This window comes from Talpa occidentalis, unplaced genomic scaffold, assembly GCF_014898055.3.
Source record: "Talpa occidentalis isolate TD23 unplaced genomic scaffold, MPIMG_talOcc4v2.1 talOcc4.10, whole genome shotgun sequence".
Taxonomy (NCBI): Eukaryota; Metazoa; Chordata; class Mammalia; order Eulipotyphla; family Talpidae; genus Talpa; species Talpa occidentalis.
Genome location: NW_023600993.1, coordinates 23,316,861 through 23,441,642, shown reverse-complemented (window position 1 = coordinate 23,441,642; position 124,782 = coordinate 23,316,861). Strand labels below are relative to the sequence as shown.

General features: G+C 37.5%; 1 protein-coding gene across 1 annotated transcript; it reads right to left on the bottom strand.

Moving 5' to 3' along the window:
* Window positions 1–10,699: 10,699 nt before the first annotated feature.
* STT3B (STT3 oligosaccharyltransferase complex catalytic subunit B) lies at window positions 10,700–84,962 on the bottom strand. Its single transcript, XM_037525643.2, has 16 exons — window positions 84,577–84,962; window positions 48,124–48,232; window positions 44,215–44,502; window positions 38,053–38,118; window positions 36,637–36,736; window positions 29,184–29,282; window positions 27,916–28,062; window positions 26,339–26,387; window positions 24,799–24,953; window positions 22,620–22,831; window positions 21,194–21,381; window positions 20,267–20,438; window positions 19,285–19,458; window positions 16,835–16,948; window positions 13,085–13,297; window positions 10,700–10,951 (listed from the first exon to the last, which is right to left on the bottom strand). The coding sequence occupies exons 1-16, from the start codon at window positions 84,888–84,890 to the stop codon at window positions 10,871–10,873; spliced, it is 2,481 nt and encodes an 826-aa protein (XP_037381540.1). The 5' UTR covers window positions 84,891–84,962; the 3' UTR covers window positions 10,700–10,870.
* Window positions 84,963–124,782: the final 39,820 nt, after the last annotated feature.

Below are 124,782 nucleotides of genomic sequence, written 5' to 3'. Positions count from 1 at the left end.
AAAAAAAAACAAAAACCAATAGAAATAGCCTATGACTCAGCTAGTCTAATACTGGGTATTTATCCAAGAATACAAAAACACTAATTTGAAAAGAGAGATGCACCTTTATGTCTACAACAGCTAAGATATGGAAACAACTCTTGACAGATAAATGGAAAAAGATGTAAATATACACACCGTGTGACACCCAGCCATCACAATGAAGTGGGCAAGGAGACAAGATGATGAACAGAGTCGTCGTCTAACTCAGGAATATGAAGGAGGAATTCCTGGAGGAAATGGCCACCTCTAGAATGGGGCTGAGGAAGTGAGGGTCAGTGTCTCAGCAAAGACAGTCAGAAACCATCAGAAACGGAAGGAAAGACTGAGAAACAATAAGTTGAGAACGGTGCCAGTTCAATGGAAGAGCTTTGGCCCTTCAGTCCTCTAGAATGTCCTACCAGTTCTGGGAAGGAGAGCGCATAATTCACTACAGGAGCGCAGTCTTTCCAGTTTAACCCGGGACACCCAGATGACCAGAGACTGGGTTTGGGAGGGCCACACATTTGTCCCTGGGCTCCCAGGAATGTCTTTGTCCTCCCTGGGGAGCCAGGAAGACACTAACCCTTTTCCTCACCCTTCAGACTTCCAGTCTGCATTTTCTGGGAGGCCACAGTTGAACTTGGTCGGCTTGGTAGATTGTTCAAGGTTGCCACAGAGCATATTGTGTACACAGAATTTTTGGCAGAGGGCTTCCAGACTGTAGGCTTCCCACAGACTCTGGGAACACCCACCACCCCCCTGCCATCAGTGCACAAGCTCCGATGTGCACATAGGCTGTAAGCTGAGCAGCACTGCAGGGAAAGGCCAGCGTGGTCCGGCACGTTACGCACACAGACTTTTCCGCGGGGGCTTCTGAACATTAGGCTCTGAAAAAAACCGAGGGCGTGGCCATCCTCCCCTCCTCTGAGACCTGAGTCTACAATGTGGAGTCAAACTACAGGTATTGAAAGGGAATAAGGACTCTGAACAAAGGGCTTCCTGTTTTATTAGTGAGGGTGGGATGTCAGGAGTATTATCTGCCAATCCCAAAACATGCTTTTTTTGGGTTTCCCCTGAGACTTTCAGCTAGCTATGGCTGGAGAGTAGAGAATTTCAGAGGGAAAAATCAGCAGGAAAAATGGGCAGATGGAAAAAAAAAAAGCCGCAAATCAATGAGACTTCAGGGGAACAACTGTCTAGTACTCAACTGTAAAGATATGGGGAGATCTTATCTTCCAACTAGAGAGTTCAAAATTGCCATGATACAGAAATTTTACAAACTGGAAGCAAATACAGAATAAAAAGACTTGAGAAATAGACTGGCCATAAATTAGAAATTGAAGATTCCAGCAAGAAAATAAGGGAGGTTGCAGGATGCAAAAACAGATAAAAATTCTGTGGAAAACTGGAAGCTTGCTAGATAAATGGAGGACTGAATTAGGTACCTCAAAGGTCATAATCCACGAAGGACTCAAGTGGAAGAGAAATAAGAAAAAAGAATGAACAAGCACTTTAAGACCTAGCCAGCTCCATTACAAAAGCAACATAAGAATAATGGGTACTGGGGAAACTAATTTATTCTAAGAAATAGCGGAAAGCTTCCCAAACCTGGGGAGGGAAATACACATACATGGTCAGGAAGCAAAAAGAACACCGGGGAGATCCACATTGAGACACAGTTGCAAAATGTCCAAGAATGCAAGACAAAGAAACACTGCAGGTGGCTAGGCAAGAGCAAACATCTGAAGAAAAACCGGTAAGAGTAACATCAAATTTCTTGGTGGAAACCCTAAAGGCTAAGAGAAAATGGGACAACGTTTTCAAAGTACTTGAGAAATGATTAGCCACGACTACTATGGCCTGCAAGACTTTTCTTCAGACAGGAGGGAGAAAGAAAGGTCTTCTCAAACAAGCTCAGGGAGTTTGCCAATACCAGATCTTCCCTATCTAAATCAGAGAGGAAACACCACAGAAAACTGAACAAGGAATTAGCTACAACGATAAAACAAGAACGTTGACAATAACAAATCTATCAACAATTACCCTGAATGTAAATAGACTGCATTTATCAATCAAAAGGAGTAAGGTGGCCAGCTGGATGGAAAACCAAGCCCACCATTTTATTCTCTCTAGGGGACTCACCTGAACTCCAAAGTAAACGGTTGGAAAGCAAACCTCCAAGAATATGGTGCTCAGAAAAAGGCAGGAACCAGTCATCAGCTATAATAAACTTGCTGATAAAAGTTAACAAGAGACAGAGATGGACACTATATAAACGTCTACATTTGGGGGTTTTAGGTTTAAACTTTACAAAGTACATGTAACAGTGTAAACCTACTTTACACAATAAACATGGAAAAAAAAATGAAATCTTGCCATTTTTAACAACATGTATGGACCTTGAGTGTTAAGTCAGCACCACTACCCTGCATTGTACAAGGGTCAACATGATACCCAGTGTATCTACAGTCCCAGGGCAAGTATTAAAATGTCACTGAACAAAGGTGTAGAAGCTCACAGTACTTGACTTCCAGACTTACTGAAAAGCTACAGTTAATCAAGACAATGTGGTGTTGGTGTAAGGACACTAAAGCAATGGAACAGTTCAGAAAGAGCAACCCATTATTTTTTTTATAGGGATAAATGTCTTCAAAAAATTAACTGAATAAAGAAAACTCATACTTCAATCCATATACAAAACTTTACAGATTATAGACCTAAAAGTTAATTCTACATAGACCAAAGATATAAAATGAGGTTTGTGTCACCAGAGTTATATTCCTTGTGGAAATGGAGGGAACAGAAGCTTCGTCAGTGCCTGCCTTCTACAATGTTTGTTAGTGTAGTGTTATAAATAGCCAGTCACGAAATCATTTACAATATATATATATATATTTCCTTCAGCAGGACTCAGGCCTAAACCCTGATCCATGTTTGATCTTTTGTTGACTAGCATGATGGATCTAACTTGTTTGAACCATTAAGGCAGTGAGCTATGATTAAAGAGATGCACTGTTATCAAGCTAGTCACTGGTTGCCATCTGCCCTTGAGTTTTCATCCAAACTCTTCAGCTCCAGCTTTCACTCAAGCTGAATACCAAATCAAAATGCCTCTGGGCTCTTTTTAAGATTTAAGGAGCCATACATCTCTCCAAGAAAATTTCTTGTTTGTAAGTCAAATATTAAAAGACTATCTTGGAGGCACAAAATTAGCATTGTTAATGTCTAGCTATTAGCAAGATAAAGGTGAAGATACCTATCAAATGCCACATGTCATAGGGTCCAAAGGACCAGCAGGTAATTTTGTTTCCTATAAGTTCCACAGTTCACTATTATCAGAAGTTGAATATTAGAAAAACAAAACTAGAAAAGTCAAGACAAGAACTACCTGCTTTAAGAATTCATAGACCTAACATATCACCAGGCCAGAATCTAGGAGATAATGGAAATCCAGAGATAGAAGCTTGGTATTTGGGGTCATTTCCCCTGGAAATTGGCAAAGACTAAGTAACAATTTCAGTAACTTGCAGAACTAGGGAGCCAAATGTTGCTATTCAAATCTGCTTGAGTGAGGTCCTTGAAGAGTTGAGTTTGGGAGTAATGAATGAATCATTCTTTTAGGAATGGCAGGCTAATTTCACATGTCATAGTATCACCCCTTAAACAGGATTAAGATGTACCTAGCAGAAACAAGAAAATCCTCTATAAAAGAATATTATAGGCCAAAACATGTACAATTTCTTAAATATATGATAAGCACACACCAAAAATCCTGCACTTAAGAGACCAGAAAAGCAAGACCCACAAGAATTCTAGACAGTGGATTGTTAACAACTATGCTCACCATATTAAATAAAAGATCTGAGAATATCAGTAGGTTGGGTGTAAACCATAAAAAGAAACAATGGGGTGGGGGTAAGGGTAGGGAGGGAGAATAAATTCCAGAGTTGAAAAAAAGTAAAATGAACTCAATTGGTGGGTATAACATCAGATTACCCCTAATTAATGAGTAATGTGAATCAGTACAACATATAATAAAGAGGCAAAAGGAGAGTGAATAGGGCAGTAGTATTTAGATGATTTAGAACTAAGAAAAGCAAGAGGCTATAAAGTTAAAAGGTCAACAAATCAAATGTAGAATACATTTTAAAAGGATGAAAAAGATGTATCACCTAAACATAAGAATGCTGATGTAACAATATTAATAAAAAATATTACAGAGAACCTCCCTGGTGGCGCAAGGGGTTAAGAAGCAACCTATGAAGCTATCCCGCAGCCACCGCAGCACGAGTTCGATCCCCAGCCAGGGAGCAAACCACATGGCGCAGCAGACCTCCTGACTTGCCCGCTGTTCCCCACTCTGTCTTTGGTGGGAACTCTCACCATCCCCCCTGCACCTCTGGCCTGTACCCCAGTTCTTGTATGCATAAATAAATCTTTAACAAAAAAAAAAATTACAGAAAATAAAGTGACATGTCCAAAAATTGAAAGCTCAATATACTAAAACTTAAAAGTATATATACCTAAAATGGGTTTCAAAACATAAAAACTGACAGTTCAAAGAATAGGCAAGTCTGTAAAAGTGTAGGAGTTTAAGACACCTTTCTTTGTAAATAACAAGCTCTCAAGCAAGATTATGTGTATCCTCTCTTACACACATATGTTGGGCAACAGTGCAAATTTTTTTTTTTGAAGATTTATTAATTTATACAAGCACTGGGTGCAGTCAGAAGCGCAGGAGGGTGAGCGAATTCACCAGAACCAGAGCAGGGAGCAGAACAGGCAGACTGACGAAGTACACTGCTGAGGGGAGCAGCGGGCAGCAGGAGAGGTCTGTGCACCATGTGGGACCCTTGCCGGTGGCCGGGGATTGAACTGGCGCTGCAGAGGCTGTGGGCAGCTTCGCAGCCTGGCATTCAACCACTGTGCCACAGGGGAGGCCCAACAGTGCAAATTTCAACCATTTTCACATTATCTGACTACAAAGCAATTAAGGAAAATTAGAAAACCACATCTTAGAATCAACGTAGCTACATCTAAATAACTTATGGCTCAAGAAAAGTACAACAGAAATTAAAATATAAACTGAATGATACTTCATTCACTTCCAAACTTGTGACCTAGTATTTAAACTCTGCTTGTAGCAAATTTATAAATTAAAGGGAAAAAGAAATCAGTACATTAAGTTAAAAAGATTATCTCCACTCAAAGGCAATAGAAGAAAATTAGCACAAATAAATGAAATAATGCAGAAAATGTTTGAAAGGAAAAAAAATAAGCTGATAAAAGCTGCAGAGGAAAATGAGGTAGGGTAACAGGAATCAGATAGGAATGCAAGGAGAAAAAAAAAAAAGCCAACTTCAGGAATGAAAAGGACATTAACTATCGACTCTACAGACATTAAAATAATCTAGTGATGCTATGATTTTTATATTCACCTATCTGAAAATTTTGATGAATTTTTTTGGAAAACACAACTGGCATACCAAACCTGACATGAAGAATTAACAGTAAACAAATAATCCTGTGTCTGTAAAGTCAATAATCTAATTAGGAAAATCTAGATTTAAATGGTTTCACCGGCAAATTCTATCAAACATGGATTATCACTCCAGGAATGCAAATTTTGTTAGACACTGAACAGGCTTTTTTGCAACTCACTACATTAAAGAATAAAAAATCAAGGGCCTCCCCGGTGGCGCAGCAGTTGAGCGCTGGGTTGCGAAGCTGCCCGCGGCCTCCGTGACGCCGGTTCGATCCCCGGCTGCTCCCCGGCCACCAGAGGCGGGTCCCACATGGCGCGCAGACCTCTCCTGCCGCCCGCTGCTCCCCTCAGCAGTGTACTGTATCAGTCCTTCTGCCTGCTCTGCTCTCCGCTCTGGCTCTGGTGAATTCTCTCACCCTCCCGTGCTTCTGACTGTACCCAGTGCATGTATAAACAAAACAAACAAATAAATAAAAAAACATGCCTCTATAAAAAAAAAATAATCAAAATTATCTTAAAAATACTTGAAAAAACTCAGAAACTCAAAAATCAGGAAAATGTCCTCCATCTGATAAAATATACTTACAGAACAAGCTACAGTATTCGGACTTAAAATAGGGAACAAGACAAGGATGTTACCTTTTCTACATAGCACTACTATACTAGATGTCCCGAACTCATCTAGCAAAAACTAGAAAATGAAACATAACCATTTGAAAGGGAAAAGTAACTCATTACTCAATTACGATGGCATGTCTATAATAGTATGAATAAAATGCTGCAATGAGTTTAACAGATTGAGGACAATTTCAATATACAAAAGCAAATTTTGCATATACTGACAACTGGTAAATATTTTGACAGTATTAAAAATAACATATGGCTTGTAGTAAAACTTATGAAAATGTACAAGACCTATTTAAAACAATAAAATGGAAATTAAAGTGTACTTAGACCTATATAAATGGAAGGATATGATAATTTTTATAAATAGAACTTAGTATTTTATTTTATTTTATTTTTTTTTTATAGAGGCATGTTTTTTATTTATTTGTTTGTTTGTTTGCTTGTTTTCTTTATACATGCACTGGGTACAAGCACGGGAGGGTGAGAGAATTCACCAGAGCCAGAGTGGGAAGCAGAGCAGGCAGAATGACGAAGTACACTGCTGAGGGGAGCAGCGGGCGGCAGGAGAGGTCTGCGCGCCATGTGGGACCCTCCTCCGGTGGCCGGGGAGCAGCCGGGGATCGAACTGGTGCCGCAGAGGCCGCGGGCAGCTTCGCAACCCAGCGCTCAACCGCTGCGCCACCGGGGAGGCCCTAGAACTTAGTATTTTAAAGATGTTAATTTCTCCCTTATTGTAATTTCAATGCCCAATAAAAAGCCTAACAAGGTTTCTTTTTCTTTGGTGTTACCTAAATCCTGGCTCTAAAATTCATATGAAAAAGCAAAGAACCATAAACAACCAAGAGAAGTTTAACATGGTGGTGATGGAGATGTTAACACACCAAGATAACACTATGGAATATACCAGAAATAGGCTCACATCCTTAATTTACTATAAAAAAGACTCACATACTTAATTTACACTTAATTTACAGGAAAAGCATGGTCATTCAATAAATGGTGCATACATTAAGTATACTTATGCAAAAAAGCAAAAAAAAGTTAAAACCCACAAAAAAAATCCCACCACCCCCAAAATTCCAAACAAAACCAATTCATACCACAATCTAGGTGGAATCAAGGCTAAGTACAAAACAATAAATGTTCAAGAATACAAAAGACTATCTTCACATAGATCAGGAAAAGACTTTCACAACATGGCATGAAGACCAACATACAAAGAAATGACTGAAAAATAAGACTACAATAATTCTTACTCAGCTTACAGCTGCATACACAGGATATATGGATAACTACTAATACAATAAACAAAGTAAAATGGACTAGAATCAGCACTTTATCAAAGTAGATTTCCAAATGGCCAACCTTATTTCTAACCTGGAAGAAGCAAACTCAACACAATGAGAAATCATTCACCCAACTGAAAGGCAAATTCAAAGACTGATAACGGCTGATTAGGATGTGGGAGTAGTAAAAACCTACCCAACAAATTCTACTTTACTAGGTAAAAATCCACAAAAATGTATACATATACACTCTTAAGAGAATATAAGACTACTTTTTCTACAGTATCTGCAACACCCTCAAACAGGAAACAATGCAAATGTCTTATCAACAACAGAATGCATGTGTTTGTGTGTGAAGATGTGAGATGGGAGAAAGACGACAATACTACATTATTAATGAAAATATACTTATAACCACATGCAATTTTCTGGATGAATTTCACAAAAACTGAGCAAAAAATATAAAGGCACACTGATTCAATTTATGTAGTCCACAATATATCTCGAGAGAATATTTGGGTACTAAAACCAGAAATCAAAGTAATTTCCACAAATAAGAATGTGATTACCTTCTAGAGGGGAGAGGCAGGCCAGTGACCAGAAGGAACATGCGGAAGCTTCTGGAGTTCTGTTCTCTGGATCTGGGTTGTAGCTACCAAGTTGCTTGTATATTTTATGTTCTTCCTTGCGTTACATCACATAGTAAAACGTTTACTTTAAAAGAAAAGTGGACATCATGACATTACTGATTGCTCGGTCTTATAAAGATTGCTGTTGAGTTCGACATTTATCCATTACTCCACTTACCTTAGTTGAGATTGATGGGTAGCAAAGCAGATGTCTGGTAAAACCCACATCAAGCAGGAACATCACTAGCAAGATGAGAATTCTAGAAATTGGTTGCACTACACAGAATGTGAGTATTGTTAATACTGAATATACATTTAAAATGGTTAAGATGGTAAATTTTGTGTATTTTACAAAATTTTTTTAAAAAGTTGCTTCAAAAGTAGCAGCTCCCAATTTTGTTATCTATGGCTTCTTAATCATTAAAAAAAACAAAACAAAACAATGCTCTATAGGATGCTTTTATACTATCTAGTCCTTCGGCCGCTTGGATCATGGGACTTGAAGCAAAATCATAAATGCAAACTCATGTAAGAATTTAAACTTGAAGCTGACTTGCTGCCTTATTTATACCTCAAAATACTCAGTTGTTAAATTTTAAGATGTGGAACAAAACCAAAAGCTGTTTTATGATCTGAAACTTCATGATCTTTATTACCTCCTCTTTCACATCTCCCATGTCCATGATGTAGTATTAGTGATCACAAATGAAACAAATTTAGAGATCTAAAGAAAATTCTGAGCCAATTATCATATATTCCAATATACTGAAACTCTTTCATTTCACTTTTCTGCTATCAGGTTCCCTAACCTAAGAAAGGTGATGGACATATCTATTTTTAATGAAAAAATTTTACAATGAACACTTGACTGATAATCACTTTATGGTGCAGAGCTTTTGTCAAAGTACCTTATTCAAGTGGAGCTAAAATTCCTCTACTTCGAGGTGTCATCCCTTTTACTCCCCCATAAAGTAAAATGTGATTTTTCATTCTAAGGTAAGAAGGCAGCAAAATAAACAGTAGCTTAAGTTTAATTAATCTGGCAGCTCTCTTGCCTGCCTGTAACTAGGCAGGTGCCTCTCCTTCCTCCTTTTCCTAATAAACCTATCTTTTAAAAATGTGAAAAAAAGAAAAAAAAAAAAAAAAAAGGTTAACTGACCTAGCCCTTCTTCTCTACACATACCATCTAAAATCTTGGTAGAAATGAATGGGGAAGGATGTGTTCAGTACACTCTGTAACTCCTTTCAAAAATAGGTTTGTGAAAATAACAACACTTAACACAAAATTTGAATTAACTTTATTTCCCCTACAGTCAACAACTTCTCTGCATTGAATTTTAAAGCAACAAAGTAAAACAAAATCCCCCAAATGACAAGGTATCAGAAATCCAGATTTAGTTACACTTTATTTGTGAAAATGTTCAGCTATTTTATTGGTCTGTAAAAGAACCATCATCTGGGTCGAAAATGAATTCTATAAATCAAAGAATATTCTACACTTTGGAAAAGAAAATCAGCAGTAACATTCTCACTGAATATTGGAAATTACATTTTTCTTCATAAAAGGTACATACTATTCTGCACTTTTCCACCAAAAGCAGTGGTGTAAGTTATGCTTGTTTATATATATATATATATATAAAAAAAAAGATATCCTGTGGCAGGAAAAACCTTTTCTCTCTCACTTTTACTAAACAACTGGAGAAAATTTTCAAGTCTATATAAAGTTGCCTATAAGCTGGAAAGTGAACACGTTCAATCTCCATTTATATTTTAGTGCATTTTTTTGACAATTGTCACATTTTTAATAAAAGTAAGAAAATGCATATAGCATTAAAGAGTGTTTCATCAAATGCTTAAGGGTTTATTAAAAAATATGGAGCAGAGGACAAAATCATTGTGATAGATGAAACTTTAAAATGAGAGACATCTAGGCAAAGTTTACGAATCCTTTGTCATTTTGAACTCAGAAATAAACTTCAAAAAGGGTTTTTTCCCCTCAATCTTTTGCATGTAAACATAGTGCTAACCTCAGTACTAAGATAACAAACCCCATTTTGCTAAGCAACATCCTATGCAGTTGCCATGATTTCCAAAGGATATAAATTTAGCCCTTGAATGAACTATGTATGAAATCTGCTTTAAGTACCTGATGAAAACAACTGCTAACAGCAGCAATAATGTGTCAACATAAACAGCTATTTAAATCAGTTAGTTACTCAGAGGTCCATCTTTGAAACAGCAGCTTCTTCTTAAAACATAACAGTAAGCAATAGAGAATGTACATTTGATGAAACAGCCTTTGCACTGGAGAAACATGAAAATAAATATAGTTCAAGGAAGTAAAATTACTTTTCTAATACTAATACCTCTTTCTCAGATCTGTGCTAGTTTACTGTTTGCAAGAAGATCGCATCACATTTTGTCAATTGTATTTTACATATTGCTATTTGGGTAATTCAAATAAAATACAGGTCTTGGAAAAGAATGAAAACATTGACAAGTATGCATGTGCCAGGGACCAAATTAGAGGGTTCTTTGGTGCAATTCGTCCAAATTCTCAGATTTGAAGGAGTATGTACCAATAAAAAAAATCTGCTAGACAGCAGTGCTCCGTCTTGCTTCACATTACAAATCGCAAACAGCTGTTCTCAATAAACCAATTTATTTTTTAAATCAGGCATTGCCAGAAAATTGTAACGTTAACCTGGACCAGTGATGGTTCTGTACCCTCAAGTCGCTGTGAAACATGACATGAGCTAAAGGCAAAGACCGGTTCTCACAAGGACAACTGCTTCAAGTTAGAAACCAGAACAGTGTATTTAAACAGTCTTCTTAGATATTTTCTTGCCTTTCTTAAAAACTAGTTTATTTTTAATGTAGCCACGCTTCCTTTTTGTAGTCTAAAAGGAAAATAGAACACACAGTATTAGTTGCAGGGTTCTTTCTTGTAGATTCTCTCTCTCAAATACACACACGCACACTCTCTCTCTCTCTCTCTCTCTCTACACTAGTGTGTGAAGGTCATCTTAAGTTCTTGGCTCTTCTAGGCTGGACTCTGAATAGTTAATGAGCATCATGAACTGTTCGACGCTGAGAGAGTCAAGATGAATTGAACTAGTTTTAGATGAAAGGTCCCCCAGGTGAAGGAAATCTCATGTCCCCTTCTCAACCTCTAAACTCTTAGTGTAATAATTATATTTCCAGGCATTACAGAATATAACACCAAATTGATCAGAAAATGTTAATGTAACCTCTGGCTTAGCCTCCAATGATTAGCTAGCTGTGTTTTAGAAATAGAAATTATGTTAGTAGTTTCTGGATTCCTAGTTTGCTTCTCTGTGAAATGAGAATGATTGTACCTATCTACAAACGAAAGGTAAATAAAATTACTTGGCACATTCTCCAATTTAAGTGGGAAAGTATGCACTTTAACATGACAACAATAAAAGGAAAACACCTGTTTTACGATCATTTAAAAATAATTGTCTTAACACTTTAGGATTCCACTAAAAATTTTTCAGCAGATGTTTTCTGGTATAAGAAACTATTATAGAAGTGGTGGCAGAAATTACTTTGTTTGCAATGTTACATTGGAATCCTATAAAATAAACCATAAATCATTTCTGTCAATTTGACATTCCCATAGATATTGAAAAAAGTCAATAGTTTTTGACATCAAATAATTTACTGCACCATCAAAGCAGTGGATTAGCAGAGACTGAAGACTCAGAGGTTGACCATTCAATTCAGTTTTTACATTTAAATACAACTCTTGGATGGAAAGTTTCAGAAACAGCTAAATGCCTTATGATACACTTTTATTTATGCTGTTTAGTTTTAAAACAATTTATAGTGTTTTTTTTTTTTTCCTAATAGGGACAAGAACACAAGGTAAAATGCAATCGTTTCAGGGTAACAAAATTTAGTTACTGTAAACTTGATCACAGTAAATGCTACCTCATTAACTTAAGGCAAAAAGTAAAATATTTCAGGGGTACAAGTTTTAAAAATTCAAATCAGGTCAAGGAGTTTTCTTTACCATTGTTATCTAGAGACTTCAAACAAGACATCTTTTCTATAAGATTTTATAAAATGCCCAGGTCAATGTAAATATGTAACTAATCCCTCAGAGTGTTTCTTCTCTAAAAACATGTGAACCATGCAAAAAATCTTTTCTGCAGCCCTGAACTATAACTCCTAGTACCTCAGCCATGCCAGCTTTGCAGAGGCAGGAAAACTCCCAATGGCTGCTGACTCACACACCTCTAAGCCCCCAAAAGTAAATAACAGAGTAGGGAGATGAAAGTCAACAAAATACATTTCCTCTAGTGCTAGTACAAAAGAGAGAAACCAGAACCTCAAAATCCATGTTTGCTACTAGAAATTATGCTTCAAGTAGCATGTGAGAAAGGCTCATTTTTATTATTACATTTAAAAATAATTAAGATAAATGATTTTTTATTCAGGATTCAACTAACTCATTTTTTATTCAATGAATAATATAATAACAGCTTTCTTAGTACAATGAATAATGTAATGACATCTTTCTTAGTACTAAAAAGGGAACATGAAAATGTAAATTTGCTTTCACTAAAAGATGAGGAACCAATCACAACACCATCAACTTGAGTGTTTGGCACATTTACTTTCACACAGGTTCAGAAAATGATGGCCATAGACATAATTTAAGAGAAATTCTTACATATGGCAATGGCACAAAGTCAAGTCAGGATGCCTCTGGAAAATCTCAGCTTATGATTAACCACTATGTGATCAAGAGTAAATTGTTGCTTGGGATCTGAAATGTTATGTTTGAAAGGAATTCCCCTAGAAGGCTAGCTTGATACTTACTTTATATATACATACATACACACACATACTTATGTTGCTATATATAATATACAGATACATATAAAAGCCAGTGTATAGATCTGGCAAATGGAAATTTATTAGCAATTTTAAGTAATTCTTTTTCACATAAACTAACAACCTTGACTTATCCTTTTATAAACATGAATTCACTTAGCACCTACCTTCTTTGATAAATACTTCTGTTTTGGGAAAATGTTGGTGACTCGAGGTTTGTGGTCTAGTGTCTCCCTGTTATCAGGTGCTTTCACTTTATATATCCTTACAAGCCAGTGTTCTGATGTAAAGGCCTCTTCCAAATGCTTGAATTTAATGTCCTTGTTTCCAATCTCAGCATTACGTGTTCGATCAAAACCTGGTGGTGTACGAAAATCCAACTGCAAAAGTGACATTAGTATTGAATGTTAACCATACTGTATAATGGATTAAAGGTAGCAGATATTATCATCAGAGTGGATGTCTCTCCTTTGGGCTGGGAAAACAGAATCAGAGCAATGTAATATATATCATATAATACATGATATACATGTAAAATTATTATTTTTTGAAGATATATTTATACAAGAACCAGGGTATAGGCCAGATGTGCGGGACGGTGAGAGGATTCACCAGAGACAGAGTGGGGAACAGAACAGGCAGACCATCAAAAACACTGCTGAGGGGAGCAGCCAGGCGAGACAGGAGAGGTCTGCTGTGCCATGTGGGAGTCTTGCTGGCTGGCCGGGATCGAACCCGCGCTGCAGAGGCTGCAGACAGCTTCACAGGGCGGCGATCAACCGCATGCACCACCAGGGAGGCCCTACCTGTAAAATTTTATACCTATAGCATATATAACATATAATACATAACATATAAAAAAATACATTGCTAACCAGACAGGAAGGAATCAGGAAGAGAAAAATTAAATACATAAGAAATAGAATTTCACAGACCCTTTTAAGAGTGGATAAGCAGTCTGTAGTTATAAAAATCAAAACAGTATAATAAAATGCATCAAAGCCCTTTTTATAGGTATGGAGAAAGAATACAGAAGGGAATTCACTGTCTTAGGGCCTTGCACTATCTGTTCTGCTCAGCTTCAGAGTTTTTCAATCTGCTCTTTCAAATAGCTGGTTCCTTTCCATCATTTGGACTTAGCCCATGTACCCTCTCTTCCAGGGAATATTTTCTTGAGATTAGTGATTGAGGAGTCTCTATTCCTTCTCCTTTTACTCCATAGTGTTCTCTGATAAAGTTTCTATTCATTTTTAAAACTACCTGTATCTTTCACCAGAATGTAAGCTGCATGCAGATTTTATCTTATTCAGAGAGTATAGATTTATCTCCCCAGTGTTATTTGCCAAGAAAAATGCTAAAGTCAGCAATGATACTACTTCTAAAAGTAGGGTCTTCAAAGGAAATTTAAAAAGTCAAAAAGGGGAAAAAGGGAGAAAAGACATTTTAAGGAATTCTCAGACTGTTCATGTTGACACACAAATAAGTAAAACTTAATTGAAACTTAAAAAGAAAATAAAAACAAATCCATACCAATGGAGGAATAACTTGTTCCTACATATCTATGAAGTTAACTTTATGTTTCATATATATATATATATATATATATATATATATATATATATATATGTGTGTGTGTGTACACACACACACAACTTTTGAGTATGCAAGGCATCAAAATAAACGCATTATCAGGAAGGATGGCTTACAACTATTGATAAAGCTTTGACACAAAAAAAGTCCTTTGATGCCATCACCGCCATCTTTACACTACAGAAGTCCCTTCTGTTCTTTCTGTTCAATGGTGAATAGAAAACTAATCTTTGATGCATTTTCTGCAGTGGTTAATTATTATGGCTTAAGTGTTTCCTTCTTAGCATGAGTTTAGTGAACAGGCAGTGTGACCTTCCAAAGAAATCTAAGCACAAACAAAAACTTAAGTCCAGCAGTAATATTACTGTGTTTTTTATGCTACCTGCAGAGTAATTCCAAATGAATAATGAGGAAACATTATCATGATTTCTGGGATTTATATAAAATTCAACAATTTTCCCTCTGCCTTCTAATATAAGCTTAACCAGAAAGCAATTGTAATCAGCAAATTTTCACTGCACTCTTAGTATGAAGTTATAACTTAGTATTACAGTTACACAATCTAAGAGTGATAAAGAACCAGAGATACCAAGTCATCAGTCCAACCCATATTATGTACAGAAAACAAAAACAAGTCCAGGGAAGATGTGTGCGGCAGGCTGCGCTACCCATGCTGTCTCTTGACAAGGACGGGCATTGGGGGAGACTCCCGAGAAGAGGGGAGTTTCTGTGCTCCCCAGAAGAGGGAAGATGTACTTGCCAGAAGAGGGGAGTTCTTACACTTCCCAAGAAGATCTGAACTAGGGAGTCTCCATGGCAACGCTTGATAATGCTCTCCTCTTTGTTCTTGGTTAATGCTGAAGTTAGTTATTAAATGGCATGTGTAAACCCAATTTGGACCTAAACGTTAATTGATTTATTGTTCTTACACTTGAATCAGTATCAAAGAAAGTACAAAATGCTAAAGGGATAGTTAAGAAAGAAATGTTTTGGCCCTGAGAACTATGGAGAACAAGCTGCCCTGAGCCAGCTGTACTTGGAAACCATAGCCTAACCTGGGGGGTACCTGTTTGCGGCAACAGTACATCTCCTGGTGTATGAGAAAAGTTAACAGTTCGCAGATTAGGTGGAGGTTAGGTATTTCTAGTTAAAAGATTTCTGTAGAACTAAAGAGTATTGATGAGCTACTTTAGATCACTTTGAAGTAACTGATAAATAGATTAATTAAGTGCTAGAGTATGGGTTGATTTTAGTAATATAGCATAACAATGGACTTTCATGTCCACTCCAAAATTAGGATGGCTTGACAGGATGACTGATTGTTACTGAACATTGTACTGTCTTAGACAATTGATTATGCTAGAAAATGAGTTGTACCAAGGAGAGTAATTGTCCCTGTTGTTTTTCTTAATCAGATTAATCCTTTTGTAGTATGAGATCAAGAGGGTCTTTGTATGTTCATGAGAAAATATCTAATGATTGTCTCTGTTCTGCTTTGATGCTTATGCTGATGTAATCTCACCACTCGCCTTAAGGTATAAATAAAGACCTGCTGAGACCCTCAGTAGGAGATACTTGCACCAGAGAGAGTGTCAGTGTCTCCTCACTACCTCATCTACCTCACTCCACTTCCCCTCAGCCCTCCGAAAAAATTTCACCGACGCCGTCCTCTCCTTTCTGAGATCCCTGACACGACTTCTAGCTGGAGCTGGTCTCCAGCAGATGTGATTTGTATAAGGGTTACCTGACCTGGCAAGAACCAGGTGTTATTACAGTAAGTCCATTATCTGTTCATTTTGCCACCATGCCTCTTGGCACATTCATTTTGTGGACCTATCAGCTTTGTACCACATCTTTCTCATTTTCTAGGAAACTCTGACCCAGATAGTACTAACTCTCTGTGGCAACAGAGAATATCTGACTATCAGAAGTGACTGTATAAATTTCAACTCTCTGATTTCAAGTCTTCCCCCACCAAGAAGCAAAGTAACCTACCTAGGACCACACTGTTTCCTAGCTGGTAGGTCTTGACCCTGGAGAATAATGTTTTGCAAAAAAATCATGAGGCCAAAAGCAGGGATGGCAAACAAAGGCTGGGTTTGAGCCTGGTATTAATTACTATTTTGAAAAGAAATCTTTGATCCAAAAATTTTTCCACAGAAGTTGCAGAAATTTAAATTTAATGTCCAGTCCCCCATCCCCTCCAAAAAAGAATCTCTTGATAAGTACATTTTCCTTTAGCACACAACAAAAACATCTTATCTTGTTTTCTAGAGGCAAAAATTTAAATACTTTTGAATAAAAATAGAAAAACAAATGTAACTAACCTGCATTTCTCCGAATCTGTAGTATGACATTTTATACATAAGGCAATTCAACAAAGTGGGGGATCCTGCTTTGTCTACACGGAATTCTCCTTGTGGGGTGAAATAATCACTTTCCTATAAGGAAACCAGAAGTTTGTGTCACCATCAATTTAACACATTCAAAGCTACAGGTTCCCCTTTTGCCCTAAAGAACCAGCTTTTGAGTTATCCTCATAAAACAAAACTATGGTAAGAGATTAATTTATAAATTTAATATGAACCCTAAATAATAGAACTGTCATGGGTTTTTTCAAATCTGAGTCTAGAAAAAATTTATAAAAATAGATTTGTGGTAATGAGGATAATGTGTGTATGTGTGTGTATGTGTGTGTATATATATATATATATATATATATATACACACAAAGATACTGATTTTATAGGCTGTACACCTGTATATGCCTACATGAACCTATATAGTATTATAAACCAATGTTACTTCAATTAAAAAAATGCACATCAAGAGTATCTGACAAAACACATACAAAAAAGAATAGTAATCCTTGGGGTGAGGGAGGGCAATAAAGTCCAGCAGCTTTTAAATCATGTTATAAAACCTCACTAACTGAAAAGGAATGGCGCAGATGCCATGGTTAATATCAGGTAGGCTGGCTTTCTCATTCTGCCCCATCCTCACACCCATTACCTCGTTTTAGAGTTTTCCTAAATGGTCTTTATTTTCCCATATGAACTCTAAAATGAGTTCTTTAGTTGGGGAGAGAAATGTTTAGAAAACTTCTGTTGCAGTTTTATGGGGGAATCTCTTCAAATTTATAAATTAACCTCTCAGAAGGCAAACTTGCCATATTTAGGAATTTATCCTACAGAAATACTTGTTTATGGGTAAACAACAGATACGAAGTCATGAGATGAAAAAGTAAAAATCACCTAACTGTCCATCAATAGCAGATGCAACAACAGAACACACTGCAGATGTGAAAGAATGAAGGTGGCTCTTTATTGTACATGGAAAGATCGCCAAGATATATTAAAAAAAAAACAACTGGGATATGTATTTACTAGTTTTAAAAAAGGATCATAAATAATAACAGAGACTTCTGGGGACAGATTCATTGTATATTTTATTTTTGAACCATGTGAATATACTAACTATTCACAAAGCTTAAAAATACCACCTTTAAACATAAAAATTTAGAGATTTAGGATTTCTCTAAATATTAATGTTAAAAACATATCTGGACTTAACACATCCCAGTTTTAATACTGCTAAAGCAAATCCAAAAATGAAAATCACATTCTAGGAAAATCAAATTAAGATTAACTTAATATAAGGAAATGATGTTTATCACAGGTAAAAGAAAATACAGCATTTACATTTAAAGAGGATATCAGGGGCTTTATCATCCCTCTCATATGACACACATACTCAGATTCCCAAAAGATTCTTTTATTCTGGATCAGCAGTGAACCTTACCCTCATTTTTGGGTCTTCATCAGGCAAACCACAATTTTAGTTGCCCATCCTCGTAAGTTACAATTGTGTAGAAGAAATACAATAGGATCTACCTACTAATATGTGATTTCATGATGAGAACAGACATAGATATTTCAGGGTAGGATTTCTGGAGAGGTGACAAATCTGTGGTAGGGAAGGTATTCCAAGATTATACATGTATGTGTCAGGTAAGTCAAGGAAAGAAAGTACAAGGCAAGCTTCACAAGGCAGAGTAGATTATACAAGTAGAGTAGATGAAATCTAGTAGAGGAACAAGAGGCCAGAGTAAATGAAGGCTAAGTATTAAAAGGTTTTCATTCCAAGTTATGGAGTTTGGATTTTATACCAGTGCATCATTACAGAGATTATTTGGTTACTGTCATCTATCAGTACTACAAATTCTTGTAAGAGCTCTGCAAGTGAATTATTGCAGACATCCTCATTAGTCGTAACCTGAGGTTGCCTTAAGCCCCATTATAACATATGAAACTTGAACAAGACCTAGTGTTTGAAGCATCTAACGCCGACTGACCAGAGATTACTTTGTTCACAGCACCAAGCCGGGAATGGCAGTTTCAATTCTAACTCATGTTTGTCTGGTTTCAGGGCCTTTTTCCTTAATCCACTGAAGGCTTTTAAGCTGTAAAGTTACATCACTCATGTGATGCTAGATCAGGAACAGACAATTTCAAGGTTAGTGCTCTATTTCAGGCTATAAGGATAAGTAAAAGGCTGTGAAAGAGTAAAATCAAGAGTCATGACAAGGGATTGCTTCACAGGGGAGAATGAAAATAGCATGTATGAATTTTAAAAGTTTTAAATCTGGAAAATGCCTACAGTGTCTATAATAAATATTAAAGTCAGGATAAGGGACTAATTTGTGAGCAGCATGATGAAAACAACTATGATGCAATTAGCAAGAAAATTATTGTGGGCTGGAAAGATCGTTTCTTACCCGAATGTCTTTTGGGTGTTCCCCTTCAGCTATCCTAACCATCCAGAGAAACTTGTTGATGTCGTCACCAGAATAGCCAATCACTCCTCCAAAAATAACCAACACATAATCTACATCCAGAGTTCTCATGATTTTATAGGCTGCTGTTTCATTTGAAGACATAGCTTTTCCCACCTACAGAATAAAGCAATGATAATGTGAGTACTCAATCCTATATATGCTAAATATAAAAATGTGTATGTCTCAAGACAGAATGTAATCCTAGAGCTTGATTTACATGGGCTTACATGATATTCTTTTATGTAGTAATCACTAGATATGAATTCAAGAAATTATCAGCATCTCACTTTACCAAATCATAGCAAAAATGCCAATACTAGAATACATTTCTATTATTTTGCTAATGATTAAGTCTTACGAAATTAACATTAAAAGCAGGCAAGTTTAAAAGAAACAATTTCTTACAACCTTGTGTCAGGAGTGACCAGTGATTTAGCTAGCACAAATACACGTTACCAGATATATGATCAATAGCTACAACATGAATAGGAATAGAACTCATTTAGTTAGCATTTATTCAAAATCTTTAAAGAACAGAGAAGTGACTACCTTAATTTATGTAAATTAGGTATTAGAATTTGCATGTCCATAAAATACAGTATATTTACTTTACAAATTTCCAAATTTTCTCACAAGTCAAATGTAGTAATTTAAAATTTTCAGATCTTGGCTAATTCCCCAGTGAGCTAAAGACATGAGATCAGTCTACAATTCTGAATGATAGCTAAATACTATTCTTACAAACAAAATAAATAAGCATACTTTGAACTCATTTTACTGAGTAAATGTGTGAAGAGGTAATTGAGAATTCAGCAAGTAAAGAATACTTTCATTAACATTATCCTTATTAAACTAAAAGTGTGGCTGCTAATCAGTAAATAAAAATTAGCAATTTTTGATCATATGTTTATCAAATTCTTACCAGTGCTATGTGGCTGTTATTCCAGGTATTATTATCCACCAAAGTAGTTCTATTAGCCATTCCAGCTATCTGATAGCCATAATCCCACCAAGACATCACTCGAGCATGTTCATCTGTATTTTGCCTTAGCCAAAAGTAAGCTTCTCTGAAATCATCTAAAATATTCCTGGTGCTAAAAATAAACACAGTTTTCTTTTCAATAAGATCTTGCTAACATGAAAGGGGTAACAAAATTTTGAGGTGCTAAGCCACTGAATAATTTTAACATCTTAAGGATGGGAGTTAAAAGCCCCAACAATGGGTGACCCCCCCCCCAAAAAAAAATCAGTGAAGAGTTACACTAGTACTTCTTAAACTTTAATATGCAAACAAATCACATGGATATCTTATAAAAAAACAGCTTCTGTTTAAGCAGTTCTGGTGTGGGATCTGATAATCTGCAAATCTTACATGCACCCAAATAAAGCAGAAGCTGGGGGAAGATGAAGAGGCAATATATAAATCAGCTATCCTTGAATATTCATTGCATCATAATCACCTGGAGAGCACTAAATTATAGATTGCTGAGTCCCACTCCTAGGTTTCTGATTCAGTAGACTTGGGTGGGATCAAGAATTTGTATTTCTAACAAGATTCCTGGTTATGATGCGCAAGGACAACACAGAGAAAAACTCAAACATTTTGAGAAAAAAAAATTCATAATGCACATGATTACGGATGCAGATATTCTGGGAAAGAGCATGCCTTATGATTATTACCCACCTTCACCAAAGGGGGAGGACATGGCGTGGGGTTGGGGAAGTCCACAAGAAAAATGTTAGATTCAAATGCAGAGTCTTATAAACATCATTCTCTTTGAATTCTATCTTTTCAGACAGGAAAAAAGGATAGGTATAGAATCCTTTTGTAGTCAAGTTATTTTCTTACCCATCATGATTGTAAGAGGCCAGGACCACACTTGGACTAGAATAGGCATTGCTTGTGACCCAGGTACAGTGAACTGCAAACATCATCAACAGCATCAGCATCAACATGGTGACAATGCTTTTTATATTAGGGCCTAATCCCTCTTCAGTTTTTTCCTGTTCAGTTACATGCTTCCTCACTTTACCTGCCTAAAGATATAAAAAACTGGTTAGGCAAATATATTGTTTGACTTGCTTCATCAAGACAACCAGAGAAAAAGTAGTTAATCTATTAATTTCTTTGAGAAGAAAAATGTATAGCCACTGGGTATTCATTCCTTTGTGGGAAGTACAGTATTTCCAAAAATCATCAATGTAGATTAAGTTAAATGTGAATAAGAAAGCTGCCTGTAAATATACCCAAACCAGGAGCCAATCAAAAGCAACATATCTTCAGCAAGAAGTTGCTTTGAAACAAAACTGTCCTTATGTTTTAAATTTATATACAAAGGAGTTAACCAAATGGCCTCATCCTGGCAATTCTTTAATACAATCTGAACTCCTCATACTGAAAATGGCAATGTACACGTATAATTCAGATTATACAGGACTTTAGTATAGGAAAAAAAATGCATTATCAGAACCAGTCTTCCTTCTAAACACCTAAAGACTTCTTAAGATTTTATTTTTGAAACAACAACAAAAGCCCAGTCACAAAGCCTTGGCAGTCACAAAGTCCACTACAAGGTTAAATCACAAAACAAAACCACTATAGACACAAAAGCAATTATGTGGTTTATTAATACAAATGTTATGAATTATATTGTTATGAAATTATACTGGCAGGAAAGAATTTCAAAGTTAGCACTTACAGGAAAATTTCATTGCTTATTGATAACTTAAAAACCTAGCAAAATCAAATCGGCAAAATTTACTATGTTATTTAAGACACCTGCTCTAATTCTTCCAAGTCTTTTCCACTCTAGCACCAAACATCATCTGAGTGGTTCAAAGTAAATCACAGTATACTGGTCAATCACTTGTTACCAACAAATTGGAGGTTTTTTGTTTTTTTTTTTAGATATTGTATTTTACGATGCAATCAACTATCAAACTTTCAAAATGCAAACTTCAAGGATAAGTACTTGTGCACACTGTTAGAATTTATATAATTATGGAGAGCACCAGATTTTTCCTCTTAAAAAATGGAGCGGTTTTAGATAAAACCTGACCAAAAAGAATTCTTTCTCTGATTAAATCCTATTTTCTTATTCTGAGCTAAAAGACCAATCATTTAAATTTTGAGGAAAATTAATAGAAATCAATTAATAATGACACATTTCTTCTAAATCCTTATTTAATCACAATTCTTAAAATGCATAGTTTTTATCGTGGTGGAAAAATAAATCACATTAACATTTTTAGAGGTCTTATTTTATATCACCCACCTTATCATACAAATTTCCTGGGTTTCTTTTGTCATCTTCATCACTGCTGTCCTCCACAGGTGGGTTTTCCCTTTTCATGTCATCCCCCAAATAGTGCTCAAAAACATTTGAGAAGGCAATTGCAGACAGCATACAGACGACTGGAGTCAAAGTCAACATCAGTCGCACCATCACTCCAGCAAAGTAGACAGCGCTGATGGCATACAGAGCAACTGCGAAAACAAGTTCTCTTATAGCACTTTCTTCAGAAAAGAAAATCTCAACGAGCTGAACTAAATTTTGAATAACACGTTATAAGCCAAAATTTAAAAATACACGAACGTCTCACAAAAATAGCTATATTTAAATTGATAGTAGTGACCAACTGATTTATTAGTCCTATTTTGAAATTATAAGTAGTGTTGACTAAATACTATACATTAACAGTTAAATGTTTTATGATTCAAATTTATTTATTATAGCAATGAGGCAATGTATATTTGTCGATAGTATTACATACTAGAAAATCTATAGCTGAGAGACAAAAGCCTATGAGTTAAATCACACTGTTAGGTAAAGTAAGCATATAGAATCAAAGTCTGTGAAAAGACAGCGCCAATATCTGACATAAAGCTTGCTAGAATGAGATGAGGAAAATAATTTATAAGCAAATAAGGAACTTGGAAAGGAATTACCAACAGACTTCAAAATAAAATTGAAAGTAATTTCCAATAGCCCAAGCCTTCCAGATAATGTGCTAACCACAGGGAAAGGCTCTCTCACATTTCATTTCTGGCCAAAGGCTATATGATTTTACCAAGTCAATGAGTTACTGGAGCTGTTGTCTCACTTGAGCGAATTAAAAGCTCTTTTCCTGACTAAAAATACATTTAGTATACTATATTCTTAAGTGTATATAGCTCAATCAATTTTTTATGTATACACACACCTAAGTAATTACTACTCACATAAAAATACAGAACATTTTTAGACCTCCTTTGAAGGATCCCTCAATGCCTCTTCCAAGTCACTAACTGATCCCCTTTCTCCTTAAAAGGTAATAGCTATTTGGAGTTCTAAAGCATTAGTTTTTCCTTTTCTTTAAATTCACAGAAATGAAATCATATAGAAAGGCTCTTTATTGTACTGGCTTCTTTTACTTACCCATGTTATTCTTTTATTAATTAGTGTGTTATTTTCCACGGTACAAATATACCAGAATTTAATTTTCTTTTCTACTGTTGATAGCCTAGGGCCATGATAAACCTATGGGTTATCATGGATATAACTGCTATGTGCACTCTTAAATATGACCTCTGTGGGGCATATGCACTCATTTATCTTGGCTATCTACCCAGGATTAAGAGTACTGAGTCATGGGGTGGGCAATTGCTTAAGCTGATTATTTATGAATGTGTTATTAACATAGCCTTATTCAGCGTCCACTGATTTATATACACTACAGTAGAATGACTATCATCCTTTGGTTAGAATTCATGCAGGTGCTGTTTATTGTCTTAAAATGTCATTCTGGAATAGTAACTTGAGAGTAGGCCCAGTCTGAACTCCAGACTTGTACAAGCTGAAGTCCTGTACTTCACTACATTTGCTTATGTGACTCTGTATGTTATAAAGCTTTTTCAGTTTCAGTCACTTGCAAAACATCAAGTGATGATAGAATCACATAGAAAGTCTTTACACATTTGTTTCTTTATATTTTGGAATGTGAGATCCTACATACATGGTCTAATTTATTTCAAGTCTTGTTAGCTGTGAAGACACACAAATACATCAGTGAAGATGGTGTTTATCTAAAAGTGATTCTTATTCCACTACAAAATGTATTTTACACTGAAATAAGGTTGATGGATGGCCCTGCAAACTTATTCCTATTTAATCAGATCTAACTTACAAAATGAAGACTATATACTATCAAAAATTATAATCTCTAATTCTCAGCCATATAATATCAACCTCATATAAAAACCAAAATAAACTGAAAGAAAAATTTATATACTGGCCCTAAATTAAAAGTTAGAGTGTACATAATATAAACACACAGAAATTTTTCTTGGTTAAATAAGCACTTATGCAGCAAAGAGAGGAAATTTATTTTGCATAGGCATAGTCAAGCACATAAGAACAAACAAAAAGCAATGATCAGTAACAAAAATACTTTGATTTACTAAAAATTGCTTACCAAACACTCTTTCATCGTTGATATTTTTAATGCAGAACCATAGGCCTGCTGGGAAGGTACACACAAGAATATGTAGATCAAAGAAGAAAGACACCCAAGTTGTGGGTTGATGCTCAGACACTGATGCAATAATTGGAATGTGTATTTTTGCATACCTGGTATCAAGAGAGTTAATATTATTTAAAATTAAATGATAAAACAGGAGTTCTCTTTTGGATGAAGAAATTTTTGGTTGTAAAGTTTTCCCCACACCTCCTAGCTTAAAAGTATATTTCTCCAGTGTAACCTGCTATATTGGAAGTAAATCTGGCCCATATTGATACAATTAAAACCAATACGCCTTTCCTAAAATTAGGAGAATTATATAAAGCCAGTCATAAAAGTGTTGGCTCTGACTTGCAATACAAAAACCTTTGTTCAAGTAAGAATCTGTTCTGCAGCTTAACTTAGTATCTCCTACATTTGCATCAACAAGTTTCACTATCTCTTTGACTTAATACTGGCAGAAATATGTTATCCAAAAGATATCACACTGCCACAATACCTTTCTTAACAAGAACATGCTATAGATGTAGGTGAGGGAAATGGAAAGGTCTGGACAAAATATTCCCGAAATGCCCTGAGATTCCAAAGTAGTTTAGTAAAGTTTAGAAAGCAAAAAATAAGCGTGACTGCCAAAAAAATTCAACTTAGGAATTAATTAAACCAAATCAGAATAACCTTATAACTAAGGCTTTCCCTCCAACTCTGCAGTGATACGTAGGTTGATGCCTTATGTCTAAATATTCGCTTCAATCAGTCATACTTAATTTGCTTATGTCCATTAATTAGACCAGAACATGAGCCCTTTAGGTATCACATCAGAAGGTGGGCCCATTCAATAAATTGTGACAGGTTTTTCAATATTGCTACACAACAAAGCAGGAATAGGAAGAACAGGGAGAGAGGTAAATTACCATCATCAGATATATTTTTATACTTAGTAAACGATCTTAGAGACAAGGGTATATTGAACTAGTTGTATAATTTAAAAATATTTTTAATTAAATCATGTTATTATGGCAGTTTAAAAAACACAGCTAATATTCTCTAGTATATTTGATAGATATAAAAACATCAAGGAATTTAGTAAAAGTGGTATGATATTTTAAACATTATTTTCAATCTATAACATATGATTTATTACATAGCACCTATCCTTATTAAAAAACTGCCAAAGATAAGCACCTTGAATACACCAGTTAAAAATTAATCATTAAAACTGCACAAATGTTACCTGAAACATTTTGACAAATGAAATTGGAATAAGGAGTTGCCCACACAGAACAGAAACACATGACATATACTTTATGAAAGGCTTATTCCAAAAAGGAATAATAACAAAGATAAAATACAAGGGATTCAACAATTACTATAAATTAGTATATGCTAAGAACTTCAGAAATGTTGCCCAAGTACTTATGGAGATACTGATAATATAAGAACAGAGGGAAGAGGGGTATTTTGATGTAATGAGGGTAAATAACTTATCTGCACTTACCCAGTGTCCCACAATGAGTAAAATCTGCCACTCCATGGTGCAATGTAACCTTGTAAGGAAAAATGTAAAGTAAATTAATCTGCCTTAAACATTTTTTAATCTATTATTTTTGTTTGCTTTATTGGTTTTATGCTCATTATTACAGATTAATTTAAACTAGTATTCAAATAACTTCAGTTTCTTTTTTAGGTGCCAACGTATTTTATAGAGATTGGCGGATGAGATAAAAACAAATATCCATGGGGATTACATTTCCAGAGGAATAACACTAGTTGTCAGATAAAATTCTAGAAAATGTTCCAATTCTCAAAACTTTTAGCTGATTAGAAAAATAAAGGTAAGACATTAAGAAACCACTAAGGGCCTGCATGGTGGTGCAAGGGGTTAAGACACAACCTATGAAGCTATCTGCAGCCTCTGTAGGATGAATTCAATCCCCCGACCTGCCAGGGAGCAACCCACATGGCGCAGCAGACCTCTCCTGACTCACCTGCTGCTCCCTCAGCAGTGTACTTTGGTCAATCTGCCTGTTCTGTTCCCCACTCTGTCTCTGGTGAATCCTCTCACCCCAAACACCTCTGGCCTATACCCCAGCTCTTGTATGTATAAATAAAACAAATCTTAAAAAAAAAAAAAGAGACCACAAAATAATTTTAAAGGGAAAATTTTAAAACACACAAATTTTATATTTTGCTAAGTAGTCTAATCTATGCCAAATTCAGATAAATTACAAATATGATTTTTAACATTCATGCCTTTAGCTCTTGTAAATCAATCCTTCATTATTTTGAGGTAAGTTGGGACACAGCTTGAGATAAAACCCTTTGAAGAATCTGACTTGTGGGCCTCCCCGGTGGCGCAGCGGTTGAGTGCTGGGTTGCAAAGCTGCCCGCAGACTCTGCAGTGCCAGTTCGATCCCCGGCTGCTCCCCGGCCACCAGAGGAGGGTCTCACATGGCGCGCAGACCTCTCCTGCTGCCCGCTGCTCCCCTCAGCAGTGTACTTCGGTCCTTCTGCCTGCTCTGCTCCCCACTCTGGCTCTGGTGAATTCTCTCACCCTCCCGCGCTTCTGAGTGTACCCAGTACTTGTATATATATATAAATAAATAAATCTTAAAAAAAAAAAAAAAAAAAGGAATCTGACTTGTTTTCTAGGTACTAGGGAAGTCAAGATTGGGAAGTAACTTAGAATCCAAAAGCAGACAGAAAGGTTAACTATTTAAAAGTAGGAGAGAGATAAGAGTATATACACATAAGAGAGGGCAAGCAAGCAGGAGGTTAACACTGGAAGCTTTTATAAGGTTTGGATCTATTCACCCATCAAGAGAAGGATGTTTAAAAATAGACTTATCAGAGCCTGAAGAAGCAAATTTAAGACAGTGTTTAAAAAAAGCCACACAATTGCAATGCTATTCAGATTATAGAAATTAATCTGTAATTTTATATTGCTCACTAAGAACAGAACCACAGTATTTTCAGCTAAGATACATGGAATTATATACAGAATTAGTGAAAGAATAACGCTTCTGAATAATAATCCAGAGACAAGATCCATATCCCAAAGTTGATGACACCTACCTGTGTATGTCAAATAGATGACACTAAGGAACACAGCACCTGCAGCTAGTGATACACCCAAAAAGAAAAGGGTCTGGAACTCTTGTTTTGTTAATCGATCTCTTAGATATTGCAAGAATGCATAAGCTTGTAGCAATGCAAAGACACCTAATTAAAGAAAAGGGTCTTATAAGTAAATAAAGCACTTTTCCAAGGCCACTAAAAATGTTAACTTAAGAGATTTTTAGAACATCTTGTACCATTCATATCAGACTAGTCATATCACCTAACCTACATTTCCATGAGCTAACCAATTAATCATCCAAAAAGTTATGTTACACATTTAAAAAAAAAAAAAAAAAAAAAAAAAAGATCAGACTTGCCCATACTACATGGGCCAGGCACGATAAATCCCATTTCAACAACTAGGGTGTATTTAACACATTAAATTCCTCCCTTTGTCTCATATTTCAGTGACAGTTTTTAAGGGAGAGAAATAAAAGGAAACATCATTAAAAATAATTGCAAGATTTACTGACTTAGATCAAGAAAATTCAGATACTGTCAATAATTGACAGGATATAATCTTAATTACTCTTATATAAGACTCCAAATTAATACATAGAAGGATGAGTGCTAAAATTAAAGGAATAGTAAAACATATCATTTAATCATCAAAATGATAAATATATCATCTCAGTTATATATATGATATTTATAAACTGTCACACATAAAGGAACTACCCATAGATTACTTATGGGTCATGGAACTTATACTGACAATCCCTGGTAACGTTTTAGTCACAGATCTCCCATTATCTTAATTCTGACCCAGATTAATAATGGCAAAGCATTCTGCTTATATATACTCTTCTTGTATGGAGGGGAATTATATGACTTTATAATCAATATGAAAGCTACTAATTCTAGTAGATACAGATGAAATCTTTTAGCGAATTGTAATTGTAAAAATGAAATGCTCCATATAGTCAGCTGAAATGGAAACTCAGTAGCTCTGTAAAGAGGTGTTATAGTACTGCTTAATACTTGTTTATACAAAGCAAATGTAAGTTAGCATTTACAAGTATCAGATTGTGCAAAAAAGGGACATTTGGGGAAACACTATCAGAAAGTTGCAGGAACATTATGATATTAATATTTTATAGTGATGATGCTTTAGAACATGAAAAATAAAAAAATGAAAAAAAAAAAACACTTTACTTCCTTGAAGACTGACTAGTCACACATTCATATATTCTTTAGAATAAGAAAAAAAAATTTCTTCATACCTGCAGCTGCCATATGTTCACTTGTTCTGATTGGCTGGAATCCTACAAAGGGTATCTGCATGGATAATATTAAACCCACAATGTAGAAAGTGCTATATGCTATAAAGACAAAACAGGAAACAAGGATTACTACTACAATTGAGTACTTAAAACACAAATGCATACATAAAATAGAATCTTGAAGATACTTCTATTTGATACACATTTGACAATTAAACATTACAGATCATGAATTTTTTTCTAATTTTTAAAAAATACTATTTTAAGTACTTTAACCATTGACATGACCCAAGAAGCTACTAATATCTACATGAAATAAGTAAATCATTCTTATTGGCATTAATCCAAACTAAGCATGACCTAACAGATACTTACCATCAATATAAATGTAATACTGTCTCTTTTGTATTTCACACCCCTTTAGTACAAGACCAGAGAGTAAAAACAAAATGCTTATGTCTGCCCACTAAGTTTTCTGTGATTAAAGGAATAAATATCCAGAAACCAAGCCAAAAAGAGCAGTTACTGATTTTAGGCTATAATAAAGGAAATCTATTTGTTCCTGGCATTGAATATATTATAGTACTCTTGGCTTATATCAACCAAATGTATTGGCAAAATGGGGAGGAGATGCGATTTGTGTACTAGACTTGCTTTGCATTGAGGAGTGTTCACAGATCACTATAAGACAAGCTGATTACTGAGAAAGTATTTGAAATCACTAATTAAAGCCTAATTCAAAATGAAGATAGACCCATCTGAAACAAGTTAATGTTAAAAGTATTCCATTTCTGAAGTTTACTCAAGTCATTTTATGAGGAATAGTCAATATTAATTGTTGGCAAAGAAGCACACTTAAAATTTTAAAACTGGGGGTACATTTTACTGCAGATTAGAGCATAGATCTGTTACATACTGCATAGCATAGCGCACAGAACACACTTCTTTTCACCCAACTTAGTTGAAAAGAATATTTGTTCTTAAAAGAAACCTTTCTGAAAGATGAAAACTTCAATTTAAAAGTTAACTTATGTCTTAAATTAGCACTTCCTTCCAGGTGATGAAATTATTCCAGGAGTTTTCAATGAATTAAAGCTGAATTTGGCCGAAGTAGGTGAGTGAATTTATTGTTTTGAAAATAATTATGTGTGTGGTTGGATAAGAAGATACTCATGCAATGGTGGTGGTGTTCAATCACCAGTTTTGTTTCCACCAAGTTTGTTGCCTATTTGAAAGCATGGCGAATGGACTTCCAAGTACCCAAAACATAGAGGCAAGGCACCAAAGATGGGAAAACTTAGTAATGAATGCTTGTGTAGTGTGTATCAAATTTATGAAGATTTATTTTATTTTATACAAGAACCGGGGCACAGGCCAGATGCACGCGAGGGTGAGAGGACTCACCAGAGACAGGGCAGGGAACAGAATAGGCAGACTGACGAAATACACTGCTGAGGGGAGCAGCAGGCATGACAGGAGAGGTCCGCAGCGCCATGTGGGACCCCCGCTGGCTGGCCAGGATCGAACCAGTGCTGCAGAGGCTGTGGACAGCTTCACAGCGCTGTGCTCAACCGCCTGCGCCACCAGGGGAGGCCTGAAAGTTCTAATTCTTTTTATGCATTTTACAAAATTTTTTTTTTTGCCAATTTGTCTCCTGCATTTCTGCAGTGTTGACTCAGTAAGAATTGTGTGATATGTAAAAACAATGAAACTTCTCAGTAATGAAAGAAGTTATCTTTTTGTACAACTGCATTTGTGAAAATGTCTCCTGTGAGTTTATTGTGTAAAAGTGCCTTGTGAAGTGTTCTTTGTGTTTCTGTTTTTCAAATAAATCCCATTTTACAATGTAGATAAATGTCTTTTAAAAAAATTACAAAAATTATTTTTTCCAGAATTATGGTTTCAGGATTTTGATCTTTTGGCTTTATGATTTGGGAATTTTAGATTCGAGATATTTTGTTGTTCAGGATTCTATCTTTTGAGATTATGACCAAATCCCAACAACTTAAATCCTTCTTATAAAATACAGAAAATAAGAATAAGATACACTTGAGTAGAAAGAGAGAAGTGACTTAAAGAACAATTTCTACTGCAAAATTAAAACATGCTTTTCTCCAGGCTTTATACTATATAGCATCTAGTATATATAAAAATTACCTCTTTTACTATTCACATAGTAATTTTCTATCAATTATGGACATGATATTCTAAAAATACAAAATCCTGTTAAGATTAACTCTATCCTAAGAGTCAGATATCTAACTGAATTGGGAAAATCAGAAATGCACACGAATAACCAAATACAATAAAGCACATGCACGTGACATCAGTGAAATAAAACTCTAGCTCTATAAATGCTTTAAAGATGGGAAAGATCTCCTCTTGACATGACAAGAAGTCAACAACATTGGTACCAGTGTCTAATGGTCTTAGAAGACATCAGCAATAAAAACCCTTAGCAATCATTTCCCACCAATTTTCCGTACAAACTTTCTAGGGGCCCTAACCAAACTGTATCTATTACAACTTTTAATCCATCCATGCTAATCTTTTTTTCCTACTGTTTAAACCAGTAGAGTAAAGCCTACCATCAAAGTAGTGCGCTCTCAGAAAATGCATACCACCAATAATGTTGTAAATCATTTATTACATCATGAAAATGTTACCACACTGCCATCCTGTGGAAGCACAGTTACTGGCATTCATTACTGAGGATCATACTTCCCATGTGTTACAGAATTTCAGAAAAAAATTATCATTAGAAAGATACATAAAAGGTCAATTTTTGTTTGTTTTTAATCAAAGAACGTCTCTTTGATTTGGGAAGAACAGCAATCTTTGAAAACAGTGTGCCAAATATTTTCACTATTACAGGGTATGTAGTGGGTAGGTAGGATCAAATTATTTTAGAGTACAAGCAAACCATTGCCCTTGACTCCAGTGCAGAAATGAGTTTTCTATAAAGCAAAAGCCAGTTTTGGTGAAGTGAACATTAAATGTTGATTTGTGCACCTGAAACCTATATAGGTTATATTATAAGCCAATATAATTTTAATAAAAAAACTTTATAAGTCACTTTAAATGTCTGATCCTAGTTAAACTAAAATTTTAAGTTTTTGAGAAGCTCTTGCAATACCAGATAACTTTTAAATACCTTCTCCCTGACAAAATAATACAAAACTTAGACTGACAGTATTCCTTTCATGCCATCCAATCATCCCTCCCTTCTCTCTTAACCAAAATAGTATTAACACACAAAAAGGGGAGGGAAGGGAAATACTTTAAAATCAAACCAATATTGCTTTATATTTAACAAATATGGTTAAAGGCTTATAAGAATTTTAAAGTCTGATTAATAAAATACTACACTCTTGGATTACTATGAACCCTAGTATATGAGCAGGGTGAATGATGGTAAGAAATTTATATGCATTAAAGCTTTAAAAAGTATTTCCCCTGTCCAATGTATGATTAAGCCATATATGAAAAATATAATATATACTAAAATAATATATAACTTAACTGGTAAACATGAGAAAAATAATTTTCCCAGGATACTACTCATGATAAATTATGTAAAAAAAAAGTCATTGGCAGATATTTTATAAACCCAGTATTAGTAAATACGGGCAAATACGGGCAAAAACAAGCAAGGACTTGTTCAAAATACACTTAAATACAACTCAAAAATAGTAAATACATTCCACACTGATACCAAAAATGAAATTCTGCATAGTGCAGCAGAAAAAAACAAATCTAAGAAACACATGGTAGTGGTGGTGGTGGGGGTTTGAGTCCCAATTCCATCAGCTATTCATTTAATTACTGGCAGTGGTTAATGAGCTAACATCAAAGTATAATGAAAAAAATATGTCATACAATCTCTAAACATATACACCAATCTCATGAAAAATATAGGCATTTTTTACATATGAAAGAAGTATTAGACAATGCTTTCTGGTAAACTTCCAGGCCCCTAATAGACTAAATGTGTCACAATAAACAGTAATAGACAAGTATCAGCAAACTTCATTCATTCATAAAATATAACACAGAAATTGTTATCACTGAAAAGGTTAATGATTCAAGTCTTTTAAACACAGAAAAAGAGGGTTCAAAACGAGTCCTTCATGCCCCAGCCAGATTTAATGCCAATAGCAGTTTCAACCCCCACCCCACCCCAAAATGTAATACTAACCAAATCAATCAGGTGTTGCTTAGAGGGCAAGGATTTGTTCAGTGAGATAATCTGAATAAGAACCTTTCCCTGGGGGAAGATGGCTTTCCCTGAAATAAATTTTCTATTGCTAAGAACCTGTCCCACCCTCTTCCTATTTATAAATACCTTCCTATTTTATGTAGTCCCTTGCAATATTTTGAAAGGATATTGCCCAATTCATGAATAAACCCAGTATTAGGACCTTTAACGGGGCCTCCTAATACAGCTTTTTTTTTCATGCAAATTACCATAATGAAGCAGGCTTCTAAATTTATTTAACTAAGAATCTGTTAACTTCTACTACACAGAAGCAAATCATTAGGACTATGAAACAGACACAGTTCTCAATGAGAACAACCCTTACAAGGAAATCTTACTCAGGTCTATTCCATGTAAGAGCACCAAATCATTTACCTCTGTTTAGTTTGTAGAACATAGCGATTCTATTTACTGAGAGGTCTTTTTGATCTAAGTAATGATGACTAGGTTATAGGTTAAGACCCTTATGCTAAACATCCTGGTTCTTAGTGTAAGATAGAGTATTCCGTTGTGAGTTAATAATGAATTAACAGTGTAGGTGTCAGAAGCAACATCATCTCCCTTATAAAGTGCACCTTGAGGTAAAATATTCCTGCCAAAATAAATCTCTAAAATACCCACTTGTGAAGCTGTAAAAAAAAAAATCCTTAAGTATTCTAATGCTTTCATATATACCACCACTTTCTGGTTACTTTAAAGTAAACTCGATGAAAGAGCATAAAAATCACCTACAATACTTCTAGACAGATACATAAGATAAATGAAACAAGAATGGTATGGCAAGAGAATTTGAATACTATGAATTATCACCAGAGACATTTTCCAAATTGAATTTTATACACACACGTAACATCTAAACTACTTTATTTCCCTTCCCTCTGAGAAGAAATATGCTCAAGAGTAAATCAGAGCATAAAGCAGTATTAAACTGCACTATTTCCTAAAGCAACCAGAGAAATTCTAGTTACCAAAACACAAGGTCATTTCTCAATTCTTACATACAACTAGATCTTAAACAATGAAGGGGAGTTGACTATGTTCAAGTTTTAAACTCTTGTGTAGAAAATACTTTTCTCTTTATAATCTCTTTAAAAAACAATTTTATCTGGCTACTTTTGACTTCATTGGCTCTTCCTATTTTTCCAGATTGAAGGATATTTCACAAAAAGCCTATCCCTCAGTCTTCTCCTGATTTCTATTCCATTGACCATAAATTTTCAGGACTCACAAATTTTTTAACTATTAGCTCCTCTCCAATAACCATTCAGTCTTATGTCTTTCCAAAACTAAAAGCTAAGAATTATAGTTTAATCTAATCATTGGTTGGTGTATTTCAACAATCAGGTATTTATTTATATGATAGGTACATGGTTTTGGTGATTTTGAGGGTTGCTAAGTCAAAACATCTAAGTTCATGCTTCAGTTCCATTAAAAGTCACATGATTTTGAGCAAATTATGTTTTCTCGTCTGCAAAATAAGGATAGTAACATTATCTACTCTCCAAGTGTGCTTATATGAGTTAAATACATGAAATGAACTAAGGACAATTTGTGGCACATAAGAAGTTTATAATCATTTCAGTGGTGCTTGTTATAAAGAACGCTGAAATGACTTAAATTATATTGTGATTTTTGTTCCTTTTTTTGCTTCTAATTGATATAATTCATACTCTATAAAAAATTCACCCTTTAAAAATGTATCACTGAGTCTCAGTCCTTATTATGTCCACAAAATTGTGTACCTATCATCACTATCTAATGTATTTTCTCATCCCTAAAGGAAACTTCAGCCCCCCATAAGCCATTAACCTGTCACACCTCTACTCCCCAATCCTCTCCACAAGCCTTGCAATCACTCAATCTACTTTCTATCTCTAAGGGTTTGCATATTTGGGACATTACATAAAAGAAAAATCCTTTATTGTCTTTGGTGTCTGGCATATTTTAGCATAATGTTTGCAAGGCTTCCAAGGTAGCATGTTATCAGTACTTTGTTCTTTTTTTTTTTTTTTTAATGGCCAAGAGACAGTCCACTGCATGGATATACTATGCTTTATTCATTCATCTGTTCATAGACATTTTGGGTTGTCTTCATTTTTGGGGCTGATATGAATAATGAGTGCTGCTATGAACATTAATGTACAAGTTTTTTTGTGGATATGTATTTTTGATTCTCTTATACCTAAGGAGTGGAATTTCTGGGTCACATGGTAATTCTATGATTAAGTTTTAGAGGAACTGAAAACTGCTGCTTTTTAATCAAATAAATAAGCTTTATCTTTGTGTTACTGTTTTCCACAGGCTGGTGTATTTACTAAGACAGTGGTTTCAGATTACAACTTTTCTGATAACTTGAACCCATAAAAGTTCTGTCTCTACCATGGAAAATGAGCTCTAAGATTCCAGATATCATCTATCACTAAGGATCTTCTTCAAAAGAAGTATTTTAAAACTGTAGCAAAAATAAACACTTTTGTACAAACAAACTCAGTTATATTATGATCTGTTTGTGTTACCCACCAAAATTCAATTTTGAAAATCTAATGCCCAAGGTGATGATATCAAGAGGGGGCCTTTGGCAGCTAATTAAGCCATGGAAGCTAAGGGAACTAGTATCCTTTTAAAAGAAGCCCCATGAAGAGTTTACTCATTTCCTTTCACATGTGACAACAAAGAGAGAAGGTGCCAGCTATGAAACAGGGAGAGAGCCTTCATAAAAATCTGATCATACCCGGACCCTGATGTTGGGACTTCTGGCCTCCAGAATTTGAGAAACAAATTTCTGTGTAACCTATACAGTCTATAGTATTCTGTTACAACAGTCCAAACAGACTAACAATATATTCAGAAAGGGCTTTCAAAGTTTCCCAGCTTGTTTACTATGAGAATGTTCAATCTCTTACGGTGAGTATGCTGAATTTGAATATGTATCTTTCTCATGATGGAAACTCCCCTCCCAAATTTTGAATAAGGCTGACAAATATTAAACCTTAACGTAATTACTACAAAACAAAAACCTCATCAAGCAAAAATACGTAACAGGTAAAAATGCTTGACCCTTCTTAATATAAAAGAAACAAATTTATTTTTACCTGCTCATGGGTACTACTGGCCAAGCAAATGTTTGTTCATTGAAAAGAATGTATATGAAACACCTCTTAGCAGCTAATAGATTTCAAAAGTCAGGCCACTTACCTATGTAGACTCTTTTGCTGTATCTCTGCATCAGTAACAATACAAATACATGCAGTGGAATAAGGTTGATAATAAACACATAACCACCCCAAGCAGAGACCTATGGGTAAATAAATGCTAAGTTAAACAATTTAAGTTTGTTTTCTAAAACAGGAAACTTGTATTTGTTATGACAACCTAAACATATAATGAGCAAATCTAAAGCACTAGGATTTTTAGCAATTTTGAAATACTTACAGATGGATTTATATATAACCACAACCAATCTATTTCTTAATTTTGAGATTAACATAATTCTATAAATCCAATATTTTTTACATTCACTGGAGAACTGCTAAAAATTAATTAAGCTTAATAAAAATGTTGAGAACATTGTAATTTGTACATTGGCAGTAAAAAGACTACCATAGAGATAAGGATTTGTAGGATAAAGATCATGTATTATTAAAGAAAGAAATGGCTCTTATTCCCCATACAACAAAAACTCGCTACCCCCTGCCTATTTTGATGATAGATTTTTGCAAGAAGCTTCACTGAGAATAAGAGCAATAAATGTTGTTAGCATAAGTGAACATTTCAACTAAAGGGAATACTAAATGATATGGATACGCTTTAAGAGTCTCCAAATAAAGGGTATACCTTGAGTATAAATTTCCTGCTATTGAGTTTATAAATCAAAATCCCATTTTAATGTTTAGTCTATTATCACAAAGGTAGAGTAACTGTTTAATTAGAATAACTGAGTGTGTTCTGGTCAAAATAAAAAATCTGAGGATAAATGGTTACCCTCAACTAATGAAATTTATTTTTTAAAAGTACATTCAATAATGGGAAATAAAGGTCAAGACCAAAATTCTTGGATATGCTCTAATAAAGCCTAAGAGAATCATTTATACTAAGAGTTACCTTATAAGCTTATCTGCTAACATACTGTCTAAAATATTTCAGAAGTATCTGTAAGGGAAATTCATTTTATAATGCACATAACAAGGTAGTTTACTGCTTCAGTCATAAGCATGGCAAAAAAGGGCAGGAGAATGAAGAAGTAATATTGAACTGCAATCTTTAAGCAAAATTAAGTAGTTTACAGTTTAACCTAGAGGTTATGTCCATTACTTAAGCAAAGCTCTACATTTGAAAAGAAAAGACTTAATTTACTAGCTGCCAATACCACATTTGAGGGGTTGCCTATTAGTCCTCCCCACCAAAGCAAAAAAAGTTGATATAGGTCCTAGGGATGGGAGTACGGAAGAGGATGACAATAGTGAAAGAGAATTCTATACATTAAAATTAAGATCCTAAGCTTTTTAAAAGAAAGAGTAGAAACCTAGCCCTGTATGGAAAAAATGATGAAGAGGAGGAGCTGGTATGTCAAAGACTTTCAGTCTTCATGTAGCTTCAAATACAAAATCTTACCATATAGAAATATGATAAACAGCAACACATGGTCCAAAACACTGACCCAGTTTTTACAGATTTTACCTAAAACAAAAAAACAAGCAACTGATATAATAAAAATGTCTAGAAATGCCCCTGCTAAATTAAAAAGAGGCTTTGTAAAGTTACATTACTCAAAGTAACATATTAATATTATATACAATATTTTTAAAAAACTACCAAAGTTATTCTGATCCACTTAACATGTTTCTTTATAATACTGGGTAACAGTAAGACATTTTAAGAACAGTACTCATTCTTTTTTACTTATAGATTTTCAGTTAAAAAAAAAATCATTAAAAGGCAAATTATATTTTCCATTTAAAAATGACTAATCTCAATCTTAACTAAGAATTTGTTCAGTATATCACATTTTCATGTTGGTTTCCTTACACATAATACCTTATTCTGTACTTTATTTGAATATGTGATCATCCTTATCTTATTTTAATTCTAATTCTGAGCATCCATTTTTAAATTTTTAATCATCTATAAATTTTTAGGTATCATAATCAATTATCTTTGAGAACTTTGTAACCCTACAATAGTTTCTAGAAGACCTAATAATTTATCAGTATAAATCTCAGTTACTGTGAACTGAAAAGACAGCTTGCAATAAAGGTTAAAAATGCTGACTGATCAAATAATTTTCAGATTAGAAGTTGCTATGTTAACTTGAAAAAGCCCAATATATTAGCACCTTCAGAAAACTGAATTTTAAATTTCAGAAACACAAGCTCTATTTATGCTATTAATAAAGGGTTATCTTTAATGTTAAGCAAGTGAATATCCTAAAGAAATGACAACCTAAGTCACAATTTAAGCAATTCTGTATCAAAAAAATGAAAGGGAGAAAAGAAGGGAAAACTATACATTCTTAGTTTGCAACATATACAAAGATGGATCTGGCTGTCCACCATTTGATGAGTGAAAGGTTGCTTTGAATTCAACATAGTATAACAAAATACAGACACCCCTTATCAAAAAATTCACCTTGATTTTGAAAAGCACTGAAGTTTACTTTTAACAGAGTAAAACAAGGCAAGTCTTATGATAAAATGTCAACAGGCAAGAGAGTACAGTTTAACCCTTGAAAATCCCCTGTAACCTGACTCACCCAAAATTTAACTAAGCTGTTGAATGGAAGCTTTACCAATAACACAGTTTATTAGCACATATTTTGTATGTTATATGTATCATATACTGTTTTCTTATAGTAAAGTAAGCTAGAGAAATTATTAAGATAATGGAAAGTAGAGAAATTACATTTACAGAACTATGCCATATTTACTGATACCAAACTTTATGTTGCCTGTATACAAGATAAACTGTCTGTTAATACCTACATTACTATTGTCTATGGTACTATCAAAAGCAATTCTACGTTTTCTTGTAATGTTGTGACTTTTCAATTTCTTGGGAGTACTTCCAGCATCACCCCTAGTGACATGTCATAAAGGTCCCATGGTGTTAATCAAAGTTTATGGTTATTGGACTAAACACAATAGCTAACATATGGGAAAGCCCAGAGACCCTACAACAGACACTCTACTCACGCAACAAACTGCTCCCAGCGATGATTAGAATTATACAGTATTTTAAGCGATATTCCCCACACTTGAGCTCACCAAAATAGCAACAGAAATGGCCATGAAATTATAACAGCAGTTGAGAATGCACTACAGTTAATTTTATGCAGTTCAAGCCTGTGTTGTTCAAGGGTCAACTGCATATTAAAATATTGAAAATTTTTAAGTGAGAAAAATTTTCAGGGCAGATAAGAGATTATTCTTGTAATATACAATCTCCATAAGTAAGGGGGAACCAAGTGGTGCTGCCAAAATTCTAAAAAGGCCAAACGTCAGAGAAACCAAAACATAATTTTTAGAAAGGGTAGCAGGTATCATGGAATGAGTAAGAAATGGATGTTCAGAAAATCCTAATGCGACAGGCCAGAAACAAAGACTCTCAAAAAAAAAAAGTGTCACAAAAGGTAGAACAATAGCGCAAACAAGAAAACAGTTTAACCTAAAGACAGTACATAGGACAAGGTGCCCAGTAAACTGAAGGTAGAGAAGAAAAATATTGGCAGGGAAAACTTGCAAATGGCTATTCAGTCCCTTATATTACTGTGTCAATTATTTTATTGCTTTTAAACCCTGCATGCACACCTAAATATATGTTCTGTGATAAACAACAGAATTCCTTTCAGTACTTTTACTTTATGATGTTAAAGTTTCTCATTAGGGTATGCTAGAAAAACACTGCAGGAGTAGAGACTTTCTAGTTATTTATTTCAGGTGTTAAATATGTTTGGTAGTATGGGTGTGAGAAGTGAGAACATCTGGTAATGCTGACTCCAGTCATGAGTACAGTACACAGTCCTTATGTGACTTTCCAGCCTTCATCTAGTAATAATCCTGCTGCAGTTCTCTGGAAATGTTAACCAGAAATTCCACACTTACCCTGAAACTTATCTATTCCCCACCCCAGTAACAATACTCCCACAATACACCACCATGCTACAAGCCACCAACTTCCCCAGCCCCTACAGGCCTATACTCTAGATGGTGGTCACTGGCTTGTCCAGCAACTCCAAACAGCTCTAGCATACCCAAACCACAGAACTTCTATGTTGCTGGTGGGCTGAATTCTTTCCAAGTTTTCCCTTCCGTGAATAGTCTCCCTCAGGCCTGGGATACCAATATAGTGTTTACTTTGATCTCTTCTATCAGTTAATACATCTTTAGACAAAACTTTCCTCATTTAAATTATTATTGATTACTGGACCTACAGACTGCTATAAAATATTACCCCAAACTATCAGATATATTTACAATCCTGAAATTCCTCAGATTCTAAAGCCAGCTGTATGGGCTTAGAGAAAATGAGAAAAGGATATACACTGTGATTCAAACATGTTCCTTAATATTTACTAGTATACAAAAAAATGTTATTTGGACATACTAATTATAACTAAGTTCTACCACAACTGAGAAGACACAAAAGCAAGAACTACAGTCAAAGTACAGTACATTAGTGATCAAATGGTGAATATAGATTGCCAAAATACCTGGAAGATTCTGAATGCTAAAGGCAAGAAAGCATTTCTGGCTGGGTTAAAATTATAAGAAGTTTTAGTAAGGAGGCATTATTTGAGCAGAACTTTTAACAGCCGTGAGTCAAGAAAGGTGCAGAGTGTCTAGTCAACCACTCACAGTGGATCTATTCTGGTAGTAGGAATGTGAAATCTAAAAACTGTGAGCCCACAAAAAGCTCATGATCTACAGGAGTAGGTAAATGGAAAAACGTGAATAAACTGTACACAGTATTTCACAGACTTTATGGACTATGACTCTTAACATATGCTCCAATTTCAGAGATGCAAAAAGGTGGAAAGTATAATTCCTAGAATAAATGAAATATAGTATACACTAAGTGCTATAAGAGGCAAGTAGTATGAACTAAGTGCTATGAAAACAGAAATGAGTAAACAAAATCTATGTAGATAATGCTTAAGGTTGTAAAATAGTGGCCCAGAGGATAAGTATGAATGTGGAAAGAGGAGTCAACAATTAAGAAATAGCAACATGTGCAAATGCAGAAAACATCACTTGAACTATTCACAAGGAACTGGAGAGAATTTAGGAAATGATGCTTGAGAGGCAGTTTGGGACTTCATAAAGAAATAATATCACTGGGAAAGAATGAAGAACATGGAAAATGGCAAATCTGGAGCATTTTTTTCTTCTAATATTTTAGAAAAAATATAAATGCTATATAATACATGTATAAAGTTACAACCTGTATACATAGGTTCATAACATACATAGGAAAAATATAAATGTAAATAACAGCTCAAAGGAATGGAGAAAAAACAATGGAACTGTACTGAAATGGCTAGATTTTACCAGATTATGTCAGGATTAACCTGAAATAGACTGTGATAAGAATAAGGATACATAATGTATTCTTTTTATCAACCATTATAAACAAGTGAAAATCACTTAAAATAATACTTGAAAATATATTTTAATACAAAGACAGTGAAGGAAAAAGAGGAACAAAAAAGGCATGAGACAAAAGAAGATAAAGTGGCAGATAGGTATTTCATATTTAAAAAATCTGCATTAAATATAAATGGACTAAATACTCCATCAAAATGCAGAAAAGGTCAGGAAGGTTAAAAAGCAACACAACACCTACTATATGCTATTTATAAAACCTTTAACTTTATAAATACAAAACAGTCTGACATTAAAATATGGAAAAAGATATACCATGCAAACAGGAATCATGTGAGAGAGAATAGCAACTTTATAGCAGACAAAATCAATTTTAGGACAAGGAATATTTTTAGAGAGAAAAAAATCTTTTACTAAAATAAAGATCTCTAAAGTCTAGTTAAATAATAAATCTAATAAAATGAAAAGCAGAAACTGACAAAACTAAAAGAAACAGTTTATGATTGGAGATTTCAATGTTTAGCTCTAAATACTTGCTGAATAGCAGTAATACACCATTTCTATAATTTAGTCATACTGAAATAACCATTGTTAATGCTTTGGTACATTTCCTTGAAGGCATTTTCTATACATATTATGTAATTTCAAAAAATTATGTTGATATATTCTTGCCCCCAAACTCAGTAAATGCTAGAGCTTGAAAGTAATTGAAAGAACATCACCCCCAAATAAAGGAATACTATGAGCAACTCTTTGTCCACAAATTTGATAACGTAGATGAAGTGGACCAATACCTTGAGAGCCAAAATTTGTTAAATCTCACACAAGAAGAAACAGACAATTTGAATAGGTCTTAAAGACACTGAATCAATAATTAATAAACTTTCACAACAAAAAAGCATATGGCCAAGGTGGGCTCACTAGTAAATCCTATCAAATAAGGGAGAAATTATACCAAATTTTCTACAATCTCTTTCAGAAAATAAAATCAGAGGGAATATTTCCTAAATTATTCTATGAGGCCAACAATATGCTAATACCAAAACCAGGAAAAGACATTATAAGAAAACTAAAGATCAAAATTTCCCACTACCATATATGAAAAATCAAAATAATCTTAACCGAATCTAATCCAACAACATATTATAAGAATTAAGCACCAAGACCAAGAGAGATTTATCCTGGGTTCAACATTTAAGAATCAATTAATGTAATTCATCACATCAAATGGCTAAAAAAAAAAAAATTATCTACCTGTATCAGTAGATGCAAAAAAAAAAAAAGCATTTAACAAAATCCAACACCCATTTATGATCAACTCTCTCAGCAAACTAACAATAGAGTAGAATGTCTGCAACTTGATAAAGAGTATGTACAAAAAATTTATAGCTAACATCATACTTAATGGTGGGAAATGGAAAACTTCCATTAGATCAGCAACGAGGTAAGATGTCCCCTTTAACCACTCCTTTTTCTTTTTTTATGGTGTGTATGTGTAGAACTGGGGTGTAGACCAGAGATGCAGGAGCAGTGAGAGGATTCACCAGAGACAGAATGGGGAGCAGAACAGGCAGATTCACTGAAATACACTGAGGGCAGCAGTGCACAAGACAGGAGAAGTCTGCTGTGCCCTACGTGGACTGACTCCCTAGCTGGGGATTGAACTGAGGCCACAGTGGTGATAGTGCTGATACTTAACCCTCAGGCCACCAGGAAGTCCCCACCACTCCTTTTCAACATTGTATTGGAAGTACTAGCCAATAAAGTAAGGAAAAAAAAAAAGGTATACACATTCAAGAATGAAGCAATAACTCAGCAACAGCAAAAGAATGCTAATTTCAAAAACAGATTCCCAAATTTCAAGTCACTGAATCACATTTCAACTTTCTTAAGTTGACCACTCTCCCCCGAAATCAATTTTTTTTGATAGCCTCTAATTGAGGCTATGACTTCTAAAGGAAGGATATTTTCATCATGTGTAAAGGAAGCATAACAGGATTTTAAAAATCTTATGAGAGAAAAGTTATCTGACATTTTTAAATGTTACTCATTATGACATTTACTCTGAACAGTAACAGAACTCTGTTTGCAATGATACAGATATAAAACACATGCATACAACTTAACAGCATTTCAACCAAAAGTAATAGTAGCAAAATAGTTAAGTGTTACTTACCCACAAGTAGTATGTGAACTGAAGTGCAAAAATAGCAATGCCCTCATTATCAAAGGATCCAGCTACTGACCGAGAAATGTAACCTGGTACAATAGCAATAAAACAAGCAGCTAAAAGTCCTGCTCCTTGGTTCCAAAGTTCTCTGGTAAGCAGGAAAGTAGATATAGATGTAAGGCCGCTGAAAGTTGGTGCAAGGAACACACATACATCTCTTATGTGAACTGTTATGTTCAAAGTATTTAAAATCCAATGGATAAGGCCAGCTGTTATCATCAACCCTGGGTAAACCTAGAATTTAAAAAATGGAAAATTTAATTAATTGTAAAACAAGATTAATGAACACTAACATAAAAAGTTCTTTTCTTGTTATATATTGCTTATAGTAAATATAAGCTTATTCTCAAGACATACACTACAAAATTAGTACATGCACTACAAAATTAAATATTTTTTGGATTAGCTACAAAGACAAAGCTCATACATAAATGGATATCCTTTTTTATATAAAATATCAAACAGAAGGAGTGATTAAAAAGGAAAATGTTTAACAATGGAAAACTATAGATAATATTCTCATTGACCCCACTAAACCTTACTGTTTTTAATTCAAAACAGGGTCCAAGTCTAACTTCCCATAAGGCTAAGTATTAACATGCTCCAATTTTGCCCATACTTGTGTGTATCAGGGACTGGGTAAGAGATGATGAAGAAAAGTTATATACAATGTTACTTAAATGATATTTTTAAACAATGTTCCTCTCAAAGCCAAGATAATGGGAAAGTAAACAACCCTAGCTAGCAAAAGGAGGACTAGCCGCTGGTGAATTCAGAGTATTCTGGGACTCTTTGGAGGGTTGAATGCATTTACACTACACTTAAGTATTTAAGGATGAAAGGGAAATCAAAAAGCTAGAGAGGCCTGTTAACAAATCGTACTCCTCAGCCTGTCCCTTAAAAAAAAAAAAAAAAAAAAAAAAAAAAAAAAAATTCAAAATAGGACATTATTTTGAGCTATCCATCAGTGCTTAAGATGTGTATTACAGGGCCTCCCCGGTGGCGCAGCGGTTGAACGCTGGGTTGCGAAGCTGCCCGCATCCTCTGCGGCGCCGGTTCGATCCCCGGCTGCTCCCCGGCCACTGGAGGAGGGTCCCACATGGCGCGCAGACCTCTCCTGCCGCCCGCTGCTCCCCTCAGCAGTGTACTTCGGTCCTTCTGCCTGCTCTGCTCCCCGCTCTGGCTCTGGTGAATTCTCTCACCCTCCCGCGCTTCTGACTGTACCCAGTGCATGTATAAGCAAAACAAACAAACAAACAAATAAATAAATAAAAAAAAAAACATGCCTCTATTAAAAAAAAAAAAAAAAAAAAAGATGTGTATTACATTAGAATAAGTAGGTAAAATGCTAAGATTCTTTTCTTCATTACTAAAACTACAAAGAATTTTTAAGCTTACTTTTCTAGTTATACAATTTAAAATTGCAAACTCCCCATAGTATTTAACCTATTCCCTTGTTTTTCCCCCAAAGCCTTTATCATCATTTCACATTCTATTTTTTCCCACATATTATTTATTTTACTTATTTACTGTCTATCAACTAAGCATCTTCACAAGACTATAAGCTTCGGAAGGGCAGGAAAAATTTACCCACCATCCAGAATAACAGGCATAAAGTGGATGCTCAATGCTTATGGAATGAATGGAAAGGGAATGGGCTAAGAAAGGGAAATAACGTGGCAATCATCACCATTCAAATATTAAAATTTTGTTGCATTCCACATATGATGCAAAGGTGCCAATGTATGATTTTGTCAACCTAATTCAAAGAACATGAAAATAAAATTTGAAAATACTGTCAATGATAAACTCAATGTATCTGTGATAATAGAGCAAACTGAGCTGATACATAAAATATAGCTGAAATACAAAGTATTAGATGAAAGGATCAAAAAACCTTAACTCAAACAAAAACAAATCACCCATGAATAACAAGAAAAGCATATACAAACTCTTCAGCTGTCAAAAATAAAGAGAAAATTCAAAGTTAGCTACCGACATTATAAGAGCTCACAAGAGGGAGAGAGAAAAGTTACCCCAACACTGATAAACCTCTCAGGGACTGGATAGAGAGTTATTAACCAACATAGGGATCAGAAATAAGGCCTAACTTTAAGATAAAGCCAGGGCCTATTTATACCTAGATTAGACAAATTCTACCCATTCATCAAGGGAAACTATGGGGAGTATCTGCTCGACTTCCAAAGCTTTGGATAGAAACCAAGTCCAGGGCCTCCCTGGTGGCGTAAGGGGTTGAATCACAGCACTATGAAGCTATCTGCCAAGGAGCTAACCCACATGGCACAGCAGACCTCTCCTGCCTTACCTACTGCTTCCCTCGGCAGTGAATTTCGGTCAATCTACCTGTTCTGTTCCCCACTCCGTCTCTGGTGAATCCTCTCACCACCACCACCACCACCGATAGCACCTCTGGCCTGTACCCATTTCTTATATGCATAAACAAATCTTTAAAAAGAAAAAAACAAAGTCCAAAAACAAAAAAATTCACATGTGTGAGTATGGGTCCCACATTTTAAACAACTTTAGGTATAAAAAAACCTTAAGCTGAAAAATAAACTCTAAAAATTGTCTGAAGACCAGGGAAACTCTGGCAAAGTTGAGAAAAGATTATTATGAGGATTGAACCAAATCCTAGGATATCCTCCACTGAGGATAAATTCAAGATAAAAAAACTTATAAACACATCAGGAAACAATCTATAGTCAAATATTAATACAATAAAGATTAGTACCACAAGAAATGCAGATAATAGCCATATTTCACATTTCTACCATTCAATACATTTCTAATTTGCATTGGAGATCATCAAAATGAGGGAAAACATTTTCCATCCAAACACAAGACGGAACATTTATAAAATTTGCCTATGTACTAGGCTATATATATCAAATCTCAATAAATTTCATAAAACTAAAATAACAAAATTTGTTCTGTAGCCTCAATATATTTGGGGGAAAAAGGAGAAAAAATAAGTAGGAATTCTCTTATGTTTAAGAATATAATATAAATAATCCGTAAGTCAGGGGAATTTATAATAGAAATTAAAATATCTTTTTATTAAATGATAATGAAAGTACTACCTAATAAAACTTATGGGATACTAAAAGTGATACTTGAGAAATTTATAGCCTTGCAGTACCTTAATAATAAAAGGGGTGAAAATTATTGAGCAAACTGTATCAGTAAGTCAGAAAAAAACAACTAAGTAAACTCAAGAAAAAGTGGGAGGATGAAAATAAATTGAAATTAATACTTAGAAGATAAACAATACAGATTATCAACCAAGTAAATGTTTCTTTGGGTTAAGAATAAAATGATAAACCTCTGAGAAAACTGATTGAAAAAAATACTAATAACATGTTTCTCCCATAATCCTAAAAATATTTTCCCTTATGTCATTCTGATATAATTTTCTATCAACTATAGTCATACTTAATTAAGAGTATTTAAGTCATATTTGGGAACCTGGAAAATTAGAATTGTCTGCTTTGTCTAAGTTTTGATTTCTTTCCAAAATTTTTTTCAATCAAGTTGCTGTAAAACAAAACAAAATACATAAATAACCTGAACTTACAATACAGTGTGATGAGAGATCCCCACCCAGCCTTTATCACTTGTCAGAAGTAGGGACTAATATGAGATAACCCCAAAACAGGTTGGGGGTTAAGGGAAAGTATAAAGAAAAGATACTTAGTAAATTAAATACTGGATAGTCGGTTACAGAAAAATGTATCTGTTAACTATACAAAATGTTCAGGAATCCCCATCACCTTACCAATTAATAATTAACTATAAAATGTTATTATTAACATAAATAACTGCTGATATACTTACAGTACCACCTACTATTCTTCCTAGTGGATACCATGCTCTTTCATCAAACCAATTTAAAAATTCATAGAACCCATGAGATGCAAGATGATGTGTTGATCTATAGTTAAACCTAGAAGAGGAAAAAAGGAAATGTTATAAAACTTTGCATCTAGAAAAATATAACTTTATTTTAAATATAACTGTCTTCATATTTAACTCTACAGATTTTCTATAGCAATTTCCTCAAACTTGAATAACAAGTTACTTTCCAAAGAGTAGAAATATACCTCTGACAACTGAAAACAAAGTCCCTCCCAACAAAAAACCAAGCCTACAAAACCATCAATAGCAATGCTCAAATTATCAAATGCCAATTGTTCGAGGTCTAGATGGCAAAATGCTAAGCATCGGATTAAAAAGAGGGAGGGTATACAGAATTCACTAAATGATCAAACATGTCAATGACTATCAAAAATGAAGAATCAGGGGCCTCCACCCTGGTGGCGCAGTGGTTGAGTGCTGGGCTGTGAAGCTGCCTGCAGCCTCTGCAGCGCCGGTTCAATCTCCAGCCACTGGTGAGGGTCCCACATGGCATGCAGACCTCTCCTGCTGCGCCCGCTGCTCCCCTCAGCAGTGAATTTCATCGCTCTGCCTGTTCTGTTCCCCGCTCTGACTCTGGTGAATTCTCTCACCCTCCTGCACTTCTGACTGTACCCAGTGCTTGTATAAATAAATAAATAAGTAAATAAATCTTTTTTTTTTAAAAAAAAAAGAATCATTGGTAGAAGATAGCATCAAAATGGAAGAAGTGTAGTGCTTAATCACCTCCAATCCTATAACCCTAAATATTACAGGAATGAAGAATAAATTACAATGGCATTAAAACCATAAGAGAATAATCCATAATGAAGCTGTAAAACAAGAAAATGACCTCAAGGAAAGAGAAATTAAATCAATGAAGTCAAATGAGAAGAAACTAAATTAAACAACAGCCCAACAAGCTAACAGAAGTAAAATATAAACTGTTGAGAGTGGAGAGGAACAAACAGGCAATTTCAAGGATATTTTCCAAGTTTAATATAAAGCAGCTATGAGAGTCAGAAAAGAATCCCTGCAGCAATCGTCAGGGTTATTACAATAAAGAGCAGCCTGGTCCTTACTGTCCCTATCACTGACAAGTAAGGAATTGGGCATGGGAGGTAAGCAACTGAATCAGAAAGCAGAACAATGCTGGACAAAGAGAAGATGCATAGGAAATCCTCATATCCAAAGTTCAATAGAGAAACAAAAGTCACAATCAAGAACCAAATGGAATTACTGGCATTAATGAAAGAAACAATTCATCCTTCAAACCAATTTCTAAGGGATGTGTGCTTTTCTTTCTAGCATTTGCCACAGATGCAATTTCACATTAGTTTACTCAATAACTGCGCCTCACTAGAAAAATACACCCATAAAAACAACACTGTATTCCCAATACATAGCAGGTGGCACATAATGGCCATTAAATATTTATTAAATAACTGAGTCCATAAGTTTTAAAATAGAGAAAAGATACCTACCTAATTCCAATTTTAAATGGTATCCCCAAAGTTAAAGACCAAGACCAATTTAACTCTACTTCCTGATATCCATGTCTGAAGACAGAATTAGTTTAAAACAAATAAGCAAGCCTATTATGATGCTACAGAAGACTTATATCTAAACACTAATCATAAATGAAAGTATAAAGTAGAATGAAAGTCCAATTTTATCCGAGATTAGGCCACTCCTGTATACAAAGCTCCCACAACTCTGATTCTTACATACCTATTTGCTTAGATTTTTATTAACTACGTTGTGCTTGAATTGACATTTGCTTTTCTATCCAATTTTCTCACCCAGTTTGCAATCAACCACTATGAAGGTCTTCTGAAACCCCTAATGACATCTCTTCTCTTATCTCTTGGAACCTAAATAATAGGACCATAGAGGCAGTAGACTCCTATTTCATTTGGTACTTTTTAATGTCACTATTTTCTTTTTGGAACCAGAATACAGACCCCCTACTCACCCGATATTACACACCACAATGAATCAGTCCTCCATGACATCTAAGTTAACTATATGCTTACAGGAACAAAAAGGGGACACCCTGGACAAAAGTTTACACTGCTTGCGAACCTAATAAACATTTAGGAATATCAAACTTAATTTCTGCCAACTGTGTGTTGACATTTCCTCACAGTTTAGGATAATCATGGTTCATTTTACAGGCCACTAAAATTTCCTCTTGGGTCAAGTTTGTGAAGTCCTTGGCAAATTTTTTTCTAGTTGCTCTGAATAAGTTCTTTATATGTTCTGGATACTATTCTTGCCAGTTGTATGTTCTCATTCTGTGTGGCATGTCTTTCCACTCATAGCAGTATTTTTTTTAGATAGAAATTCTTCACATAAATCTGTTTTACCAACTTTTTGCTACAAGATTGATTTTTTTTTTCTGATTAAACAAATCTTTCACTACCCCTTGATCATAAGAATATTGTTTTAGGGCCTCTCTGATGGCACAGGGGTTAAAGTCTCAGCACTACCAACCTATCGCCAGCGACTGCAGCATGAGTTCCATCCCCGGCCAGGGAGATGACCCACATGGTGCAGCAGACTTCTGTCTTGACCACTGCTCCTCTCAGCAGTGTATTTCAGTCAGTCTGTCTGTTATGCTTCCCACTCTGTCTTTGGTGAATCCTATTATCCCCCCACTTCCGGCCTACACCCCAGCTCTTGTACACATAAATAAATAAAATATTAAAAAAACCCAATGTTTTATTTTCTTAAAGACAATTAACAGTTTAAACTTAGGTCTTTAATATACCTGAAATTATTTTGTATGGTGAGAAAGAGGAATTCAATTTTGTCTTTATTTCCTCCTTTTAATTGTTACCCCCATCATTTATTGGGCCAATCATTTTTTCCCCATTGCTCTACAGTTCCATCTATATCATATATTAAGGGTTCATTAATGTGCAATCTGTTTCTAAATTACATTCTATTCTAGTGTTATTTATGTCTATCCTTGTATCAGCTTTAAATTAAATCTTAATATATGGCAGAACATTTTAAAATGCACTGTTTACTTTGTCCCTTTGCATTTTCATACAAATTTAAAAATAAGCCAGCAAATTCCACCAAAAAAAAATCATGGGGTTTTGATTAAAAATTTATTTACTACACACAAATTTGGGGAGAATTAACACTTTATAATACCAACTCACCCAAGCCATAAATATCATTTATCTCCTTCATTTAGATTATTCTTTAGTGTCTCTCCAGAAAACACACAATTTCACCTTATGATATGAGGTCTTACACATCTTTGGTTCGATTTATTCCCATCTTTAATGGTACCATTTATTATTTTTTAATTCTGTTTGACATGTTGACAGTAATCTAGTGATATTTTTATATTAATTTTGTAACAAAAAACTTTGCAAATGCTTACCTATTCTAACAATTTATCACAAAATCCTTTAAATTGAAATTCAGAAGCATCCCTGTGACTATGTTTAAAAAAAAAAAAGATGTCTCAAAAACTACTTGAAAAGTTTGTTTTACCCAACCCCTCCTCCCATCATGGACAAGTTTAACACATAATGTTAAAGAACTACTTTTTATAACATGAAAATAGTGTCTGCTACCATTTGTGGGGTCAATGTATAAAACTGAAGGGGAAAGGGATAGAAACGGACTTTTTTGAGGGGGGATCTAAAAAGGCCTGTCCACCTTTATAACATACATGCTATATATGGATCAAAAACTTACATGGTAGAAAGCAAAGTCTCAGTTCTCAAGAAAAGAATGCCAAGACAAATAGACATGTTAGTAGATTAATTCTGTTGTCTCCAGAGTATGTTTCTTAAAAGATGGTGAAATAATGGAGAACTTTCATTAGTATCACCATAATCTCAGATTTTGATTTGTATTTTGATTTGAACAAATTACTTATGGGATTTCAAGTTTAACAATTAGTTCTAGATTTCATTATGTAGTTTCCTGTGTCTTTACCTCAGAGATTTTTTTTATGACAAACCCACAGCCATTATCAGTCTCATTGGTGAAAAGCTGAAAGCCTTATGATCTGGAACAAGACAAGGATGTCCACTCTCACCACTGCTTTTCATATAATACTGGAAGTCCTAGCCAGAGCAATAAGACAAGAGAAAGACATACAAGTAATCCACATAGGGAAATAAGTGAAACCATCATTTGCAGACAATATAATACACATAGAGAACCCTAAAAACTCCACAGAAAAACTAATGAAAATAACCAGTTTAGTAAAGAAGCAGGATACAAAATCAACACACAAAATCAGTAGCCTTTCTATATGCAATCAATCAATCTGAATGAAGAAAAAGAAAACCATCCCTTTTATAATTGAAACAAAAAAAAAATCAAATACCTGGGAATAAACCTAACAAAAGAGGTGAAGGACTTATACAAAGAAAATTATAAAACAGTTGAAAAGGAATAGAAACAAACTGATCCAACCACTATGGAAAGCGATGTGGAGATTCCTCAAACGACTAAAAATGGAGCTTCCGTATGACCCAGCAATTCCACCCTGAGAAATCTACCCAAAGAACACAAAAACATTAATTCAAAAGGACACCTGCACCCCTATGTTTACTGTATCACTATTTACAATAGGTAAGATGGAAACAACCCAAATGCCCAAAGAAAGAAGACTGGATCAAGAAGATGTAGTACATACACACAATGGAAAATTACTCAGCAATCAAAAAAGATAAACTCATGCCATTCACAACAACATGGATGGAGCTGGAAGGGATTATGCTCAGTGAAATAAGCCAGAAAGAAAAAGAAATATATCAGATGGTTTCACTTATAGGAGGAAATGTAGGGGTATCAAATAAGGGATCAGAAAAAATAAGTATAGTAAATTAGAAAAAAATTGTAATAAATTAAAAACCAAGCAACTATACATCAAGAGACACTGCAGGGAAGGGAAAGGGATCAAAACAGGAGAGAAGAGCACAGGTGACTACGGTGATGGGGCACAGGTGAACTGTTGGTGGGAATTATAAGGGGACTACAACTGAGGCGAATGACGTGAAATATATATAAAATTAAAAAAAAAGGTATAGTTGAGAATCTGAAAATTGATTCTTTTACAAATTTACACATGCCCAAGTCCTTTAGAAGAGAAATCTTTAAGTACCAATACATAGATTTTGTTACTGTGCTCCAAATACTGATGTCAAGGCTTGGTCTTCATTGTTCCCTTTTCACTTTTACTACTTTTTCCTTTGTTATTTCTTGAACTCTGACTACTGCAAATGAGTCCCAAGTACACAATTCATTATTTACTCTGCCCTGTAATTATCACTGCTGCTCTCTCAAAATGTTACAATAAATACTACTGGTATTTATTATTATTTTTTAAAGATTTATTTATTTATTTATTTATACAAGCACTGGGTGCGAGAAGGTGAGAGAATTCACCAGAGCCAGAGTGGGGAGCAGAGCAGGCAGAAGGACCGAAGTACACTGCTGAGGGGAGCAGTGGGTGGCAGGAAAGGTCTGCGAGCCATGTGGGACCCTCCTCTGGTGGCCGGGGAGCAGCCGGGGATCTGCGGGCAGCTTTGCAACCCAGCGCTCAACTGCTGCGCCACCAGGGAGGCCCACTATTGGTATTTATTATTACAGGTATCTGCGAATCATCTTAGGAATCTCTTACTCCCTTAAAGCTAACTCTTAAACTCCTCTACTAAAAGCCTCTTAAATATTATCCAGGCTATCTCACTTGTCTCCTTACTGACTTCCGAGCTTCCTGTTTTCCCTTCCTACCTCCATTCTCCATACAACAGAAAACTTTTTAGTAATTCTGCAAAATCTACAGGCTAACCTAATGTTTTCAGACTCCATTCTCTTTACCTACACTGAAATGACCCCTTCTCTACTTTCTCACCTTATATTCCTAAATTCCTGGTTCTTCCCTAATACATAACTGTTCACACTTCCAAAGCGTTGGAATAACTATTCTTGTTGCCTGAAGAACAAATCTTCCTGTAGCCTCCTACACCTACCTTTTAAGACCTAACTCCTTTCTAAGCCTTAACTAGTCTTGTTCATGTAAGAGTTGGCACTCCCTCCTATATACCTCTTCTGAATCTTGCACTTTACCTCTCTTAACCTAATATACTAAATAACATTAATTTACCTAACAGGTTCCACCATAACTGAATAACAGAAACAACAAATAATGAACATTTAATGAGTGCCTTTTATGAATTATACATAAGTACATTTAGTTCATTTTTTTAAAATTGAGGTAACACTGGTTTACTACATTCTGTGCATGTTTTAGGGTGCAGAGCCATACCTTTTCAAATGTTTCTGCACTATGTCTAGCACCCCAAATCCCCCAGAGCCCACTGCCCTGACCACTTCCTCCCTGAAGCCTCAGCTATAGAGTCAAACACAAGGGTTTGTTTCAGTTTTTTCTGTTCCTTTGCTGTGCTTCTTTTATCCCCACTCCATGAGTGAAATCATTAGGTGCTTATCTATCTCCTTCTGACTTATTTTGTTTAGCATGTTCCCTCAGGTCCCATCCATGTCATCCCAAAAGGCAAGATTTCACCAATTTCTTTTAAGGCTGAGTAGTAGTCTATTGCATGTGTGCAAGCATGCACACATGCCCCCCCCCCACACACCATTTTAATCCACTCATCTGTCATTGGACACAGGTTATTTCCATAGCATGACTTTGTTAATAGTGTTGCAATGAACACAGGAGTGCATATATCCTTCTAATTAGTTTTTGTACTATTCAGGCAGCAATACCTAGAAGTGCAGTTGTTGGTTCACAACAGATCTTTTTAGTATTTCTGAAAATACTAGAGAAACCAGTCAACAGTACTAGCTACAGTGTATAAGGGTTCTTTTTCAACACACCCTCACCAACACTTGCTTTTTCCCCCTATATGGGTCATTCTCACAGGTGGGAAGCAGCTATCTCATCGTGGGTTTTTTTTTTAAAGATTTATTTATTTATACAAGCACTGGGTACAGTCAGAAACACGGGAGGGTGAGAGAATTCACCAGAGACAGAGCGGGGAGCAGAGCAGGCAGAAGGACCGAAGTACACTGCTGAGGGGAGCAGCGGGCGGCAGGAGAGGTCTGCGCGCCATGTGGGACCCTCCTCCGGTGGCTGGGGAGCAGCCGGGGATGGAGCCGGCGCTGCAGAGGCTTCGGGCAGCTTTGTAACCCAGCGCTCAACCACTGCGCCACGGGGGAGGCCCTCACTGTGGTTTTTTATTTGCATTTTCCTGATGGCTAAGTGATGATGAGCACATTTTCATGTGCCTGTTGGTCATCTGTATGTCTTCTCTAGAGAAGTGTCTATTTAGATCTTCTGCCCATTTTCTGATTGGGTCATTTTTCTTTTTATTATGTTGAACAAGTTCTGTATAGATTGTGGATATTGGTCCCTTGTTGAATATATAATGAGCAAATAATTTCTCCCCTTCAGCCGGGTGCTTTTCATCTTAATGATAGTTTCTTTTGCTGTGCAAAAGTTTTTTAGTTTGATATAGTTCCATTTGTTTATTTTTGCTTTCAAATCCCCTTTGCCATTTTAGTCAAGTTCCCAAAGACATCACTGAAGGCAATGTTGTGGAGGGTTTTGCCTATGCTTTCTTTTATGTACTTTATGATGATTTCAGGTCTTAATTCAAGTCTTTGGTCCATTTTTAATTAATGTGTGTATGCTGTGAAACAGAGCTCTATCCATTCTTTAGCATGTGCCTGCCCAATTTTCCAACACCATTTGTGGAAGAGATTTTCCTTTCTCCACTGTATGCTCTTGGCTCCTCTGGTATTAGTTCATTGAATCTTCATGATAATGTACTGAGACAGGTATTACTGTTCCCAATTTATAGATGAAAAAAATATACTCAACTAGTTGAGTTCAGTTACTCAACTAACAAAAGCAAAGTCAGCAGTCCAACTCACATGATTTGTTTTCTAGGCAAATATCAATGAATCAATTACCCGTAGAGCCAAGCACAGTGCCTGGCATATAATAAGTTCAATAAATGCTAAAGCACCTCCGGACATCTTATGTATGATTCAATTTAAAAATATTTTCCCACAAATGCCCCCTGAGTAAAGTGATTTAGTGCTAGTGTGAGATTCTAAGTTGTACAAAATGTTTTAACTCACCCTCTCTAAGGTAAGTTATTCTTTTCTATGGAAATATAAGGTAATAAAAATTGTAATTGGTTCAATTAAGTTGTCACTCAGTGAACATTCCATATACTTTAATCAATGCCATTTGAGTGTCTCATGTTCTGGTCTCAAGGTCTTTTTTTTTTTTTTTTAAAGATTTATTTATTTACACAAGAACCAGGGTGCAGGCCAGATGCATGGGAGGGTGAGAGGATTCACCAGAGACAAAGCGGGGAATAGAACAGGTAGACTCATGAAATACACTGCTGAGGGAAGCAGCAGGTGAGACAGGAGAGGTCTGCTGTGCCATGTGGGATTCTTGCGGGCCAGCAGGGATCGAACCCGCGCTGCAGAGGCTGCGGACAGCTTCACAGTGCGGCGCTCAACCACCTGCACCACCAGGGAGGCCAAGTTTTTTTTAAAATCAATCCTCCATATCACTCACTGTGATTCAGTATTGTACATAGACATGAAAAATATCTGCTGAAGCTAATGTTCTAATTTAAATTAGCCTAAATAAGGGTTTAACTCCCACAATTACCAATCTCCGCACTTATTCTAGCCCCATTCTAACACATACCACCTTCCTCACTATATATTGGCCATATGGAGCCTTATTTTTGTTCCTATTGGGAGGAATGCTTTCTATTCAGATGTCCATACTACATGATCTAACTCCCTGTCATTCTGGTTTTAGCTCAAATATCACCTCAAAAAAGGCTCTTTCACTTCCATTTTCTATAGCGGTAGCCTCATTATCACATTCCCAATACTAATTAGCATGTTATTTTTTTCCCTATAACACTAAAATTATCTTCACCTTTTTGTTTATTTACATGTTGGCTTGCCATTCAGGAAAATTTGGTATTGTGGGTAGCACAGTAATCACACAATAAATATTTGTTAAAGACTTAAATGTTCAAGATACTATTAGTACTAAAAGCATTTGCTCTACCATAGCCCAGACATGCACTCCAAGCCAATAAAAAGAAAAATCAAAGCTTTTAAAAATTCTAAGATCTATGTCTTAATCACCTTTTTGTTCCACAAAAGTACCTAAGACAAAGGAAACAGGAAGATGAAGTATGAAAATTCAAGATTAGGCAAAACACACATGTAGGCCACAAGATGTGTGAATTTAAACTGATTTCATTTCTTGGCGTTCAAAGGCAAACTGGAGGTATAGCAAAATTCTCAACAGAAAGGATAAAAAAGTCACTTCCTCAACCAAATTGTTTTTGATTTAAAGTATATCAGCATGACAGTTCTTACAAACTAAAGAAGTGTACAGATATAAAAATGCAGTGACTCTAAAGAGTTTTCTTAAAATATAAAGTTCATTTTAATTACTAATTTTTTTTTTTTGTGCAAGCATTTGATCTTTTAAAAGACTTTTATAGATAGGTATCACCTCAAGGTAAGAGAAACAAGATTAGAAATAGGAGAGGAGAGTCAGGGTAGAATAAGTTAACAGGTAATAAGCCATATATATATATATATATATATATATATATATATATATATAGTCAGTTTCAGACTTTGATATTCCTAAACATCTTCACGAGAAGTATGCCCCCCAATCTGATTTAGTATTTTAATTGAGAACAAGCATTTCTGGGCTTTTTGATTAATTTATTTATTTATAGAAGCACTGGGTATGGCCAGAAGCGCGGAAGGATGAGAGAATTCACCAGAGTCAGAGGGGAGAGCAGAACAGGCAGATTGACGAAGTACACTGCTGAGGGGAGCAGCGGGCGGCAGGAGAGGTCTGCGGGCCATGTGGGACCCTCACCGGGTGCTGGGGATCAAACACGCGCAGAGGCTGCAGGCAGCTTCGCAGCCCAGCGCTCAACTGCTGCACCACCAGGGAGGCCCAAGAACAAGCATTTCTTATGAGAGATTTTAGAACAAAAAGCAAGTACACTGAAGCGAGTACTTCTTTAGCATTCTCTTAACCCTGTATCTGGGATGATTTGTAACACAGAAGCAGAGGCCACTCAGTGGAACCTAGTGATGATGACTTAGTTCTACAACGAAAAGGCTTGGAAAGAAAGTCAAAACAATGAGGAAGTGAAGAGAACCAAAAGATATAAAATACTCTTACTGAGTTACATACAGATAAGTACTCAACATGTGTACTCTTGTTGACCTTAGAATTGGTTGTTTTTAATAAGGTGGCAAAAACATCAGCTGGCAATGAAGCAAACACATAGAAAAAAGAGGCTCGGTGAGGGTCTTCTGGGCAAGGGTCTCTGAGGATCTGATGGAATACAGAAGAATCTCTTACCAGAAGAATATGCATAAAAACTTGGCAGAATTTTAAATCTATTTCCAGAAGACCACAACATGTACGTCACAACAGAAAGGCATTTCTTTCCAACACCCAAAAATCTGCTATGAGCTAGCTTTTTCAAAAGTACAGAAAACCTGTACCCGTGATCTACTGAGGCAATTTTGGAAAATTGAGACAATACTTATTTTTCAATAATGGCTGACCTAGCCATTAAAGCATCAAAAATGTAATGTTATTTTCATCGTGGGGAAAAACCAACAACAAACTAGTTAGACAAAATGATTGCACAACATGACAATCTGGTTCTTTTTTCAAATTACTATGGCACTAAAGGACTTTTTGTACGAAAAAAGTAAAACAATTAGGTCTCTTTGCTCTATCTCAAAAAAATCAAGGAGAGATGACAGGAAGAGATTCAACAGGAAATGGATTAATATTTAGCTTTCATTTTAAGAGGAATAAAATAAACTTCATGTTTACAAAAAAGGACCTAATTTTTAAATTTTGGTATGTAAATACAGCACTGTGCTAGCTTCAAACTGTGGTTGGCAAAGCTGCAACTGTAGTGAAATTTACTCTAACAACAGTTAAAGCAGATGTCTTTTGTGAATCCTAGAAAAGAAAAAGCTAGAAGCCACATAAAGAAAAACAATGACTATAAGATCCTCTAATAATGCAAACATTTTTCATGGAAGTACAATCTAGAATATCAACATATGAATCAAGTGTAGTCCACTTTTCACTCAGAGTTGTTAAGGCCTGTCATTATTTATTCGAACACAAAATTCTAACTAATACAGGCTAACTCTGGTCCTTGACCTCACGAAGCAGGCAAATTTTAACAATCTTGTAGGAGGGAAGGGAAATGTGGAATATTAAAGAGTACATGATTCTACTTCTTTTTCCCTTTTCCTGAAGTATAATTTACATGCATTTAAATATCTCAATTGTACATGTTTGAGAGTAACAATTATATACATACCATCAATTTTAACTATCACGCAAAACAATCACTACAGAAGGTCCTCATATGTACCTTTCTAGTCACTTCACCCCTCCCAAACACTTGAGTTCCTTCACCATGGAATCATTTTGCTTGTCCTTAGATTTCATATAAATGTTTACACAATATACCTTCTCTAAATGTCTCGGTTCTTTTGCTTAACATTATGGTTTTGAGATTTATTCTTGGAGAAGCAGTTTACTCCTTTTTTATTGCTAGGTAGTATTCAATGGAATACTGCAATTCATTCTCCTATTGAAGTGTATGTGGGTTATTACTAGTTGAGGTAATAATTTATATGTACATATCCTTGTTCTTAAATATGAATATTCTTGTACAAGTTTTTGAGATGTGTTTTCATTTCTTTGATTACATATTTAGCAATTCCATTCCTAGATTACAGAGTTCATATATATATATTTTAAAACATTAAACAATTCTCCATATTAGTATATTAGTAGTACCACTTACACTTCTACTAATGTATGAGTTCTACTTTCTCTATATCAAGCAGATCAAAGTTTTTTTTTTAAGGGTCTACCTGTACTATGCTAGGTGCCGAAGACAACAGTAAATAGGATAGACTGTTCTCACAAAGCTCTCATGACAGACTTCTACAACTGACATCTAACAAAAACCTGCATGAATTATTAAACAAAGAAAGAAAGAACAGACATGTTCCAGAAAGAAGTACACGTACAAGGGCTGAAAAATGCACATGGATGGTGTTCATAAAGTAGAAAAAGCTAGATCAAGTTTTGTCAAGGTAAAAATATGCTTTAAAAAATAAGAAAGCAACCTAAGAACCATACATTTTAAAAAGCTGACTAACTCCTGAAGAGATATTTATGCTTAATTAAGTCTCTATTATATGCTCCCATGGTATCATGTACCTTCACAGCAATCTTAAAATCGTTTCAAGTCTATCTTCCCAATTATAGACTAGAATTATGCTTATTTGGACTTACGCCATTGACATCCATAGCACCCAGCAAAAGGTAAAATGCAGAGATAGGAAGAATGAATTCAATAACTTAAAAAAAAAATACATTTATTTTCTTGTGGTTTCATGGGTCAAGAGTTAAGGCACAGCTTAAAACTTGTAAAGCATCAACCAGTGTTGGCGTTTGGTTTGGATCTTCAATTAGAGAATTCACTTCCACATTCACTTAGATTACTGGTAAAATTCACTTAGTTAACACTATCAGACTGAGAGCCAAGGTTCTTGCAAGTGTTGGCAGGAACCTCAAAAGGCTGCCTGCATTTCCACATCATGTGGACTTCTCCAAAATGGCCTTTTATTTCTTAACACCAGTAAGGACAGTCTGTTGTGTGAGTCCACTGGTAAGAATCCATATTAGTAGGACAAAGTCTTATATAATGTAACATAATTACGGCAACTACATGCCACCACTCTATAGACTCTGTGCATCACTCTGTTTTTCAAAGGCTATCGACAGGCTCTTTCAAAAATAAATCATTTTGTGAAAAGATTCACATAGTAAATTATAACTCTGGGAATCTGCTTGCAAAGTATAGTGCAAGATTTCACAAAATTGGCCAGGTTAGGGCCTCCCCGGTGGCGCAGCGGTTGAGCGCTGGGTTGCGAAGCTGCCCATGGCCTCTGCGATGCCGGTTCGATCCCCGGCTGCTCCCCGGCCACCGAAGGAGGGTCCCGCATGGCGCGCAGACCTCTCCTGCCGCCCGCTGCTCCCCTCAGCAGTGTACTTCGGTCCTTCTGCCTGCTCTGCTCCCCGCTCTGGCTCTGGTGAATTCTCTCACCCTCCCGCACTTCTGACTGTACCCAGTGCATGTATAAACAAAACCAACAAACAAACAAACAAATAAATAAACATGCCTCTATTAAAAAAAAAAAAAATTGGCCAGGTTAACACAGTAGTCACTCATAGTAAATGAAGTCAATTAGTGCCACCTTATTGGTGGCAGTTATTGATGTCAACAGTTATTCAACAGTCATTGATGCCAAATGTAAGCATGAGGGGAAAAAAAGGAAACAGAATTCCATAAAGAGAAAATAACATTAATAGTGAGAAGCAACATGTCAGAACAACCTGACCTCAAGGATTTGAAGTTTATTCCTTCTCTTCTCATTTATCCTGTCCCTAGGTATTCTCAGGTTACAATAACATATCTACAAAAGCCCCCCTTTATAGAAGACCTCATATATGCACAATTCACCATTAATGGGACTAGAGAACAACCAATGTAAAGGAAAAGAATAAAACAGCTTAAGATCACTAGTCAGAATTTCAATCTACCTTTCATTATTCCTGCCATCTAGTGGCAGAATCAAAAAACAAAACCATGCCAGACTGTACTTAGAATGAGAGAAAAAAAGCCAGTTTACTAAAACTACTAAAATATAAATCCAATCTTACCACATGATACATATCATATAAACACTGTCTAGAAAATCAAATTAAATACAGAGTCAACTGAACTATGGAAACTCATACATGAGTCTAGGATGATTATATTCACACATCAGTATTTAAGTAACAACTGCAAAACAATGAAATTTGAAAGAATTATTAATGATACACAATATGTAAGTTATTCTTTCTTAACTATTTTACCTTTTACTGAAGTTTGGAAAAACCCACAAATACACAGATTAATCACATCAACAAACCACCACAACTCATTTATTTATAAGCAGTAGCAACTGGTCTCGAAGCTACTCTAATAACTTCCCTACTTTTACAACTAATGGATGGATCATGGATCATTTAGATTCAAAATCTTCTGTAAGTAGAGAGCATGCTGTATGTTTCAGATGGACAAACTATCTGTTTCTCTACTTCCCAATACTCATGAGAAAAGGCTGAAACTATCCAGCAGATTCCTTAGAGCTTCTTTATACTTCCCCACTCAAAGCAAGATGCATGTGCAAATCCAAAAGATATTACAAGGCATAAGGAAACATTAATCAAAACTTCCTGCAGGCACCCATTTACTGAAACCAATCATTTTTTAGTCCTACTTTTAACATCTACCTTAATGGTCAAGTGCACTACTTGGGGGGGAAAAAAAAAAAAAAAAAAAACGAGATGGCACCAAAAATCCTATCAAAATACAAGTATTTTAATGTCATTCAAAAACATGAAAATTCTAAGATCGCATATAAAATAGCATATTTGATAAACTAAAACTAATGATACCTTTCTGCTCAGTTAAACCCAGTATGTGTGTAATCCATATTTAAGTCAAGCATATACTCATGTATCACAGAAACAAGCTCTCCAACAAACAAGATATAAACACTTACTTATAGTTATTAGCTATCTAATTTAGCAGAACATAGCATATACTACCAAAGTTTTTCAACTATCAAGCATTATGTAGAGTAACAATATTCCATGATTCATAATCTTCTGTGATGAAAGAACCAAAGGATAAGCTCAAAAGTGAAATGAACAACACTGCACAGGGAATACTCCCCGGAGGTGGAGGCAGAGGTGGAGGTGGGGTCCCCAAGCAACATCCAGGGATGAACTGAAATAAAGCAATCACTTAAAACAAGCAAATTTACAAACAGGTGTTCTCTGGACACCTTAAACTTTAAGACTAAAGGAAAGCATATTCATTAGCTATAGTGCAATGTTAAAATCTGACAAATTATGAAGTATTGAAGAGGGGAATGGCATGATAGTCAACAGTTACCAAATGGAGGGGTGGAGAATGGTAAGAGTAGATACTCATGTTTAGTTTTGAGAAATTATATATGTTCCTATTATGATGTGGATATATTTGATGTTCACAATGCAGCAATCCAAAGAATGAAGATGAAAAAGATTTCAATCCTGCAAGGCTATCAGTCCTACTTGCAACTCTATGACTTTGAGAATGTCACTTCATTAGGCCTCAGGCTCCTCATCTATCAAATAAAGCAACTAGATCAGTCTTTCCCAAACTGCATTCATCGCAGGGAACACTAACTTTAAAAAAAAAAAAAAAAAATCCTAAAGCTATTCCTAAATTAAACATGGTAAACAGCAGATTAAATAGCTTATTGAAGAATGTATGTCTTTAAGAATCCAACATGTACTATAAATCAACATAAGTGGATGGGGTAAATAGTGTTTTCCAAACTTTTAATTATCATGGGTTATTTTCTTTTGAATTACAGTTCCTGGGATGAGTTCTGCAGAATACACTTTGGCAAGCATTCTAATAATTTCTATGTTCTCTTCTAAAGTTCATTCTGTATTTCAGAGAAACTCAAAGTGATTCCATTTACCTCGTTTTAATCTCCTCTTCCTCACCCCATTTTCCAACAAAATACAAGCAAATATATTCAAGAAATCAAGCAAGAATACTGAATCAGTTTTCTCCTCCCTTCTGAAAGGGGGGATGTCAGGAAATACTGGGCTATATAAAAGGTCTTAGTATCCTTCACAAATCTTAAGTAATCATTAAATTTCTAGAAAAAAATAACATGCATTAAATCCTCAGATTAGCATGTTTCGGTGTATTTTTTTAAAACGTGCTTTTCCTGAGAATTACAAATGTCAAAAATGTATTGATTTTCAAATGGACTTAATTTCCCCCCCTCCTTTAAAAAAAAAAATGGTGTCATACTATGTTGAACCTGGTGGAATAAAGCATTACTCTTTTTGCCAAACTTCTTGACAGCTGCACTTTATCACAGTAACACTGAATCAACATTAAAGCAAATATGATATACTTTAGTTTATTTCTTGAGGAAAGGTAATAATTCTGATGTATGACACTGAAAGTAGAAGAATCTGGTACAGGAAAGAATAAAAAATGAGAGATTCAGTCATGGTATCGAGTGGTAGAAAATACTCCTGAGTCAGTGTCAAAGGGATGGAAAACAATCTGCATTCCACTACATGTCAAAGGATCCCTCCAATGAGAAGTAGCATTATCACTTTCATTTTTAAAGTGACATGAGTAAGTCATGCTGCCTGAAACACTGCTTTTACAATGGAGTGCTGTTCTGAGGAGTCTAATTACAATGATTCAAAACTATACCTTATACACAAAACAAATCTTCCTAACTTGAGGGTTGGGGAAAAGTCCTGCAAGTTTATTTCTGTGTATTTTTGTATTTGTTCAGGAATGAGAGGAAGCTGTTTTACTCTACTCAAAGTCTTGCACTGTATAATTCAGAATTGCTCTGTGGCATTTTCAGTTTTAAGGCAACTCAGCTGCCTGTGATAGTCACAGTCAAATATTTTTGATACAAATCTTTAAGAAAATATCTGAATTATAATTGCGAATCTCTCACTTTCATTATAATTTTATATTTGGGCAATCACATTTATGACAATTTTCAAGACAAAGTTTGGAGACAGAGTCAGTCAAGAAAATTTCAAGTATCAGCCAATTTCCTTCACCTGTTTCCTGAAAATTCCAGTATATGCTCAAGGTGGGAGAACTGATAGCAATACTAGTTCAGCTATCAAAAACACATGTTTGAAATGTACTGGCAGATCCTGACTGATTGAACTGCATAATTGAGAGGAAAAAAGCTTGAAGCTCAATGTACTTATTCTAGCTCTAGCACTCTGGTAGAAGTTATTTGTATCACCTCACACCTTAGTCTCCTCATCCCCAAAGTTGCACTTTATTTAAAATATTTATAATTAACCATAAATGATTTAAAATACTTGTAAGTTTTTCCGAACTTCAATCTTTTGAAGGGGGAGGGGTGTGCCAAGTGGATTGATGGCATCACACCATTTCATAACTGTACACATTTACACATGGTAGTCTTTACACACACACAAAAAATCACCCTTGAGGCCATAAAAACTAACACGTAGGATTGCTTATGGATCAATGAATCACAAACTGCAGTAAGATTTGCAATAAATACAACCCAGACTTAGTATTGCATCCCAAAATATTACAGCATATATACTACTGAGTCAGTAAGAAAAGGATATAACCAAAACATGAACAGGTTATTTCACACAAGAGATAAAAATAACCAGTCTCCAAATATGACCCTAAACAATTCTGTCCCTAACTATCCAAGCAACTTCTCCTTTTGACTACAAGGTAGACCTATGTCTATTTTTTTTTTTTACAAAAGATAGTGGTAGTGACTCTGATCATTCCAAGTCTAGCCCTTGATTGGTCTGACACTCCTCTCTTGGAATTCTCTTTTTGGGAATCCAGTGGCCATGCTCTGAGGCAGTCCAAGCAGCCATATACAGAAGCCAAAAGCCCCTAGCCTTCATTGTCTGCATCCTGTTGAGCCTCCAGATGACTAGCCACCCCAGCACTTCAGCTCATACCATGAAGCAGAAGAACCTCCCAATCAACCCACAGAACAGTTAAATAATAAAACGCTGTTTTTCCACTAAGTTTTGGGGTAGTAAATTATATTTTTAAAAATATCATGAAAAATTCCCACATACAACCTTAGCAAACATGCACAAATCAGCACCAGAAAATATAATGTTTATTGTTCCTGGTAGTATTAATCACAAAAAATCAGAAATCCAAATGCCCATCAATGAACAAATGTGTCACTGCAAGTCAAAGAGGATATTACTGTTTTTTAAAGCTCCAAACAAAGCAAAACTTAATATACCGTTTAAAGAAACACACCTAAGTTTTGTGGTATGTGTTTTTTTTTTAAAATATGGCAAAGATAACAAACAAAACTGAGGAGTTTCCTAGTAGTAAGAGGAAAACAAGGACAGGAAAGGAGGACTATGGAAGATATGCAATTGGTAAACTTCCAGTTTTAGAGCTGGTCATTTCTAGTTCTAGAGTTGGGTAGGAGTTTCCTAAGTGTTTATCATTAAGGTACATAATTACCCATGGATATTATGTTTTTAATATGTAAGATGCACTTTCAATGGTTTGATTTATAAAAATTTATATGAGTATATTATGTCATGACTTGTAACAAATTATATATCATACTTAAACACACTATAATGATTTTTATTTCAAAAGAAACCCTTTCATTTCAAGTGTTTTTTTAATTTCAGATACTCAATCATTTTTAAACAGGAGGAAAAATATCTCCCTTTCTGTAATGGAGTGACTTAACATATTTAAAAAATGTCTTTATTTTAAAAGATTTTAGTTGATCCTCAAGCACATTTTTCAACTTTGAAAAATGACTGGCCTTAACACAGTTTTAAGATTAGAAATATTTCATTTACTCAGGTCGTTTCATTATCCTGCTCCTTAAACTGTCATAAAGCTACTTAAGACATATGAAAAGATCTTTAGTTACAGTAAAAAAATTTTAGGATTGAAATCAAACTTCCATGAAACAACTTCATTAAATTTTTAAAATTAAGATTTAAAATTTTAATGTTTAAAATAAAATTTTAAGAATATGTGCAAGGATGCACTGTCAACATAGTCAATAAATCTCGCTATTAACAGATTCTTTTTGAGTACTCTGATGGATAAAGATTTTTTTTTAAGGGCCTCCCTGATGGCGCAAGGGGTTAAACACCGCACTATGAAGCAATCCACAGCCTCTGCAGCACAAGTTCAATTCCCGGCCGGCCAGGGAGCTACCCACATGGTGCAGCAGACCTCTCCTGTCTCTCCCGCTGCTCTCCTCAGCAGTGTGTTTCAGTCAGTCTGCCTGTTCTGTCCCCCATTTTCTCTCTCGTGGACCCTCTCTCTCTCCTACCACTGAATCTCTGGCCTGTACCCCAACTCTTGTATGCATAAATAAATCTTTAAAAAAAAAATTTTTTATAAGCACGTCAATTTTAAGGAAAAACACCCTGTGAAATCATTATGGTATATCAGTTTTATGACTCACAAAAATATTGCTATTATTACATGGAATTACAATGTAATTAAAGAGCTAGACTGTCCTGTTGTTCAAAGTTCAATCCATAACAAAAGATAAAGACGTTACATATTGGCTTATTTAACTCTTAAAATCTACAACAGTCAATGACCTCAGTAATTAGACATAGATAAAGATATTTCCATTGCAGAAAACACTTTAATGGAGATAAAGAACTTATTTCACCCCTAACAATTTTATTTAGTATCCTTTAATCTATTATGGTAAAGTTTAAATGAGATAGGTCAGAGCTGTTTCTAATTTGTTGCTTAATTTCTGTATTAACTACTTATAATAATAAAGTTAAAGCATGAGTCAAGAACCCAAACGGATCTTTAATCTACCCCCACCCAAGCTCATCTACATTAATTTAGTATTTTTTAACTAATGCCTAAGTATACAACGATCATTTTGCTTCTTCCTCCTCCGCACCAAAATATTTTTTTTCACAATGCCAGCTTATAAATTTTACTTCTATTGCTGAGAAGTCTTGAAATTTATTGCCTTCAAAAATCAGCAATAAAACAGTACTTATGTGGTTTTGGATATTAACTAGACTGTCTTTTCCTATTTAATGTTCCCTAGAGAGTTAAAATTTTGAGACATACTCTCTTTAAGTGTTATCTGTACGTTAGAGATACTCACGGAACTAAAATCTCCCTCACTTAATCTCCTTCCAAAGGTAACCAGACAGCTAGTCATCTTCCAACTGCTAATGGCAATCACTGATGCTAACATAAACTACTACTAAGTTTCACCATCTCCTTTCTTCATGGAGTCTTCTATGAAATTAAAATGACACTGGCTTATTACTACAAAGGGACAGAACTCAGGAACACTATGATGAGAATGAAACATGTGGCACGAGCAGGAAGTGGTCAGAGTTGCTGCGCCCTTTCTGTGCATACCATTCTTCAGAAGCGCCACTGTTCACCAATATGGAAGCGCTCCAAACTCCATTAAACTGGATTTTTATGAAGCCCCCATTATGTAGGTTTGGTAGATTAAATTATCAGCTGCTAGCCCTTCTACACCTCCAAAGTTCAGAGGGGAGGGTGGATGGAAAGTTTCAACCCTCTATTCATAAGCAATCAACCCTGTCTTAGGAAACTGAGGGGTTTTTCAAAAGTCACCTCATTAACATAACAGAAGACACTTTGATTTATCACTTTCTCCACTTAGGAAACTGCAGGGTTTGAGGAGCTCAGCCAGATATATGGACTAAGATCAATTTTAAATCAAAATATCACAACTAAACATACTATTTCACTGACATCACAGTTAAACCCAAGGTTTATCAAGGCATTATACAACAGTGTCTTCCTGGACTTATCACTGAAACATAAAAAGTAGTTATTATTTAAGGATAAAGGATCTGTACAATATCCCAGGAAGATTACGAAAGACATTAATCCTCTAATGAATCTTCTGTTTTTGTCTAATAACAGTAAGTTATTGTTAGTATTTTTATTACTCACTAGAGAGGGAAACAAGCACCATATCTCCTTATCTCACCAGACAGTATCTTACCAATGTAAGCAGAGAAAAATTTAAAGGCAATGTTAGATTTAAATTCTTCTTCAACTAACAATGAACTAACAACTATGCCTACAGTCTTTTACTTGATGATAAAAAAAAAAAAAAAATGATCTCTCCATGGCTTCCACAGTAATATGAAGCAGAAAATATCATCAAACTTTATCAAAATCATTCTAACTAACAAACGATGTTGTGTCAGAGAGCATGTTTATTGTTTCACTTAAGAAGTGCTTTCTAAGTAAAAGAAAAGCTTATAAGCTGGGATCATGCTTCCAATATCCTTAATCATTTGCTAACAACACCTAAAGCCAATCTCTCATATCCCAACAGATTTCAACTCTTTATAAAAAGACCCGTAAACTTCACCATTTTTAGTAACTTTACACTTTTGTAACTAATTAATATTTGGTATTCTTGACAGTCACATATCCTCCCCTTACTCCTTTCTTACAGTCTCAGACATTCAGCCTCTCTGGCCAGTTAGTACCAACTTAAAAAAAAAAAGTTGTCAAAGTTATAGGGATTCAAGGCTGACTCCAGATCATCAATTCAATCATATTTTTTTTTATCTCAAGTGAAAACAAGAATGCTATCCCTTTCTTACAAGTACTTCCCACTGTCAAAGAATAGGAAACCTCCTCAGGTGGGTAAGAAGTCTGGTTAAATTGTTCCTAACCTTGTTATCCAAATAATCTCAAAAACTCTTTGATCAATGAATATAAATCTTAGAAACAGTACTGAGCAAATAACCCCTCCCATATCCAAAAGTGCATTTATCTAAAATTTTAAAATAAGCAAAACTAATTGTGTTATATAGGAATGCACAATTATCCCATCTATGAAGAAAAGCAGGGATGCAATTTCTAATAAGGAGACCGGGGACTGAGAGGGCACACACCAGGATTCTGGTGTGGCGGCAAAGTTGTTTCTTGATTTGGATGATAAAAGAATCACATGAGTGCTTATTTTAAATCAGTCATTATACTGCACATTTTGTTTATATACTTTTTTCCAGAATGTTATACTTTACCTATTAAGAAACAAAATTTTAAAGACAAACTGAACACCTCACCAACTCTATAAACCTATGTAGAACACATTTTTTCTTTTGTTTATAAAAATGTTTAAGGTATTTTCAATGTATGAAAAAAACTATGAGAATGCAGCCTCCCACTAATTCTGTATTCCATTTTCCCCACGGATTACACAAAGATGGTATAATAATAAAACCTTATCAAAGGGTCCAAAGACTTCCAAAGTTAAAAAGTCTAGCGAAACACACCAAGATACATTTAATAAATCTGTTGAAAGGCAATGACAGTAACAAAAATACTAAAAACATAAAGAGAAAAAAGGACCACCTACAAGGGGACACCAATCACACTCCCAGTGAATTTTTAAGTAGAAGCATTAAAAGCTTGAAGGGGACTGGCAGGAGTCATTTCAAGTTCTTCAAGAAAGGTGTTTTCACCCTACAAAATCAACATTCAAGACAGAAGGAGCAAGGTACTTCAATGAAAAACAAAAACTAAAAAGAATTTACAACACCAATATGCACATGACAGAGGTCTTAAAGGGCTTATTATAAAGTAATAGAACAATGACCTAAATCATAGAACATGGAAGAGTAACAATAGGCTATGAGACCAGCCTATCAATATACTAACCTCTGCAGAATCTTTAAGCAAAAATCAAGAGAAATAATGCATAAGACGATGGAAATGAAACTGAAACAAAATATAGAAGACCTCAAACAAACAAGGCCTAAAAAAAAAAAAAATCAAAACAAAACAAACTCAAGAGCAAAATGGCAATGAGAAGTTATGTCTCAATAATCACCTTAAAATGTAAAGGGTCTGAATTAGACACTCAAAAGGTAGATTGGATTTCAAAACAAATTTCAACCTTCTGCTATTTATAAGAAACTCCTCTTACTAAGAATTCAAAGACTTAGAGGTTGAAAGACAGTCCTGAAAGCAATCGGCAACCTAATAAATAAGGAATATCTATAGTTATATCTGATAGACTTAATTTTAAAAGATAGTAAGAGACAGAGACATATTATTGAGGGTCTAATACAACAAGAAAAAATAACACTCAAAAATATATGCACTCAATTACAAATCCCTGATTTACCTAAGACAATTATAGAACTAAAAAGAGATACTGACAACCACACAATACTAGGGGACTTTACTCCACTTGAAATTATGGGCAGATCAACAACACAGAGAATAAAAAAGGAAGTAAGAGCCTTAGTGAGGAGCTAGACAAAATAGGTTAAACAAATGCCGACAAAACACTCCATTCCAAATGCTTGCATACACATTTTTTTTTTCAAGTGCACATGGGAGATTTTCAAGAATAGATCATGTTAGGACCCAAGTTAATTGTTAATAAAAACCACAAAAGTCAAAATTTACCTAGTACTCCCTTTGACCATAATGTCATAGTTAGAAATCAACTATTTAAAAAAAAGGAAAAAAAAATGTAGATGGAGACTACACAATATGCTGCTTAATAGAGAAAATTTAGACAAATCAAAAAATTCCTCAAGATGAACAAAAATGAGGATATTAAGCACCAGAACCTCTGGGATGTAGCAGTAAGCAGTCTCAAGGAAGAACATAACTTCAATACAGGCCCACAAGAGGCAAGAAAAATCCCAAATACACAACCTAGTTTATCACCTAAAACACTTAAAAGAGATCAATATCCAACGTTAGTAGAAAAAAGTAAATAGTAACAAGAGTGGAAATAAATGAAGAAGAGAGCAAAGAAACTATATACCACACAGAAATCTAAGAAGCTGAGTTGGTTCTTCAAGAATATAAATAAAATAGACAAGACTCTAGCTAGGCTAACAAGGACGAGAGAAAACAATCACATAATCACAAAGGGGAAATTATCACAGCACAGAAATACAAAGGATCATAAGAAGTTACTATGAACAATTATAAAACCAATAAATGCAATAAACTTGAAGTAATGGGCAAGTTCCTAGGTCAATTTAGTTTACAGAGACCAAACAAAGGAAACAGAGTTAAACAACGAATGGAAATTCAAAGAGTAATAAAAAAATCTTCCCCAAACAAAACCCCAGACCAGAAAGCTTTAGAATTTTATCAAACCTCTAAACAAAAGCTAATGCCTATCTTGGTCAAGTGGTTTTTAAAACAAGAGGGTATGCTCCCTAAGTAATTTACCATACTAAATTACCCTAATACTAAAACCAGATATAGGTAGCACAAGAAAACTATAAACCAATATCACTGCAAAAATTTTCAACAAAAAGGCAAATATAATTCAACAGTGTATCAAAAGGATTATAATTATAACCAGTTGGCATTTATCCCAGAGACAAGGATGGTTTAATACACATAAATCAATTGATGTAGTATGCCATACCAACAAAAGATAAAAAACATGATAATATCAATACATGCAGAGAGAGCACTGAATAAGATTCTGTAACCATTTATGTTAAAACTCAAAATAATATGGGAACAGAAGGAACCTACCTCAATATAATAAAGGACATATATCAAAAATCAATATCCAATATAATACTTAATGATGAAAGGCTGAAAACTGTCCCCTTTAAAATCAGAAGTAAAACATCATCACTGTCACCACTTCTGTTTAATTTAGTATTAAGAGATTTTGGCCAGAGCTATGAGACATAAACAGGAAATAAAGGGAATCCAAATCAGAAAAGAAGTGAAACTTTGCTATTCACAAATGCTATGACACGATATACAGAAAATCCTAATGAATGAATCAAAAACTTACTAGAGACAACAGGTGAATACAGCAAATTTGCAGGTTACAAAATCAACATACAAAACCCCCTACCTTTTTAAATACAAACAGTGAAGCAGCAAAAGAAATCAAGAAAATAACCCCATTTATAACTGCTTCAAAAATTACCCTGGAAATAACCTAACTAAGGTGGTAAAGGACCTACACAGGGAGAACTGTAAGATATTAAAACACTCAGATAATAACATGAGGAACTGGAAGGATATCCCAAGCTAATGGGTAGGGAGAATTCATATATTCAAAATGCCTACCCTGCCTAAAATGAAACGCAAATTTATTTATTTATTTTTAAAGATTTATTTATTTATACAAGCACTGGGGTACAGGCAAGAGATGCGGGAGGGTGAGAGAATTCACCAGAGAGCAGGGAGCAGAACTGAAGTACACTGCTGAGGGGAGCAGCGGGAGAAACAAGAGCGGTCTGCCTTGCCATGTGAGAATCTCCCTGGCTGACTAGGAATCTAACTGGAGCTACAGAGGCTGTGGACAGCTTCAGAGTGCTGCACTCAACCCACTGGGCAACCACCCGGGATGCAAATTTAATACAATCTCCATGAAAATAGCAACATTCTTAAAAAATGAACAAAAAACAAACTTAACTTTCTTGACTTGACTGAAAGTCAAGGAAAAGATAAACACCTGGGATTACATCAAACTGAAAAGCTTCTGCACAGCAAAGGAGACATTAACCAAAACAGAGAGACACCCCACTGACTGCGAAAAAATCTTTGCACTCCAGTCAACTGATAAGGGACTGATCACAAAGAACTCACACAACTCAACAAAAACAAAATAAACAATCCAGTCAAGAAGTGGGCAGAAGAACTTAATTTCTCTAAAGAGGAAATGCAAATGGCCAACAGGCATATGAAAAAATGTTCAACATCCCTTATAATCAGGAAAATGCAAATTAAAACCACATTGAGATACCACCTTACACCAGTAAGAATGGCACGTATCAAAAAAACAAGCAACAACAAATGTTGGCGAGGATGTGGTGAAAAGGAACTCTCTTACACTACCGTTGGGAGTGCAAACTGGTCCAACCACTGTGGAAAGCTGTCTGGAGATTCCTCAGTCCACTAAAAATGGAGCTATCATACGACCCAGCAATTCCACTCTTAGGGATCTACCCAAAGGACACAAAAACATTGATTCAAAAGAATACCTGTACACCTATTGCAGCTCTATTTACAATAGGTAAAACCTGGAAACAATCCAAATGCCCAAAAATAGATGACTAGATCAAGAAGATATGGTATATATACACAACGGAATATTATTCAGCAATCAAAAAAGATAAACTCATGCCATTCGCAGCAACGTGGATGGAACTAGAAGGAATTATGCTCAGTGAAATAAACCAGAAGGAAAAAGAAAAATATCGGATGGTTTCACTTATAGCAGGAATATAGGGGAACCCAATAAGACATCAGTGTAAAAAAAAAAAATAATAACAGTACAAAACACAACAAAGCAAATAACGGACAATTATAAATCAGAGACATCCTGCAGGGGAGGAGGAGAGAGAGAGGAGCACAGGGGACTGAGGTGATAGTGCAGGTGTACATTGGTGAAGGAAACTATGGGGACTACACCTGAGGGGGTGGGAGGAGCAAATATTTTTTAAAATTGAACAATGATGTAAAAAAAATAAAAATATTAAAAAAAAAAAAACTTTGCATCAAATTGCAAAAATAACCCAGAGAAAAAGGGAGTGAAAGAGGTAGTATGTTACCTGACTTCAAGTTTTACTATAAAGAAAAACTACTAAAAACAACATGGTATTGTCATAAAAGGTGATACATGGATCAATGGAACAGAATCAAAAACCCAGAAATAAATCCATGTACATGTCAGTATCTAATCTATGATAAAGCAGCTATGACCATACAATGGGGAAAGGATAGTCTCTTTAATAAATGGTGCTGGGAAAACTGGAAAGTCACACACAAAGAATGATGATGCATTAATCACTCTCTAACTCAATGTACAAAAATAAATTCCAAATGCATTATGGATTTAAATATAAGACCTACAACAACATATATGGAAGAAAACACTGGAAATACTGTTCTACGCCGGACAAGGATGTTTTTGGTTTGACCCCTAAGGCAAGAGGAGTTTAAAAAAAAGGCTAGAATTACCTCTAAAAACTTTTACGAAGCAAAAGAAAATACAAAATTAAAAAGACACCCTTCTGAATGAAAGAAAACATTCACATAATATATAGCTGATAGGAGTTAATATGAGAAGACAATTCACCAAAGAGGATACAGATACCCAGGAGGTCAGGAGATATGGGGGGTGAGGGGGGGAATAATCACTTCCAATAAGAAAGCTGCAAGAGAAAACCACAATAAGATACCATGTTACATCTGTGAAAATAGCATGTATTAAAAAGACCCCCCAACAAGTGCTGGAGAAAGAGGAACCCTATTACACTGTGGTAGGAATGTGGTGCAACTGTTATGGAAAGCAATCTGAATTTAACTTAAAAAACTAAAAATGAAAATACCATACAACCCAGCAATTCCACTCTTGTACATCTATCCAAAGAATGTAAAATCATCAACACAAAAAAATGTTCTCTGAAGTCCACAGCGGCATTATTTACAATAGCTAGGACAGGGAAGCAGCCCATGAATGACCAATTAGTAGATAAGTAGATCAAGGTGCGGCATAGCCACACTATAATGCTATTCAGTCATAAGACTAAAATGCAGAATTTTCAGCAAAATAGAAGGAATGAGAGAATTATGAGTAGTAAAACACGTCAGAATGATAAAAACAAATAATGGACATTTAAACAGCAGACAATTAGGTAAGTAAAATATTTACAAAAACTTTATAAAGGACATCAGTAAGCAACCTTCGGGCTCTGAGGTTAAGAAGCAGGGGGGAGGCAAAGGAACAAGGGCATATAAGGCACATATAAAGTAGAAAAAAATACATAAGGCAAAAATTGAGAGGATCACAAAAAAAAATGAAACAAAAATTTGTATCATGTTTCTCTTTTTAACCCCACGCAAGAGTGACCCAGAGCTCCCTCTGTGAATTTGGCTACCTAAATAATGGCCTTCTTAAATGGGTATATTCTGCCTTACAGGAGTTATCAGCATTTTAAGAACAAACATGAAGTGGACAGTAACCATAAATGAGCTCACATCATGATTCTTTTCACCAACTCGATTCCGCCAATTTGACTAGTAACACACATGAAGTTGTGCACAAACTGGGACTTTAAAATTAATCATGAAGTCTATATTTTTAAAATAGTATGGAAAACAGCATAGTATTTTACCCTTAACTTCCACATCACTAAATAGCACCCACGCTGCAATATTATCTCACCATCTATCCACGGAGAAAGGGAGGTCCATTAATTTGGTTTAAAAAATAAATTCATTTTAAGTCTTTTTGTAGGTTTGAGAGTGAGTAGGGTTCCAGGTCCTGATTCCACTGTAGGGATGTGTATGGAGACTTGCCCACACCAATAGCAATTCTGTCAGCAGGGTGTGGGAGAATTCAACTCTATTCTGATACTATCTCCCTAGAGATAAGCATCAAATCCCATGGGTTAAGAGCTCAGATTCCCAAGGCTGACTTCACTTGACACCAGCAACAAGTCCAGGCTGTTAAACTTTGCTTCTGACCAACAAGGCTACAGATAGAACATTCCCATGACCTCCTCAGGATTCAGGCGCCAATTACATCCCCAGGTACTTATGACCAATCACTTATAAAAGAGGTTTCTGCAACCTTCTCCTCAGGTTCAGTTAACTAGCACAACTCTTAGAACTCAGGAAACATTTGCTCACTATATCACGGATGTATTACTCAGAGCCACTTTTGCTTTCATTGCAGCCAAATGAAAGCAAAAAAGGGTGGAAAAGGCACAAAGCTTCCATGGCCTCCTCATGTGTGCAATCTCCCTGAATCTCCATGTGCTGACCAACTCAGAAGTTTTTCAAAACCTCTCCTCTTGAGTTTTGTGGAGGCTACTTTACATAGGCACAACTGATACCACTGGCCATTGGCAACTGGACTCAGTCTCCAGCCTCCTCTCTGCTCCCCAAGGCCTGGCCAGGGAACTGGGGAACTGAAAGTTCCAATCTCTAATCACATTGGTTTTCCCTGGCAACCAGCCCATCCTCAGGTCTCTTCCAAGTTATTTTCATTAACATAACAAGACACTTTTCCCACTCTTAATACTTAGGAAATTACAGGGTTGGGGAAGCTGTGAGTCTGTAGATGAAGACTGAGTATGTATGAGAAATACATTCTCAATACATATTCTCAACTGAATGACCAAGATATATAAATTTCTTATAAATCACAGTGTCACACAAAGAATCTTGATCACTAAAGAACAGTATGTGAATAAGTCTTCACCTGAGAAAAGCTAATAAACCTGCGATAAGACATCAAAAAGAAATTAAAAGAAAACCCCAAAAGAAACTCAACTTGGTTATCAACTAATCATTAATACTTCATAATATTTATGTCTTTATGACATCATTTAAGCAATAATTCCTTTTGGATAAAAATGAAGAAAAACGTCAGAAAGTGAAGGTTAAAAACAAACTATGGAAACTATTAACTAGTACACCCAATTTTTTAAATTACTAAAGTCATCAAACTTCACAGAAAAGCTGTTTCCAATGTTGTCAATTCCTAATGGGGAGGACTAACTTCCCATCAACTACCAATTTTCAAGCAACTTAAACAAAAAACCTCCATCTAACACAACATAGATGCAAAGAAAATAGAAAATCTAGTTGAGCTAAAACTGTATCAGCTACAACTGTACCTCAACCCTTTGGTGCTCTGCTTCTGTGCTCAGGAACAAGACAAATCACTATATAGTCTAAAAATCTTGTAACCTATAGAATTTTGAATCTACTTTCAAAGTTTAACCTTTCATCTCATAATTCCCTTAACTGGAATGAGTTAATACTTCCAACCTCACTACTATGAACTTTTACAGACAAAATGAATATAATAAAAATAACATTCACTTGGATTCAATTATCCCTTTTCGTTCATTCTGCTATTCCTTTAAAAGCCCCATCACTGGGGCCTCCCCGGTGGCGCAGCGGTTGAGCGCTGGGTTGCGAAGCTGCCTGCAGCCTCTGCAGCCGGTTCGATCCCCGGCTGCTCCCCGGCCATCGGAGGAGGGTCCCACATGGCGTGCAGACCTCTCCTGCCGCCCGCTGCTCCCCTCAGCAGTGTACTTCGGTCCTTCTGCCTGCTCTGCTCCCCGCTCTGGCTCTGGTGACTTCTCTCACCCTCCCACGCTTCTGATTGTACCCAGTGCATGTATAAACCAAACAAACAAATAATAAATAAATAAATAAATAAGACATGCCTCTAGAAAAATTAAAAAAAAAAAAAAAAAAGCCCCATCACTGAAAATTCCCTAGCCATTCAGGTTTAAACATGTTAAGCCCTCATCAACCTTTCTCTCATCCCTGCATCAAAACAAACAAAGTAATTAGCCATCACCCAACCAGTGAGCTTAGTTAGCTACAGCAGGGTTTGTGCCCAGGCATTCTGACAGGCCAATGTGTTAAGATTTAAATCAGGGCAACTGATTAAAAAAATATAAATGGAGGACATTTTCACTTAAGCCTGCCTTCAAGGCAGAGGATGCAGTAAAAAGGACATAGATTTTGGAATCAGGCAAACCTGCATTACTCATATTATTCAATCCTTGTGAGGACTACTGATTGAAATATTTACAGAAGTAAAAGATGTTACGTTAGCTCCTCATTTCTAAGATCTAGCATGGAGTTTTAAGACACAATAAAAGCAAAGAGACTATTACTATTTAGGACATATATCAGTTATCTTTTAACATTAAGTTCTCACAGGGGAAAAAAAAAAGGTTACAGACAATATGGTCAATTTAATCAGTGTATCAGTCACAATTCTTTAGAAATTTATCTACAAATAGTACAAACTTAACCAACATAGAGGCATTTACCAACTTACATACATAGGTTATATTCCAAAATATGTTTAGATATATCTCGTTTGAAACCATGAAAGGATTTTTCTAAAGAAACAAGATTATAAATAGTCGTTAAGTTTCCTCCTAGGTCTACAAATGTGGTTTACCTTCATTTCCTAAAACAGGAGTCTCTGAAGGCAGTTGCTCCTACTTCTTCCAACCTTGCCCCTCACCTAAAACATCTTTTTAAAAAACATCTTGGTATTGTCAACTTCTAAATCCCTGGAAATTACCCATGATCAGATGTAGGTGAAGTGAGAACACAGAACCCATCTCAAAAAAGAGTAAAACAGGCACCTCCCTTGTGGCGCAAGGGGTTAAGATGCAACCTATGAAGCTATCTGCAGCCACTGCAGCTCATCCCCCGGCCCACCAGGGAGCAACCCATATGGCGCAGCAGACCTCTCCTGACTCACCTGACTTGCCCTCACCCGCTGCTCCCCTCAGCAATGTACTTCGGTCATTCTGCCTGTTCTGTTTCCCACTCTGTCTCTGGTGAATCCTCTTACCCCACACACCTCTGGCCTATATCCCAGCCCTTATATGCTTAAATAAATCTATCTTTAAAAAAAAAAAAAAAAAGAGTAAAACAGAAAAATTCACCAGAATCACGTGAAGCAAATAAAGGAGTTTTATGAAGTAAAATGAAGTACTAGGTTAACCATTCACATTTTTCCTCCTTTCCATAGTATTACTAATATCCACAGGGTATATTTGTGGGTACTGTGTTATTTGAAAATGTTTTCTTTTTTCCTACTTTATTATAGGGAATGACAGAGCCACTTTTGCAATCATACATTAAGCATTTCACCTAGATAAAACAGGGCAGAGAAAGAGTGAAAGACTCAGAATGAGCAACAGGCTGACGGATAAAAGGCTTCTAATAATGCAAAAGAGTTTAGGAGTTTCACGAAAGTCCAATAAAACCAACACCAATACTTTCTAAAACCTGAGTTTTTCCTTGAGACATAAGATTCAGTAACACCAAGTAATTAAACACAGGTGGTGGTGGGGGCTGTCAATGCACTAACTAATGATGTACTCATGTAAAGGTACAAACCAAAACCTATAATGACAGAATCTGATCCTAATCTGTAGTCTAGTTAAGGATGATATAGAAACAGTATTTGTATTTACTGTGTTCACAAATACTATTCAGAAATGCTATTCAGAAATAAGAGACCACCTTACTGTAGAATTGGGAGATAAAAACAACATTCTTTATAGTACAGTGGCTAGAAGCAGGATTTAAAAGTACCAATGAATAGACGGAAATATATGACAAAGCAAAGAAAGTAAAAAATACTAGTTGTAGAATCTAGGTGTTGAGTCTTCATCATAAAATTCTTTCAACTTTTCTATGTCCAAAATTTTTCATAAAGTAACAAATTAGCAATACGTACACCTGCTGAATTGTGGATGCTTTATAACTCAGTTTAAAACTGCAATATTATCTCTCCCTAACATATTAAATTTTCAACGAAAGCAAACAAATTAGCTGCTCACTCAACAATACTAATCCTTCCTTTATCTAAGAATGCTATATAACAATGAAGAGAACCTCTTAACATTTTCTCATATCCCAATACTCAAAACATATAAACATGAAAATTAGAGATAAAGTACAGAAAACCTAGTAAACTTCCCATATTCATACAACTGGGTCAGCACCTACATAATGTAAATTTTTATTGTGAGTCTCTAATTTCTACAACCAATGTTGTCTTTACACAAACTATTCATGTCAGTAAGAAATCTGCAGTCTTATCCAAGTTATTTCTCAACATACAGAATCCTGGCCTCCCTGGTGGCGCAAGAGGTTAAGACGCAACCGATGAAGCACGACCTGCTGCACAAGTTTGATCCTCACCGGTCAGGGAGGTACCCACATGGCACAGCAGACCTCTTCTGATTTGCCCGCTGCTCCCCTCAACAGTGTTCTTCATTTCAGTCTGCCTGTTCTGTTTCTCACTGTCTCTGGTGAATCCTCTCAGCCACCCCCACACCCCTCTGGCCTGTACCCCAGTTCTTGTATATATAAATAAATCTTTTTAAAAAAAAAAAAAAAGATACAGAATCCCTGTAACAGGGAAAAGCTCCAAAATCTTTGCTTGCAGATCCTAACTACCCCAGGACTTATTACATGCCTCAAGAAACCCTTGATTACTACAGAGAAGAGCCATTGCTACACTTACCCAAAATGGGAGCCGATCCAATTCCCATTATCCAATCCGATAACTCCAGGTACTCCCTACACTTTTCTTAGCGTTTTGTCACTTAGAATGGTAAGAGCTCAAGACTAGAAAGAGTTTACAGTACAATGAAATCAGTTGACAGTATGCCTGTTCAGAAGTGCAGCTGGACTGCTGCTGCTAATGATTCCAGTTACTTAAGATTTGGGGACACATGCATTTTAAAACAAGTTTTGTTACCCATTTTGTCTTCTTGAGAACTGAGGCCAATAACCTCTTTTTGTCTCCTGCGAAGTGAAGAAAAACATGGAGACCTCAAAGCACAGAAAGTTGTCCCCAACTTACAAAAAGCTTATGTTTCAAAGATTTATCACTTCTGAAATCATGTTCTACGAATTAACCTTATACCACAGATTCTATGAAAAACTGCATCAACTCCAAACTGAAGATTTCTGCCCAGAAAAAAGGCATCTGCTGCCCTCTCCCTTTTATAGTTAGCTGCAGCCCAACTCAAGGCTCAGAGAATTCTCTCCAGGGCTCCAGGGAGAACCCACTATAACCTGTGCAGGCAGGAAACAGGGCAGCTCTTATATAGGGAGCTTTTTTACTCAGCCTCTGTGGGAAAGGTTGCCATCATTTAACAAGATAATGGTTATGGAAAAGGTATTTAGTTAGTATAATGCACATGTATTAGTAGTTATAACAAAATAGGTAGATACCACATTCTGCCCCAGATAAAATTAGGTACTACTAAATTACTTGGTCAATCAAATGTTTGGCAAGTAGGAACATATTCTCAAACTGTCTTCTCATGTCTGATCAAGTTAACAGATAAGGGGAGGAAATTACTGAAGTGGTGAAATCATTACCAAAAACACTGCTAAATTCTAAAAGTGTAATATTATGTACTTTAAAATTCAATAAACATAATCATCAACATTATATGTCATCCCTTGTAACTAGTAAAATGAGTGATAAATTTTAAAAAACAAGTACAACTTTGCAACAATTATGTCAGTCACTTTTGGTGACTAGTCTTATACATCTTTACTGTAAAATTTAGAGAAATAGATTACAAACAGAGAAAGTAAACTCTTCACTAAAAAGACTTCAGAAATGAAGCCAGTAGCAGAGACATAAAAAAGGAATCCAGAAGGCCAGAAAAAAATTGTTTTGTAAACATAGAGCCTGGCAGAAAATTTAAAGGTTCATTCCTTGCTACAGGATAAAACTTCAATCTGAGAGACTCCCAAACTAGTACAACACTAGAGTGTTAGATTGTAGACCAAAGTGTTAGTAGCTTTGAAGGATTTAAAAATCCAAAGTGAAAGTCCAAAAATCTACCCTAGCCCTTCCCCCCCTTTTAAAATTTTTCTGCAGGAATCAAATATAAGAACGAGATGCCTCAATACTTGAGAACTTCAAAAGAAAAATAAAAGTGATCAAAGAGATTCTTTTGGTTTGAAACCCAATTCTCTCATGAAAATCACCTGTATTAACCATCAGCTTTATATTGGCAAATCTCCATTCACTTATGACTAATTAAATTTAACTGGTACACATTTAGCTAAAGGATATTTCAAAAATGTATTTTTTGAATAGATGAGACAATTTTCATGTGGATAAAAAAGGGTTATGCTCTCCAAACATATTTAGAGAAAGCAACTTGTTTGCTATGCTTCTTTCCTACACACATACACACACACACACAGAGCGCAAAGGAACTTATTGGTGAAGCAGCCTGATTAAACTTTTCATAATTACTAAATTTTAGTAGTGCTCTTTGGCTGACTTGATACAGATTTCTAATCTAACTTCAAAACAAGGAAATATAACAAAATCATCTCATCAGTGAATTGTGGCTTTTTCACAGTCCTTAATTTTAGCCTCCACATTATCACTAAACTGTATTTGACCTTTATTTGTAAAAATGATACTCTGGAAATATTCTTCACAATTTTCGTTACCATAATGTCTGATCAGCCATACACACGCATGCTGTTGTAATCTGAAAAGACAAAACTTTCTCTTTTTCATATTGTTCAGTAAAGTATGAGCAGTATTCATTTTCTGGTTCCAATTTCCTTTTTATCTAATTTGCTTAAGTGTTTTCAAGCTTAGAGTAAAAATACTGTATCTAGTTAACAAGCCTTCACAGTAATTTTTTTTGTAATTCTAAATAACAAATTATTTTTTAAGTGCTAGAAGAAAATCAAAACCTCTAAAGTAGTGGGACTAAAACATCTCACAAAAGAATGTCACAGTAATTAAGTGTTAACTTACATGGAATTCACGAATGGGCCCCTCTGGTGTTCGGTGGATGCTGCACTATCAATTTTTCTATCCATAACAGAATTTCAATCTGATATTTTATATATGGGTAACCAATTTCAAATACTTATTATCCACACATTAAGCAATTCTTAAGAAGACCGTCTCTCTGTACTTCAAATACAATACAATACCCTAAAGTTTAGTTGGGTCTAATTATAAGGCAGTAACATGAACTCAAGGTTGATGGGTCAACCAGATGAATTAAGTTAATTTAAAAGCCAGACGCTCAGGTGGGAGGAAGGCAAAAAAACAACTCAGGTTGAGCAAATTGAAAAAAATTAAGGCAATCGTCCTATCTAGATCACAGGCCAGAGGAGCGCTGAAGCCAGCCAGCGCTCTTCATGGGGTAATTTCCTACAACATCCAGGTCAGTCTCTGATACCATGTGCAACTCGGTACTGTAATCCAGGGCTACTGTTTGTTCTCTCAGCACAAACCTTCCTGCAGAGACCAATAAAAGCAGCAGTGCCATGCTTTCGCGCAGGGTACAAAATATACCGAGGGTGACAGTTGGGCTAACAGAGTTGCTCTAAAAAGCAACCCCAAATAACTGTGGGCACAGGGAGGTGCCGAGTGCTCTCCAGGGCCTCGGGGGGGGGGGAAGCCTCTTGAGAACACGGAACGTTCAGCAACCACGAGTCCCCAGCCTTCGGGTCACTTCAGGGCTGCTATTTCCCCTCCTGCAGCACCTCCCTCACTCCCTTCCCTTCCCTTCCCGGCGCCGAGAGCAGAGAGCCGGCCCGAGGCGGCGCCCGGCCCGCAGGACCCCGCGCGGCGGGACCTCCCGACCCCCGCGGCCGGGCCACCCCGCCGGCTCCCGTCCCGCCCCGCACCCCGGGAGGGCGCGAGAGGCGCGGCGGGGAGGCGGGAGCCCGCCACGAGTGCGCCCCGGCCGCGCGGGCTCCGGGCGTGGAGGGTGCGCGCCCCGCCGCCGGCGCCGGCCGAGTGGGGTTCACTCCGCTGCCCGGGAGGGAGTCGTCCCCAGCCCGGCCGGGGCGGGGGGGGGGGCGGGGGCCACGGTCCCACTCGGGGAGCCCGACGCCCCGCCTCGGGCGGCTCCGGGCAAACTTCGCCCACGGGCAGGGGGCGCGCCCGGAGCGGCGAGACCCGCGCCCGCGTCGGGCCGGGGCCGGGGGCCGAGACCCCAGAGCCGGGCCCGGGCCGGGGCCGCGGGATGGGGGGGGGAAGGGGGTGCCGGGGGGGGAGGGGCGGCGCGGCACTCACCACGGGTCGAACTCGTGAATGATGCTTTCGAAGCGAATGACGGCGAAGAGGCGCGAGCTGAAGCCGGCCAGCCAGGCCAGGAAGAGGATGGTGAAGGAGAGCAGCGACTGCCAGCCGGCCGGCTGCGACAGCCCCCCGGACAGCCCCGCGGGCGCCGGCTTCGGAGGCGCCGCGCCGCCCGCCGCCTTGTGCGCGCACTGGGCCCCGGGCCCGTGGTGGCCGTGCCGGCTGTTCCCCAGGGCCATGAGGCTGCCGCACGGGGACGAGTTGAGGGACGACTTGTGCTTGCTCTCCGGGGCCGAGGGCTCCGCCATGTTGTGCCCCGGCGGCGGGTCTCGCTCCGCGCCGCGGCCGCCGCCCGGAGTGAGGGGTGCTGGGCGGGGACCCGGAGGAGGAGGAGGAGGAGGAGGAGGAGGGAGGAAGAAGAGAAAGGAGGAGGGAAGAGCCCCGCGCGCTCCCGCCCTCAGCGCCGCGAGGCCGGGGGACAGGGGGTGGCGGCGGCGGGGAGTCTCCGCCTCAGCAGCGGCCGCGACCGCTGCGCTCTCAACTCGGATGGCCCCGGCGCCCCACTAGCCATCCGGATCCCCGGTGCAGCTGCGGTAGCGGCGAGAGCCCACGGCACGAGGGCGCCAAAGCCGGAGCAGACGGAGGCGGCACCGCGGCTCGGAGCGGCAATGACATTCCCCACTCACGCCCGCCGCCCGCCCGGCCGAGAGGAGCGGGAGGAGGAGCCCCCTGGAGTCCGGGCGGAGCTCGGGCTACCTCTGGCCCCGCCCCCGACCCGACAGGAACTGGTCCTTCCACCTGTCACAATGCGACAGGTCCGTTTAGGGGCGGGCCCAGGGCCCCAGCGCCCTCCAATAGGGGCGCGGAGGGGGCGGGGCTTGGGCAACCGTTCTACCCCTCCCCCTCCCGGCCTCGCGCCCAGAGCGGCCGTGCGGCGCGGCTACGGCTTCATTGTCAGTTGAAAGACGCGGTTTCGCGCGCCTGTGTTGTGGTGGCCGGGAAGGGTGTGAGGCGGCTCCGCTCGAGACGTGGAGCTGAGTCGGGCCCAGGGGTCGGTCGGGAGTTGGTGTAAAATAGCCGAGCAGCCTCCGTCAGAAGCGGCTTAGGGAAGGCGGAGAGCGCCGCGCCGACGAGGCGCGCGCGGACTCTCCGCGGTCGTGACTTTTAACCCGCTTTGCGCGGAGCGCACGCCACGTGACTGGGCGCGCAGGCGCGCTGCGCTCGCGGTCCGCGCGTGGGTTTCGCCGGCCGCGCTCGGCCGCCCGGGGCGCCCCCCACCCGGTGCGGCGAGGGAGCCTGGGTGGCGGCGCCACCGTCCGCCTGGCGGGCAGGGCCCGGCGTGCAGTAACGAGATGGCGAACGAAAAAAGAGCTCTTCGGCTCCGAAAAGTCGTTGGGAGTAGACAAACCAGCCAGTAGTTCCCGAAAGACCTAGAGGGAGCAGCAGGCAAAGTGTGACTTTGTCTCTTTTTTTTTTTTTTGTTCACTTTTTGAATTTTTCCTCATTGCAAAAATAGAAGCTCTGAAAATAGGGACAAATGCAGGAATTCACTAATGGCTGCATGCATTGTAGCAAACCGGTGCAGTTAACTTTGTATGGCTTCTCTGTCGCCACCCAACTGCCAGTAGATGAGAAGGACCTGGATACCCCAGTACAGGGAATTTTTGCACGTCCAGGTTTTTATTTGCATGCCTTCTTTTCCTTTCCCCACCTCCCTCCCTCCGAAGGAAAGGGCCAGCAGCAGCCAGTAGATGAAACTTGAGGCAAAATGAGTTTAAACGTTAGTGGTTTAGCAGGGGAGACCAGAATTGCTCTGCTGTAAGCCCCCCACGAAGGACATAGAGCTCTCAATAAAACAACACTCAGTAAATACGTGATTAATTCTTTATAAAAATTAACCATTGTCCATTTTGTTAGGTAAATAACACCTGATTTTAAAAGGACGTATTATTATAAAACTATAAAGGCTCCCAATTTTGTCCATTTTATTAGGTAAATAACACCTGATTTTTAAAAGGATGTATTATTATAAAATTATAAAGGCTCTCAATTATTTTCAGTCGTTAAAAAATTTAACACATTGAGAAATTGTGTTTAAGTAGGTCTTTCAAAAGATGTTAGATAAGTGAACAAGTATACCCGATCCGAGGTTGCTCTTTGAAAGTAATGGATCCAGCTACTCTTTTAATCTACCAAGTGATTAGCTTTTCTCTCTTTTCCTTAGAAAAATAAATAAATAAATGTTGTCATTAAGGGAAGGATGAAAAGGTTTCCGGAAATAGACTTTCCCACCACCAATTTAATAACCGACATTTATTGAACATCTAAATTTTAATGAGAATTATGATAGAATATTAACTGAGCCCTCTCATGTGAGTAAGGTAACAAACTCTTCCTCAGAGTCCAAATGTGCATGCTAAAATGGCAGATTTTGAGCATTTATGCACATGTTTTCATAAACCAAAGTTCTATCAGTGCAATGTAAAATTTATTTTGTATTTTTATTTTAACTTGTTTGCAAATTTCTATTTTTATGTCCTTTGTGGAAGTGCTCCCTGTTGTGTTCCACATTGTCTTTCTTTACTTCCTTTAGGGTTGCTTAATGGCCAGAGTTCTGGTCTGGAAAGTGGCAAGAGTCAGTTCTAGCCCTGCATCATTTCTTACCTGCCATGTAGCACTGGACAATTCACCTGCCTAGGTGGCTCTTTCTACTCTTAAAGGCAATTATTAATATCAAGTGAGATTGCTTATTTGAAAAATTGTTAAGCAGCCTATGCAAAATCTAGGTAGCAGTGAGGGTAAAAGCAGTAAGAAAAAACATTGTTGTTCTTGTTCTTCCCCCACTCACTCACTGATTCATTCAACAAGCAAATTCATTCAACAACTCCTTTATGCCAAACACTGAAAGGGCATAAAGGGAACATGAGAGGCATGGCTTCTGTCCTCACAGAGCTCACCAGCCCTAGGGAGATGGGCATTGACTAAATGATCACATTGCTTATACCAAACTAAAATTTGACAAACACTGTGGAAGAGAGGTACATGGGTTAAGATCGTAACCCTGAGGAAGCAGTGCTAGGGGTATGGATGGGGGTGAGTATGAACGGAGCAGACAAATGGGACCATGCCAAGGCCCTGTGGTAGAACAGGGAGACAGGTACAAGGAAACCAGAAGAGGGTCGGTGGGACTGCACACAGGCAATGGAACCATGCTGCTTAGGAGTTGAAGGAAGGCCAGATAGTATAGGTCATGTTAAGAGGCGTTTTTGGTTTGTTTTAACCTGAGAGTAACTGGAACCATGAAAGATTTTAAGCAGAATATGGTGTTTGTGCAATGGAGTTGTGGATGAGCAGATATGTATTTTGAAAAGATTACCAAAGGTACAGTGTAGAAAGCTCATTGGAGAGGGGAACAGTGAAAAAGACCTCAATCTGCCTGTGCCAACATCCAAGGTTTCACAGGCGACTATTGTGAGGAGTACATTTTTGAGGAACCACAACAGAACCCATAAAAATAAATTATAACATTGTGAATTGTCAATTTACAGCCCAGTTTGTGTGTGAAGATTGAGTGTATTGCTTTGACTCTGCACTTGAACTTCTTGATCCTGCTGAATGCTTATCATAGCCTCAGAGTTCAAATCACTGAGGAATCAGATAGTCAAACATAGTGCAATACTGATAGGCAGAGTGGTGGGACATCAGAAGCAAAGCAGAGCCTAGGCCCAGGCCTGCATGGGGCCTTCTGAGGAGGTAGGACTTGAGCTGAAACTTGAGGGATGGTTAGGAGTTCACCACACATGCCAGAAGAGAGATGGGGGATTCCAAGCAGGAACAAGGAAGTTCTTGAAAATAATGTACAAACTTTAGTATTAACGCACTGGGTACATTTGAGACTAAAAGGAAGATAAGAATCAGATTACTGAGGATTTGTCTGCCTGGTTAAGAAGTTTAGATACTAACCTTTAAGCAGCTAGGAGCCACTGAAGCACTTTGAACAATAAAATAATCAGACTTGGTTGATGCGGAGGGAAAAGTGCTGATAACAGCGTGAAGAAGATATTAGAAAGGGTGAGAGGAAATGCAGGGAGAGCAGTAAGGAAGCATTTGAAGAAGTTTAGACAAGGGAATCAGGTGCCAAAATCAGGGAAGTGGGGCCTAGAGAGAAGGGACAGTCTTATGAAGAAAGTGGAATCCAGAAATGGATGGGGATGAGATACAGGAAATTGGGGTTAGGATGAGTCTGGAGTTTCTGCCTTGGCCATTTGGATTGGGAGGTAGTATCACAGAAATGGGGAGCACAGGTTGAGAGGCAATTTTGGAGGTAAGATGATCAGATCAGCTTTGGACATGTTACACTTTAAAATCTCTTCAGGACAGCCAAGATGAGGTAGCTAAAGACATCTATTACTCAAGAGAAAGGGTTTTTCTGGAGATAAATGTTTGGGACTCGGTGACTATGGATGAAATTTTGGTGGAACCATATTTAGAGAGAATGAGACAGGTTGAGACAGAACCCTCAGAAACTCCCAAATAAAGAAGCTAGAAAATGTGTCCGCAAGAGAGCCCCAGAAGGAACAATCGAAGGGAAGGAAAAACCAGCAGAAAGTGACATCCCAGCATCTAAGAAAGGGAGATAAAATGAGGCTGACAGTGACACAGAGTGCAAAGAAGTGAGACATAACGCTACTGAAAAGTGTACCTTGCACTGGGGACCGTGAGTTCTCTAGTTCCTTAGCAAGCCCAAGTTTAGTGAAGTGGCAAGGAGCAGGAACCAGATGGCAGTGGGGTGGGGTGGGGTGGGTAGCGGTGTGGAAGCCCACACTGTATACCGCCTTCCTAGAAATCCGACTTTGAAAGCCCCCAGAGGACCAAGGCAAGACCACAAAGGCAAAATGACTGATATTTCGTCCCCGGCATTTTCTACTGTGGGCAAGAAAAGATCGACGTCACAATGTATCACAGAAATGGCACAGAATGGCACTGTTCCTAGAGGAACAGACACCTCATGACACATACTTTCACTGGATACACCATGATAGGGGGCGGCTGGGGTCTGGCATGTAATTGGCATTTGTAAATATTTGGTGACCGAGGACTTTGGACGCTTAATGTTGTCTCCTGACGAGCATTTGCCCCATGGTCCATTGCCTTAGCAGGAGAGAGAAAACCAGAGAGAGAAAACTGAGTTATGAGCTTGTGAAATCTGTACTGCCCCAAAGCAGTCTGTGTGGTGGCTCAGAGCACAGGCTCTGGAGACTAATGCTGGGAATGAAACCCTGACTCTACTTTATCTGAGTCATGTGGCCTTTGGCAAGTACCTTCACCATCAACCTGCACTTTGGCATCCTATTCTCTAGGGTATGAATAAGGATTACACCTTCCTCTCAGGGTTATAATAAAGAGTTAATGAATCAACACAAGAAAAGAAGTTAGAGCAGCCCCTGGCAGGGAGCGTTCAATGCATGTTGGAATTTAACAATATCACTGGGACTATTTCTATGTTTAGAACAATAACAGATGGGGTATGAAGCTAACCTGCCTGGTAATTTGCCCTTGATTTAAGATGTCCTTAAAATAATAATCCATGACCCCAGCCCATCTGAATTCTTTTCTGTTTCTTTAAACTCTGAAGTGCCTGCCTCAAATCAACTGCTACTTAAGAATGCTGTTTCACTGAAATGTCTGCTGGATAAAACAGCGGGCAGCTAAGGTGGGAAGAAAACCTCAGAGAGCGGGTGTGGTAGGCAGCTTCTAAAATGGCTCCTAATGATTCTCCTCTCCTGGCATTAATACCCTGTGAATCCCCTCCCTTCTGTGTGGGCTGGATCTAGCAACTTGCTTCTAACAACTAGAATACAACCTAAATGATGGGATGTCACATCTAGAATGAAGTTGCAAAAAAACTGCTCTGTCCTGTCCCCTTTTCTCTTTTCCTCTGCCAGCTCTCACTCTGAGGAAGGCAAACACTCATAGTGTGAGCAGCCTGTGAAGAAGCTCTTGTGACCTGGAACTGTTGTCTCTGACCACCAACCACAAAGGCCCAAGGCTTGCTAATAGTCACAGAGGGAAGTGACGAGCATATGTGGCCACAGTTGAGTTTTGAAGGGACTGCAGCCCCACTTGAAACTTTGGTAGCAGTTTAATAAAACACCCTGGGCCAGAGGACTCAGCTCAATTGCACCCAGGTTTCTAATCCACAGAAACTGAGATAATGAAAGTTTATTGTTTTAAACCTCTAAGTTGGTGGCTAATTTGTTGCCCAGCTTTGGATAACTAATACAGTGGGGATGGAGAATAAAGTTAGCAGCAATCTTTCTCATAATTTCCTAAGAATGTACTGGAATAACCTGCAAGGATGAAAAGAAAGATTTTATTCCCAAAAGGATGTTCTAAGGCAAGCTTGTCCTATAAGATACTTTGGGAGAAAAAACAATTCCCAATCGAACAAATCTGCAAGCTTTACTTCCCCCTTGGGAATGTATGGGGACCACTACCATACTAAGTGCTCTAGAAAGTCCTGCAGGAACCTGATTCCATCCAGCATTGCTGAAGCCCATTTGACCCGAGGACCTTTTCCCTTATTATACCCGTTAACAGTGAAACACATCGTCCATGGGCCTCCCCGGTGGCGCAGCGGTTGAGCGCTGGGTTGCGAAGCTGCCCGCAGCCTCTGCAGCGCCGGTTCAATCCCCGGCTGCTCCCCGGCCACCGGAGGAGGGTCCCACATGGCGCGCAGACCTCTCCTGCCGCCCGCTGCTCCCCTCAGCAGTGTACTTCAGTCCTTCTGCCTGCTCTGCTCCCCGCTCTGGCTCTGGTGAATTCTCTCACCCTCCCGCGCTTCTGACTGTACCCAGTGCATGTATAAACAAAACAAACAAACAAATAATAAATAAATAAAACATGCCTCTATAAAAAAAAAAAAAAAAAAGAAACACATCGTCCTGAGACATATTTTGGAAAACCCTGCATGAGATTAAACTTCAGTTCTAGAACTGGAAGGAACTCTGGGTGGGTACTGGAAGAGCTCTGGGTGGGTACTTGAGAGTTGTGTTCTGGGTCAGGTCTTGCTAGTAAGTCATATGACTGTAGGCAGTCACTGAAGCTGCCTGTCTGCCCCTTTATCATCAATAAAACAACATTATTATTATTATTATTTACTAAAGTAACACTGAATTGTAACATTATGTAGGTTTCAGGAATATAGTATTATAAATAAATATCTGTGTATATTACATTATGTCCACCACCCAAAGTTTAGTTTCTGTCTTTCACCATATACGTGTTAACTTATATTCCACACAATTCTGTAAATCTTTGAGGTCATTCAGTGCAACCTCTGAAGAAGAATGTAAGGGGCAGGGATCTTCCTGTTCTTCTGTGCTCTAGTTCCAGCACTAAATAGTTACTGAATGAATGATTGACTTTGGGGTGCACTATAGTATCATATTTGATATTTTGTTTGGTACTTATAATGTTAATAAAGTGACTAGATGACGTTGGTCCTTGTTCTTAAGTTGGACTTTTCCACGTTTTCATGGGGAAATTTTTAAATACATTTAACGGACTACTTTGAATGTGAAAGAGGTAAGACAGCAACTCACAGCATTAGAGTTAGGCAATACGGAAGTATTGCAGGGGATATGAATATAAATAATACCTATAATTTATAGTCCAATAGAACTGAACTTTTTCTGTAAAGGGCCACACCATAAATATTTTCTAAGTTGTGGGCCTACAGCCTGTCTCTGACAACTACTCAACTCTGCTGTCACAGCATGAAAGCAGCCACAGACACAATGCACAGACTCACAAACACTGGGCAATGGAGCAGCTGTGCTCCCACAAACCTAGCCACACCTGCAGGCCATAGCTTTTTGACCCTTGTGGTAGAGGAATAAAACGATTACGAAAATCTAATCTAGCTCAAATCCAGTGTGAGGCAGGCAGAAGATTTCCTCTATCTTGAGCACAGAGAAGAAAGAAGCGCTGTGTCTGGGCAATAATTGAGGACACTTTCATGAAGTGATTGGTTTAGTCTTAAAGAATAGATAGAATTTTGACAGGTGAGATTTTGAAGCTGGAAAGAGTGCATTAGCAGTGGAAAAGGAAAAACACAGCCATGCAGGAAATACTTGGGAATGAAAATTGAAAGCATTATCACATTTTATCTTTATTTGCTACCACTCAAACAATGACACCGCCTGATCTTAAGACTTCAGGTCATATAAAGCAAATTAATTTTCTATTTTAGTAATCCTGAAAGTTCACATTCCTGTGTTCACTATCTCATGGTTTCCAAAGAAGGAAGGTAAATCAGGCTTGCATTTGGCACATGTAGCTGAGGGGTCCAAGGACAATGATATAAACAAATAGGGGTTTATTTTCTCTCCTACCATAAAGTCCAAAGACAAGTGGTTACTGGGATTGATTCAGTTGCCCAAGAATGCCTTCAGGTGTTCTGTCTTTCTGCTCTCTCTGTGCTATGTTGTCTGTTTCAGGTCATTTTCATGCTCTTCCATGCATTGCATAGAACAAGTTGAGAATTACATCTTCCAGATCCTCGTCTCCTTATGGTTCCCTGTAAGAGTTTGTCAATAAGAGGAGATGGGTCAGGAATTGGAAGACAGGAAAGGACAGGTGTTTCAGGTAGAGGGGAAGAAGAGTAAATGTAAGAGTCACAGCATCTATAATTTTATTTGCTGTGAAAACCACTTGCATCATTGTCACAGAGTAAGGTAGTGTGTGGAGGATTTTCTTGGAGATTATTGAGAATTGGAACAGTTTCCCAGAGAGTTTTTGAGAGCTATCTGCTTCAATACTTCAGATTGATGTTTTGAAATGTGTTTCCTTCACTCTGACCTTTAGGTAGCAACCTTCTGGTGTTTGTTCTTGCTGGTCTGTCAACATTCCTGGCAGTAATCAAACCTATTATTAACCCTTTTACTGCTAAGGTATCTACAGTAACTGTGATTTACCAATTGAATACAATAATACATTTGATTCTTTCATTGTGTTGATTTTCATTTCCTTGAATCCTGTCTCACTACTGTAAGATGGCTGCCGCAGTGCTAGATATCACATCAGCACTCGAGGTAGGTGAGTAGAGGAAAAGTGCCATCATGTCTGTCTTTCTTTTTTAAGGAAAACAAAAGTTTTCCCAGAAATTATCTTAGCTTTCTCTTAAGATCTTAAGGTTTCTTGAGATCTTAAGTATGTCTTCCTTTTTAAGGAAAATAAAAGTTTCCCCAGGAATTACCTTAGCTGATTTTCTCTTAGGTCATTGCAAGAACCCACCAGCACACACCCCTGGTCTCATTGACTTTATATTGCTCCAGGGATTCATCTCCACTTCTTTCCACATATCTGATCTTCCTGGTAGCTCACACAAATCCTAAAATTGGGTTTTAGTTTGTCTGATTAGCCTGACTTACATCTTGTGCCAATTCCTAACTAAACGCCTTGGGCAAGAGGATGAGAAACACTCGCTGGTTTAAGCTACTGTGGAGCAGGAGTTGGATCAACCCCATATAAACTGTACTGATAGAAAATCGGAAGAACTTACAGAAAGGAAGCAGGACTCTAGTTAGGGTAGACAATTTTGGCCAAGAAGAAATAGTGTTAGCATAATTATTTATCCTACAGTGTGTATATGATATAGGAATATACCAAAGAATCTAAAACTTTGAAAATATATAAAATAAATATTTTAAAGGGGTTTTCAGTCACCTGTCTGTATTCCATTGTGAATTGATGCAGACCTGACATCAATCTAGAGCAATGCTTAGCAAAGTTCTTCTGTGGAGGGCCATTAAATAAATATTTTATTTTACTTTGTGTGGTCCTCATGCTCTTTTTTATTTTTTTTTTTTCAAGATTTACTCATCTACACAAGAACCAGGGCACGGGCCAGATGTGCAGGAGGGCGAGAGGACTCACCAGAGACAGAGCGGGGAACAGAACAGGCAGACCCACGAAATACATTGCTGAGGGGAGCAGCGTGCAAGTCAGGAGAGGTCCGTCACACCATGTGGTTATCTCCGCGGCTGGCAGGGATCTAACGGGCACTGCAGAGGCTGCAGACAGCTCCACAGCACTGCGCTCAATCGCCTGCATCACCAGAGAAGCCCCCTCATAGTCTTAAGTAGTCAACTTTGCTGTCATCATATGAAAACAGTCATACACAAACCCACAAGGTGGCTGTGATTCAATAAAACTATGTAATAAAACAGGCCCAGGCCAGATTTGGCCTTTACCGACTCCTGAACTAGAGACAGCACAGCAGTCCTGTCCTATCTGTGATTTTGCTTTCTGTGATTTCAGTTAACCTGTGTCAATAACAATTACAAAATATTACCCACCATAAGAAAATTTGAGACACAGAGAGAGAGGCTGGGTGTAGGGAAAGCCACATTCACATCACTTTTATTGTAGTATATTGTTATAATATCCTATTTTATTTTTATGTATTCTAGTTAATCTTTTATTGTGCTGAATTTACAAATGTAAACTTTACAATAGCTATGAATGTATAGGCAAAAGCATAGTATATTTAGGATTTGGTATTATATGCAGTTTCAAACATCTGCGGGGGGCGGGTCTTAACATATCCTCCAGTGGATAAGGGGCTACTCTGTAGTTCTTATCCCTGAAATGATGCAAACTTGAGAAACTGATTTTATTATTATGGGTTTTTTTTAAAGATTTATTTATTTATTTATACAAGCACTGGGCACAGTCAGAAGCACGGGAGGGTAAGAGAAGTCACCAGAGCCAGAGCGGAGAGCAGAACAGGCAGACTGAAGAAGTACACTGCGGAGGGGAGCAGAGGGCGAGCAGCAGGGGGCAGGCGAGGTCTGCGTGCCATGTGGGACCCTCGCCCGGCAGCCGGGCATCGAACTGGCGCTGCAGAGGCTGTGGGTAGCTTCGCAACCCAGCGCTCAACCGCTGCGCCACCGGGGAGGCCCTATTATTATATTTTAATAATGACAATTATTATGGTTTAATTCTATCTAGAGATCATACATTTACATGAAGACCCACCCCCCTTCACTCTCTCCTGTAGCCAAATTTTTCCCTCTCCATGTCCCTATAAATAATCATTTTTATTTTTTTTCTTTTGAATCCTTCCAGCCTTCTTTATGGAAATGCAAGCATATGTGAGCACATTTTCTTATTTTTCCATCCTTTTTCCATGCTGTACAAACTCCTTGCCATCTTTACTTTTTTCTAAACATTTGTCTTCAAGATCTTTCCACATCATCTCATAAAGAATCTCATCATTACCTTTTATGGCTTCATGATATTCCATAGGATGAATTTACCATACTAATTAAATCAATAACCCATCAGTGTCACATGGGCTGTTTACATTTTTTTCCTCCAACAAATAAGGATATATTGAATAGACTTATAAAAAGTCATTTTCTTCATTGGTTGGAGAAATTACCAGAAGTAAACTTTGGTATAGGCATGTACATTTGTAATTTCAATCAATAAATTATCCTCCAAATGGCCTTGTATCAACTGCATGCTCCACAATACATGAGAGACCCATTTTCCAGGCTCACCAACAGAGTATGTAAAGAAGTTGTTGACTTCTTGCCAATAACTGAAATGTAAACTAGTAGCTTTAATCTGCATTTTCCTTATGAGTAAGACTGAGGATACTTGATTTTATATTTGAAGCAATCTTTTCATATTCTTAGTGAGGCAGAATTGCCATAGCTGATTGTATTTTTAAGTATAGTTATTGGAGTGGTATGCTCCAATATTGTAGAAGTCACTGACATATAAAATTTAATGTGCTAGTTGCTCATAGAACAAGGTCAACTATATTGAATCCAGGTACATCTATTCTTAAAAAAAAAAAAAAAAAAAAAAAAGGAACTCTTCTATTGTTCAATTTAACATATCCCCTAGATTATCTATTCTAGATAATAATCTTTATGAAAGTGTTGCTGAAATAATGAAGAGATTTCTTATGGTGCATAAAGATTCAGGTAGAAATTTTTATAAAGATAAGTAATTGTTAGCAAACATGTTCCCTGACAGAAAGATGGTTGTTTCATTTTGCTTTAATATCAAGAATTTCCATGCCTTTTGCTGTGTAGCTAAACTGTCTACCTCTTCCTGAGAACCTTATAGGAGCAGAGGAGTAAATAGGTTACTTTAGTAAACAATATTTTCTTTTAATGTATTTCAATTACAATCGCAGTGATTCCAATGCGGTACTATTACCTAGCTCTACACATTCATTGTTATTCATCCCAGCAATCAAAGAACAAGTAAATGCATTATATTTGAAAGAGAATTTATTCATTTTTGTCCATCTATGGTGAACCATAAAATAAGTCAGAGTGAAGTTCAAATGACTTAATAAGATATGGAGATGTTATTGTTTCACCCTATAGGTGTCATAAGCAGGAAACTGGAAATAGGGACTCTCTTCAGCTTAACAAGAGAATTTCATATATATTGTGCTTCAAAAGTTGTGCATACATTTGAAAAACTTCCCTCTTCTTTTTATTGTAAATTTTTGATATCTAAAATGTTTAATTTTAAACTTAGGTACAATAAATATCATGCTGGAGAATGTATTACACTTAGTAATTACACAAAACAAACTCATTTACTAAGGAATTAGAAGAGATTTTGTTGGTTATTAAATTCACTGACACAATGAAGAATAGAGGTTGCATTAGCTGGAAGTCATAAAATCAAAAACTACATTATAATTTTGATAATAAAAACAAAATTAAAAGGAGCTGAAGGGATATATTAATTATAAAAATAGTGTAAATATCTAGAGCATTGGAAATGTGCTTATGAAGTTAATTTTACTTCTGGTAGTATGGGTTTCTCAGGATCTTTCAGTTTTCAAAGAACCAAGATCTATAGGGTTACTAGGTAATGAAATTCATTGAAAGGATGTGCAGAGGAGTAAAAGAGAGGAAGACATCTCTGCAATGCACAGCCAGACCATGTAGAAACCAAAAGTTATTTTGGGACCCTCAGAAATTCTAGTGGCTTGGCAAAAACTCTGCTAAGCCATTAGCATGACTTGTCATATTATCTGTGCTCCCTATACTGTCCCCTGCCCATATACTGACTCTACTGCTCTATCTTTGTTCCCATTGTGACTGTCCATCCTGTCTTTACCCTCTAGTCCTCTCCCTAACCTTGCTCATCTCAACTTTATGCTTCCTTATGGCTGTTACTACTTGGGAACTTCTGTGTACTGCCTTCTCTTGAACATCTCCCTGCTTCTCATGAAATCTAAGCTTACCTGCTTTCTATCAGTTTCCCCAGAAGCAGGCCCCAAGATGAGCTTTCGTGTGATCTGTTAAGATAATTTATTAAAGAAATGGTTTTAGATGTTCCTTCAGATAAGGGAGGGAGATGGTCAAAGCAACCAAAGAACATCCTTACAAGGATGCAGTCCCACACAAAGTCTGTGGAGTGTCCTGCATCCTAATGTGGGTGGGGGGTTGTCTGGGCTCATTGGAAATATAAATTACAGCTAGATGACCAAACTGGAGGCAAAGACCTGAGGCATTATTACTCCCACGCCTACCTCTGGGGTTATGGACCAAAGGGATGCCTAAGTCTCTAGGCACTTCTGGCTCTTTGATCAGTGGATGGGAAAGCTCTAAGGAGGAGTACATGCCAATGATGAGAGGAGGGAGGGGACCCAAAGGTCTAGGGTAAAGGATGATGAGGACTTTGTGGTGGTTGTGATGTGATGGCATACATCTGAGGAGGTATGGATATATTCTCCTAACTTATATTCAGTGTTGTTACCTCAATAAGAACAAACAAACACAAGAAGATCTGAAGACCTTGGCTGCGGGAAGAATATGGTTTCACTTATCTTTCAAATTCAAGAATGACTCAGATTGGAGCTCCCTAAGAGAGACAATCTGATTGGGCCTATAAGTTATCTTCCTGTAGAGAGTGCTCTTGTTGGGTTGATATACTGGGTTATCACTCCATTGGCTGCTGGATACATGTAGAACAGGCAGATTTCTGTCTTGGGTAATAAGGTCACATGCCACAGTGCATGGTCACCTATGTATAATAAGTTTCCTAAATGTGGCTGTGTTTCTGATAGTTATGTGGAGACTCTTAAAAGAAAGCAGAGTCACTGGCCTATGTCTTGCACAGTCTATTCCTGTACTGACCAGACTATTTTGTTTGAATTTATTTGCATTGTTCCTTTAAAAAAATTTTTGGATAAAATATGTCTTGAAAGTAAGCCACCATCTCTGATCTCAGACACGATTTTTTGGATGAGTAGGAGTTCTAAATAGTAATTACTATTCATTTACCAGAAAAGGAGCAAGGGCTTGGTATTTTCTCTTCTTGTTTATTTCTTAAAATAATATTTCTCAAGCAAGACCTCAACAACATCTACATTTGAGCCACCTGGGGTTCTTGCTATACATGCAGAATACAGACCCCATATTCCATATATGTCTGGGGCATAGCTATGGCATCTGCATTTTTCAGTATGCATCCCAAACATGATTTATGTCACAATTTGAGAGCCACTGCTTTACAAAGTAGATATTATCTATGCCATTTCGCCACCAAGGAAACAGAAACTTTAAAAAGCTAAGACATTCAGCTGAAGCTATACAACTAAATGAAAGGTATTTCAAAATTTTTCTCCATAAAAGGAAATATTCTTTTATGTCTGCAGTGTCAAAGTTCACTTGTTTACTATCAACTTGAAAGAAATTTCAAAGTGTCTATGACTATATAGCATCTCTGTGTATATCATTTCGTTTAGACTAACCGCAATCTCCCAGTTGGGTAACTACAAAGTTATAATTTGCTAGACAAAAGGATTTGAGTACAAAGGCAGCAGTCAAGCATATCTGCGATGGTAAAGGTTAAAGAGTTAGTAGAAGAACGTCATCAAGAGATTGAAGTGGTGGTTCAGCAATTTTATCCCAGATGCAGTGACGGTGTATGTTTGGTGAACACTGAGAAGGCTCAGCGATTCATACTTGTTCTTTGTGGTTGGGCCAGGAATGCCATCTGTAGGACAATCTGAGCCTATACTTAGAATGTTGCTTTTTTTTAGAGATTTATTTTATTTATACAAGAGCTGGGGTACAGGCCAGAGGCGCGGGAGGGTGAGAGGATTCACCAGAGACAGAGCGGGAAGCAGAACAGGCAGACAGACCGAAAACACTGCTGAGGGGAGCAGCGGACGAGACAGGCGAGGTCTGCCATGCCATGTGGGCTGCTCCCTGGCCGGCTGGGAATCGAACGCGCACTGCAGAGGCTGAAGACAGCTTCACAGCACTGCACTCAACTCACTGCGCCACCTGGGAGGCCTGGAATGTTGCTTTTTACCCAGGTGAAAATGCAGGCATTGGATGGAGCTGAAGTTCTGTCTCTCCAACATATGGTAAAGACCTTGCATGTCAGGAATTGGCTGTATAGAGAAATAGTCACATTTCTCCATGAAGGGGAGTTTGAAACATTAGACAAAAGTAATAACAGTTCTTCATCTTTAAATCCAAGGAATACCCGACTCATAGAATGATAGAGCATATTTAGTTAACATCTGGCCTCTGTTTCTTCTTGCCCATAAGACATTCTTCTATGGAAAACAACTTGGAGGTACTCTAGTAAGTAGAAGAGTCTGATCCTAAACATCTCCTTGTTGAAACCAGGACCTGTGTTCTTTCTATTACATTTTTCTTTCACTAGATGTGTACTATGAACCAAATAGATCACCCCCAAATATGTATGTTGAAGCCATAACCTCCCAAATGAAACTGTATTTAGAGAAAGGGCCCTTAAAGCAATAATGAAGGTTAAATGAGGATAGGGCCTTAACCCATGGTACCCTTTTAAGAAGAGGAAGAGATATTGGATCTCACTCCCTCTCCTTGTCCCTCTTCCTCTTTCTCCTCCTTTTTCTTCACCTCCCTCTCTCCCACTCATTTTCTCTCTTCCTCTTCTTGGTGCCCACAGAAAAAGCAACGTGAGAGCACAGCAAGAAGGTAGACTTGCATAGTCCAAGGAGAGAGTTCACCAGGAACCAACCCTTCCGGTGTCTTGATCTTAAACTACCAGCCTCCGGAATTGTGAGAAAAAAAAATTGGGTTGCTTTAGCAACCCATTTGTGGTATTCTACTAGGGCAGCCTGAGTTGGCTAAGACGTGTACTGAGCATGCCCTGGGGATAAACACATTTCTCTTTGAGTAACTTTCTCTGCTCTAGCATAGTCACAAGTTTAGAAACTGCAAAATCTTAAACATATAAGGTTCAACCAGATTAAATAAAAGGCTCTCACTAACATATATATCTCATTTATTTAAGAAACTCAGGAATACTGAAGTGTCCGGAATTCTTATGCTTTGAATTCTTGTAAGAGTTATATTTAAGTTTTATGTACATACTTGAAATGAGCTTGAAGACCACAACCATAACGATGTGGTTCTATGGGGCTATAGACATTCCAGGTTAACCCTTATTTTATAATTAACCAAAAGGTCCAGAAAGACTGAGTGACTTGTGAAAGACACAACTTGTTAGGGTCCAAGCCAAGATTAGAATCCAGTTCTAGTGCTTTCTAGTATATCTAGAATGCTTTTCAATCCACCTATACTAAGTGCTATATTGGACAGGTAATACAATTTCTTATTATAAATATGTTTTAGATTCCCAAGATGATATAGATTATTAGGGAGAATACTTAATTTCTTAACACTTGAAAGGGAAGTGTTATTTTGAGCATTGCTTTTTAATAATATTTTTGGGTTGTATTTGTCAGTTACTGATAATAAATAATGCTGCATAAGAAACTATTCCAAACCATCGTGACTTATGTATTTACTTCATTCACTGGTCAATGAGAAATCTGTGATTCTGCTGGGTTCAGTTAGTGTCAGTTGTGTTAGCTTCAGGTATGGGGAAGGTTGAGGTCTCCTCCATGTGTCTCTGCAGTTCATTTGGACCCAGTTGCTACTCAGATTTGTTTTTCTCAGGTTGGGGCAGATGGCAGAAGCTTAAGAATCAAACCAAATCAGGGCCTCCCTGGTGGCACAAGGGATTAAGCAATCCACAGCCTCTGCAGCATGAGTTTGATCCTGGGCCAGCCAGGGAGTAACCCACATGGCAAGGCAGACCTCTCCTGTCTCACCCGCTGCTCCCCTCAGCAGTGTATGTCAGTCAGCCTGCCTGTTCTGTTCCCCGCTCTATCTCTGGTGAATCCTCTCACTCCCCACATCTGTGGCCTGTACCCCAGCTCTTATATGCATAAATAAATAAATCTTAAAATAAAAAGAATCAAACCAAATTATACAAATGCACTTAAACCCACTGTTTGTATAACATCTGCTGATATTTTATTACCAGAATAAGTCTTGTGGCCAAGTCCAACACCAATGAGGTAGTGTTGTTTTTATCACTAAGTCTCATGGCAAAGAGCCTGGCTGGGTAATCTTATTCTAGGAAAATGAAGAATTGAAAAAATAATCTAACCTATGAATATCACTCCTGGTTCCTGGTGATTAGAGTGTAGTTTGCAAAGTGTACTTGATATTACTCTGTGCAACGAAGTTATGAATCAAAAATAAGAATAAATTTCAATATGCTGTACACATTCTCTTTTTTTAAAATAGGGAAACTTAGTAGTAATTAAAAGTTCAATATATCTTGAGCAAATTGTATGTCTCCTTTAAAGAGCATCTGCTTTACTTATAGGCAAGACTGCTTAAATGGAAAAAAAAAAAAGAAATATATTCTGGTTGTAAACCTGTCTTTTGGAAAAATTTTAATTATGTGGGACATTTTAATGTTTAGAGCATGCAAGTCTAAATTCATTTATACCTAATAATAAGTACAACTGTTGGGTAATGGAGAGTTTCTGAATCTAAGAGTGTGGAATTTACAGGCAATAAAATAAAGAAACTAACACACAGACTCCAGGAAGAACCACAGAGAAAGCGCTTTGGAGGGCTCTAGGAAGGGGAAGGTATTCCACATAGATTCATGTGGTCTAAAAGTTAACACCATCTAGTTAGAATTGGGCACTTTCCTCTTAGTTTACCCAGATGTCACTTCTGGCAAAAATGTCACTTTAAACTGGAATAAGAAAAAGGATGATTCATTAACTCACCGAAGTAAAAGTCCCAACAAGGTTTATTTTGGTTTCAGGCACACCTTGACCATAGATCAGACAATGTTACTAGGCCCTTATTTCTCTACCATATTCACTTTCATATTAGCTCCATTCCCAGACAGACTCTCCCCTTGCAGTTCAAGGTATCAACCTTATCTCTAAATATTTCAATATCTTATGTTCAAAAAAGAAAGGAATGATAACCTCTTCCCATGCCCTCCCCGCCACCCCAGGATTCTCATTGCAGATCATTGACTCAGAGAAGACAATGTCCCCATCCTTACATGAATCGCTGTGATCAGAGAACTGTAATAATTTGAATGCAATCCCATGTGGCACAAGCATGTTGAGAATGAAAGAAGAGGTTTCCTATGAGAAACTGGGTTACAGATAGCAAAAGACAGGAATGTGGATACTGGGTTCCAAAACAAAAGATAGTGATAAGATGAGTGCACTTCATTACCCTGCTATGTATTAAATTGAAAATATTTTTTAGTTGTTTTATAGTTATAAATAACTTATAGGAATCCAATAATATGCTGTGCTAAAAAAAATGTCCTTTATAGGGCCTCCCCCGTGGTGCAGTGGTTGAGCCCTGGGTTGCAAAGCTGCCTGCGGCCTCTGCGGTGCTGGTTCGATCCCCGGCTGCTCCCGGGCCACCAGAGGAGGGTCCCACATGGCACGCAGACCTCTCCTGCCGCCCGCTGCTCCCCTCAGCAGTGTACTTCGGTCCTTCTACCTGCTCTGCTCCCTGCTCTGGCTCTGGTGAATTCTCTCACCCTCCCGCGCTTCTGACTGTACCCAGGGCATGTATAAACAAACAAACAAATAAATAAATAATGCCTCTATTAAAAAAAAAAATGTCCTTCATACGTTATGTCACTTGAACTTTGGTTACTTTTAAGCAGTATAACACTGCATAATTACAATAGCCACCAACTATTGAGCATCTCCTATTTGCAGGCATACTGAGAGCTCTCATTTAATTCTCATGTTGACTCTTCCAAAAAGGTATTAATGTTCATATCCTTAAAATAAAGAAATGAGACTCAGAGAGGTCAAACAACTTTTTCATGATATATTAAAAAAAACTTGGGGCCTCCCTGGTGGCACAAAGGGTTATGTCTCAGCACTATGAAGCTATCGGCAGCCACTGAGCATGAGTTCAATCCCCAGCCAGGGAGCTACCCACATGGCACAGCGGACCTCACCTGTCTGGCCTGCTGTTCTCAGCAGTGTATTTCAGTAGATCTGCCAATTTGCTCCCCACTCTGTCTTGGTGAATCCTTTCACCCCTATGCCTCTGGTCTACACCCCAACTCTTGTATGCATAAATAAATAAAACAAATCTTTAAAAAAAACTGGTAAAATGTACAGACTGTCTTAGATAATATCAGAAACAAATTACTCTTAACTCTCGGTGGCTTACCACCACAAAGTTTCATTTCGTAGTCGTGGTTCACATCCGATGAGCTTATGAGGGTTTCTGTTCCACATGCTTATTTACAGATCTAGGTTGATTGAGGCTTTATCATCAGAGAGCTTTGGCATCTGGACCCAGCAGATTTCTCCAACACCATGAAAAATGAACAGAGACCAAAGAGTCACATACTGGACTGAAGAATTTCATGCAGAAGTGACCTGATCATGTCTACTCATAGCCAATGTCCTTCACTAGTCACATGGCCTTAACTATATGTAAGTGTTATTAGAAAATGTGGGGTGCACTTGGATGTCATGAAAGCAGCAAGTATCAATCACTGCTACAGACAATTTCAGATTTTTCTGATTACAAAATGGGTATTCTGTCCAGTACACCCAAAATATTTAAGGGTCTAGCTAGACTTTTATTGTTTAGCTATTTTTTATTTCACTGTTTGTAAAGTACCAGTTGTTAAAGATTTCCCTTATCAGTAATAGCAGTGGCAGTATAACAATTAGCACCAGACATCTTGAGTTTGTACCTTGACTCTCTTTATATGCTTCGTGCCCTTGGGTGAGTTACTCAACCTCTCTGTGCCTCAGTTTTGTCCATCTGTTAGTAACAGTGTTTACAAAATAAGGTTTTCAAGATTAAATGAGTTCATTGAAATAAAACATGAGGGCATTGCTTAATAAGGTGTGTTCAACAAATCTTATCATTACCAAACCACTTAGCTTTTCACTGAATCAGCTATTTCTCAGCTGCAAAATGCCAGTCAGAAAATTTGGAAACAAGCACTGAGTTACAAAGGCAACTGCATGAGCGGGAACAACATTGCAAACCTCAAACCACTATTTAAAAAACAACTCAAGATCGTGCTCAGTTGAAAGAAGTATAACTGTGTGGTTTTGATTGGCAGAAGTTAGTGGTTATGCACACACTTGTGTGCAAGGCACAGAATGTAAACTTGTTTAACAAGCCACACATGAATATCAGTCTTAATAGCCCCTCCTCAGGTAGTCTGTACATAATGTGATATATTTGGCCATCGTCTTGCATAGTCACAAACCAAGAAGTAAAACCTAGACTAAAAATATTAATTTTATTTCACCTACTCTCAATACACACACACACACACACACAAACACACACGTGTGAAATACGCTTAACCTCTTCTTGGCTACTGGGATCTGAAAGCCTTCCAGAGAAGTGGAATACTTCTTAAACCCTTATTCCTTCTTTCCTAGCATGTATCTGAGGAATGCAATTTCTGTGTACAAAATTCATTAGCACCATTAACTCCTCACTTTACCCCATCTGTCAGGGCAAACTTTTCCCATCTAGGAAGCTTCTCCCAGAACCCACTGGACACACACGACTCCCTTTCATTTCAACATTAAGAGCCCAACCAAACATTGGTGAGAATAAAACCTCACTCAGGTATGCCAACAAACCAGAAGCATTAACTTCAAAATTAAATTTTTTCTGCTTGAATTCAAGATTTTGTTTCTCTACATCAAGTGCACTCTTTAAGTCCAGGGTCCACAAGCTTACTATGTCACATAGATAAGAAAATCCCTAAGGACAATGAGTGCACTTTAAAATTACCTTTGAAAAAGTAAGTACTTTTAAAATAAGAAATTCAAATCTCTTTCTATGTACATTATTTAACAAAAATAATGAACAGTTGATATTAACTTCTGTGAATATAATAAGGGCCTTAATTTAGTTCTCCTTTATTTTCCCCTATTCATCTTTGTGCCCTTTAAATAAAAAAGATTTATTTTATACTCTGCACATAATTATGGTTTTGTGCCTCTGCTTTAGTACTAGGGGAGGACTTGGTCTATCTCTACTTCAAAAGAAGATTTTATAATGTCAGAGGAATAGTTAAGCATCTTGAAGGCAGAGCATGAAAGATTATATAGTAGACACTGACCAAATATTGTTGACATTGAGATCTACACAAGAATTCATAAAACTCAAGGTAAGTAGCAAGAAATAGCCCTGAGAGCTGGCAGTAAGTTTGAGAGATTTTTAGCTCACACACCAGGATAAAGTAAGGCGTTTATTCAATTAATATTTATGCCCCTCTCAACCAGATATGGGACACTTTCACTAAGTCAATAGCGTCATTTGTTATTCTGGTTTTGCTTGGGATTCAGCTTGAGCTATTTATTTTCCAAACAATAGCTATAAAAATGAACTCTGTGTTTTAATAACTGTTCCTGGCTCTCCATATCCATTTCCTTTGCCAAGTTATATACCTGATCTACATTTTAAAAAGAGGTTGTAAACTTCTTTGAAGTTATGAAAGCAGCTTTGGGTGGAGAAGGAACAACGTCTTGGGCACATCTTTCTCTAGACTGAGATAATGCTGTAAAGATATAAGTAGAAGGAAGAGATTCATTCTGGGTCTGGAGTCTCAGAAGGAGTCTGGGATGGAGTCTAAGCATCACACAATGAAAGTGTTGAAGGGATAAAGGTGGTTTTATGTATGATTGTCCAGCGTGTGAAAGAAAAGAAAAACACAAAAACCGGAAAGCCAGCAGGTTCCCTGGTTTCTCTTACACCGGTGGTTCCTGTTTTACCCTCCTTAAATTACAAACCTTGTGAGGATTAAATGGTCAAAGGAGGGAAAAGAACTATGGAAGGAGAAGAATAAGATCTAGTTATAGGAGAGGCTGCTAGAGAAATGGAAGCAAAGCAGATTCCTAGGGAGTAAGGGGAGTAGGGGGAAAGATCTTTTATATAAATACTATTTTCAAATAATTGCAGTAACCAAGAATGAGACCACAACTGACTATAACGGTGAGATATAAGAGGATTGAAAATAAGAAATTTGTGTGTCAAGGGAAGAGATGTTGCTCAAGTGTTGACAGGAGCAGACAAGCTTGGGAAAGCAGGAAAGCTGGGTACCAGACAGCTAAATGGAGTGTCAAATTGTTCTGAGTTTTCTTTTCAACCTTCACGAATGCCTTGTTATTTTCACACTATTATTAAAACACAAAGAGCTGATTTGTGTACTTTGAAATTTATTTGTATTTATTTTTAACTTTTATTTGGATTCTTGATATGTAGTGGAGAGTTCCCCCATACACTATTAAGCTTCCCTTGATGCCAGCATCTCATATAACCACAGTGCAAAATTAAAGTTAAAAAATTAACATTGCCATGTGACTATCAATCAAAGCGGGGTCTTTATTTGAATTTCACCTGTTTTCCCATTTCCCATTCATGTCCTTTTTTTTAGGATGCCACATGTATTTAATTGTATTAGGTATTATTATGAACTGAATGTGCTTACCCCAAATTCTTCTGTTGAAATCTAACCCCCAATCTGATGGTATTTGAAGATGGCGTCTTTGGGAGGTAATTAGGTCATGGGGCAATAGCCCTCATTTATGGGGTTGTAAGAACAGGCCAGGGGGCAAGCTTCCTCACTTTCTACCATGTGAGGATACAACTAGTCAACTATAACCAGGAGGATGCTTTCACCAGAATCTGACTGTGTCCCCAGAATTGTGAGAAATAAATTTCTGTTGTTGATTAGCTGCCCAAATTGATTGTATTTTTTATGGTAGCTCAAGCTGGTTAGGACTGTTATCTATTGCTGCATAACAAATTGCCACATACTTAGTGGCTTAAAACAACACATATTAATTATCTCAGAGTTTCTGTGAGTTAGAAGTCTGGGCACGGCTTCGTGGAGCCTCTGTTCAGAGGCTCCGAGATGTAATGAAGGTGTCAGCTGGGTTGTAAGCTCATTTGGAGGATAGACAGGGAAAAGTCCACCTCCAGGTTTACTGAGGTGTTGGCAGGATTCATCCCCCTGAGACTTTAGGACTGAGGGCACTGGCTTCTTGCTGCAGGTGGCTGGAGGTTACTCTTTGCCCATAGAGGCTGCCCTCAGCAACTTGTCATGTGGGCCTCCCTAAATGACCACGTCTTCAAAGGCAGCTAGGAAGAGTGATCTCTTGGGTCAGTCCACTAACAATACTGAGTCTTATATAATGTAATGTCATCACAAAAATGACATCCCATTACCTTTGCTATATTCTGTTGGTTAGAAACCAGTCAAAGGGAGGGGATCGCCCGAGGGCACGAACCGCAGTAGCTGGGACTATGACCAGCCACTGTAAATTCTTCGCCACAGTTGTTATGACACCTTAGTTCCCTCTAATCTGTGACTATTATACAGTCTTCTTGTCCTTGATAACCTTGACATTTTTAAAGAATACTGATCAGTTATTTTGTTGATCTGTGTACTCTTAAGCATTGTGTTTTTAACAGTTATTAAAACACTTTTCTCAGGAACTTGTGGGCACACACATATCAGTTACTCTCCTTCTAAACGTACTATCAAATACTAAGTGTGTCTTATACCTGCATCTTTGTTTTCTTTTCCTGAGAGATGTCAGAGAAGAGACCATGTCAAGAAGTAACAAATTATATATAAAGTGAATCTAAGATGATGGCATCTTTAATAGAATTCAGAAAATTAGGGGGAAATATTGGCTTGGGAAGCAAAGTGGGCATTTGTCGCTTCCCTTCTGGTAAACCGCCTGGATGCTCACTCTGCAGTTCAGATGGAGAGCACAGGACTCTGGGTGCCACTGGGCTCCACGTTAAACATGTCAGATCTCCAGGCCACAGTGGTTGGTTCAGGGATGGGCCCATGATCCAATCAGAGACACTGAAGTTAAAACGAAACTGTTTCTAGGGCAGCTGAGAAGGAGCAGGTATAGCGTGCAATAGCATTTTATCGCATAGGAAATAAGCCTGGAATTAGAATCAACATGCTGCTATGTGCATTAATTACTAACATTCTGCTATGGGAGAGAAAACCCAATTTTACAATCATGTAAACAACATAGAAATGTATTTTGTCTCGTCTACATGAAGTCTGGAGGTCAGCAATCCAGGTATATGGGGGTCTCCCTGGTCATCAAGGTGTGCTTTCTGTCTCTCTTCCTCTATCAACCTTGAATATGTGACTCCACCTGATGGGTCCAGCTGGTTGCTTTCTTTCTGGAAATTTCCATTTTCTGGAAATTTCTCATGACATTTTTCCTCACAGCTCATTGGTCAGAACTTAAATCATGTAGCTCTGCTTAATTGGAACAGAGGCAGGGAAATGTAGTCTTTACCTCAGGAGCTTTATGCCCAGTCACAAGTTAGACATTTTGCTAAAAGGGTGCAAGAGAAAACAGTGATAAGAGGACGAAAAGTTTCCTCTGCTACATCTCTACAAGGAGAGCTCAAAAATAGAGCCTGTCCTGAAGGGGTGGAGTTGAAAGATGAAAAGAATAAATCTTACCCCAACGATATCTTTGATCCTCTGGATTAAGCTGCACCAGAAGCCAAACCACTCCTACTTAAGCTAATAACTTTACTCTTTTCCCTCCTCCTCCTTCTCCTCTTCTTTTTAACCAAAGAAATCTTGGTAGGTGCAGAAAGGACAGTTCTCCCAATAAACCTATGAGGTCATCTTTGTACCTCTGTCCTCTCAAGCTCTCAGTTACCCTCACAGTTGCTCAGAATGACAACCGAGTTTTCCCTTAGCTCTCCTAAGGGCCAAATTATGCCTCTGCACGCTCCATTTCCTTTCAGCCTAAAGGAGAGGGAACTGCTTGTGTTTCTTAGAACTTGCCTTCTTGGATTTGATTAAAATTTTAAAAATATGTCAGCTTATAAATTTCTATTAAGACTCATACATTGGAATATTTAGCCCTACCTATTCTAGATATATTTATTTACTTCTAACAAATGCCTCTTAGAATTCTTTTGCTGTTCAGTAAAAACTCTTCTGCCAAATAACTTGGCTGCAGACCTACCTCCTTTTTTTCAATTATGACTTTTATTAAACATTAATAGTATCTATGCGAATTAAAGCTTAATGGATTTCTTTCTGTTGATTTGAGAATCCTGCTGTAATAGTTCTCATTTTGAAGGGTTCCAAACAGTTGGTCAACAGTGTAGTTGTTTTTGTTTTTTTTTTTTTAAGTAACTTTGCTAATAGTATCAATTTGCTTAGCCTGTTCCCTTGGCATTTTTCTTTTTCTGAGCCTTTCCTTTGATGTAGAAGATAGAAAACATTAGGTTTGGAGGTTTTCCTATCAGATTCTGAAAGCATGGTTGTTACTGAAATTATTATGCTTCTCTGTACCTACTTATATCACTAAAGTGATTAGGAGTGTCTACCAACTGCAATTCTCAGGCTATGAAATTTGGCTTTTTGAATTTAAATGATACCGCAGCACCATATGGCAGAGGAGAAAGGAGTGCTCAATTTCTTATCTAACAGAGAGTTCCTCTCAAGCAAGGGAAATTGCCGTCACAGTCCAAGTTCCACCAGCTCTCTGAGGCTTAGCTTTACCTGCTGCCTCCGCGGCAAATACACACAGGATTTTCTTAAGCCACTGTGAGAAAAGTTAGTACAAACCATCACAGAAAAGGAGGACCCCTCCCCATAGCAGGATGCTGAGGTATCCATGAGTACAAAGTTCCAGAAATGGGAGAACTCTTCCTGTTTTTCATTTATATGTATTTTATTTTCAATTGATTTCACTTGAGGCAGAGCCTTGTTATAGAACATCGTTCATTTCCTCCAGGGAATTATAAGCAGTTGCTACCAGCCTAATGCAATTATACTTGGAAGTACCATGGAGACTCCTAAAGCTTCTGAAGCACAAGGTCAAATTCTACAAATGTCCAGGTATGCAGGGGAGATGCTACTACGTTATGGCTATGGGGCCTCTCCTCTTGGAGTCTGTCGCAAATTAATGGAATTTAGGGAGCTACACAGACTCTTTAGGATAATAAATGACATCCTCACATTTTAGATTTTCTATCATTGGAGTGACTGAGTATCCTTTCTCTCACACCCAACATTAGGGAACACCTTACTGGCTAATGGGATGGCTCACTTCCACTCGCTTTAACTCAAGTCAGCATCAGAACAACTGAGGGTGGAGGTCCCTCCTGTCCATCTTGCATATGAATCAAGCAAGGTTCTCTCATACTGTTGTGGTACTGAATTTCTTCTTTTGCCCTCTAGATTACTCTCCACCATGCCCTCTGCTCCTTTGGCTGACCTGGATGGATTATTTCCAGGTGGCCCCTGTCCTCTGGCTTCTGACAGAGTGTATCCAATGGGAAGTACTGGCAGGTGAGCTTGGGATCTTTATTTCCCATCATCCTCTCTGCTGGGGTCACCAGTGTAAACACACTGACCCAGCTCCTGCCAGATGACTCTCTTTCCTCACAATTCTCCCTCTGTGATTTCTGATAACTTCTTTTACTCCTTGGCCTTTTAGGTGCTCACACTCCTTTCTGCTGTTACTAGCCCTGAACATTACACTGTCCATTGTGGTTGCCCTAATCCTGCCCACACTTTTATAAATAACCTATTTCTTAAAACTGTCCTCAAATTACTCAATTACAGCATTTTGTGTTTTTTGCTGGAACCCTATGTGATAAAACAGCATGGTCTAATTTGCTCATTTCCCGTCTGCCTCTTTCACATGCCCTGGTGCTGACAGACTTTCTTTTTAAGTGCCAATAAAAGATCACCATATTTGTTTGCCTGTCTGACTTACTTTAGGCACTTTTCCTCTGACTGGTTTCCAGAAGGGTGTGAGGGTGTTGCCTTTTGCTGCTTTTGCCCTAGTTCTGTCTTGCCTCTGGCCATTTACAATGTGCTGTATCTCTAGGTCATCCGGAAAAACTTTCAAGAAATTGGGGGAAACCTTGAAACTGATTATTCCCTGTCACGGAGATGGTCCTAAATATAGATTTTATTGGATTCAGCCTTTTAAAATTGAATTTGACTGAAACTGTTTGGCATGAATATAATCACAGAAATACAATATGCAATTGCTGGGTGACACAAAATTATCTACTATTTGGTTAGCACAGATTTCACTTTGAGTCTTTTGAGATAATTGTCTTATATGAGATGGAAACTTTCTTTTCTTAGGTGCTCATTGTCCTGTAAGAAAAAAAAAATGACAATAAGAAAAACTACCCATGTATCACACTTGTGATAAAAAAAAAAAAGATCCAGATATGGGTGCTAATTTCTAGGCTATTGAAAATCAGGATTGGCTATTCAAGACTAAATTAGACACTGCTGTATATCATTTTGAGTATAAGCAAAGTATACGGTGCCTTAAAATTGTGAAAAGAATATTTTGAATCCTAGGTGTTCTAACTTTTACCCAGTGGAAAAGTGCCCCACTCACCTCCTCATGGCTCTCCTTCCTGCCATGGAGCTTTCCTGCCCCTTAAGTGGAGAATTCCTCTACTTGAAAAACTGCTTCTTCCTTCCTGCTTCTCTCTGCCAGTGGGATTGTGCTGGGCCTGGGTGAGGAAGATGCCCACAGTGCCTGGGATTTAATTGCCCCACTTGCAGTGCTCAACCATGTCGGGAAGATGGAGAAGCATCCACGTTCCTTCAGCCCTTTGGGAGAAGGGACGACTCTGAGATGTGTTTCATCCAGGCTCAGCCGGGTCCGCAGCAGACTGAGCCTCTGTTGCCCACAGCAGTGACATGCTAATGCACACACTCTTTATTGGTTTTCCTCCCTTTCCTTTTTCATTTCCTCTTTTCTTACTGGGCTTCCTGAGATCACCTCCCAAACAACCTAATTGCACCCAAATTCTTATTTCAAAGGCTGACTTTTGGGAGAACTCATTTAGGATAGGAGACTCTAAAAGAACTCTAAAAAAATACAGAATGGTAATCTGGCCATTCTGAGGTTAAAGAGAATAGTGTCTTTTATGGTTTTCTGAATTGGCTCTGCCTTTATATTAGAAACTATTGAGAATAGTGGCCGTTTCTAATCAACTCTATAAATCCCTACAATCTATGTAAGCAATGAAGGAGGACTCGATAAATAATTGATAATGACAATTCAAAGATGATGCTATTTATGGTAGCCATTACCATAGTGAAAAGGGTATAATTATTGCAAAAGAGCAAATAAAGTCCTTTTTCTTTTTTAAATGTAAGAGCTGTTAGCTCCCTTTTAGTCATCTCTAAAAGCTAAAAAGATATAAAGTCTTACTCAGATGAGCACTGTTAGGGGATAATAAGTTTATACAACTCTGTTCAATGCAAACTGAATTTCTTCTCAGGTATGGTGTCAATTTTTCACATTCCTTTACTTGTGTCAAGAGCCAAAGTGAAGCTGTAGCAACATCTCTGCCTGGACCCATTAGACAATAACACAGTTTCACCAAATGCACATCAGGGGTGCGTATTTGCTTACACAGCACAGTCTTATCCTTTAGAATTGGCTAAGGACTTTTATAAGTCTTATTGGAAAGAGCCCAATCCAGACATAAATGGCATAGAAATCAATGGAGAAAACAATGAAACAGGAAATATGTGCCTTATTTTACTCTAAGCGCTACCCCAATTTTGCCCTTTATTCTTTGATTTATCACTTATCTACTATGATGAATAATATTTTCAGCATATTGTTTTAGAATTATTTTTCCCATAAGTAACTCACTAACATTCATCATATAGTAGAATAGGGAAAAGTCACACCCAAGATAATACAGATAATTTCTTCATCTAGCTAATGCTAATGAAATTGAATAGGCTTGCTCCAAAATTCATTGGGAATCATTATTCACTGTCATAGAATGCATTCCATCATATTCAGTTGTCCAAGGATGGCATCACACATCTCTGAGGAAGGAGAATTATGGTATAAAAAGAAACAAGACTGTATACAGTGGAACAAAATATGTCATGATCACCCCTGGAAACCAAAGCAAGTCAGCTTAATTTTAAAACTCCAAGCTTAATTTAAAAACATCAAACTAAAATATAGCCTATTTTAGCAAAGCAAGGTAAAGTGCTCTTTCAAATTATCACACATTTCATCTTTCAAAACGCAGTCTTTATTCATTTTCGAAATCGTCATCCTAACCACATTCAGGCATCACTTGCAAATAAGCTAATGGTATAGCAGCACAAAAATGCGAGACAACTACAATTATCTCTTAATTACACACAGCAGGCTTCCAATGTGTGCCCCCCCCACCCCCCTTTTCTGAGGATACTTAGCAAGAAACAAAGAAAGTCAAGCAAACCAGCTAGAGATCCCACGCAGGCTTCCCAGCTGACAGGTTTGCTCTGACACTCTGTGGGGCAAGATACAGCAGCAGAAACTGTCACCAGGAAGAGCTTGCCCAGCTTAAGAAAATAATCGGACCGAATCTGATTATTCTATCCACATTGAGGGACATGGAGAATAGGAGACAAAGCAATGGAGATAATCCAATCAGCAAATCAATGGCTTACAAGGAGCTCCAGCCCTCTGCATATCAAATAAGGAAATTTCAGGCAATTCACCTTAGGTTGAGTCACTCAGGGAGGTTTTATATCTTCTTTGGGAAAAGAATCAATATCTCCTTGTTACTGTGAGATCATATATTCAGTAGGGGAAATGGTCTAAGACCAGAAATATGTCAAACAAGTCCATTTCGGCTCCAGGGGAGATTGATGTAATTAGAGAAGCCTATCAATTAATTAGTTAATAAAAGTTTATTGCATGACTATTAGTTGCTGCACCATTCAAAGTGAGGTTTATAAAAACTTTGCATGGATTCTGTACTTTTTCACACATTCTGTGACAAAGCTGCTGGGGGAAGTAGCACCTAGACATGTGTGGATGGTGTGAATGTGAAAATGAATCCACTGGCTGAGGGTGATAATAATTATTCTATGTGTATAAATCACTTGCCAGACAACAAAGGATGTTCATAAGCTTTCTTTCCTTTGATTCATACCAGAATCCTGGTATGAGAAACAAGCGGGAAAACATATTAATCCCTTTCTACAAATGAGAAAGTCTCTTGATCAATGGTCTAGAAATTTCCAAGAGCTATGGGAATTTGAGTACCCAACACACACTCATTATTACACTTACCGCAGGAGGAGGATATGAGAATGGATAAACAGAGGTTTCCAAAATTAGACCTGAGGATAGCCATTATACCCCCATATCCAGCTCCATTGAGAAATTTCAATTAACCCCGCTAATTAGCCCCATTTGACCTTCCAATCCTGCTACATCCTCTGTTTTCACAGAGCATTTTCATATCTTTTAATTCAGCCTATCATATTGCTCTACTTTTTTCTCTCTTCTGCTGGACCAGCAGCCTCGTACAGAGCTTTATAGCCATCACCTGCTGAGTTTATTATCCATTCTGTTCCCTGGGCTCCACAGCAGAGCAACTGAAGGAGAGGACAGGCCAAGAACAGTACTTGTTGGTTCTGTTTTTCCTTTCTGGTATGTACTGATACTACTTGTACATGATCATGCAGGCTGTCTTCCAACTCCAGGTAGAGCCATTCACATGGGCAGTAGAGATCAGCTGACCATTTCCTGCTCTAGGGGCAACCATCCCAGACCAGGCAGGTTCATGGTTGATTTGGGCAAATGGAAAAGAAATCTTGGAGCCTTAGGTATATCTCACATGCTTTTAATGCAGAAGCAGGGAACCAGATACACAGGCCGACCAGCAGGCAGGGAGGCAATAGATAGCAACAGAACCTCTCAACCTCCACGATCTCCCATGATCTCCCTCGTGATCTCCCCCACCCGGGTGTCTATTTATAGGTACATGTGCCCTGTGTTCATACCTCTGTGTGCTTTCTTACAATAACACGCTATCACATGTGGGTAATGAAACCTAGAGGAAAAACAAATCTTCAAGTGGTGGCTGTAGAGGCTAGTAGTGGTGGGAGGTGAAAAAGAGCCTGATTTACTCCATTCTCCTTAAACTGCCCTATGAATGTATCTTAAGTTTGCTGCCTACTGGGGGCTCTGACTAAGAGAAAGGGCACAAGGGCACAATCTTGAGGATTTGCTATTTCCCAAATATTTAATTTGCCTCCTAGCCAGCCAAGAAGAAATCTACAGCTCTGTGGGAACTCCTGGTCCATTCAACAACCTCCCTTGTTCTCAACCACGAATTCTACACTGAAGATGGTCTCTATCTGTTCTCTCATCCCTCATCACAAGACCTGGATTTTTGGAAATCCAAGACAAGAAAACTTCATTGTTTCAACTTTCTATCATGGTGCCTCCTTTCCTGAAGGCAATGAGCTTAAAATTTCCTAACAGCTTGGAGAGGAAAGGATACAGGAAATAATGAGCGATTGGGGGGAAATGTTTAAAAATAATATCTTTATTACATTTACAAACTGAGATACACCAATCATGTTTCAATTCTTTGAAATTTGAAAGAAATGGATAAAACCAACAACACATTTCCATTAAGTCATATCTGTTAGTGGATTTTGGTACATCTATTAATACATGGATTTGACACTGTGGAAAATCGTGTATCAAATTAAGTAGAAATCCATTTATATTGTGAAATTAAAGTTCAAGAGGAACTAAAAAGTTGGCCAACTACTTTCCCTTTGACAAGCCAGAATGGGTCTTTCCCTTTCAAATGACTGAAGACATTGATTCAAAAGCAGCCCATGTTTTACCACCACCCCCGACCTCCTATACACTGTCCATGGGATCACAGTGTTTAGATATTTTGGTGTTTATCCTTTACAAGATGATAGTCTTTGGTGGACTCTTTTAGAGGTTTTTGATCAGTTAATGAGTTTGTGACTCCCCACCTTCCCATCCTAATACCTTGTCCTCCAGCCTCAACAGTTGTTCTCTGTGTCACACCTCTGGTTATGGCCACCAAGCGCTACAGCTGGATTTCAGACCCAAACTATCGCACCTCCTAGGTGTTTGGGATGGAGAGTCCATCTGTTGGCTGAACCTGCAGGTGCTGAGAAGCAAAGTTGGACCTCAGGGAGAGAATTGACAAGAACCTTTGCTGAATGCATCCACATAATTTTCTAGTCCCCAAGCTCATTCCCTCTCTGAGGCTGTGTATCTGCTTCCACGTCTTCAAACCTTTGACATTCTACAGTCTTAACATAAAGCCCCTTCTCTGTGAGCTTGAGCTCTTCTAAATGTTATTTCTCTGGCTTGCCCCTAAAGAACTTTAGCAAACACATTTTCCCTTTTGCTGAGCTCAGTTAAACCAAAACCTTATTTATATCAACAAAGGACTTAATTAAGCAGAGTGGGAAACAGCATCAAGAGTTTGGAAAACCAGGAGTAGCTGATATTAGTGTCTTTAAAGGAAAGGAGAACATAGTGGTGGCCACATGTGAGTTGCAAAACCCCCTTATATTATCCACACACATCAAACTGCCATTGCAAAGGGCTGCTTGTTTATAGGGGAGCAGAATCAGAAACAGTTGTGCCTTCAGTTAATGAAAAGTGTGAACAAAGGATGGGAAACTTTTACAGGCTGGTGGAGCAGCTGAGCATTCGGAGGTGGAGGGAGTACACCAGAGAGAACTTTTCACTTCAAATATAGGAGGGTTTTGAAGTGCTTATTATTTTAGGCTACTAGGCCGTCTGCTTTCATGTATTGATATATTGGCTTTATAAAAAAAATCATTAAAAAAATAAGTTTGATCACATGTTCGTAGCCATCTGCTTCTGGTGACTAAGTTGGGGGTGCAGAATGCCAAGAAAGGATGTACTATCTTTTGTCAACCGAGGCAAAAATAAAAAATCACAGATCAAAAATCGGAACTTGGGGAAAGAAGCATCCGGCTTTCTCAGATAAGCTAAGAAATATGCAAATTGTAGACCTCTTTTGAACTCTGGAAAAATCAAACTTTTGGAGGTGAGTTTTGACTGCTTGGTGGAAGATAAACTCAGACTGATAGATGTGGGTGCTATAGGAAGTGACGATGGTTTGAGGGCCTGGATCCAAGCTTGCTCTCATATCACTTGAAGATAATTTCCCCTTCCCCTGCATCCCCTCTGCTAGGGGATAAAAATAAAAAATGAGTCTATTTGTGTATCCTTGAAATTTTCTCTGATTTAATTTGTTAAATATCCTTTTTAAAGACCCCAGTTCCCTGATGTAAGCCCCAAGAAAACACTTTGCCCTGAAAAGAACCATACATATACCATGATCACATCTCACATTATTGACCAACAAGAGTGTATAGCAGTTAACTTTTTATAAAGTGGGGAGGTAATCTCTCTGTTGAACCATATTCCTGGTTCTTCAAACTAATGGACTTGTTTTTCTAGAAGGTGTTCTTAGAGTATAGGATTTGAGCATTTGTTCTACATTCTTCAACTTTAGAATTTATTTAATCTCTAATTCTACTAAGTCTGCCCTTGGCCCTTGGCCTCGCTTCTAGCTGTTAAATTTAGCTCTCTTTTATTGCTGTGGACAAGATGTGCTCTAGACAGAATTGGAAGAAGGTAACATTTGTCATTGGCCTCTTTTCATCTTTCCCATTAGCACAATTTCCTCCCCACTGCCCATCCCTGCCAAGCCACTCATGTTGCCTGGGAGCTCCATCTTAAATAGATCCAACTTTTTCTGTAGTGCCCAGAAGCCCAACTTTTGTACCCATCTATGAGCAAAACCTTTTTTACTTATTTTTGTTACGAAACATGATTATTGACTATGTCTGGTGCACTGACTGATGTGTTTGGTGTATGAATAAACGCAAATGCCTTGGGGCCCCAGAGTTCAATGGACTCACCGTCTAAGCAAGGAGATAGATGTATATATGTACAAAAGCAAAAACAGGCAACCATCATTATTCTTAAGTAAATAATAGAAACAGTGACCTAACCGAAATTGATTAAAGTCCTTGGGAATTAGAGAAAAAGGCAGAACTGTGAGTGAGTTATGACTAGGGGAGGGTTCAAGTTATCTGAATTAAATCCATTTCAGAAAAAGCATGAGAGTACATTTTCAGATGGGAGGAATCTAAATTTTATTATTTTAACTGAAAAACGTAAGAATGCATTCTCAGGTACTGGGGTGAGTCACAGATGAGGACCCCAGGATGCAATTGAAAAATATCTGAAATCAGGTTGACCCCAGAGGATCTGAGCATATGGTCATTGTATCCTTAATTCTTAAGAGATTAGGGGCTTGGATCACAATCTAAAATGTTGACCATTTTTTCTTATAAGAGCAGTGTGCAGTGACAGAGATAGCTATTTTGAAGTTGGAAGCAGAGAAAACTGGAATTGAGATGAACCACACTGGCATATTTATTGATTTACTTTGGCTTAGCAACTCATCCTATGCAATGTAGGCTTTTATACAGAAGCGTAGTAATATGATAGGTTTCTTCAAAAGTCTATTATGAAAATAGAAAATGATATTTTCTTCCTGGATAGATTTAGCCTTATCCCACCAAAACTGTCAGGATGTTGCTTGTGTAATGTATTTACTGAAGCTCTAGGTAGATGCCATTTTGGTGTTAGAGAGTAACGGGAGGTGAGTTTCGAGAAGCACTAGAGGTCAAATCAGTTAACATTACCCTTTTCGATGTGCAAAAATACCATCAAGGAGAAACATTCATGGAGCACAAAATTCCCTAAACCATGGCATTTTAATACTATCTTTATCCTAGTAATTTGGGATATAGAGTCTGGTTATGTTAGTTAAAATAGAGGTTTCAGCTGCTGTCAGAGAAAGACATATCCATTTCATTCCAAATAATAGTGGCTTAAATAAGAGAAGTTTTGGTGGAAGAAGGTTAGGGCTGTTAGGTCAGGAACTCAGATTCCTCTTCTCTAAAATTAAAATTTTTTGAACTTGTGGTTTTCATCCACAAAGCGGGAGTGGTGACACCTCACTTTCTTTGTAAGAGTAATAGAGAGCAATGCTTGCAGGGTGCCCATTACTCAGTAGGATCTCAGTGTATGTTCCTACGATCACTCCTTCTCATGCTGACTTCTATTGTCAGCACTGGGGTTCCCTTTAAGTAAGTGTATCATAAAAGTGCTCTTCTTTCTCTCTTGAACCGTGGAAACTCTCTTTTTTTTTTTAAAGATTTATTTATTTATTTATACAAGCACTGGGTACAGTGAGAGAATTCACCAGAGCCAGAGCAGAGAGTAGAACAGGCAAGAGTGATGAAGTACACTGCTGAGGGGAGCAGTGGGAGGCAGGAGAGGTCTGCAGGCCATGTGGGACCCACGCCCGGTGGCCGGGAATCAAACTGGCGCTGCAGATGCTGCGGGCAGCTTCGCAACCCAGTGCTCAACTGCTGCGCCACCAGGGAGGCCCGAAACTCTTTCTTTCTTTCTTACTGGAAGTACTGGTTTTCCTTTTTTCCACTTGAAGTCTCATGCTTGTTTGAATGGCAAGTGTGACCCTTATACATAAAGGGGACTGAGAGGGAATTCTGTGGGTGAACGCTAGTGAGGGAGGCCTCAATGAATTTTAACCTAGGAAGGTTCTTCCAAATTTTCTTCCTTACCAAAAACACTCAAAAGACCTATCAGATCTGAGAAACTCCAAGACATTGGAAGAGGCTCCAGACAGTAGACTTCACTAGTCTTCTGTGTCTGAGGGAATTCTCACCCCAAAGGTGCCAGGGACAGGCCAAGCTGGAGTCCAAAGTCCCTAAGTCCCAGGATTTCCCAACTCTACATTTCTAGATAGTTGAATCATGCATATGCTTCTCAAATGGGTTAGTAATTGTGTCTTTTATTTAAACGGCTCTCCCCACCCCCTAAGCTAGAAGGATCTTCAACCTTCCTTTCTGCTGCGGACTGGACAGCAGATGAAGTTCTCTGCCATTAACAAAGACTCGGAGTCTAAATGAATTACAGCAGTGGGGAGGTTGGGGAAAACCATCACAAGCAGCTCTGCCTTTCACTCTCCCAGCCCAAGCTTTTATTAAAGATAGGAACAAAGGAACAAGAAAATAGCACGCAATTGTGTTTTTGCTTATACAGATTAGTAAATTACTGCTGAAAACAACTTTTCCTGGTTGGTAGAGAATATGTGCACAAGCCAGCATGTCCTCAGAGAACAGGAGTCAATTCTGGGAGGAAGTTGTGTTTGCAGAACTTCTAATGCCCTGGAACTCCGAATGCAGAGTAAAACGGTCTTCTCCAAAAACTCCAGCTCCCTTTAGGGCAGCAGGCTCTCAGTACCTCCAGTCTGCTGAGACCCCAGCTGTTATCTAGACTGGGTTAGCTGCTGGGGGTTTGGATTTATCTGGATGTAAGTCTGATATATCTGATGACTTGTAGATATCACCAGAAAGGATTTGCATGGCATGATTTGCCTACAGGGAGTGAGTTTCTCACCAGGAAGAGGACATTCCTGTGGAACCAGTTTCATACCTTTGTGGACTGGGCCCAACCCTTTGGAATGTGTTTCTCAGTATTATAAAGATAGGGGCTATTGCAATATGGTGTTTCTCAATAAGGCAGACTCTGAATTACCTGAGAAACATAATTACCTGGGTTCTACTTAGGACCTCTGGACCAGAATTTCAGGTGGAAGAACCTAGGATTCTGTACCCCAAGAGATTCTGACCTCTACTGAAAGCTTGCTGCTTATATTGTAGTAAAAGGCCAGCTCCACCCAGGAGTTTATAAGAAATGCAGAATCTCAGGCCCCACCACAGATCTGCTGAATCCCAGCCTCCATTTTAACAAGATTTCCCACATAATTTTTTAACACATATTACTTTTGAAAAGCACTGGCTTAGTGGTTTGAGAACCACTGAATCCAATGGATTCTTTTCCTGACAGATTCTATAAGATGAGGCGGAGGGGTAGGGGTGAGGGACACAAGGCACAAATATATTCTTTTGATGTTCAGGTGACACAGACTGGCACACAGAGTCCCTCCTACAGGAAGCCCAGAATGATCCTGATACAGTGAGGGCTCTGGCGAAGGTGGTACAGTCCGCCACCGACAGGGCATCTTTGGATACTCCTACAGGCAGCACAGTCATCTTGATAGACACTGGTGGCACAGACATGGGGGCATATCCTCAAATGGCTGACCAGCTGGCAGACATGGGAGATGGTGGGAGCATGGAGGCTGGGGCAGAGGAGGAAAGAATGGCAGGCACCGTGTTAACAGTCGTTGAAGACTTCTTCGAGAAGGCGTGTGGGACAACTGCTCCTGGCTCCCAGAATTAACAGGGTGAAGACTTTGCGACTTTAAAGAGGACTGATGGTCTGTGTATTAGTGTGAGCAACGCCTGCTGAGTACATTCTCAGAGGCTAGTTTATTATACCAAAGACGTAATTAGAGAAAGTATTAACTTAGCCCAGTATTTCTCGTTAGGGGGTAATTCTTAGACTCCCATGTGACATTTGGCAATGTCTGCAGATGTTGATATCTAATGAGTCTAAGCCACGGGATGCTCATAGACATCTATAATATATAGGGCAGCCCCTATGACAATGTATTATCCAGGCCTAAACATTAAGAATGCCCAGATAGTGACAATATGAACTGTATTGCAAAGATGTATTTACAGAAAACCCACTGTTCCTTTCCCACTTTACAACCTTCACTGGTGATGGTAAAAGATTTACTGCAGAGGGTGAAGCTAGCTGGCAAGGTGGGGACCCTTGTGCCTTGCAATTGAGTTAACTACAGCGTCACTTCCAATTAACTATTTTTTCTAGTACTTCTGCAGATATTGATCAATCTGGAAGAGCCAGGGGAGTCTTCTGACCTTTTAAAAATAATGGGCACTGTATTTGCCCTGTTTCCTCATTTTTCAGCATTTCTCATCAATACTGTCAGTTCTGAAAAATAATGACAAGTGACTCAGCAGTAACGCCACTAATTCCCGCCATTGTTGAGAAGGGGGTTATCAAGGCTCACAGCTTGGAATACTCGTTCTTTATCACATGGTCAACCTCTGAGCTAGTGAAGGAGATGAAATGATTATCCATCATACACTTGCACTCAGCTCTTGCTGTTTATATCTGATCAACTGTGAGGTCAAAAAAATTATGTATATAAAATTACATTTTTCAATAACCTGTTATTAGGTTTTTATTTCTGTTATCAGTGCAGCACATTGAGAACTCACAGAATAAAGAAGAAATACTATTCTAGAAAGTCAAATTCCTGGGCAGGAAAACGAAGACATTTCCTAGAAAGGGATATGGATCTCAGTGAAAATCAAGCAACAGTCACATGAAAGTAAAAAGTAAATATACTTTGTTTTATGGAAAGAGGAGTATGAAGTTTAAAGAACAGGCATGCTGTAGGTAAAAGAACACTGGTTTATAAATCAAACAGATGGTGTGAATCCTGGCTCTGCAGCAGATCAGATGTATGACTAGGGGCTTCTCTCTATTTTGGCTAAAAAGAGATAATACTATTTACCTCATAAGCTTGTGTCTTGTATTAGGTAGCTATTACTGTGTAATCAGAGTCGCAAAATCTCAGTGACATAATATGGTTTTTATTTAGGTCATGCGCCTGGAGTGTTGTGGTCAGCCGGGAGTTGGCTGATCTAGGTTGGACTGATTTTGTTTTCTGAGAGCCTCATCCTCCTCCTGGGACCAGTGGGCTAGTCTGAGAATGTTTTTCCCTAAATTTCAAATCTTTGCTTGTATTACATATACACACCCCCTATTGGCTGAAGCTTAACACATGACCAAGCCCAAAGTCAAAGGGAGAGCAAGTACACTCTGTCCAATGTAAAGCCAAAACAAGACACACGGACAAAGCCAAGTGCACTGGAGCAGGAAGTCTCTGCTTCCCATGAAAGTGAGGGGGAGGGAGTGAATACTTGGGAACAATAATCCAGCCCACTACAGACTGTTAAAATGATTAAATGAATTTATGTCTGCCAAACACCTTGTATAATGTCTGGCACAAAAGTGTTTCATAAATGCTTGTTTCTCCTCCTTCAAACTGATTTACAATGAAGAACGAGGAACATAAACTTAATTTCAGAGATGCAATAACTATTTTTAAATAAAACTGAATTCTGTGTTATGATTAGCGGTGAGAGAAGGAATAAAGAGAGAAAAGATATTGAGGAAAACAATAAGACAGAAGAGTGAGGGGAGAAAGAAGCAATACCTCTACAAATTTTGAGTGGTAAGGCATGGGATAGAAAAGGAATAATCTCTACATGAAAAAAAGATAAATTGAAATACAGCTACAGAACAGAGGAAAATGACTTCACAAGAGAGTCGCTATGTTATCAGGGGAGCTTTTCCAAAATATATATGTCCCTCCCATATCTCTTAATTTCTGAACTACACATTTTTTTTCCCCACATAGATTGGCTAAGAAGGGAGAGGAGTGTTCATAGTTTTATCATCTCTTATCAAGATTCTTGGAAGATTAATTAGTGTTTTAATGACTATTTACAAGGTCACTGAATGTACTTTATCCTTGATACTTCAGAAACCCTAATCTGCACAGGGCTATTATTTTAACCCACCAGATGAGCAATCATTTTCTGGGAACGTGGGGTGAAGGCAGAGAAATAACATCATAGGGATCCAGTGAAATTGACTTGGATGTTTTCACTGTTACAACTTGGCCCATATGCTGAAAAGTCTCAGCATAACCCATCTGATCAGAATGTATTTCACATTACTGGGTGGCCAGGTATATTATAGTAGAAAAAAAAGTTGTGCAGAAATGATTTTCTAGAGCACAACAGGGCCTTCACTATGTGGGCTGTATGCAGACCTTCAGTGAATAAGGCAGGGTCTCTGCTCTTAAGGAATGATAATCTACAGGTGGAGGAGGG

Excerpts from the sequence above, each read along its gene's own strand:
- STT3B (XM_037525643.2), bottom strand. The coding sequence starts at position 84,890 with ATGGCGGAGCCCTCGGCCCCGGAGAGCAAGCACAAGTCGTCCCTCAAC. Across the intron at positions 44,503-48,123 it reads GAAGAATAGTAGGTGGTACT|GTTTACCCAGGGTTGATGAT; the intron begins GTAAGTATATCA and ends TTTAAATTCTAG. Across the intron at positions 13,298-16,834 it reads ACAGATTCGGAGAAATGCAG|TTGGATTTTCGTACACCACC; the intron begins GTTAGTTACATT and ends TCACTTTTGCAG.